At 37.7% G+C, this 122,052-nt stretch overlaps 3 protein-coding genes and 2 long non-coding RNA genes across 8 annotated transcripts; 2 read left to right on the top strand and 3 right to left on the bottom strand.

Annotated features, from left to right (window-relative positions):
- The first annotated feature begins 2,537 nt into the window (after positions 1-2,537).
- On the top strand, positions 2,538-60,367 carry LOC100892331 (synaptic vesicle 2-related protein). The gene is made up of 16 exons (XM_030992320.1): positions 2,538-2,720; positions 12,493-12,731; positions 15,697-15,782; positions 20,057-20,227; positions 22,170-22,294; positions 38,591-38,654; positions 43,724-43,849; positions 45,010-45,141; positions 47,022-47,095; positions 47,650-47,726; positions 48,171-48,281; positions 52,549-52,660; positions 54,149-54,230; positions 55,324-55,413; positions 57,062-57,175; positions 58,123-60,367. Exons 2-16 carry the CDS (start codon positions 12,521-12,523, stop codon positions 58,150-58,152), a joined length of 1,605 nt encoding a protein of 534 aa, XP_030848180.1. The 5' UTR covers positions 2,538-2,720; positions 12,493-12,520; the 3' UTR covers positions 58,153-60,367.
- On the top strand, positions 26,997-31,530 carry LOC115926845. Its single transcript, XM_030992319.1, has 2 exons — positions 26,997-28,028; positions 28,694-31,530. The coding sequence occupies exons 1-2, from the start codon at positions 27,698-27,700 to the stop codon at positions 30,847-30,849; spliced, it is 2,487 nt and encodes an 828-aa protein (XP_030848179.1). The 5' UTR covers positions 26,997-27,697; the 3' UTR covers positions 30,850-31,530.
- A 7,653-nt stretch (positions 60,368-68,020) lies between the features above and the next one.
- LOC105445957 lies at positions 68,021-78,277 on the bottom strand. 2 transcript variants are annotated; one of them, XR_973566.2, is made up of 7 exons: positions 78,168-78,277; positions 76,551-76,683; positions 75,635-75,779; positions 74,903-75,084; positions 70,638-70,709; positions 69,511-69,670; positions 68,021-68,970 (listed from the first exon to the last, which is right to left on the bottom strand). It is a non-coding gene; the product is annotated as an uncharacterized LOC105445957 (long non-coding RNA). The 2 variants fall into 2 exon arrangements; XR_973565.2 differs by having other exon boundaries at positions 74,903-75,779.
- Positions 78,278-78,320: 43 nt separating this feature from the next.
- On the bottom strand, positions 78,321-79,417 carry LOC115926846. The gene is made up of 2 exons (XR_004065302.1): positions 78,967-79,417; positions 78,321-78,474 (listed from the first exon to the last, which is right to left on the bottom strand). It is a non-coding gene; the product is annotated as an uncharacterized LOC115926846 (long non-coding RNA).
- Positions 79,418-83,280: 3,863 nt separating this feature from the next.
- On the bottom strand, positions 83,281-97,720 carry LOC583196 (cholecystokinin receptor type A). 3 transcript variants are annotated; one of them, XM_030992321.1, is made up of 4 exons: positions 97,177-97,720; positions 94,687-95,102; positions 87,363-88,180; positions 83,281-84,359 (listed from the first exon to the last, which is right to left on the bottom strand). In XM_030992321.1, the coding sequence occupies exons 3-4, from the start codon at positions 88,120-88,122 to the stop codon at positions 83,929-83,931; spliced, it is 1,191 nt and encodes a 396-aa protein (XP_030848181.1). In that variant the 5' UTR covers positions 88,123-88,180; positions 94,687-95,102; positions 97,177-97,720; the 3' UTR covers positions 83,281-83,928. The 3 variants fall into 3 exon arrangements, with proteins under 3 accessions (XP_030848181.1, XP_011680451.1, XP_788210.2); XM_011682149.2 differs by lacking the exon at positions 97,177-97,720 and having other exon boundaries at positions 94,776-95,254; XM_783117.4 differs by lacking the exon at positions 97,177-97,720 and having other exon boundaries at positions 94,687-95,254.
- Positions 97,721-122,052: the final 24,332 nt, after the last annotated feature.

A 122,052-nucleotide genomic window follows, 5' to 3' on the forward strand; every position in this document is an offset into this window, starting at 1 on the left:
CCCTTTCGACATTTTAGGACTATCCGAAACATGGTTGAATGAGGATTTTTCAAATCATATGATTTCTATCGATGGTAACAAAATTAAAAGAAATGACAGGGATGCCACTGGTGGTCGTGTATTATGTAACATTAACGAGAAATTTAACTACTTAAGAAACACAGATCTTGAAACAAAGGAGCTTGAACTCGTGGTGAGAAATCAAAAGAACAAATAGTAGTTCGATTTGTGTTGGTGTTTTATACAGGAAACCTTCCTCCCCCGGTACATTTTTACCGTCCTTGAAGGGAATATTGAGAAAGTAATGTCATTGTCAAATAATATCGTTTTGCTGGGTGATTTCAATCGTAATATGAGAAATGATAATACATTGTCTAAAAATGTTGAGGGTATTTTTCAGCTTAATCAGTTAATCAATGCGCCTACACCACTGATCTCATCCGTAGAGAGATCAGTGGGCTACACGAGTTAGTAGGGGTCCAGACAACTCGCCACAAAGACAACCCGCCCCCAAGACAACCCGCCACATCTCGCCACAGTACCCTGGACAACTCGTCACGGTCGAGTTGTCCAGGGTGGGGTGCCTTTTCGGACAACTCGCCACACTTTATTCCCCTCGTGATTTCTAGATCTAAAATACCTCATCTTAGATGAAATTGTCATATTATGTATTCATTATTCTTTTATAAACTCAGTCATGACAGGAAACATGGAAATTGTGAGTATTTTTAGAGCTGTTCAAAAGAATAAAGATGATTTTCCTTGCGCTTGCAACAAGACCCGCAACAAGAATCTATTTTCAGATTTTGGACAAACCCAAGGCGTACGACTACGATCGCCGGATAACTTCTCGATTTTTAAGTTCATTTTTCTGTCTCAGGAAACTTTTTAATGGTAGGAATATGCTGCTATGTATCTTTGGCGTATCTTAACATTCTAATATTACCTTTTCTCTACCTCAGCAAAATTATCGCTCGCCTACAACTAAAAGATTACACTTGATTGTGCAATCGCTGTGTACTGTTTCTGTGAGCAATGTTTTAATGTTTTAATGTTTTAATGGAGAATGATATCAAATGAATTGAAATAAAATGAATTGAATTAAAATGAATTGAACGTTCCATATCCTCTCGAACTCTATCCTGAGGTCTTCATACTTGAGACGTTTGTCTCTTTCTTTGACGGCGATGTTGATGTCATGGGGAACGGTGACCTCGATGATATTTACTGTGTTGTTGTCCTTCTTGCAGTTATTATTAGTACTTTTTATTATTGTTGTCATCGTTGTCGTCATCATCATCACCGTCGTCGTTAAATTGTAATCATCATCATCATTATTATTATTATTAGTAGTAGTAGTAGTAGTAGTAGTAGTAGTAGAGTAGTACTATATTTCAGTGGGGAATATATTTGTTGTCACTGCCAGGATTACCAAAGAGGTTAAACGAGCATTCCTGACATCGCAACCAATTTGGCCGGAAGCACTTTGGGATTGGGTTGGGTGGGGGTGGGGGGGGGGGAATATTCCAGGGGCAGTGGCGTAATGCGCAAAAACGTTTTTGGGGCAGAAGAAAAATCTGCATCGCCACCACTCTAATACTCTTTTCACACTTGTTTTGCTTAATCCCATACTTTGCTTATAGCCCCGTACTATCCTTAACCCCGGACTAACTTTTTTTGCTTTTCTCACTTCCTAAGCCCCATACTAGCCACAGGGTTTTAGGTATGTACTAACGGTCCGATGAGCATCCATGGGCCCATGCTAGGGCCCAAGAATGCCGCCTTTGACTGTGGGCAAAAGTGCGAAACTAACCCAGAAAATCTATAGAAATAAACCACATTTCAATTTTATTTCGCGGGTCAACTGCCCCCTCCCCCATCAGTACGCCAGTGCTTCCAGTATCCTTCCATGAATTCCTACCATTAAAAATTATCAAGAGGGAAAAGGACATGTACAATGGATAAGGGGGCATTTTAGGGGAACCTGCAAAAAGTGGGGGCACAGTGCTCCCCCCGCCCCCACCAACGAAGAATGCCGCCTCTGACGAAACTAACCCAGAAAATCTAGAAATAAACCACATTTCAATTTTTATTTCGCGGGTCAACTGCCCACCCCCTTCCCCCATCAGTACGCCAGTGCTTCCAGTATCCTACCATTAAAAAAAATCTGAGACAGAATGCTGCAGCTGTTAAAGACCTAGAGTCTTGATCTAAATACCGTATCTCAATGATCTTGCGATCGTACGCCTAATTCGGTTTGTCAAATATTATTGTTGCAAGGGAAATCAGCTTTATTCTTTATTTTTGTAATGACTGTGTTCATAAAAGAATGATGAATACATAAAATGACAATTTCATCTAAAATGAGGGATTTTAGATCTAGAAATCACGAGGGGGAAAAAAGTGTGGCGAGTTGTCCGAAAAGGCACCCCACCCTGGACAACTCGACCGTGGCGAGTTGTCCAGGGTATTGTGGCGGGTCGTCTTTGTGGCGAGGTTAGGTTTAAAAAAAGACGCCACTGCACTCGGCCAGCGCATTCTATTCTGGGATCTCACATCAAATTTCGAGGTCACTTAGGTCTACTCACTGAATTTCTAGTTGCACCCATTTGGTCATTTAAACGACGAGTCTTTGATCCGTGCACGAGAGTACCTACTAGTGATTTGTCGAATAAAACCCACACGATCCATCAGCCTTTAGTTATGTTATAGGTCTAGAGGTAAGTTAATTCCATAAAATATGGTAAATTGCAAAACACAACAAGTGTGCCTAGCCCTAAGCCTTGGCTTGGGACAGTGACGTGCTAGGCATGACAAGGGAAGGGGTAACTCCGAGAAGCTCCAACACCCGCGCCGCAGGCGTCTGCGGCGCCGGTGTTGGAGCTTCCCGAGTTTAGTAGACAAGGGGTAGACCGAATTTTCCGTCTCATTTTTCGTTAGCCTCTTATTGGGGTAGGGTCAGCTCTCTCTTTAGAGACGGAAGCCGACTATACGCATTCCCTTGCTAACACCATGGCCATTGATTTATTGCCATATTTTTATGCCCCGAAAATCCCCCCAAATGTCATTTTACCTCGTGCATGTTGATCTATTGTATGATGGTGTGACCAAAGTTCGCTTTCTCTAAAAATCGGTAAGATTTCGAAAATCTGATATCACTAATGGAAAGAGGATCACAAAATTACCCAGAAACGAAATTGTGAAAATATTGACAAAAGATCGGCAAATTTTCAACTTACCGATAGATCTAAGTTACTTTCTAAGGCCAGGGTCTGGAAATCTTCATTTTGAGAGCAGAAATCCTCAAAATTGTAAGTAAAAAGTGGCACCAACTGATTGTATGTTATCTTGCCTTGCAACTCGTGATATATTTTTGATGAATCACATTTTTTGATAAATCAACTGTAAACCCCCATGCGTGAAGTTAGGTCTCGTTACTTTTATGACTTTTTTAGATGCAGCGCGCACATACGATCGGACATCGAATTTTTAGATCGCGATATCTTCGAAATCCTTCGACGATAAATTTTCTAGTTGAACCAAGCTGTAGTAAAAAACTTTGCCATCCATTTGGTAATAGATCTAATTGAAATGAATAAATTTGTGTAGAATATGAGAAATCATAGATCGAACATCACATTTTGTAATAATATGTTCTAAAATGTCCGCGAGCTTTGGTCACCCCTTCATAAATAAGGCCTAGATTTCTAGATCTAGGCTATAATAAATCGGTTCCACTTACAAACTTGACTGAAATAATCAGTTTAATGGTCCCTTTTTAGGAAATTATGGGTCAAAATCGAAATCCATGTTAAAATACGTCTTGCAAGATTTTTAGGGACCATGAAACTGATTATTTCAGTCAAGTTTGTAAGTGGAACCGATTTATTATAGCCTAGAGTCTAGGCCTAATTTACAATATAACATGCACGAGGTAAAATGACATTTGGGGGGATTTTCGGGGCATAAAAATATGGCAATAAATGGCCATGGTGTTAGCAAGGGAATGCGTATAGTCGGCTTCCGTCTCTAAAGAGAGAGCCGACCCTACCCCATTAAGAGGCTAACGAACGAAAGAGATGGAAAATTCGGTCTAGACAAGGGGCAACTCGAGAGACAGTCCAGGAAGCTCCTGCGGCGCCGGTGTCGGAGCTTCCTGGAGTAGACAAGGGGTAGCTAGATCTAGACCCTAGACCGAAAGCTTCAGTCATGATATCGATGGTTGGTCCGCTGAGATCTTTTGCGTCCGTTCCGAAAAATTATCAATTTACCGATAAGGGTCAGAAAATCTTCAATTTGAGAGCAGATTTACTCAAAATTCATTGTAAGTAAAAAGTGGTAGACCCTACCAACTGATTGTATGATAGACTATATTGCCTTGCAAATTATGATATTACCTTATTTTTGATGGATCACATGTTTTGATAAATCAATTGTAAACCCCCGTGCGTGAAGTTAGGTCTCGTCGTTGTTTATATTGAATGAATTAAATTGAATTCAGATAAATAGGGCTTAATAAGAGTCCAAAACAGTGCACTAAAATCGTCTTCTTTCTATAATAATTAAATCAAACGTCTAAGCTTTTCGCGCGGGAAGGGGGAAAATGGATTCAGACAAGGATTAAGAGTTGAGATGACTTTTTTAGATGCAGCGCGCACTCACGATCGAACATCAAATTTTTAGATCGCGATATCTCTGAAATCCTTCGACGATAAATTTTGTAGTTCCATCAATCTGTAGTAAAAAAACTTTGCCGTCTATTTGGTAATAATTTAAATAAATAAATTTGTGTAGAATATGAGAAATCATAGATCGAAAATATCACATTTTGTAAGCTGTTCTAAAATGTCCGCGAACTTTGGTTACCCCTTCATACATGTGTACGTCTTCTTTTGGACAACTGCACGTAAACAAATGGACTTGATTAACTGGGTCAGCGCTAGCATTTGCGAAACGGACCGAAGTTCTCCTCACGCTTCGGTTTGGCATATGTTGCACTCACATGATTTCGTAGGCCTACTGCGGTCGCGTCGTCTGTAGTCGTATTATACCGTATTTTCCCTGAGTGGGCCTCGGGAAAGACGCATAGTCTTGTCTAGACCAAAAGCTTCGGTTTCTGAACTGATATCGACGGTTGTTCCGCTCAGATTGAATATGGCTCCTCTGACCACAAAGAACTTTGCGCATCGATCTGCTCAAGTTGCTTCGAATTTAAGTAAGAGAGGGCCTACTTAACCTAAGCGCAACTTAAGTTTGATGGCATGTCAATACATAATATTATGTCACACCTAGGCCTGAGTCATCACAGGTTTTGTCGAACCCTGGTTTGACTTGTATGCTAGCAGAGAGAGAAAAAATGCGTGGGTCTTAGATCACGTGATATTCGCGTGCCTCTTTTTTTATGCCTCCGCCACCGAAGGTGGTGCCGGAGGCATCATGTTTTCGGGTTGTCCGTCCGTACGTCCGTCCCGTTTGACCGTTATCACAATATCTCAAGAACCACTGGAGATGTAAAAACTTCAAACTTAAGGATAGTATGTATCACCATAGGAAGACGATCTGATTAGATTTTGGAGCACGTAGGTCAAAGGTCAAGGGTCACAGAGGTCAACTTATGAAATTCCATACATTGAGATTGTTATCATGATATCTCAAGAACCACTGGAGAATTTTCACTTCAAACTTAATGATAGTATGTATCACCATATCATAATATCTCAAGAACCACTGGAGATTTAAACTTCAAACTTAATGATAGTGTGTATCACCATAGGAAGACAATCTGATTAGATTTTGGAGCACGTAGGTCAAAGGTCAAGGGTCACAGAGGTCAACTTATGAAATTCCATACATTGAGATTGTTTTCATGATATCTCAAGAACCACTGGAGATTTAAACTCCAAACTTGTTTAAATTGCTCTATGGCGGAGGCATCATTTTCGACTGCGCGCAGTCAAAATTCCATCTAGTTTCTCTCTGCCCCTTTTTTTCCTCTCTGCCCCTTTTTTTCCTCTTTAAGAGCTGCCGCATGCTGTCTAAAGTCTACTGCACTGCATGACAATTACGTCTCATTTCAAAATGATGGCTAGCTGAACTTGATATCGAGTACGTACGTAGCTCATGAAATATCATTATTTCTCTAAGATAATATGAATATCTACAGTATTATTTGTCAAACCTTATTATTTTTTTTATTTTTTTGAATTGGAGTCCCTGAAAGCCTTACGTGAAGTTTTTTAATTGGTTTCATGCTTACTGTTCCGATCAGCTCGGATGACGGTGTAGCGATGTAAACACACATATGAACTTCAGCTTCAGTTTGCCGTTACACACACATTTTTAGAACGAATGATAGCACTTCGAAGTTTTTTCAAGAGCTTTAAATTATATTCCTTCATCAAAATATCAAGGGTAAACCATTATGCTGTGGATATATTTTGACAATTATATTTATGCCTATTACTTCTACTTCTACGTCGGTACTTGACAGGATCCATCAGTCAGGATAAAACGTCAAGGTTGAAATGTCTGGCAAGGTGCTCTTGTGCAGTGCAGTCAGTTGGCGTATTATGTACAAGGTGCAAGTAAAAACAATTCTCAGCCATCAATGGCGTTTCTGGAAAAGGGCTCCCTGGAAGGTTTCTGCTGTTGAAAAAACCAAAATATCTGGAGGGAGCATGTACCATGCTGCAACTGTCCGTGGGAAATAAGAGTGTTTGTAAAGCTCAGTACAGGCAGTGATTAGCGTGAATTTATTCGGGTGGAATTGCCTAGTGTTGTTCTGAGTCATAGGTGTGACAAACTGATCTGGATTTATTGCTACGAGGCCATGTTGAATCTTGTACAGTAGGGTTAGGCATGCAGCATGTCGACGTTCCTCCAGGGTATCCCACTTAAGGTCATTGATCATGGCAGACACACTTTCAGTATGGTGGTATCTCTGAATGACAAATCGTGCTGCACGTCTTTGAACACCTTCAATTTTGGCTGTGTCTTTCTTCGTTGATGGATTCCATACTGTAGCACAATACTCATCATGGGGTCGGACAATGGACGTGTAAAGCTTGTTGCCGTAACTTTTGGGAGGATCTTCTGAGATTTCGACTGATGAGACCAAGCATTTGATTTGCTTTAGATGTCATGCCATTGATGTGCTTCTGCCAGGACAGGTTGTTGGTCAGTAGAACGCCTAGGTAGTTGTGCTCTTTGACTTCAGAAAGTTGAACATCTCCAAGATGGTAGTTTCCTTCCAGGTTGTTGCGCTTGAGTGAGAACCGAAGGAGGTGGCATTTATCAATGTTGAACTTCATCTGTCAGGTTTCTGACCACTGGTGAAGAAGATCAAGGTCCTGTTGCAGGGCATGGCGATCATACAAGTTACGAATGGGACGATAGATGAGACAGTCGTCTGCAAACAGCTTCAGATTGGAGGAGATTCCATTAGGGATGTCATTGATGTATGTGATAAAGAGGAGCGGACCGAGAACTGTTCCTTGGGGGACGCCTGATGAAACGTGAGACCAATCAGATGTATGACCATCCACAACTACCCGTTGAGATCTCTCGGTAAGGAAAGCCCGAATCCATTCCAGTAAGTGGCCTCGAATGCCATAGTGGTGGAGTTTCAGCAAGAGGCGTTCGTGAGGGACTCTTTTAGAAGCTTTAGAGAAGTCTAATACGATGGAATAGACTTGTTCTCTCTGGTCGATAGATCTTGTTAGCTCATCAACCGTTGTTACTAGCTGTGTCTCGCAAGAGCGCCCAGAACGGAATCCATGTTGGCAATCATTTAAGATTTTGTTGTCATCATAGTGGTTCATCACTTGACTAAAGATGATGTGTTCCATGATCTTGCTGCATATAGCTGTGATAGACACTGGACGGTAGTTGGAGGGGGTACAGCGGAGTGAGAGAGGATATTCCAGTTGCCTTTTGTTTTTTAGATCTTATATAATTCCAAAAGGCTTTGTTGTTTTTGTTCATGCTATCACTTGTGAACATGTTGTTTTGGTAAGTCCAGTAGTTATGTCTGATCTCTTTCCGCAGCAATTTCTGGTACTCCTTATTGGCCGTCCACTCTCCAGACTGCTTGGCTGCATTGTAGAGCCTTTGCTTCTTTCTAATCATTCTCTGTATCTTGTTGGTGATCCAACGGCTAGATCTGTTTGGTTTTGACATCTTAGATGGTATGTGTGTATCCATAAGGAGAATGATTTTCGATCTGAAGTAATCCCAATTTTCTTGCACTGATCTTGAGCTCGGGTTGCTGCTAAGGAAATCTACCTGAAAGGTCCTAATATCACATACATGTAGCAGGTCAGCAACATTAGCCTTACTGAAAATGTAGATCTTCCGTGTTGCCTTCTTTGCTAATCTGGGTTTGGAATTGATCTCAAAGGTAACTGCCTCATGATCACTCAAACCTGCAGTGACTTTGCAGTTACGGATGAAGTTGGGGTGACTTGTTAAAAATATGTCCAGAATATTCTTGGTGGATCCAGATATCCTGGTGGGGTCCCTCACCATCTGATCCAAAAAGAAGTCATTGCAGATGTCAAGCAACATTGAACATTTGGCTGCTTCAGTGGCATATGGCTTAACTGTTCTCTTTGTCCAGTCAACATCGGCCAGATTGAAGTCTCCCCCTACTATAAGGATCGGATCTTTGAACTTTGCACATATATCAGACAGACTTTGTGCAAGGCCATGGAGGTTAGCAAGGTCAGAATTTGGTGGTCTGTAGAAGGAGCCTATGATTAATTTCTTGAAACCTTGGATGTTCAGTTCAATGAAAAGCACTTCTGCTCCTGATTCTACGAACTTGCACTCTGTTGTGATAAGATCATCTTTCACCATATCAAATACACCTCCTTTCCTTGCATGGATTCTGTCTTTTCTGTAAGTTGTAAACCCTGGTGGGGTTATTTCAGCTGTCAAGATATTTGGTTTCAAATGGGATTCAGTTCCTATAATCACATCTGGCTTGAGGTTATCAATCATGGCTTCCAAATGTGGTAGCTTGTTAACCAGACCATCACAGTTGACAAGTAGACTTTTCAGGATTTTAGTCTGCTGTCTGTTGTTGGTAGAATTCTTTCCAACTTGTCTCTTTGATCTGGTTGGAGATGATGTGGCCTTTGGTGATCCAATGTGGAAACTTCCACTATCTGATGATATTGTGTCGCTGGAACAGTTATCTATGCTGACTTCAGTGGTGTTGTTCAGGCAACTAAATGGATTATCTGTTGGCGTATCATTCAAAGTGCGGAAGAGGGATGGACTAATATTTGGAAGCCCACATTGGCAACAAATCCATGTCAGACTAGAATTGGCATAGGCATTGTAGTATTACGATTTAATTGTAATAGTCTGATCAACATTTTATTCTTGTGTGTGGGACTTTCTTAACTTGCTCAGTCTTCAGTGAGTCATATTTCCACTTCCGTTTCTGAACACACTCGGTACCACAAAGCGTGATTCCTTTCTTGCAGCCTCCATTTATTTCTAAAGCATATTTATTAAAATAAATTGAAATAGAAGTTTGTGAATTGCATATTTTTAGTTCTTTATTTCAAAATATCAGTATGAAATTTAAATTTGAAAAACCCAAAACTTGAATATTCAAACCCGGGTTTCGGCGCAACGTTCGGGGACCTAGCGGGGAACCATTTTGACTCGGGCCTAGTCACACCACAGAGATTTTTACATGTCATGCTTTAAACAGGTTACGCATTTCACACATAACTGAAGCACAAATGAAATTGCACACACATAAAATAGAAAAATCGACGAACATTTCAGAATAATTTCCAGTTTGTACCTTAAAGTAGATATTCATTGCTTTTAAAAACGAACTTTATTTTCATTATTGCAAAGTTGAAACTTTGATTCGACAAGGTTATCAAAATTCAATGCTTAGAAACATTCAAAGTAATGATTATTATAAATTACAAAACGATTAAATACAACCCCGGCATAGCACTTGAAGAGCTCTCCGAACGCTGCTGGGATGTGTGAGTTCACAGTATGGACATGACTTGCACAAGCAAACGATGTCCCATGACATCTCACACATTTTCAGTGCCTGCGTTTTCATCTTCTCTTGAGTTCTTTCTCTTACTTCACTACCGTCAGGCTAAATGTATAATCTATTGCCTCACTGTAAACCCCGCACATGGTTTTATTTTGATGAAAAATGCGGCGATACAAAAATAAAGGAATCTGTCGCTTGTAAACAAAATAAGACGCCATTGTATATTCAGCTGCACACACCGGGGTATGTTCGGCGTTTCAAGAGGGAACGAATGTCGTCCTCAATATCATTCCGGGGGTTTTTCAATTTGAAAGTCTGGTTTCTTTGATTGTTAATTAACCCCTATCCTGTGTATTTACAAGCAAAAGATTTTAGTTATCAGAATCGGGTCATATACCCTTTTGAATGGTTTGACATGCCATTACATTTATATACACTAAACTCGTTATAATTTGAGTTATAATAGCTTTGCAATTATGTTCATTCTCTATGGGATGTCGTCTGCTTGGGCGGTGTTGGTCCATATAGTTACGTCATTAAAACATTGTTATTTTCCCGGCCAATCTCTCGTATATCCAAGCTGCTATGGAGGTGGTTGTATTTGTATTTTTTATAAATCACCCGATATGTAGTTGACCTAAAACTTGTGGCCATCTGTTAGCTTACCAGTTTTTAGTGGTACATTAGTTAACGTATTTGTGATTTTCTTTGAATTTTACCTTAAAATATGACGCCTTCTTTAAAAAAAAAAAATTAAATTAAATTGAATTTTTTTTTAAAAATGTGAATATTCCGGATTTTCAGGTCCTAGAAATCCTCAGAGGGGGTTCGCAAGTACATGCCTTCATCTGATTATGTCTGGTTACTAAACAACTACTGCAGTCAATCAAAATGTTCAAATTCATTTGTGGCTGCATGTTTACACATCGCTCAATAAAAGCTCACCGTTATTCAGATTAGCCAAATTCAGATATTCAACAATAATTTTTAACATAAGTATGATATAGTGAAATCCAACTCAAACTCGTGAATTTCTCATTTTTAAAGAACAATTTCCAGCAAATTACAAATAATAACTGGCCATGATAATGACAAGGGCGTATAAACACGTCAGCAGTTTTTTCAGACTTTGTATTAATTGCTCTGGCGTCTTGGGATCGACGGGGTGTATAAATGTCATTTTAAGACAGAGGATTTATTTTACTTGAATATAAAGTAAAAGACTTGCAGAAATTTGAGTACTGCTTATTTTGTGAAAATAAGAAAATGCAATATTGTTTTTAATAGAAGGAAAATAATTACAGCTTTAAATACATGACTAGGTCTAGCCCGATAAAAATCCAAACAACTAGGATCATTCTCACATTTTTTTTCTTCATAACATTGGATAACAAATTTCACAAAGTCCAACATAGACTACTATAACATTGATAATTTATATTATTTAGTGCAAGGGTAAATATGACAATGACCCAAAATATAATACAAGGATAAAAATTTATCAAATTATTTGAATTTTTTTTTTTTTTTAATAATTTTTTTAATTACTTTTTTTTTTTTTTTTTTTTTTTGGGGGGGGGGGTAAAATTTCCCTCGGGTCGCGCCACACCTTTTTAATTTCTTGGCGAAAGGTCTGGTTACGTAAGACTTAAACTTAAGTGAAGTACTTAACCTTTTTTTATTAAAGGATGCTGATGAACGTTTTGGCTATGCGCTGAATTTAAGCTAAAGTTCTACGTGCTGACTACCTCTATACATAGACTAAAGTATGTACGGCTAATTTCCCAAATCAGAAATAATGGGCTATTTGGCAAACTCGAGCTGATGAGGACAGGCCTATTGAGTTCTATTATGTTGTAGCATGCTATTTTGAATTGTGGTTTTACTTACAGGGAATACAAAGTTTTGGTATGGGGTCATGAATTTGGTTTAAATTAACATATTGGAAGCATATGCGATTTTACAATATTCAATGATCCTTTGCGAGGTTGAAATTGAGTCTGAAGTGATGAAATTGTAAATTATAAACTCTTATGTTGTATAGCCTCCTCTCAAGACTGATATTACTTTAGCTTTAAAACAATTATTCTTGACAACAATCAACCAATTTGATATTCCTGTTTGGAAATTATGTATCAGAACTGCATATTCTGAGATTTTCATGGTTGCAGTTACCATGGAATGGCCTTGGGCGCTATTTGAAATATTTGAAATTTACTGGGAGCACCCATAAATTTTCATTATTCAATTTCTCGAAAGCAGAAGTGTTTTAGGGGATAAATTTTCTGCTGATTATAATACTTCCACAGGTGGATCCAAATGTATCAAAATTTTCAAGAATTTCAGTATCCATCCAATTTTCAAAATTTCCCAAAACTTTGCATTACCTTTTAAAGGTTAAATCAGTAATCTAGTTAGGAACAAATAATCCAACTTGTCCTATTTTCCATTTCTCACAGCTGTCTATCTCTTAAGGTCCAATTGACAATGGTCAAGTTTCGCAAAGGAAGCAGCACGGAGGTGGGAAGAGGTGAAAATGACTCTCCCTCAAGGGACAGTATTGGAGGGAACAGTATGGATGAAGTAGACCTAGGCTGGGGTGGTGGTCTAGGAACCTTTTCCCGTGATGGTCCTCTAGGAAAAGGGTTTGGATCCTTTGATGGTCAGGCTGAAGCATCGGCTAGAGGAGAATGTGAAGGTGAGATATTCATTGGATTGCTATGTCTGTTTTGGATTAAATGTTTAAAAGAAAAATAAAGTGCACATGCAGCATATTATTAAGACAGATTTCGTATTGAAGACTTACACTACACAAGAATGCCCGTTTTCAGGCCCTGACACCTCCCCTATTCACCAGGCCTGATAAAAACCCGATTTAAATCGGTTTCCCAATTTTTTGGATTTTTCCCGATTTTTTTTCGATTTTTTTTCTTCTTCCCGATTTAAATTTTTTTTTTTTTTTTTTTTTTTTTTTTTACCAGATTTTTTTTCCTTCCCTATTTTATCCCCATTTTCCTGATTTCCCCCTTATTTTCTCTATCATTCCCTATTTTGCCCTATTTTTTCCCCAATTTTCTAACTCGAAAGGGGGGAAATGTTGTTAGATGCCATTTTTTCCCTGCGAATTCTCTTCTTTTTATGCCTCCGCCACCGAAGGTGGTGCCGGAGGCATCATGTTTTCGGGTTGTCCGTCCGTACGTCCGTCCGTACGTCCGTTCGTACGTCCGTCCCGTTTGACCGTTATCACAATATCTCAAGAACCATTTAAGATTTAAACTTAAGACTCGGGAATAGTATTTATCACCATAGGAAGACGATCTGATTAGATTTTGGAGTACGTAGGTCAAAGGTCACAGGTCACAGAGGTCAACTTATGAAATTCCTTGTATTGAGTTTGTTAGCGCGATATCTCAAGAACCATTTGAGATTTAAACTTCAAACTTAAGGATAGTATGTATCACCATAGGAAGACGATCTGATTAGATTTTGGAGCACGTATGTCAAAGGTCAAGGGTCACAGAGGTCAACTTATGAAATTCCATACATTGAGATTGTTATCATGATATCTCAAGAACCACTGGAGATTTAAACTTCAAACTTAGTGATAGTGTGTATCACTATAGGAAAACAATCTGATTACATTTTGGAGCACGTAGGTCAAAGGTCAAGGGTCATAGAGGTCAACTTATGAAATTCCATACATTGAGATTGTTATCATGATATCTCAAGAACCACTGGAGATGTAAAAACTTCAAACTTAAGGATAGTATGTATCACCATAGGAAGACGATCTGATTAGATTTTGGAGCATGTAGGTCAAAGGTCAAGGGTCACAGAGGTCAACTTATGAAATTCCATACATTGAGATTGTTATCATAATATCTCAAGAACCACTGGAGATTTAAACTTCAAACTTAATGATAGTGTGTATCACCATAGGAAGACAATCTGATTAGATTTTGGAGCACGTAGGTCAAAGGTCAAGGGTCACAGAGGTCAACTTATGAAATTCCATACATTGAGATCGTTATCGCGATATCTCAAGAACCACTGGAGAATTTTCACTTGATAGTATGTATCACCATATCATAATATCTCAAGAACCCCTGGAGATTTAAACTTCAAACTTAATGATAGTGTGTATCACCATAGGAAGACAATCTGATTAGATTTTGGAGCATGTAGGTCAAAGGTCAAGGGTCACAGAGGTCAACTTTTGAAATTCCATACATTGAGATTGTTATCATGATATCTCAAGAACCACTGGAGATTTAAACTCCAAACTTTTTAAAATTGCTCTATGGCGGAGGCATCATTTTCGACTGCGCGCAGTCAAAATTCCATCTAGTTTTTGTACTCAAGGGGGGCGTGGTTGAGGGGAAAACAAAAAACCTATTTTTTCTTTAGTGCACACTATCACCCCTGATTCACGCTTTTTCAGGATTTTATATTGTACAGCACAATGGGCCTCGAACATGTCAGTCTTTTTTCAGACTCATTGAATGGATGACCCCAACTGCTATCTCTCAATGTATTTTCAAACAAGTTTAGAATATTTGAAGATAGTTGGCATTTTTAATTTCGCCTTGTCAAATGATGCACTGAAATAGCTCTCCAGGCATAGATATTTCTTAGTCATGAAAAATGGTAGGCCATTGTTCATGTTTTAAAAAAAATACTTATACTAGGGTTAATGAATTTTAAAAACAAAAGAAAAGACGGTTTCATACTTGTAATGAGGCAAGACTTGCTTTAATTGATTGATTTCTTCAATGAAAATCTCCTGAAATCTACAATTTGAAAATGTTGTTTCATGTCCAGTAATCAGACACATGTATTACATTCTGAAATAATTTATTTTCTGAATAATAACTGATATCTGTTTTCTGCTGTGTTTTGTCCACTTCATTTGATCTTTATATAACTATTTTACATATTTATGATATTAAGTTCATGTGTTGGCATTTTAAAGGTGCTATGTCCCATTTGCAGGCCAAAAAAATGAAAAGGTTAAATTCCAACTGCATTTGAAAGATAATACTAATTTAGAACTTCCCTAAAAAAGGTGGGGCTTGAAAATGTCTTCAAGTGGGAAAATAACGACTATTAGTTGTCAAATCGACTTTAGGGCTATAGAGCCCAAAAGTAATAGTCTTGATTTTCAGACAATTGTACTGAATAGTATTACGTTTTATGCTGCGCAAAGATTCAATCAGTTTAATCTTGGCTATCACAAGAAGTGGGTTATTGATGTAGACAAATGCTCATGTACCCTTTACAACTCTTTTCATGTATGTTATTACCAAAGAAGAAAAAAGCCAGTCAGTCACTCAATAGTGTCTGACATAGTGAAGTCTAGCAAGTAAAAGGGTTTCCTCGCATAATTTGAATATGAGGACACTGCTAACGTTTAAATTTCACAGATAGGACATACATGACATATTCATAATTCCTGCAAAGTTCTACAGCATTTGAGGTTGGCTGCAAAAGGGACATAGTACCTTTAAGATGATGACCAAAAAAAATGAAGAAGAGAAGTTTCATGCTGTAAGTTCAACTTTTAATAGGTCACAAATATCCCACCTTACCTACATGTAACATATATATCTATCAAGTGATTACACATGTATACCCAATTGCATGTCTGTTTCTGATCTGTACAGATGAATTTACGGTAGAGCAAGCTGTGGAGGCTATAGGATTTGGATGGTATCAGATCAGAATCTCAGCTTTGACAGGGTTCTGTTGGGTAAGTATTTTTATATAAGCTTCAGCCCAAAGACTACACAGTTCATTACCCTTATTGAATCCATACAGTCCTTAAGCCCTGTGACCCTTATTTGCCTCAAGCATTTGATTTCAAGTGGATTTGACACTTTGGAAATCCTATATATTTCTTCTTTTTCTTCTTCTTTGTATTAGTAGTAGTAGAAGTACCAACACCATAGAAGAAGAACCTACACCTGGAAAATCCCAGGAGATGTAAAGAGAAATCAGATCAACTACATTAATAAAGAATAGGTTCAAGAATTGCATCAAGCAGGTAAAGACATGCCCAGGGGCTGACATAGATTCTGTTCACAACCCGGTGATTGCAGAAGTCGAAATAAAGCTAAAGAATACATCCCAGAACAACAAGAAGTCCTCTTCCAGATGTCACAGCTCTAAATAGCACAAAAATACCTCATAGAAGTTAAAAATAGGTATGATTGTCTAGTCACAGAAGAAATAAAACAAACAAACAAATTAGTAAATGACATTGGGAAACTAGAAGTGGAATGGAAATGCTTGAAAAAAAGCATTCAGCATGGAAATGAAACCAGCAAAACAACCATGGATGACAAAAAAGTTTCTGAACTTGATGCAGGAGAGGCAAAAATAAGCGAGAAACTCCAAATTATTTAGAGACATCAAAAAGGAAATTGATAATGAATGTAAAAGAGCAAAAGAAGAATGTATAACTAAAAAATGTGTTAGAATTGAGCATTTCTCCAAGACAAACCAAACAAATGAAATGCACAGAGAAATCAAGCATTAAAAAAAATAATAAAAAATGCAGCAAGCAGATGTGTCAAGAACGAAGATGGAACATCTTCCCTCTTTGAAAAGGAAGAAAGTAAACAAAGATGGGAAGAATATATCCAAGACCTATTTGATGATGACAGAGGTCCAGAACTTCCCATCGCTGACAACGATGGTCCAAGTACGGTAAACTTGAATCAGAAGTTAAACAAGCTCTGCATTCACTGGGAACTTCTAAATCTGAAGGCCCAGATGTGATAACATGCGCAGAACTTGTGGCCTTAAAAGAATATTTGTGCCAATTTCAAAGAAGATTTACGGACAATTAGCCTTATGAGCCATGTAACCAAGTTGCTCTTTAAAGATCATTCTCAACAGAATAAAAATTCAAATTGAGAATGAAGTAGGAAAGGAACAGTATAGTCCAGACCTCAAAGTGGTACTAGAGAAGCCATATTCTGTATGAGAATGATGACAGAAAGGTATAATGCAGTAAACGAAGAAATTTGTGCTTTATTGACTTACAAAAGCTTACAAAAAATTAATTTGGATGGTAAGAACATAGGTCTCATATCTCAACTTACTGAGAGCAGACAGCCAGGCGCGGATCCAGGGGAGGGGGCTGAGTGGACCTTGGGCACCCCCCCCCCCCCGCAACAACAAAAAAAAAGGAGAGAGAGAGAGAGAAGGAAAAGAAGGAAAAGGGAAAGAGGAGAGAAAAGGAAAAAAAGAAGAGGAAGAAATATTAAAAAAAGAGGGAAGAAGGAGATGGGGGGGGGGGGGGCAAAAGGACTTACCTCCCAGGCTGTTGCCTCCCCCCCCCCATCATAAAATAAAAGAGAAGGAAGGAAAGGGAAAGAAAAAAGGAAAAGAGGAGATAAAGGGAAGGAAAAAAAGAAGAAGAAAAAAGAAAAGAAGGGGGACATCAGTTGCAATTTTCCAGCCAACAAGTTGTGAATCGGGATGGGGGGGGGGGGCAAAAGGCCCTTGCCTCCCCCCCCCTGCTAAAAAAAAGAGAGAAGGAAGGAAAGGGATAAGAAGAGAGCTAAAAAGGGAACAAAAAAGAGGAAGAAGAAAAGAAAAGGGAGAAAAGTAGGGGAGATCAGTTGTGGTTAATCCTGCTATAACCATTATAATGATAGCTTGCATGCAGCCTTATGGCAGGCTATGAGTTAAGTAAATTATACTTTTTTATATATGCGTTCCTTGGAAAATGACAAATTCCTGAATTTACAGCAAGGCAAGAAAATGCTTCTTGAGATGCCTACATGTCAGGGCCTGTGGAACGGCAAGTATTGGGATCCTCGACCCCCCCCCCCCCCCCACCTTTTTGAAAAAGTATATGAAAGAGAAATAGAAAGAAAGAGAGCAAGAAAGAAAAAATAGTTAACTGCCAGTGTCACATTATAATGAGTTCCGTAGTTGCCGGCGTAAAGGCTGCAGTATTTTTGGAAGAGAAAATATCAAAAAGTCGGGTTGCGGCCTTTACGGCGAAAGAGTAAAAAAAAAATGAAAGTCAAAACCAGCACGAATTTGCACATATTGGACTACGAATGGTAAAATAACTATACATGTTGACATGAAGAAGAAAATAAACGTCCTAACACAACATTTGTCGATAGATCTTGATCTAAGTTTGTGCCAATGCATTGCAAAAGTAAAGGAAGGGACCGTTTAACAGAGCTGCTGCGAACATCCATCTAAAGTCGCCATTTTGTTTTGCCAAATAGTGTCCTGCCAGTGTCACAAAATAATGAGGTATCAAAAAATGCTCATTTGACCGTAATTAAACGCCTAAAACCTTGAGCTTCCGGGGGCTCCGCCCCCTGAACCCCACGCCAATTAGTGACCTGCCAGTGTCACAATTAGATATCAAAATAATGCTCATCTGACCGTAATTAAATGCCTAAAACCCCTGAACTTCCGGGGGCGGACAAGGTATCAACATATGTTCATCTGACCGCAAGCGCGTAGCCAGGGGGGCGGTGGGGTGGTCCAAAAAAAGACGGCCAAAAAAAGAGAGGAGTGAAAAGGAAGAGGACGTAGGAAGAAAAGGGAGAAGACAAAGAACATTTTCGAAATTGAGACAAGGATTAAGAGTCGAGAACGGTACAACGAATCGTCTTCTTTCTCTAATAATTTAATAAAACGTCAAAGCTTCCGCGCTTTGCGCAGGAGGAGGGGGAGTGGAACTGAATTCAGACAAGGATTAAGAGTCAAGAATGGTAATAAGAATCGTCTCCTTTCTGTAATGAATTAATGAAACATCAAAGCTTCTGCGCTTCGCGCATGGGAGGGGAGGGGGAACTGAATTCAGACGAGGATAATTTTCGAGAACGGTATGAATCGTCTTCTTTCTCTAAAAATTTAATGAATCGTCAAAGCTTCCGCGCTTTGCACGGGAGGGGGGAGGGAACTGAATTTAGACAAGGATTAAGAGTCGAGAACGGTACAATGAATCGTCTTCTTTCTCTAATAATTTAATGAAACGTTGAAGCTTTGCGCGGGAGGGGGAGGAACTGAATTTAGACAAGGATTAAGAGTCGAGAACAGTACATCGAATCGTCTTTTTTCTTTAATGATTTAATGAAACGTAAAAGCTTCCGTTATTCGCCCGAGAGGGGGGAAAATAGATTTAGACGAGGATTAAAAGTCATAACGCTACAACGAATCGTCTTCTTTCGCTAATGATTTAATGAAACGTAAAAGCTCCCTCGCTTCGCGCGGGAGGGGGAAACTAATTTCAGACGAGGATTATTTTTGGGAACGGTACAACAAATCGTCTTCTTTCTCTAATAATTTATTTAAATGTCAAAGCTTCCGCGCTTCGCGGAGATGGGATGGGGGAAATTCGCCCCTCCCTGCACCCAACCCCCCCCCAATTACGTCACTGCGTACCAATATTTGGCTCGCATAATTTCAAATTTGGCCCCCCCCCCCTAAAAAATCCTGTGGATCCGCGTGTGCAGACAGCTGCCATCAAAATTAACAATGAAATTACAGGATATACAAAAATCAAAAGAGGAGTACATCAGGGATGTGTAATGTCCCCATCTCTGTTCAACTTGTGCACAGAGTTGGTATTCAGGGAAATTTCAGATAATTTGTCTGTTTTCTTGATTTGAAAGTAATCTTTCTGAAAGATCTCAGTATGTAGTTTATAATAATAATTCCTCAAATTTTTCTTCTATTACATGGCGGCGGCTGCTGTCGAATGCTTCTTGATAACGCTGTTCGGGTCACGTCAGATAGCAGCCTGCTAGCGGCCCGATGAGTCCTCTCCCGGTGCGTGTGCTGAAGTTGTGCATTCTTATGACTCTTGTGCACATCTGAGTAAATTCATTCGAACCCATTGTGACATTAACAAGCTAGACATTTTTTGAGGTCATGGATGATACCCAAAACATTAAATATCTTCAAAACAGTACCTTTTTTAGAAACATGTGAGAATAAAATGATCAACATAACTAAACTGATTGTTGTATATTTATCATTTAACAGATGGCTGATGCAATGGAGATGATGATCTTGTCAATCCTATCTCCTATTTTGAGATGTGAATGGAGATTAAGTTCATGGCAAGAAGCCCTTATCACAACTGTTGTATTCATTGGTATGTTCTTTAGCTCTACCGTCTGGGGTATGATCTGTGACAAATTTGGGAGAAGATCGGTGAGTAAGATGATTACCGGTAATGTCTACTATCTCTCTCTCTCTCTCTCTCTCTCTCTCTCTGTATGATACTAGACTAGATTAATCAAGTGAACTAAATTGGCTTGCAACGAACAGTCAAGTATCACGTTCACGTCTTGCGCCCTTTCGTGAAACAGGTCACCCAAATCTACAAAGTGTTGTGACCCAACAATGTGTTGATTTGCCAAATGCAATCTACGAAATCTAAAAAATATATAATGTACAATAAAATGTAAATATATAAAATAAAGTATCTTGTACGGTGCAATGATCGACGTGGCGATCGAGGCTAGCCAGTGCTCAGAGAGCCGCAGATTATCGATGATAATCCACTGTCGTGGCAAAGCCGTGTTGAGCTCAAGTAAGAATGTAAGTATACTTTGGGATGATTATAAGTATAACTTTTCAGCTGTTGTGATTTCAGCTAGTATAGACTCTGTAATGACATGCGATACTATCTACGGCTACGCGGCCACAGCTCAACACGGCTTTGCCACGACAGTGGACTTTGGGCATTCATTTTTGCATGCATGAATTGGCCTAGCTATTGGCCTAGCCTGGGCCGAGCTTCCTGGGTACCGGGTGACAATGAGTCGAGTGAGACAGAGTGAGACTGGTGATGGCCTGGCCTCGTGTTTCATAAAGATGCATGTTCGTAATCATCATCTGCATATTTCAACTTTAGCTAATCATTAATGATTAAAAATGAATGAGACGCCCATTTGGCTTGCCATATTCCACTTCCAGTCGTTCAAAAAGTCATGCATAACTTTACGATCATGCATCTTTATGAAACACTAGGCCAGGCCATCACCATTCTTACTCTCACTCTGTTTCACTCGACTCATTGTCACCCGGTACCCAGGAAGCTCGGCCAGGCTAGGCCAGTAGCTAGGCCAATGCATGCCCAAAGTCCACTGCAGTGGCAAAGCCGTTTTAAGCCGTGGCCGCGTAGCCGTAGATAGTATTGCATGTCATTACAGAGTCTATACTAGCTGAAATCACAACAGCTGAAAAGTTATACTTATAATCATCCCAAAGATTCTTACATTCTCACTTTGTATCATCGATAATCTGCGGCTCTCTGAACGCTGGCTAGCCTTGATCGCCACGTCGTCGAAACGTGCGGGCCTCGTCCTTGTCGATATCGTCGCGACGCGTTGTCAGCTAGCTAGGAGCAGGCGATACGTTCGTTCATACACAAATCATGCATATTACGGTTGACGTCATGACTAGTCTTAGTAACAAGCACTTGCAATTTTAAAAATATTGATTAAGCACTCACGTCACGTTTTGGTAGATGTGATTATTCATGTTTTACCTGTGTGGAAAACAACGAATGGTAGTCCTTACACTTTGTAAATTAGAGTCACCAATTTTACGAAACAGTGCAAAACGTGAACGTGACACGTTATATGTGACTGTTCGTTGCAAGCCAACTAAATTAGATGAATTATATTTTTCGAAGTATAGACAATTATTTGTATGTTGTCTTATTTTTGCCTCTACTATATGAATGAACATATTGTGATTTCACAAAAATACAGGATTCATATGGACTCATTAGGTTCATCATAAAATAGGGAGTTCTAACAGCTTCACATTCATTATGTGATTGGTACACTTCAAGCAAACCAGACCAAGTTAAAGATAAATACCAGTTACCAGAATAAATTAGAACTTCAAGTGACATGAATTGCAACCATTGGTGCCTCGTACGTAATGTCTATCACAATAATGTGTTCTCTCTCAATCTCAGGCTTTTAAATCAAACAGTTACACTATACATAAAATACATTATTTAAAATTAACTGTCATATTCATTAAACAGCTTCACTGACCAAAGTAACGATAAAACAAAAAACACCATTGTGTCCATACTTACTGTACAGAGCTTTTTCTCGTATGTGTATATATTTAGGGCCTGATTCTTGCCAGTGTGTGGATCTTCTATTTTGGAATAGCGAGCAGTTTCGCCCCTACATTCGGCTGGATTCTTATATTGAGAGGTTTGGTTGGAGTAGGTGTTGGTGGAGTTCCTCAGTCGTAAGTTCATTTTTTCTGCATAAATGGGGGGATGTAACATATAGGGAATTCCACATGTGTCTATAATATAATCAACTATATGCCATTGGAAATCAGGTGATTTGAATGAATAATAGGGTTGCTCTCTGTACATGTACATATCTTTACTTACATGTAATTAACGGTGTATAAACCGCCCTCATGTATTTACCGCACCCCTCTTTTTCATCCTAAAAAATAAAAAAATAAAAAAACTGCGAGGTGCAGCTGAATGTGTAAGATCATTAATGTAAATTTAAAAAAAGTAGAGGACCTAGGATAGAACCTTGTGGTACGCCGTGTAATAGAAGAAACATTGGAGGAATTATTATTATAAACTACATATTGAGATATATCAGAAAGATTACATTCAAACCAAGATGACAGACAAATTTGAGTGTTGTTCTAGTTTCCGAGTGGTGAGTCAACTCACCGATTACTGAGCTGGGAGACATTGCCAGGCATAGCGCCAGGTGGAGGGGCATAAATCGAAACTTTAACAAAAAATTTATAATAATACACCGTTAATTACGGTAGCCGAAATATATGCCAAACTGTATTCTATTTATTTTTTCATTACCCATCCATATACAGAGATGAGCTGATACTAGTATAGAGTGTTTGGTTTGTTTTAATCAGGGTCACTACGCATTATGAATTGTATTCATTAAGAGAGTAATGAGCTTGACTAATGCATGATAATCTGTTCTAAAATTTAGTTATAGTGGTTTTTATGCCTCCGCAACGGAGTAGCAAGAGGCATTGGCCTGTATTCTCAAGTCGTGTCTAACTCCTGTTTAACTAAACAGTTGTCTAAGTCCTGTCTAAGTCCCGTCTAACTTTAGACACGAAATCTTGTCTAACTTTTTTTGTATTCTGAAGTCGTGTTTAAATAAAGTTAAACACGAAGTCCTGTCTAAGTCCTGTTTAACTTAACACAACTGCGAGGGGTTGTTTAAGTCCTGTTTAAGGGCGCGATTCTGCTGCTTTTCAACGTGTACGGTACTCTCTACCTGCTGACCCCGAACTTGCGGAAAGTTTGCTCCTTGACCTCGAGCATTATGAGAATTTTCTGAATATTTTTAATCAGCACCAGCAGCAAGTAGTAGAGAGAGTAAACAGGAAAGATCCATTTCAAGTGTACAACGAAGCCGAGTTTAGATATAGGTACCGCTTTTCAAAGCAGACTACGTTGGAGTTGATTGATATTCTGAGCCCTACGCTAGCTCGGCACACCATTCGAAGGGATGCACTGCCTGTCCATTTACAGGTTCTAACAGCCTCGAGATTTTACGCCGTGGGTGAGTTTGAAACATTTTCGATTGTCTCTGATATATGCGTCTTATTCTTCGTTTTTTTTATGTACAAATAACGACATTCTTAAACTACCAACGATGCTCCCATTTTAGTCTTATTTTAATTTAGATTCAGGGCAACCACACGTGCATGCACAGTCGTTACAGACTAGTCCCGCACGATGCAATTTATTTTACGTTTTCAACGTCTGCCCAATGTTGTCATTCAATACCATTGCCATTGACATTGCTATAGGCCTATCATGAATTTCGTATCTGTTAAAAAATCTGCCCAGTGCAGTGCAGCGTCATGACTTCAGTAATTTTCTGTTACTTATTTGCCTCTGCAAAGTTCTGGGTCTTAAGTTAACTCTCAATCTTATCATAAAATCATGGATTCTGGAATTACATTTTCATTTTGGGGTCCCCTTCCTCGCACACATAGCTGCATTACTCCTGGCTGTGTATTAAAACCTATTCTATTGATCTCAACATTTCAAACACGACTTTATTTCAAGTCCAGAATTAATGCTAAGAAAAATGTATAGACCCTAGGCCTAGAACAAGTATAGTGAATTCTCTATGGCCTTAGTATGGGTCTACTGCTATTACTCATCACCACCTGTTGATGTAGAAATAATAGCAATTAGGGCCTACTACAATAGCTAGTATTAGAATGGTGATTTAAATGTTGTAATGAATTTTTTTTTTCTCTTTAATTTATGCTTTTAAAGGATCTTTCCAAATTCTTCATGGTGATGATGCTTTGATGTCTCAGTCCTCCGTGTCACGAGTTGTCTTAGACGTGTCAACCGCTTTGGCTACTCTCCGACCAAGGTACATAAAGTTTCCGAGAACGCCACAGGAGGTTTTGAGAGTACAGCAGAGATTCTTTGATTACTCTCAGTTCCCAGGTAGGGATTTAAAATTAAAATTTAAAATTGAATAATTCACCACTTGATTAAAATATGATTTAATGCGCCCTTGGCGAGCATGGAGCTAGTACTTGGAAATATTTACGATTAGCAGTGTATCGCGTTAATTCATGTGTACATGTATTCATGTAGTATGATAATTTACATTGTAGATGTTGTTAAAATCAGGGCTTAAATTAATCCAAGGCCATCATGGCCATGGCCGTGGATGCCCTTTTGATTGGCCTCAATGCCCCTCTCATTGGCCTTGGAGATTTTTTGTGCCCTTTCCAATTCTTCCTATCTGTGCTGTAATATAGGAGTGTGCCCTACAGAAAAGTGACCTTGCCCTAAAATATTGAAATTTAAGGCCTGTAAAATCACATAGATCTACTCTGTAATGTTCGTAAGATGTCATTTAATAAATACAGTAGGCCTACTATAATGTAGCTAGAGAGCATGAGCAGAGCTTTAAAATTAACATAATTGTTTTATGATTCAATAGTAAAAGTGGACCAATAATTTAAACAATTCTATGGATTCCATTTCATGCAGCCAGAACGTTTTGTACCTTGCATGATATTGATGTTTGTAAATTTCTCTTTCCCAGGCGTCATCGGTGCTGTGGACAACACCCATGTGCCCATACAAAATCCAGGTGGGGAACAAGCGCAGAGGTTCATAAATCGGAAAAACACGTCTTCTTTGAATGTGCAGGTAAATTGAAATCACTGTATTTTTTAAATAGGCCTACATTTGTTCTATTTAATTACATAAACAACAGATTGTATTTCTGCTTTGCTCTAGATATTACATGTGGTCCATAGGTTGTTTTCACCTCAGACAGAACACCTCTTTGAGTAGCCACGGTAGTCATAACTCACAGACATAACCATTCTGAACCATGCACTCTGCATTGCATTGATTGCATGGGGGCCGGTTGTGGAATGACCCTCGCCCATGCATTATGTTAAATGCACTGTTTGCTCTGATGATATTGTGTGTCGGTGTGTAAATTGTCATTCCATTTACAGTGTAGATGTGGTCAAGGCCTTTATATAAATGATGAAAACTTCAAAATAATTATTAGTAACTAAGTTTGTCGTTTGAATCTTGTATTACTCTGTGTACATGTGCATTCTCGATGAAAGTGTACAGGATGGGCTCTCCCTTCCTCGAAGCTGTTATGGAGAACACAAAGGAAACTTCTGCAAAGATGTTTATAAGAGCTATGCATTTTTAGGTTGCTACTGTAGTTGGATGTAAAACAGACACTGGTATATTACTTTTGTTTGTATGTTAAAGGTAAAGACCAGTTATGGTCATGCGATTGCATTGTGAAAGAAACGTTGTGGAATCGATCAGAAAAGGTTGATCATCTAGCATCTAGCATCTGCAAGGTTCTGGAATCATCAAAATGATAAGAAATTTGGCCCATTCTTCGTAAAGTTACAAGCACTATACACAGAAAGATGTATATGGGACTACCCTATATCTCTCACAGTCCATGAGAGAAACAAATTTAACAAATTATGAATTAGTAGGCGGTTTCCCGGCAAATTTTTGTATCATCATGCATTAGTCAAAACATATTCTTTCACATGATTGGTAATGAGAGCTTCCATTTCATTTTTTGAAATTGGGGCGTTTCCAATACTGGTCTTTACCTTTAATTCAAATGTAAATATTAAATAATACCCTATTCCATTGTTGTTTGATTTACAGATGATATGTGACTGTGACGGAAGGATCCTCAACGCAGTCGCATGATGGCAAGGTGGGTCTCATGACTCCAGAATTTTCAGGGAGTCTGCCATCAAGCACCAACTGGAGGCCGAGAGGCAGGATGCCAAGTGGCTATTAGGAGATAGTTGGTAAGTTTTGAGTTTCGTGTTATGTCATTCAGAAAGTATGACAAGCCTACACACTAACATCTCTTTCTCTATTGGCCTGTTTAGGCAAGCAAAATCATAATACTTCTACACAGGGTTGGCATGATTTAAACCGCCTCAATCTTTTGTTTAATCACAGATTAAACCACCTTCGTAGACTTCTTTGATTTAGAAAACATTTTTAAATGGCTGGAAAAAATTGTTTAGGTTTAAACAAATCATGAAAATAGCCTTTAGTTGAATTGAATATGGTTTTCATTACTCAGGCAATTTTTTTATTTCACAATTTTACCCCAATTCTGTTTTACGTTTACTCGCACAAACATAAAACTTACCTGAGATTTATTACAGATGATTTGACTGAATTTCATTGTGCTTTTTAATAATGCAATTCCTCATTGAATGTATTCCTGTCTTATTGAAATAATCACTCATACTGTTGGACTAGTTCCTCGAAATGATGCAATGTTCTTGTTTATTCATTGCCCTTTCTTTATAAATGTTATTTGTTCACTCAGATATGGATGCCAGCCATATGTGATGACACCCCTCCTACAACCAGCAAATCCTGCAGAGCAGCGGTATAATACAGGGTTCGTACGGGTCATGGAAAACCTGGAAAGTCATGGAATTTTACTTTATTGCTTTTAAGGCCTTGAAAGTCATGGAAAATTATTTTTTCCATTGGAAAGTCATGGAAAGTCATGGAATATCAAAATTATGGACAACTATAGTATTTTCTCACTATACAAGTGAATAAATGGAGATATTTCAACCATTTTCTTCTCGTATTTTCTTTCATTCGTAACATACCGACTGATTGTACTTGTGAATGTGTTCACTATGATCGATGGATAAGCGCTGTGTACGTGGGTGTGTACGTGTACGATACGAACTACGTGTGTATGGTCAGTGTATGGCGGTACGGTCCACATCGTGCGCACATGGCTAGCTTGCGAGCGAGCTCGCTAGCGCTAGCTCAGTTCAGCAAGCTAGCGCACGTGTACGTGTGCAGTGTGTGTGTGCATATGATGATGGTGCCAACGCGACATGTGACACTCCAAGAACGAATGTAATGCCTCGATTGCACTTTGGCTTTGCATTAAATTGCGACCACTTAGACTACTACAATTTTTACACTTCTCCAATAAATGAGGAAAAAGTAAATTAGTAATATTTGTTTTTTAATTTTCATTATTTAAATAAAAAGGAACAATACTGACGTGTCAACAAGGCAAATTGGCAGCGCTAGCTCGTTGACGATCTATATATCGACGCGACGGCATGTGTTTTGAAACTTTTGTGCATGTGTTGATTCTTCATGAAACGGAGTTGTTTATTTTCACAGACCTTGGAACTCGTCACGTGGATATTTTCACCATTACAAATTTTGTGGAAGTGATATTCAAAATGCCTGGAAATTGTCATTTTAAGGATGCTTGGTTAGAACACCCGGATTACCGTGGCTGGATTTTGAAAGAAAGTTCCGATCTGGGGACTGCTAGATGTGCTGTTTGTATGTGTAAATTCAGTGTCCGTAATATGGGCGAAGCAGCCGTCAAGAGCCACAAGAAGAGTGAAAAACACACAGCAAACCTCCAACAGCAACAACGTCGTAAGTGAGCATTTTTAATGTGAATTTTACCGATCCTTTATTGAGCATGAATCCAAATAATGACTGATAATAATTATATAAAAATGAAAGATTTGAGATTATTTAGCGATGCGATGTCACCTCGCAGGCATTGGTTACTGCTTACTGCGACCAGCCCGTTCGGGAGCGTCCCCGGCCCCGGGCCGGGCCGGCTAGGTTACTGCATGCAACAGCCCGAACGCTAACCCAGGGGGCTCCGCACTCACACGCCAGTGTTGTACCGGGCACTGTATGTGGACTGCAGAAAAAAAAAATAATAATAATTTACCTTAAAATTGACCCCAAAAATCATAAAACTAAATTTTGTACTTACAATTGGGTCCAACAGTTTGCTTGCCTTGAGAAGTATTTCCTCCTTTCTATTTCTTTAAAATATGTTTTTAAGGAATGAGTCAAAAATTAGTCCACTTGTCTTAGTGACTTACATCAATTGGCCAAAAGTTGCCGTGAATTTTTTTTTTTTTTCCTTCCCCATACTGTCAAACGGTTGTCAAAATAGGAAAACGTTTATGCTTTTAATGGTCGTTTGAACGGCAGTTAAACGTTTTGACTCGGCCCTAAATCTTACCAAATGATGATATTTATATTTCATTTATTTTAATAGACATTTTTTTCTTTTCTCCTAGATTCTACTCTCTCACTCAAGAGCTTCTTCAAGGCAAAAGGTGCAGAAAGTTCATCAGTATCTATCACGTCTACAGATGCAACAACCAGTACTTGTGCGCCATCAACCTCTAAAGTGACAACTCCCATTCCTGTTGCTGCAAGAGAGGAAACTTTAAAAGCTGAAATACTCTGGTGTCTGAAAGTGGTGGAGGATCATTTATCATTTCATTCTTGCCAGCACAACAGTGAGCTCTTTCAAAGAATGTTTCCGGACTCAGCTATTGCTAAGGGTTTCACGTTGTCAGAAACAAAATGTCGGTATATGACGGTGTTTGGTTTGGGCCCATATGTGCAAGACCTCCTTTATGACAACATAAAACAATCAAACCACTATGTGATACTGTTTGATGAAAGCCTCAACAAGAAGCTCCAGAAAAAGCAGATGGACTTCCTCATAAGAACATGGCAACACAATGAAGTTTGCACTCGCTACTTGACGTCTGTGTTCATCGGACATGGTTCAGCTGTTCACCTCAAGGAAGAACTGAATAAAGTTCTGCACACAGTTGGCTTGGAAAAATTACTGCAAATATCAATGGATGGTCCCAACGTTAATTGGAAGATGTATGATGACTTTACGCGAGAGTACACTGCTGACCTGACCAAATCCATACTGAATATAGGCTCATGCGGGCTCCATATAGTTAATGGTGCTTTTCTGACAGGTGCCAAGGCTGCTGACTGGGAGGTGGAAAGCTTTCTATCATCCTTGTATTACCTGTTTTCTGATTCCCCTGCCAGAAGAGAGGATTATCAGAAGATAACTGGAGATCATACCATGCCACTTAAGTTTTGCAAGACCCGATGGCTGGAAAACCTTCCTGTTGCAGAGAGAGCAATCAGCATCTGGGAGAGTGTATGTGCGTATGTTAAAGCAGTAGAAGAGAAGAAAATCCCTCACCCAAAGAACAAGTCCTTTGAAACTGTTTCAAAATGTACTCATATAACTGATTTCTTAGCAAGACTGTACTTCTTCATATCTGTTGCAAAGCTGGTCAATCCTTTCCTAACAGACTATCAGACTGATGCACCAATGCTGCCCTTTTTAGCTGAAGACCTTACTAGAATGCTTGCATCCCTTATGCAGCGATTTTTAAAGCTGGACAGGAGTACCATTACTTCTCCTTACAAGATAATGCAGGTAGATGTTAGCAGTGAGGCCATTCAGCTGCCCTTGGCCAAGTTGGACATTGGATTCTACACTGAGAAGAAGCTGAAAGATCTGAAGGCGAAAAATATCATCAGTGAGCTGAAAGTTCTGGAATTTCGCACTCAAGCAAAGAAGTTTCTTGCTGCAATGACCCGGAAGCTCATTGAGCGATGTCCGCTTAAGTATGCACTTGTGAGAAATATAGGATGCTTGAGTCCAAAGAACATGGCAAAAGACAAAGAAAACTCCACTGCAAAGCTGAAGAGGGTGCTTAACACCCTTAGTGATGCCCACAGACTTAAGGATTCATGTGACGATATCCTAAGAGAATACTCAGAAGCATGTGATGAGGCATCAAGAAGTGCAGAGATGAGAGACTTTGATCCAAAGAAAGAGAGATTGGACTCTGTAATGTGCAAATTTCTGTCCGAGTCTCGCTATTCGACCCTCTTAAAGTTGGTCCGCATGTTGCTTGTCTTGTCCCATGGACAAGCCTCCATTGAGAGAGGTTTCTCAATCAACAACGAAGTTGAAGAGGACAATCTCCTGGGACACTCACTGATATCATTGAGGGCCATTTATGACCATATCAAGTATGTTGGAGGAATCAAGAATGTGACTATTGACAAATCAATCATGTTGGCTGCGTCTGCAGGCAGGCAGAAATACCACATCTATCTCGATGAACAGAGGCGTAAAAAGGAAAAGGAAAAGAAAGAAGGAAAGAGAAAAGGACTGATGGATGGTTTGGAAGAACTAAAGGCCAAACAAATGAGACTGCAAGCAGATGTGAAAAGTCTTCACACCTCAGCAGACAAGTATGCTGAGGAAGCAGAGTCACAAGGAAGATTGACTTGTATTTCCAAATCAAACAGCCTCCGACGTACAGCAAAGGAGAAGGCATCCCAGTTACAAGTAATTCAGAAACAGATTGATGAACAGCTGAATGCCATTAAGAATTATTAAAGAACTTGGACAGTTTGTTACCAATGCCACCAAATATTCAGACAGGTGCAATGTGTAGAGGGATTTCTTTCAAACAGCTACATGAAGATGTCTCAAGAAAAAACTCATTCAGAAATTATTGACCAGCTTAATGCTAGCGAAACAAGAATTCATCAGCTGATGTGAGTAGGCCTACTGTGTTTTGTTGGTGAAATCAAAATTGGTGATGGTATGTGTGTGAGTTTGTGTGTTGGTGTTGTTTTGTTTTCTTTTTTTTGGGGGGGGGGGGGGTAGTTACCTTGTACATGCAAAGGAGAGCTATTGAAGGAATCATGGTGGTCCATGAAACCAGGAACAGGCAATTTGTATTCTTTAGAAGTGAAAATTGCCATTAAAAAATGGACAATTGTTGATATGAATACATGTATGTGTAATTGTAAGAATATTATATAGCAGTGCATATCGAATATGATGAAAAAATAACATGTAATTGTAACAGATGAAATAACTAGATAACAAAAGCTGCCTTTCTATTAGTAGACTTGAAACATGCACTTTGCTTCGCTTTGATTTGAGATCAAATTTTCAGTCTACCGTGTAAAAAAAATGTGTAAAAGTCATGGAAAGGTCATGGAATTCTGGCTAGAAAAGTCATGGAAAGTCATGGAATTAAATTTATGAGAAAGAGTATGAACCCTGTAATACCGCTCACAAACACGTGCGTTTGCATCATTGAACAAACTTTTGGCCAGATGAAGCGACGCTTTCCATACTTGAAAGGGCTGAGGCTAAAGCTCGAAATCAACCATGACCACCATTGTAGCAGTGACTGTTCTCTGGAACATTTCTTTAGAAAGGAGAGAACCAGAGATCGACGGTCCTGAAGTTCTTCATGAAGTTCCTGGAGACATTCGTCCACTACCTGGCGGACGAAATGTTGAAGGGCTGATTAGGAGGGACAACCTGATCAGGCAGCACTTCGCATAGATGTGTAATGCGACTGAGTATGTAAATACTGGGAGTAATTGAAGAATGTCTGCTGAGCAAAGGTACAACATGGCTCACAAACGCGGTCGTTGCATCATCAAGGGCACTTTTGGCCAGATGAAACAACACTTTCCACTACCTGGTGGACAAAATGTTGAAGGGCTGATTAGGAGGGACAACCTGATCAGGCAGCACTTCGCATAGATGTGCAATGAGACTGAGTATGTAAATACTGGGAGTAATTGAAGAATGTCTGCTGGACTCTTGATTTACCTTGGTCAGAGAGTAGCCAAAGCGGTCAACATGTGTAAGAAAATTTCTGACACTAAGGATTGGGACATTGAAGCATCTTTAAAATGAAGAATCATCTCATACAATGTTTTTTGTTTTCAACATGACCATTATTACAACTGGGATAGTGAAATATATTGTAGCAAATTTGCAATTTATTTAATGATTGTTGTGCAATGTAAGTTTTATATATGCGTGAAATATTAAGCAAATATTATTCAACTACGAGGGTAATGGTGCAAACTATCATCGCCAAGGTGATCTCGGGGCTACTATCGTCCCGAGCCGCAAGGCGAGAGAAGATGGTAGCCCTGAGATCACAGAGGCGATGATAGTTTGTATCCATTGCCCGAGTAAAGGAGGTTAATATTTGTTTTATATCCCACATCGGCAATAAGGTATATTTAAAGTGAATTTTACATAATTAAAACAGCTGATTTTGCAGACAGTTTAGCTTCTGCAAGATTTTACAAAGCACAACATGCGTACATGTAATACAGTCGATGTGCGCTCATTTGACATTTACATTGACTTTGACATTTCACGTAACCTACTATGCTATGCTTATTCAATGCGCAAGTCGCGCAAGTGGGGCACCAGCAAAAAATTACTTTACAAAAAGACCTATCTCAGGTAGATAGTACTTATCTATACCTTTTTCGTGCTCTGTACAATTGCAATGCAAACAACTATACATGAGGGATATAATTGCAGATAATATACAATAAGTATCCGTATAGTAGATAAGTACTTATCCCATCAACAATTTGTTTAAATTATTTCACTCATATCAGGTGTACAAGCCTTGCAATCCTATGTCTCTGGTTTGAATTCCAGGGAAACCAAATTCAATATACTCATTTTCAATTCTATAATAAATTGTTAACTATGAATGTTTATTTTTTAGATTACAGAATTGCGTACACCTCTGTCTATTACTATAGTTGTCTTAATAGTGATTTCATAGATTCTTGTTTTTTATATTTAATATTATAATATATTAATCCATATATCCAGATTTTGTTACATATCGCAATCAGATTTAAATGTACAGGTATTTATTGAAATTATCAGATGCTCAAGTGAAAGTGATTATTCTGGCAATATTGGCATGCAAATGGATGAAATGTAGAAAATAATGGGTCTGATTTGTAAAAAATACTATGAATTATATTTTATTGAAGTATGGGTAACTTGGCTTTGAATATGAATTATATCCTATACAAATGTGTAAAGTTTTATGGAAAAATAAATTTATCTCAAAATGTAAACGAACACATTCATCTTTTGTTTCTCTCTCAAACTATATATTGTAAAAACAATCGTGAAGTGGAATACAGTGAAACCTTGTTATAACGAGCACCTCCTTACCATTCATTTGACGTTGTTGTTTTATTCAGATATCTTTTATCACAACTTAAAATTTGATATAACTTGGATCCGTGAAATTGCCTTCCATATCAGGAACCTTGTTATATAGAGGTTCCACTGTATTTACATTTTACCCTTTTTTTAGATCATACTTTCCCACTTGGAAATGTGTGTGTGGATGTCAGAGTAAATACATGTAGAATGATAATTTTTATTAAAAAATGACAACATGAAAGAAACTAATAACACATCATTTAACGTTCAATTTTGTGTGTAAATGCAAACAATTTATTTAAACTTTCAAAGAAGACTCAATTATCTGAAGCTTCTTAAGGATGTAAGTCTTCTCCAGTTGGAGAAGTTGCATCCTGGCCTTGTGCTCCTCTTCTTTCTGCTATCGCTCTTCCTCCATGTTGTGCAGCTTGGTCTCGTGCTCTTTTTTGCCCCACTCTCTTATGGCATCGTGGACAACAGTCTGTGTAGGAGTCTGTGGTGGTATAGCATACCTGCCAACCACCCCGATTTAGGTGGAGTTCCTCCGCATTTTTCATACCAACTCCGAATTCCGAGTGCATGCCTCAAAACTCAGATTTTTAAAAATTTAAAAATATTTTTAAAACAAACGACTGTTGCATAAGACTAAAGCATAACACAGCACTGATAACCAGATCACGCCGACATCCGCGCTCGCGCTCATAGAAGATATACACAGCGCAGCCCGAACGTGATCGTTAGTTCCGTGTACTGCAGTCATTATCCATGTACTGCATGTACTAGTACATGGAAGCACATGCGCAAGCTATATCGATAAAGTGTGTGCGGACGTTGTACTAATACATACACTACATGCAGCGTTGTTGCATAGTAACTGCATGCGTATAGCCCACGTGTATTTATATTACATGTGCAGTTGATACACCGTGCATAAACACTGTATACATTGGCGTGTTTTCTTCAATGGTTGTGCGATGACTGCGATCGTGGAAGCTTGTTATTTACCAGACTTCCTCGGATTTATTTTGGATTACTACTACTATATACCTTTGCAAAATAGGGCTCCTAACTGAGGTGGGTAGTGAAACATGTAGTTTTGTGAGTGTTCACATTTTGATATTTCAAAAATTGTTTATGTGTGGGGCGAAAAGGTTGAAGGAAAAGGCCCATTTGCACCATTGAAATGGAGAGAAAAAAAAATAGACCCTAAAGTCCTGTGTACCCCCCCCCCCCCCCCCCCCCAATCTACGGGCCACTACCCCAATCCTTCGGTGGTTCGTGACCTCGTAGTCCATCCAGAAAAATTTACTCCTAATATCTCTTGTCTCAGGTTGGCAGGTATGGTATAGGGGAAGGACTGCCACGAAATCTCTTGGATGGGGTTGACCTGTGAATTAAACAGATAAAAATGAAATAGGATTTGTCCATTAACATTTAAATCAAGAGGATTAGCCAATCGATACATATCCACATTTATTTTGGTTAATAAGACCCTGCCATTGGCATGCATGAAATGATGTATACATGTATTCATTACAATGAGGATACAACATTATCATTATTGTAAATATGACAATATGGATTGTGCTAACATTATTTCTACATTATTACATTAAGATATTTTAGGGCGAGGTAGTTGTGTGACTTTGGTGCATTATTCAATCAATTTCTGAGAAATGAAATACCCCATATACTGTGAGTGTGAACACACCTATCGACTGAGATGAAGTGAGATGTGACTGCTTGTGGATGGAGTGGCATCGGCCTGCTGGGCAGTGACAGGGTACAGAGTAGGTACAGGTGGGGGATGACGACTTGCCTCCAGGGCTAGGGGAGCCTTAGCTCCTTCAGATGGTTGATCGAGAGAGTCCAAACTGTATATAAAGTGAACAAATTAAACAGCACTAAATAATCATTTTTTGTTTAACCATGTCAATTATAGAATTAAACCCTCCCATTTATGGTAGACAAAAAAAAAGTTTAGCAAGGCTGCATTCGAGCTCACTCAAAACTCGCACCCATGCGCACCAACACACACACACACACGTACACTCATTCACGGGTAAAACTCTATTTGGAAACTTATGAAAGGTTTGTTTACTTCAGCGATGGGCGTTTCTCCCCGGCGATGAAGAGTTCTGCCGTCACGTCTTCGGGGTTGTTCCCCGTGATGTAGCAGTCGTCGTCAAACGGATTCCTTATTTCGCTGAACTCTGTGGGCACGAGACGTTTGACCTACTTCGCCATCATGGACGGCTCGGCTGGCGGCGGACCTCCGCCCGTCTTCCCCGTTTGCGATCTGAAAGATGACCATCCTGCCTTCGCCTGCAGCTTCATCCGCCGCCACTGGTCTTTGAGCTCCCTCTCATCTCTTTTCTCGCCGTATCTAATAACAATACAACAAATAAAGCCGTTGTTTATATATGATGGCATCCACTAATAATTATGAGTAGCTGCTGCAAATTAGCCTAGATTATTATATTCATGCAGAACCGCAATTGAATTTAACAATGTTATTAAATGTTTGATCTAGTCGATTAAATTTTAGTAACATTAGTAGTTCATATCATGACATACCTTGAAGAGAAGTCCGCCAAGATCCTATTCCAAGCCACTTTCTTCGCTGACGTAGCTGAATAATTATTGTTTTTTACTTCAACTACCTCGATGATTCCATCGCCAGCCAAGAGACTTAGCAGATGGGATTTCTCTGCAGCATCCCAATTTGCCTTTCTTTTCACATTTTTACCGTCCATTTTACTATCAAGGTCTCATTGTTAATTAATGAGTAATTGACGCACTGATATAGTTTGTATTGAGCGCCAGTAATCACGATCATATATCACTGCACTAGCACCGTGCGGGTAAAATTTTTTTTATCCGGTGCGCGCACGCATGCGCACCCGGTCTATCGTCTGCAGGAATGTCAGAATGAACGCCTACTGGGCATGCGCAGAAGTCGCGACTTAAGTTAAACACGGCCTGCGCAGAACTTAAACAGTTGTTTAGTTAAACACCACTTAGACAGGACTTAAAGGCCCACTTGTAGCTACTTGCGCCCTCTATATAAAAAACAATGCCTAATCGGTGACCATGGGTCCCCCATGATCCTCTTTTTCTTATGTTAACTAAGAGCTGAGTTGATGAGATAACCACCTGTCCAGTGACCTTGCAGAGCGCTCTAATCCCTCCTGTAAACTACGGCAGATAAGCTTTAAACAGTTGTTTAGGTAGACGGGACTTAGACACGACTTCAGAATAAGAAATTTAGTTAGGCAGGACTTAGACACGACCTCGTGTCTAAGTCCTGTCTAAGTCGTGTCTAACTAAACAGTTGTTTAACTTTAGACGTGGCTAAGTTAGACACGACTTCAGAATACGGGCTATGTTTATCGGGTTGTCCGTCTGTACACGTACGTACATCCCGTTCTCGTGATCGCGTTATCTCAAGAACTGATTGATGGATTCCTGCCAAACTTGGGTCATGTACATGTATGTATCTTGCAGAGTCAATGAACTGAGTAGATTTTGGGGTCTCGAGGTCAAAGATCACAGGGCTCATGTATGCAAAATAGCTTGTAAAAGCATCATCATTGGAAACGACAGATGGATTCCTATCAAAGTCAGGGCATGTATGTATCTTTCAGGGCCATGTATATGAAAAAGAGCTTGTAATCACGACATTCTGAGAAACTTGAATTTCAAATATTAGCTCAGTTTTGGTTTGTAAAATTGCTATATGACGGAGGCATCATGTTCGACTGGGCGCAGTTGAAGATCCATCTAGTTCCTATTGTATTCTGGAATTCTACATTAATAGAAACAGTTATTTAAATATGATAATCTGTTCCACCGTTGATTCTAGTCTTTTTATGCCTCCATTACGAAGTAGCCTGAGGCATTATGTTTTCGGGTTGTCCGTCCGTCCGTACGTCCCGATCTAGTGATCGCGTTATCTCAAGAAGTAATTGATGGATTCCTGCCAAACTTTGGTCATGTATGTATCTTGCAGAGCCAATGAACTGATTAGATTCTGGGGTCACAAGGTCAAAGGTCACAGGGCTCATTATGTATGCAAAAACAGCTTGCGATCACGTTGTCTCAAGAACTGATTGATGGATTCCTGCCAAACTTTGGTCATGTATGTATCTTGCAGAGCCGATGAACTGATTATATTTTGGGGTCACGAGGTCAAAGGTCACAGGGCTCATTATGTATGCAAAAACAGCTCGTGATCACATTATCTCAAGAATCGATTGATGGATTCCTGCCAAACTTAGGTCATGTATGTTACTTGCAGAGTCGATGAACTGAATAGATTTTGGGGTCATGAGGTCAAGGTCAAAGGTCATGCAGCTCATTATGTATGCAAAAATAGCTTGTGATCGCATTATAATTAGAACAGATTGATGGATTCCTGCCAAACTTAGATCATGTATGTATGTTGCAGAGACAATGAACTGAGTAGATTCTTGGGTCATGAGGTCAAAGGTTAAATGTCATGGGCTCATTATGTATGCAAAAATAGCTTGTGAACACATTCTCATTAGAAATGACAGATGGATTACTATTTAACTCAGGACATCTGGCAGAGCCAATGAACTGAGTAGATTTTAGGGTCATGAGGTCAAAGATCAAAGGGTCATATAATGTATGTATATGAGAAATTACTTGTAATCATGATATTCTGAGAACCTGTTAATGGATTACAATGAAACTTGAATTTGAAAAATTTCTTCTGTTTTGTTTTGTAAAATTGCTCTATGACGGAGGCATCATTTTCGACTGCGCGCAGTCAAAGTTCCATCTAGTTCTTCTTCAGTTAGAGTCACTTTGTATTCAGAATTTGTACCTATAATGCAATAGTGCACAAATTTTTGCATTGAATGAATCAAATGACCGGGTAATACAAATATTTGTAAAGCACTTAGAGATGGTATTCTAGATTTATTTGTCATTATTATTGTAATACAAATGCAAATTTGAAAACGATAATCAAACAGTACGAGTTTTCAACTACCTGTAGTTATTCTTACTGGTCAGTAATAGAACATTGAGCTTGACTTTGATAATAAGTACTAGTATTGATTCATATTTTCTTTGTTTGTTTTTCCATTAGGGTCACTTTGTATTCTGAATTTTTACCATCCAAGGTCAGAGGACTGTGTGTTACATTCATTGAGGTGAGATATGGAATACAGTTGACCTAGCACAAATTGACATTGCATGTGTCAAATAACCTCTTAACCCTACATGTATATAGCCCGGGGTAGGCTTTAAAAGCCCCTCCCCCCCCCCCCCCCTCTACATTTTTTGCGATAATTTTTTTAACGCCAATGAATTTTGCACTGAAATTTTATGACTTTCTTTTCTTTCGAGTCTTGTGCATCTTTTGATATAAATTTTTCGAAAATCAAACCTACCGTTATAAAGTCATGTGACCTTTTGTCTTTGCATGTCAGCCCGAAAATCACTCATTTTTGTGATTTGTGTACAAAACATGGAAATCTCATTTTTCCCTAAAAGAGATAAAACATTGGTTATTTGGTCTTGTTTATAATTTAGGTGTATATTTTGGGGTTCAAAATAGTTGGATTATAGTTAAAATTAAAACAACATAAACAATAAAATACGCACCGGTAAATTTAAAAAACAAAGAAATACATAAGAAATTATCAAACCAGTAGAAAACAATAGGAATAACCTGGCTCTTCCAATTTTTTAAAAATTATTATTATCCCAAATGGTCTAAAAAATATATGTAGTGAAAACTAATAATAAAAATGTGAATTGCATTACGCTATTAGAATAAATTACCATAAATATGCAAATGAGTGAATTTGTCATAAAAATTTAAATTACCACTCCTCTGTTCTTCTCTCTTGCTCGTACCCGCCTCTCTAACCACTCATCCCTGATCTCTGCCATATGATATTGAAAAGGATTTCATAAAATGAACGAAAACAACTTAACACAGAACAAATCAACAAACTACCAAAATATTTCAAAGATAGTAATGGAATACTAGTAAATAAAACTTAAAGAACATTGACTTGTAAATAAAAAAAAGAAACACTTCATACTTGCATACATATATGCACACTTGTTTGTTGGGAATGAGCAATGCCCATATCATCAATTTGCCATTAATTGGGATCAGAGGTCCGGAATAGACCACCACTGCACACACCAACTTGTCCATTCATGTTTTTGATTTCATGTACTAAAATGGTAAGAAGCTCATCAGTACTTCCAGGTATGAGCGTCACCTTGTGGTGACTAGCGAACAATTGAAATTCATAATTATGGCAGTAATAAAAATAAGAGGGAGAGAGGGGTGATCTATGTGACCTGGGGGGTGTTTCATAAAGCTGTTCGTAAAGTTATGCATGACTTTACGAATGACTTGTATATGAAGTGCCAGATAGGATGCCCAAAGTTTTTCCTGATGTTTCCAATAACCTTAATTAAATTATGGCAAAAAACATACTTTGCATTAAAAATGTTTGTCATAATTAGAATGTTAATCTACATCTGCACAGTTCGACTTTAGTTGATGCAGTTAATAATGATTAAGCACCCCATTTGGCTTTTCATATACAAGTTGTTTGTAAAGTCATGCGTAACTTTACGAACAGCTTTATGAAACACCCCCCGGGATTTCTTTTTTTTTAATGTCCATATAAGTATTTTATAGGCAAAAAACAGGGTGAGAGTATGTAGGTATGAAAGGGCCCTTCTAATCAAAACAGGCTTAAAATTGAAAAAAAGACGTGGAATAATTTTTGACGGAGATTCCGAATATGACAATGACTTTTCTTAAAAATCATCAATAATTCTGGAATCTAGCTTTAAAAATAACGACTCAGACCGCTCAGAAAAAAAGCCCAGTTTCGGAGCTGTATTGCGCAATAGCATATAACGTCACTGCAGGAGACAACATTGGCATTATAACACAACATGACATTGTACTTGAATGGAGATACCCTACTATAAGTTCTATAACATACCAAAAATCTACTAAATTTTCAACAATTGTTCAAATAATGGTCATGATTTAAAAGTTGTTACCTTTCTAACCTTTCTGTTTCGTGTCAATTTTCTTACCGGTATATTTTTCCTAAAAATGAACACATTTGTGCATGTATACTAATGCCTTTATTTTTAGGAAAAATACTCCAAAACAGATGAGATAATTGACACGAAAAACAGGTAAGAAAGATAACAACTATTACATGTAGATCATGACCATTATTTGAACAATTGTGGGGATTTAGTTGATATTTGACCGATAAACACATACCCATGTCACTAAGAAGATGAATGTTCAACCAATGCATTCTAATAACTATGACATATGGATCAGAAACATGGTCACTGACAAAGGATCTAGAACAGAAGCTTGTGACTACTCAACGAGCTATGGAGAGAAAGATTTTACATTTATCTCTGCGAGACAAAATCAATCACAAAGTCATACGCCAGAAAACAAAGGTTAAAGACATCATGGAGAAAGTCAGGGAATCAAAGTGGAGATTGGCTGGGCATGTAGCAAGACTTCAGGACAATAGATGGACAAAATCGTTTAACAGAATGGCAACAGATGTCCAACGTCTGGATGAACTATTATATTATTAATGACTGCTTTGAGAGAAATAGTTGTTTTTATACGCTCAAGGGAAGGTTACAATTGTGCTATTGCCCGAGGCGTGCCAAGGGCAATAGCCCAATTGTAACTTTCCCGAATCTCTGGTAATTAAAACATTGACCAATTTAGCATGAGTGCGCAATGGCCAATGCCTAGGGATGTGTGCAATCTCTACGGGAAGGATTTTAGCACTAGGCCTACTAGATCTATTTTGAAAAAAAAATTATGGAGAATTTCACATACCCTTTTTGGTGTTCTTGCTGTCAGCAAGTCTTGCATTTGATCATCATCAAGAAGTTGAAATCTTGGGAGAGTTTCTTCAGCCATTTTTGCCTTGTTTGGAATTCAGTACGATCGAGATTGCCGTATTAAAAATGCCGACCAATTCTTTGCACACGTACGGTATCCTCGATCGCTCAAACCAGTTTTTAACATGTGAACCTATGGGTATTTCACCAAGACTGAACTATTTTTCAGGTAACTGGAATTTTACCGGGAATTTTACACGAATAGTTTAAATAGTTCAACCAATCAGATGGCTGGATTTCTTAATTGAGGTATATAAAGCCCGATAGATAGATTGATAGATAGTTGATATTTGGTATGTTATGTAGGGTACTGTATTTCCACGCCGGTGTCACGGGTCGAAAATATGGTCACACACTACAGTTCTGAAGAAGCGCTCAAAATTGACTACAGTAACATCAAACCCTATGGCCCAAATTCACAAAGGAGGTCTGTAGCCAAACCTAGGTTAATGTGCCTTGTTTTTGAGGCGTATCAGACCAAGGTTTGTCTGAACCTTGGTCTGAAACGCATCAAAATGCATCATATGACGCTCATAAACCTAGGTTTGTCGACAAACCTCCATTGTGAATTTGGGCCTATCAGTTCGAGCAAGAGCTCAACAAGGCGTCTGAGGCTGAAGCAGAAGCAGACTGGTAGATCTAGACCTTATGTAAATTGTCACCTGACTGAGACTGAAAAAATATGAACCAGATCTAACGTTAGTCTAGACTAAACCACTCGTACCCCAGTTCAGGCACATGTACAGTGAAATTGAAATTGCATATCGGAGCAGTGGCGGATCCAGGGGAGGGCCCGGGGGACTGACTCAGGCCCCACCCCTGGGAAAAAAATACAATTAAAAACACGTTAATATTACCTTTTTTTTTTAGATGGGCTGCCTCCCCTGGCCCTCAAGGGGGGGGGGGGGGGGGGAGTGCAATTTTTCAAATTTTCGAGGGCCACAAAAAAACAAAAAAAATTAGTGCTCCTTACCCCCCCCCCCCTGACTATTTTGCCACTCAATATTCTCTCATGAATTGGGCCCCCTTCCCTGCCGCCGATCAGCCCCTGCGGAGTGACAACGAGCGGTCTAAACTGAAACTCGGGTCCTAACAGTTAGTATTCTAAGTGGATAATTATCCTCAATTTTTTCATTTTCTCAGCTGCAGTCCTCATAGTCTTCTCCTTTTCTGCATGATTTGATTGTATCGGCAGATTCCAGCAATAGAATTGAAAAAACAAACTAAGCCATAAGCGTAAAAGCACGAATGCCAAAAAATTATGATAAAAGTAAACACTGTGGACTCTTTGCCCACTCGTTTGAAAGTTTGTGTTCTAAAGGAAACTGACGCCAGGCTGACAGGAACACGCACGCAAAATAATGAAAGGACTATGGTATGAGTCTAGAGCTGCGAAAAGCGTCTGCTCGCGTCTTCTTGGTGAAAAGGAGGGTGATTTAGGCATTGAAATGTCTTTAAAAAAGGCAAACTATGATATTAATTGGGAAAAAAAAGAGACATTTATTTGAAAAATAATATACACTTAATAATCTCAGAACGTTGCTGGCCATTTCGTCATTCCTAATTATGAATTACAATGAGATTCCTTAGTTGTAGGACAAAGACATTCCTGCAATGACGTCATATGCGTCATCAAGCCACGTGACCGTATTTACCTTTTTTCCAGGGAAGGAGCTTAGCAAGCGTGAGATCTATGAAAAATGGATGGTTATTTTATTTTTTTGGTCAGTATAGAGCTTTTCTGAAAAATCTTAGGCTGCAATATTAATAAGTAGAGGTGTATTCAAGTTTAGAAAGGCTAAGTTAGTTGGGTTAGAGGGGCCCTTTAAGGTATTTTTTAAATGTCAGTGAGAGAAATCATATTTCTATGACTTACGCCAAAGTAAAATATTGCCTATTAAGTCAATGCATTTGGTAGAAATTTGAGGAAAAGGGTTTCCTTTGAAACAGAAAGTATACTCATTTGCCGTTCATCATTACTGGATCAATCTTGTGGAATGCTTTTATAATTTAGTCAGATATGGAATTAGGTTATTACAGAGTAAAGATTCCTTTATTAAATTATCCATGTGTTCTTGCATGTTTCTACCCAGAACACATTGAGATGATTTTGCGTTTATTTTTGATAGACATTTCCTTTGATAGATTTTATATTTATCTGTATTCATTAAAAAAAATTGTGAGCTTCTATTACAGTCAGTGATTCACAATATTTATGATGTGTGACTCTGTAAAGAATATTTGTCTTTCATATGATAAAATGTAGAATTTTTGTAATTTTACATTTCTGGAACAGATCTTTTGGGCCCTTGGTACCATCTTTGAGGTGTGCTTAGCTCTTATAGTCATGCCCACTCTAGGATGGAACTATCTTCTGTTATTCTCATCTATTCCTATGCTAATCTTTATCATATTATGCAAGGTAAGTTCATTCTCACATTCTTATCTATTCATGTGTATTGCTATTGAGACTGTATATATAGGTAACAACCAAATTGTTTGTACCCTTATACCAATTTTTGTAATTTGTTAAGTGTATGAAAAATTGATATATCCCAATTTATGTTTCTTGAGAATGTGACGTATAAAAGCTTACCGGTACATCTAAAAGTATTCAACAAAGGCCCTAATTCAACCAGTCCTCCTTTCATTCTTGACTTACGAAAAAAGAAACCACATCAAATTTACAAGGGGTATGAATAATAAAGAATGGATGTTAACTGTACATGTACATGTACTTTACAGGTTTATGAAATATTGATTCCCTCTAGATGTATGGGAGATCTACTTTTTAAAGTTTTTTTAATATTCAAAATGCCATCTGCTGCTCTGTATCAAAGAGAGGGAGGGAGGAAGGGAGGGAGAGAAGAAGAGAGACCCAGATGTCTGTTTATTGCATGTTGTTAAAGGTAAAGACCAGTTTTGGAAACGCCCCCCTCTCAAAATAATGAAATGGGAGCTCTTATGACCAATCATGTGAAAGCAAATGTTTTGACTAATACGTGATGATACAAATTTTGCCGAGAAACCACCTATTAATTGATATATTTGGTAAATTATTATATCTATTTGGACCTGATAGATATCGTGCACGTGTCGCGTAGTTCCATATACATCTTTCTATGTACAGTGCTTGTAACTTTACCAAGACTGGGCCAAATTTCTTATCATTTTGATGATTCCATAACCTTGCAGTACACACCAATACTTATATGCTAGATGATCAACCTTTTCTGATCGATTCCACAACGTTTCTTTCACAATGCAATCATATGACCATAACTGGTCTTTATCTTTAAGGTTTTTGTTTGGAAGCTTTATTGATGTGTTTTGTTTTACATTGGGAAATACACAAGTAATGTTGCAATGTTTGGCTTACAGATCACTTAAAAGATTATTTTTGTTTTTCTGCAATTTGATGTACAACAAACCATTCTTACGTAGAATTTTAGATTTAATGTCTCCACGTTTATGAACAGTTTCCTCCTGTATAATGTTGGTGCAAACTGAAATCTATTTATCTATATACTTGATATAAATCAAGTTTTTGAGCTTGATGTCATTGAAATAATTTTTTTTCAGTGGTTACCAGAGAGTGCTAGATACCAGGTGGCATGTGGAAATCAACAAAAGGCACATGAAATCCTCAAGACTGTTGCTCTAGCAAACAACAAACCCATGCCACTTGGGAAACTACGATGTGGAGATGTGCAGGTCAGTGGTGTTATCTTTTCATTCAGACGAGTTGTGGATACATGTAAGTCTCATGACAGTAAACCACATGGTACACGGTTTCAATACCTGCTGCAGGGATACTAACGCCTTTTGGCAATACATTAATCTTCATTTTGTTCACTTGACCCAGGTGTAGGAAGTGGGTACCTGGTAGGATTTATTCCTTAAATGCACTTACTGCTACGGTTGCCAGAGCTGAAGCCAGCGTAAAAATATCCAAACTCCTTTAGAAGTGCATCAAACATTATATCATAATGTGATATGCCCTCTATTCAAGAATGGATTATTGTTATTCATTTTCAAGTTAATCCACTTCACAAAATACATGTATTTGTATAAAGTCACCGTAAAAACTGAATGCAATTTCCATTATAAACCCCTCAAAATAAGTTTTGAAAATCAAGTATGATCAAGTATATCTCTCTTGTCCTGGCATAATCATCACTACGTGTAGTACAAATAAATTGAAGCTCATCTGGCAACTATTTTCTATTTGACCAATGGCGGCTTCAGGGGGCACCCTTCTTGACATCCAATCAATTGATTAACATAATAATCACATTCTCTGGACCTGTAAACCCCATAACCATAGAAATCTTGTTATTTCATTTGACCATGAATTCCAATGACCGCTGGGGCCCCCTATCAAATCAATAAAATAACATTAGAAGTAGATTATCTATAACTCTAAAACCCATGATTGACAAAATGTCATTATTCTAGCCCTTATACAACCTTAAATACTGTTTTGCATGCGCACTAAAGATAAAATCCACACATGCCTAGCTTTGCGAAAAATCTAATAAACGGTCAAAAATATGCTTATGGTTAAGAATCCTTGAACCACCAAATATATTTTCATATTCAGATAGATTATGAGTTGTAGATACAATTTCATGTCTCATATGACCATACTTTTTATTGAGATGCCTTTCAAAGTCAGAAATGTAGATTTCAATTGATTGCATTATATTTGACTATGTTTTTTATATATCTTTTGATGCTCATCGGACTGTATCATTCAATGCCAATTTCCCCCCAGAATTGTAGTGTGTTGTAGCTGAGAGTATACTCAAGAAGAGGTAGACATATACTTTTAAATTGGATGACAAAAACAGAGTGAAAGTCAAAATCTGCTATGTGAGAAAAACATGCACAACCTGTAAATGGTCAATTTATCTTTAAAAAACATTCGCAATAAAAATATTTCTTGCGGGATGATTTTCAAACTTTATATAAAGTGTCCAATTAAAGATATGTTGTTGTTTAAGTTTTTAGGCATGTATCGTTCAATTTTGAATATCTATGCCAGTTTCCTGATACATTAGTCTCATACCCAGACCTCATGTGGTTTATGAGTTATTGCATTCTTAATTTTGAGTACGAAATAAAAAAAATTGTCTTCTTACTACTAACGCGCCATGATAAAGGGTTACCTAGACTCCCATTGTTAGTTCAGATATTAATGTTCAGAAGTTAGTGTAAACGGATTCAACTCACAGGTACTGCTATATGATATTGTCCCTTTCTGTGATGCTAGTATCCTTCTCAGATGTTTATTGTTATCAAAATATTGAACATGGAATTTTGTGTACAAAATCTACAGGGATATTCCGTCTTTCAAATCTGAAGGTGAAATACAGCTCTATTTTCTGTGAGCGATTGTCTCTCGTACGTCAGTCATTTCTTGTCAGCAGTGAGGAATTACAGTCTAGTGCTCTATTCTCTCATTCAAACAAATCTGGGCACCTAAGCATACATGTAGGTACTAGTATTTCTCAATTATTTAGATTGGATATCTGTTGAAATTTCATGTGATAATATGACTTATTTTCTTCTTTTTTTACTCATGTTGATAGAAACGTGGATCATACAAAGATCTGTTCAGAACTAGAGAGTTAGGCATCACAACAGGACTTTTACTCTTCATTTGGTAAGAATTTTTAAAGAAATAGATATGTTTCATCCGAATTAGGTTTTAAGCTGCCATGGACTTTTGGCCTTTGAATTGCCATTTGGTCTACAACCAGTTCGTCTACTGCATAATTAGTCTACACCCAGCCTGTCTACTATCCACATGGTCTTATAATCATTTCATCTAATGTCCATTTAGGCATATGGTCATGTGGTCTTCTTTCCATATCGTCTAATCTCCAATGAGTGTACTGCCCATTTGGTCTATTGTTCATTCATTCTAATAACCAGTTTGTCTAATGCCCATTTCATTTACCATCTATAAGGTCTAATTATAATATGATTATTATTTTGTATGATAAAGTGAACTTAGCAAATGATTTGAAAATACTATTCATGGTCTGTAAGATAATATTTTTCCTTCAATTATAAACTGAATGTACAACTGCACATTACTTCAAATATCTGTGTTTGAAAATATCAGATAAAACCAGTATCAAATGTTATCCTAAGAAAACACTTCATATATCAGAATTGTCATATTCTCTCAATTGTTGTTCATTTCTTTGACAGGTTTGCCAATGCATTCTCATATTATGGTCTGGTTTTACTCAGTACTGAACTCTTTGCATATGGAGATTCTTGCTCAGGTAATATTCAAGCTTCTGCTGTGATAAAAATGACTCTTGAATTAGAAAAAAGTCTGAGATATTGAGATTTTTCCACTCTTTCCCTATTAATGCATTCACTATGTGTAATTCATTGATACAACTATAGTGTCTTGGATTTAGAAAGGATGAAAAAGTGCCTAAATACAAGCCATGATTATTTTATGATCGATTTTCTCAAAAAATTCACACATACAATTCTATCAAAGGGCCTCTTAAAAGGCGACAACTTAGATTTACTGTTCTGTATAAATATTATAAATAAACTAATACAGGATAAAGTTATCCACTCTTATTCATAGAAATTGCACAAATATAAGCTTCAGGCATTTGAGAACTTTTTTATGGTACATGTATTTTCATTTGCAATAGAATTCTTTACTTGTTTTCTATCTTGTTTTCTACCTTATTTCTTTCATATCACAGGTGGTAATGAGAAGACAGCGGAAGGTGGTATGGCATGTTTTGATGAATGCAAGACACTCTCTACAGCTGATTATGTTTCTCTTCTTTGGACTACACTAGCTGAATTACCAGGTGAGTAAAAATGTATATACATATCTGATGTATGGTCGTAAAGAAAATCATGTTAGTGAATTTTTTTATTTTTTTTATTTCGGGATAAGCCAGTTTTCAGGGTTTTGCCTGAATTCAGGACCTGTCATCTCTCTGTTGCATGCTTTATTGGGCATTATAGAGTATAGATCTTATGGGGTTCCAACATGTTGTGGTCTCAGTTTAGGATAAGCTGTTATGTTTAACCTTAATAAAAACATTACAAAATTAAGTTTAGAGTTCTGTTTAATAGTATTTATAAGGATCTTCCCACCAACCTGCGTTAAACGTCGCTCTGATGATAAGCCCTGGATCACCAACCGAGTTCTTACGATCATCTCACAACGTCAGAAAGCTTATCTGCTCGGTAATATCCCATTGTACAAAACCCTACGCAATACAGTTCGAAGAGAGATTGCTAAGTGCAAGCAAAATTTCTACTCCCGAAAAGTCAAGAATCTTAAGAAACAGCGACCGGGAAAGTGGCACCAGGAGATTCGTCACCTCGCGGGTCTCAAGAAGACTAGACCTACCTTACCCGAAAGTGACTTGGCCCCTGCAGATCAAGCTGAAAATATCAACAACCATTTCGCTTCAATCTGCTCGGCACTACCTCCTCTTGATCGCAATGCACTGCCAGCATTTCTTCCTGCCCCGCGACCACCTCCTGTAATTGAAGCTCACCAGGTCTATCAGAAGCTTAGGAATATCAACCCCTCTAAGGCTTCGTACAAGGATGACCTTCCGGCAAGACTCATCCGAGAATTTGCACCTGAACTAGCTGATCCTCTTGCTCGTATATTTAATGAGTGCCTACAATCCGGCGTTTTCCCCGACCAGTGGAAGCTATCCAACATAGTGCCGATTCCTTTCGACCAATTACGACCGATTTCTCTAACACCTATCTTTGCTAAGATCTTTGAAACCTTCCTTTCAAGTTGGATTACCCGCGACATCAGTCACAAGTTAGACAGTCAACAGTATGGAAATATTAGGAACTCATCGACCACTCACTACCTTGCGAGTCTTGTGGACACTATCTTAAAAGGAACTGATAAGCCTGGCCATGTTGCATCACTATGTGCCATTGATTATGCCAAAGCTTTCGATCATATTGATCACAATGTTGTTGTTACGAAACTTATCCAACTTGGTGTAGACCTATCACTTATTCCAGTCTTTTGTAGTTACCTTGAATGTAGATCACTCTGTGTTTGTATCGGTCCTATTGTCTCTAATTTCTCTAATGTGACATGTGGAGCCCCCCAAGGCAGTAGCCTCAGCCCGGTCCTCTTCTTAGTCATGATTAATGATGCTGCCTCTGATACACAACTAAGATGGAAATATGTAGATGATCTCACAATTGCAGAAGTTAGGAAACATTCCCAACCCTCTAACATCCAATCAGTAATCAACAATCTCTCTACTTGGTCTACTGATAATAGCATGACCCCTAAACCTGAGAAATGTAAGATAATGAATGTTTCATTCCTGAAAAGACCTACTGTATTCCCGAACTTTCACCTTGGTGCAAGCACTCTTGAATGTGTAGATACTCTCAAACTATTGGGTGTTATTGTACAAGCTAACATGAAATGGGACATGCAAACTTCTCATATGACTAGCGCAGCTGCTAAACGATTATATATGCTATGCATACTCAACAAGTACAAAGCCCCTGTCGGCGACTTGCTATCGGTCTAGCTGATGTATATCAGGCCAATACTAGAGTATGCCTCCCCTGTGTGGTCTCCAGCTCTCACAGTACAGCAATCTAACCAAATTGAGCGCATACAAAAACGTGCGTGTAGAATTATCATTGGCTACCACAATTACACAGACTACGCAAATGCTCTCAAGTTTCTGAACATCATATCACTTGAGCACCGTCGAAAACAATTATTTGAGAAGTTTGCTAAGTCCATCATAAGCTCGAGGCGCAGTTCGATGCTCCCACCTCTCCGAAGCACCCTACCTAATTATCGTCCCCTAAGATCGAAGGATGGGTTTCTAGAACCGATGTGTCGTACGCAATGCTATGAAAAGTCTCCTCTACCCCAAGTCATTAAGACTCTCAATAACCTAATGTGAATTCAAAAAAAATTAATTGTATTTCATGTACCGGTACTCTTTAGATCTGAAACAACGTGCAATACTTCATTAAAGCTGTATTTTCTGATACATGATTCATAATATTGAAGATATGCGGGTTTTCCAATTAATAGAGGTGTCAACTTTTCCTGAACAATTAGCTTCACATGTTGTGAATCTTTAGACCTGATACATGTACAAGGTGCAATACTTTATTATAGCCATATTTTCTGATTCGTTAAATTGAAGATATGCAGGTTTTCCATTAATAGAGGTGTCAACTTAGCAATTAGCTTCACATGTTGTGACTCTTTAGAATCACTACAAGTTGCAATACTTTATTATAGCTGTATTTTTCTGATCCAGAATATTGAAGAAATGCGGCTTTTTCCATTAATTAATAGAGGTGTCAACTCTTTAACAATTAGCTTTACATGTTTTGCACAACATTGTCGAGAAGGGTATTGATTATATTTTGCTATTTACTGCCAAATTGCTCGTACATTCTAGCTACTCTAAATTTCTTGAAAATGCTGAAATGTTGACCATCATGTGCAGGCGCACCGTGGCCTTCAGAGCGGACGCGACGATGCGTTGCAGGCCAATCCACTGTTGTCTTCTCTGAAGGCTCCGGTGCGCCTTCTTCTGTGTAGATGTGTATAAGAAATGTATTAATGTTTTAATGCTACGTTTATCTACCTTATTTCTTAATTTGCCTTTTAAAGATCTCTTCTCTCTCTCTCTTTCTCTCTCTCTCTCTCTCTCTGCCTCTCCATGTCTCTCTTTTTCTCTCCTCCCTCTCTCTCTCTCTCTTCTATCCCCTTCTCTCTCCCCTCTTTTCTCTCCCTTCTCTCTCTCCTCTCTCTCGCTCTCTCTTTTTATACCTCACTCTCTCCCTGTCTCTCTTCTCTCTCTTTCTACCTTCCTCTCTCTCCCTCTCTCTTCCTCTCTCTTCCTTCCCTCTCCCTCACTTCCCCTCCGTATCTCCCCTCCCCTCTCTTTCCCTCTACCTTCTCTCTTTTTCTTTCTACCCTCCCCTTTCTTGTCCCTCTCTTTCTCTCTCACCGCTTCTTCTTCTTCTCTCTCTCTCTCTCTCTCTCTCTCTCTATTTAGTCATTTATCTTCTTTTCGATTTCCTTGTCATATCTCGCCTTGGTCTAGCCACATCTAGCCAGCCGTTGTATATTGTATTGTAACCATATTTTCATGTGTGTGAAACAATATGTTCTTCTTAAGTGTATATTTGTTGGTTCAATTTTGTTTACACTATTCAATTTCATTGTAAATCAACCATTATGAGTTCCTGAACTTTACGTGTTGATGTTTTTAAACCGAATAAATAAAATAAAATAAATAAAATAAATGGAATAAATTTATAAATGTATGAAAATTCTTAAGAATGAAATTTGTTAATTGCAAATATTTTGCTATATGTCTATGAAAATCAAATATATCTGACAGAGAAAATTGAGATATTAGAAATTAAATTGCATTACAAGAGAAACTGGCACAAAAAGACTTTGAACTTTATCGTCTGATAGTAAATTAATTATTATTGAGGAGCAATATGCAAAAGGTAAACAAATTATAAAAAATTAGTTGGAATTGCATTCACAGAAAATGACAACATATATATGCATACATATAGTTCTGAAACACAAATTTCTCATACAGGGGTTCATATTTCCGAAAAATGAAACATGGTTCATAATTTTGAAAGTTTGTTAATAGTTTTGAGGCTGCCATCCTTGTCAAGCTTTGCTTATGATTGCGGTCTCCTGCACTTTTCCAACAGAATAGTTCGGATAATACTTTAAATTTATGATAATATGTTATGGAAATATTAAGTTTCGTTATTATACGACATATATTATGTAAAAAAAACATTTTGACATGAAGAAATTATTGTTTGTATATGTTGTATTATACCCTTACATTTATATGTTCTCTGTTATTCAGTCATATTATATTTGGAAAAATGCAGAAATCAAATCAAATCAAATCAAATCAAATCAAAGCTTATAAAACAGAGAATCATGATCAATCATTAAATAGAATTTGGATGTAAGTGATGAATTTCTATCTTTGTCATTCTTTCATATTATTCTCTATACTCTAACCTTCTCTTATGTTTGTGTCTCTTGTCTTTGAATTTCAGGGCTTGTGATTACCTTCTTACTCATTGAGTCACTTGGACGGAAGAAGACAATGGCTATTGAATTCCTGTGCTTTTCTCTCTTCACATTCCTCATATTCATGTGTACATCGAGGTAAGACATGTACATATTTTCTTGTTTAATAATGATAGTGATAATAATATTGGATACTTTTATATCACACATATCCACCACCCATGGGGCTCAAAGCGCTCCAATATTACCTTGGCTCTGCTAAGCCACCAAGGTATTCCTTTCTATAGGTAGACATTTAACTCCTGGATGGTGAGTGGCAAGTGTAGATTAATACCTTGCCAAAGGACTGTGATTCACTGTCCGTCAATGTATCCACTTGACCATGACACCAAATCTAGAGCATGCCACTGTTAGAAGGATTTTGTTGAGCTAAGTGACTTAGAAAATATGGAAGCAAAAGAATGATTATCAGGTGCCATTATGATAACATTTTTGTGAGCAATTTTGAAAGTACCATTATCATCATTGCTTATTATTCCACATATGTTTCTGTTCAATGGTTGCAATAAGCCAGTTCCTAAATACTATTTGCGCATGGGCAGATAATGATCATCCCAAATTGTCAATCCCATCGAGACGAATACTGGTATCCTGCTCAATAAAGTTATGAAATCAGTATTCATTTATGCACCAACAGTACATTTATCTGATACACAGGTGGAAGTATTCTTCTCAAGAGGCGCACAAAAAAGTATTCATGAAGCACCTCCATCACTTCTGCAGTGATTATTCTAAAATGCACAAGTTGGACGTATCCATCGTGTAAAAGATCTGTGGATATTTTGGGGTCATGCATTCCAAAGCTATGTATGAACTGGCTTATTAATGAAGGCAAATTGCATAAACAACTTGGTGCTGTTCTGGGGTGAAGGTTCCGCATAAATGAAATAGATTTTTCAACCGCTATATTTTAGTATTTTTAAATAAATGAGTTACAATTGTTACCATATTATATATTTTTCACCAAATGTAACTTTTTCCTTCTCAGCTAGGATTTTACCTCATTGAAAAGTAAAGGTTTTGTTATCGAATTAAAAAGTCTTTCCAATTAAAGCTTGGTGCATGATACTGGTACATCACATTTTCGAGAAAATGGCTCTGCCCATGTCATTTTAAAAGGCATTACATCATGCCAAGAAATCTTCATTTATATATCTCTTGTACAGGTTCGTAAGATTTATTGTACATCAAAAGGCAGGAATTTATCTTGTTTTATAAAGTATCTACACTTATTCTTTGGGGTTAGTTCCCCTTTAAAGTTAGAGAATTCCACTTAGTGCATTTTAGCATCATCACTGCCAAAGTGATGGAGGTGCTTCATGATTAGCTTTTGTTTGTCCTCTTTACTTCCACTGGTCTATCATAGACGTATCGTCGGTGCATAACTCAATAATGATTACATAACTTTCATGAACATGTACCTAGCAGTTGTCTTGATGGGTTTTACAGTTTTATACAAATGACTTTTATCTGCCCATGCACAGATAATATCTCTGAAGTGACTTTCACCCCCTCATAATCTCATCAGTCCATTCTGTTAATCCTATGTATTGTACCACTTTTCAGAACTGTATTGACACTGTTCCTCTTTGCTGCAAGAGCGTTCATCTCAGGGGGGTTCCAAGCAGCCTATGTATATACCCCAGAGGTAAGAAGATTACCTTATAACCAGCCTACCTACCACCCCCCCCCCCCCCCCCCCTCTCCTCCTCCCAAAATAAAACCTTGCTCCTCTTGTTCCACAGTTCTGTTTGTGACATTTGAAGGCATAATAGTAACCTTTCTAAATGATTCGTTTGTAATATGCTTATTCCATATAGATATCTTGCTTGCAGCAAACAACAAATATGTAGATCAACATGGATATGCAAAGTATGAAATGATAAGTCTTTTTATTGCAAAGGTTGCACTTATTCACTATAGTAATAAAATGATACTTTATCCACATAGAAGATCATGATACGATAAGTCATATTTAGTAGCATCAAATTATATTAGATAGCTCTTACAGGTACAAAGTTGTGATTGGTCCAAAACCGTCACATGATATCTAGTGCGAGGATTTAAATTAACATATTTCACTTCCTGGTCATTTTTTTGGGGCCAGACTCCTTAGGCAGCAAGCCAGGTCCATGCTCAAAAACCCACGTGGGGAAGGACCTTTATTTTACTGCGAGGTGCAGTTGAAGGCGCCTTGTCACAAATATTAGTAACAATGTAACAAAAATAACAGTTAAATTTTCCTCCAATGTCCAAACAGAAATTCGGCCATACAGGTAGTGTTGATCTAGTTTCAGAGTGGTGAGTCAACACACCTTGTATGACTGAGCTGGGAGACATTGCCAGGCACAGTACAGGTGTATAAGACGCACCCCCGACTTTTGATTTTTTTTTCGGCGTAAAAAAGGTGCGTCTTATACACTGAGATTTATGGTATTTGTGCATCATACAGTATCCAAGCGACCCTGCACCCATTAGAGCATGCGCATTGTTTTCTTTGCTTAAGCCATGTGCATTTAATGCGAAAGGTTAGACTGCTTGAGAGCAGACAAGGCATGAGATTACAATTATCCTTGGTTTTAAATAAAGTGTGTTTATGTATATTTACATTCCTTATTATCTACAGATCAATGGATTTTGATATGCAGTATGAGATTTTCAAATAGTTTTGTATAGAAAACTGTTAATATATATTAGAAGCCCCAATTATCATCATTGCCGGTATGTTACCATTATTACAGGTTTACCCAACTACCACTAGAGCTGTAGGTCTTGGTTGTTGTAGTGCTGCTGCTAGAATAGGTGCTATCATCACGCCATTTGTTGCACAGGTAATGTTGTCACCTCATACTTAGTATAGCCGTTCTCTTTACACTGCCACAGGCAGTTTTTGAACTGCTGCCCAATTGTTGATTTTGTGGAGATTATTCTTGCCCATAGAAATGTTCGTCTTTCATTTTGAAATTCAAACTGGGTTTGTCATTCATGAAGTTTAATATCGCTGAACAGAATTGTATCATAATTAACAATAAAAGAAGAGATATGATGATAGAAAGTAAACTCAGGAAATGTTATCTTGATATTTGTTTCCAAACTTGTTGGGCACTGTAATGGTAGAATGCCTAGCATTCTGAAAGGGGATAAATAGTATTGATAAAGCAGATGAAGATTTTGATAAGGCCTGAAGTACATATAATTATCATCAGAGATTATCTAAAAGTTGCAGTGATGAAAAAGCATCAAATTTCATTGGCATTTTTATTATCATAATTACTATTGTTGGATCTAATATCAAGCATATTTTTCCCCATAGAGAATATATCCAGCTTTTTTCAAACCAGCGAGATTTTTGTTTTTGAAAAGTGCTTCAAATAAGTAAAATGCTCCTTAAGCCTCATATTTATATAATATTGACTGGCCTTGAGGGGTATATCAGAAATATTGACCAAGCTCAGATCATATTGCCCCGAGTCGAAAGACGAGGGCAATATGGTCTTAGCGCGGTCAATATTTCTGATATCCCCCGAAAGTAAAGCCAGTCAATATTTTTATTGTTATCCAAATCAGACATCTAGAGCAAATACAGACATCCACCATGACAATCTCAAGAACTGAACAAACTTTGTCAAACCAACACTGTGCATCCAGTGCTTGACAAAATTTTCGATACACTGCAAACAGTGTGTATTTGGTGTGATTATTACGTCACAATAGAGTGCGCGCAAAGTGCGCAGGTTCTCGTACGCATAATAGATGCGCAAAAAATGCGACGCGGTCAATACAAGATGCCCGGAGCGAGACCGTGGAAAATACCAAGGTATATTTTCACTCGTCTCTACACGCAAAGTCAATACGCGCAGGGAGACCAAGGAAAATACAAAGAATATACCCCTCCGTTCCCACTGCTAGTGAAAACTAGGGCAATACGGTTTTGTAAATGACCAGCTCAGATGTCTGATACGGGTAATAATAACCAATATTATGCAGTTTTAGAGAGTTGTAGCAAGTTGTATTACCCAGCAATTAGATAGAATTCAGAAGTCTACTGATGACAACTGAAAGCTTGAAAAATTTTAATCACCTACATGTGCCAATTTTGTGTTTAAATATATGAACAAATTGTTTTTTTTCTAGAGTACACATTTTTGGTGGACACCAGCTTGAGATATGTGTACCGGTATTTAAAGTTTAGTTATCATTGGGCTTAGTTTTGTGGTGTCTTCCTTTGATACAAGTTTTAGTCCATAACATTTAGTTTCACATAATTTAATGTTAGATAGTAGCTGTGAGTGCCACAAGAGATGTTTATATTGTCTGTTCAGTGCCAGAAGGTCGTTAACTCTGTGTTAAAGTTTATGGGTTAATTACCTTCTGGCTCCAAACAGATGTCATACTTGTGCATATACAGAGCAGCTTTACTAACAAATAAGCATGCTTTTCAAGAGTTCCATCATTATTTTTATGATGTAATTTGTAAAGGTACTTCTTCCAGTCTCCAAGAACTTGACAGTAGGGGTCTATGGAACTGTGTGTATTTTTGGAGGAATAGCATGTCTCCTGCTTCCGATAGAGACCAAAGGCAGAGCCATGCAGGTAAGTACGAACCAAGAAAGACCTTCAACAATTTCATGTGGTGATTTCAATCCACTCTTAATTAATGTAGAAGTGACTTGTGAGTAGACTAGTGAAATTAGTGAATGCACCAGAACCAGCTTACATCGAATAGGGCCCATTCAGAAACCAAATTAAACTTGGGTTCTGTGCAGGATTTTTTGTTATTTCTTGTTTAATACTCCTTTTCAGTTGGCATGTAGAGTAGTGGGTACCTGGTATAGTATTTATGCCTCCGCTACAAAGTAGCCGTAGGCATTCTTTCTTCTTTTTTTTTTTTGGGGGGGGGGGGTTGTCCGTACATCTGTACGTCCCGTTCTTGAGATCGTGTGATCTCAAGAACCGATTGATGGATTCCTGCCAAACTTAGGCCCTGTATGTATCTTGCAGAGCCAATAAATTGATTAGATTTGGGGGCCACGAGGTCAAAGGTCACAGGGCTCATTATGTAAGCAAAAGTAGCTTGTGATCACAATTTATCATAATTTTATGATTGTTTTTTTTTTGTCTGTTTGTTCAAACTTGTAACAAAACTTGATATGGAAATGATAAAATGATAATGAAATTAATTTAAAAAGTATGGAATTGATGTATTCTATATACATCTTTTATTCTGAAACCAAACCGCCATTGTCAGATGTTTCCAATTTATCAAAGGTCACAGGGCTCATTATGTAAGCAAAATAGCTTGTGATCACAATTTATCATAATTTTATGATTTTTTTTTCTTTTTTCTGTTTGTTCAAACTTGTAATAAAACTTTGATATGGAAATGATCAAATGATAATGAAATTAATTTAAAAAGTATGGATTTGATGTATTCTATATACATCTTTTATTCTGAAGCCAAACCGCCATTGTCAGATGTTTCCAATTTATCATACATTCTTACAATTTTGTTAATTTTTTATTTTGCTTGTTTATTTTAGGCATCCAACCAACCTGAGTCCTCACAATAAGTCATAGTTCTATGAAGATTATTATCGTGGAATTTCTACCCAGCAAAGAAGTTTATCATCAAATCAACTTGATTGTGGCCGCTAAAGCAGAATTTATAAGGTAAAATCCTGACTGAAGCTGAAATGCATACAACTGAATGCCTGCCCTTATTTCATAAATTTTCACTAATGTTATTATGTATTAAGAAATCATGACATTCCACTTTGGTTTTCACAAAATCAATTCCAGTACTGCACAACATGTAACACTTGAGATGTTTTTTATTTCAAATTTTGCAGTGAAAAGCTAAAAAGGGGTTGCTTCTCAACCCTTGCAGTAGCCACTCTGAATATTTTTTGTTTGTTAATTTTCTAAAACAATACACAATTCTTGTAAAGTACAACAATGTGAATTCTATATGGACATGCTCCATTTTACCATGGTACCATCCAAACTATGACTCGAGAATACTAAGCTGACAAAAATTGAACACCTTTTTTTTATGAGCAAGATACAACATGATTGCATCTATTTTCCAAAACCTGAATTGCTAAAATTGCTTCTGTTTTGGTTTGTAAAATCGCTCTATGGCGGAGGCATCATCTAGTCCATCTAGTTACTTCTTCATTTTGTTTTTAAACTCTGCAAATGTATTCACTTTTTCAGGTTGGTAATTCATATCAATGGTAGCTAAAGCATGTTAATTTTGACTGTAAGCTTTAATATTCTTAGAATTTAAATTTGAATTGAGAGCAAAAATGAGACAGTTTCCTGGGTAGCTTCTGTATTGTAGCTTGCAAGACAAAGGTTCTTGCTCTTGAAAATATGGCTGAAGGAAAACACTACATTTCGGGTCTCTCCAGAACTAACGATTCACTTCATCTTGAGTATCAAAATATTAAATGTACTGAATTATGGCTGAAGATTTAAAGAGCTACTGTGAGATAAAACATATTTTTAACTGTAGCAGACATCTTTAATTGATAAGCCAACAAAACTATGCACGCGTACACGTGCGCAAAAAAATTTAAAAAAATAAAAATAAAAATTGACCGCCAGAAGATTCGATGGGATTTTGTGTGTAATTTGCCCGTCAATATTAATAAACAATTAACTAATAGACAAGATATATGCCTGATCAGAAAAGTCAATGGACGAAATGCGTGTCAAACTAGCTGACAAGATGTAGAGCAAACATCCCGGTATTTTTGTAATTTTCATTGTGCATCTATTACGCGTATGAGAACCTGCGCACTTTGTGTGCACTCTATTGTGACGTAATAATCACACCAAAGGCACACTGTTTGCAGTGTATCAAAAATGTTGTCAAGCACTGGATGCACAATGCTGGTTTGAAATGTTATTGCAACTTTTCATGCTAGGAAACCCTGTCCAGTGTAGGCTACTGTATTTTACATAATGTATTAAAGAGTAAGATAGTAAGAGTTTCTTGTTTGCTCTAGATGTCTGATGTAGTTAATAATAGTAATATTGACTACCTAATTCAGGGCAATTCGACTTGTCATATATCGCCCTTACCTTCAGTTCGGGCGATATATGTTGTATTGCCTTGAAGGCAGTCAATATTATAGGAGATCCCGGCAAAATTCGCGAAAAATATTATGTAATTGACCATCAATTAGACTGCTAGAAGTACACCGTCGCGATGTCAGAAAATCATGTTGCGCCAAATCGGATGACCAAATAGCGAAAGAAGCACAGTTCATTAATTAATTTAAATGAAACATATATAGATTCTAACAAAAAAAATTCATAGATTTGAAAACTAGAAAAAAGAAAATATACCTGACAGTACTAAAATCACAGAATTTGTACGGAAGAAAAATGAATTTCAATGTCGAACTCACAAATTTCGCCAGGAAATCCTATACTTTAATATGTTCCTTTTGACACATAACTTTATCCATTTCCATTATTTAAAAAAACAAAATATCTCTTCCAGTAGAAACCATATCAGAAAGAATAATTTGTAAAAAGGTGAAATTTCATTTCAGAGGTCAAAGCAAGATATTTTCATTTTTTGATGAAATAGAAAGAAAAAAAATTAAAAATATGTATGTTTAATGGGACACCTTGCTCAGAATCGCACTACTCTGTATTATCAAAAGCAAAAAAGGCAATAATATGTGTATTTTAGTTTAGGTTTGGTGATAGTGTGCATTTAATAAGAGTGTTGTAACAGATGTACTTATATTTGGTGTGTGTTTGTGTTTTGATAGTATGTGAATTTAGTATGTATTCATTAGCACTGAATGGTCTATATTTTATGCAATACATTAGCAGTTCTACGTTTCAGGAAAAATTATATGAATGTGACTCAGAGTTAGTTTTCTTTTACGAGTGTTATATTTAGTGAAGATCTATTTATCCAATCCTCCCCCTTTCTCACATGGTGCAACTGTATTAGCCTACTGTATAAGATCTATTTGTTATGGATATGTAAGCATAAGAAAAAGAGTTTTGCCAATGACTGAACAATGCTGTGTTTGTTTTCTTGTCAAGGTCCAGGTCCTGTTTACAGCAAACTTGTTTTATCTTATAAAGTAATTAGCAGTATTAAAAAACAATTGAGGTAATATTATACAAATAATGAATGGTTATGAGTTCAATAGTGCAAATATTTTCATGAGTTGAAAGATTAACATTCTATTCAACGAGGCGTTAGCCGAGTTGAATAGAATTAATGTTAATCTTTCAACGAATGAAAATATTCGCACCATTGAACGAATGAAAAACATTCATTATTTGTTTTATACAACATCGAAGAAGATCTAATAGAACGTTAATCAACAAATTATGCTTTACTCTTTATATTAAAGATAAATTCATGTTGGATTCAAGCCTTCTCGATTACATTCAAATTGCCTTCGCGTCAGATACACGCAGGGATACGCGCGCGCACGGCAGAGAGGTACGCAGTCTGCATATAACCAAAAATGCACGGCGCATATAACCAAAAATGCAGGACCGTGCAATATACCATCTATTGAATATCATGTGACCAACAATCCTCCAATCAAATGACAGGGATCCACGTAGGTGTTGTATAAAATATCTTATCCAATTGAGGCAATACAATATCTTATCCAATTGAACTCTTGTTACAATTGAGAGTAATTGAAATATTAACTGGAGTTGTAACCCTTAGGATTATTACAAACAACAAGCATACATTTGTGGTTACAAGTGATAGCATGTGTACATGTGTATGATTAATCTACAGGGGGGGGGGGTCAGACTAGCTTGGCTCTAGGGCTGACTAAGCAACGGATGATGATTAAGTTGCAAGTATTAACGTGCTGGCTACTCATTGGCCTCTAAATAGCCTTAAATTTATTTTTCATAAAAAATTCACCTCTTTAACATTTTTAACATGAGAGTCTACCTCAGTATTAACTATTGTATAGATTCCTGTCAAATAATCTACAAAAATTTGTCCATTGAAAAACATTTATGCACTCAATACAAAACTTTATTTGCAATCAGTTCAGCTCTCTTAGCAAACTCTGCCACGATTTTCCACTGAGCCTTACCGGTAGTTATCACTAGTGCCGAGGTAGTGAATGCATTTTCCATTGCCCGACAAGCATGCAAGTGAATGGTGCAAATGGTAGGAATACTCTCTAACAAGTGGAGATGGTGCACTATTATGTGCAGGCTTGAAATCCAGGGTCCAGGTGTAATAATAACAATAACATTGTAGAACATGTGAAATATTCAAATTATTATTATTATTGTGGACAGTATGCCCTACGTTGGAAGCTTTAATATCATTTGGAAAAAATGAGAGAAAGTTTGAGAAAATCACCCAGGTGCCATTAATTGCAGACCATCAAGGCAGGTCTGTCAGGTTATGTAACGATATCATAGTTGAACAATGGTTCCTGGCTACAGGGGTCGATCAAGAATTTTGTAAAAGGGAGTAGGGGCACAATGCCCCCCCCCCCCCAAAAAAAAAAAAAAAAAAAAGAAAGAAAAAAAAAAGAAGCAACAACAACAACATCAAAACAATACAAAATTTAAGAGAAGATTGAGTTCTGGTAAAAATGAAAATAATTTGTTAACTTTCTCATACTGTCTGAAAAGGATTGCTCTCCAACTACACTATGCTCAAAATATGACTAGAAATAGCTGAAAGTTTGGACCAAACTATTAAGCTAGCTATGTGTGTGTAGTCCCGTATACGCATAGCTTTTTATGTTTACAATACATGTGATTTTCTGCAGGATTGAGTCATTTTCTTACCATTTTGATGATTTTGATACCTCACTGTGGCAGTATGTATTCGCTTATTCTTACATATCGTACTACATAATCAATTTTGCCTGTTGCTTCTAGGCAGTTTAATTCATGGTGCAATCACTTGACCAAAACTCAACTTTACCTTTAAATGAGGGGGGGGGGATCACAGACTGGTTGTGCTCAAATCTAGCCAAGGCTTCTAGCCATTGCCACTACTCCCATATTACTCTTTGTAAGATTATTTACATAAAGGCTTGGTAATATTGTTAACATTGTAACATTAACCCTTATTACACGTTATCACAGAGTTAACATTTTTCTGGCTTCGAAATATTATTGTTTCAATGTTCTATAGTCTGGATGTTATGAAACACTCTCAAATGAGTTTTTCTACCTTTGATTATTTCCCTCTCTTTTTTTTTAAAACAAGGGTGACTTTTTTTGTAGTAGTTCAACTTCATTTGAAATATTTGTTATAGACTGTTATAGTTATTATGAATAAATTTATTTTTTTCTTCTTTTTTATTCTGCTTTTTTTATTTCTTGTATAGGAATATATATATATATACTGGGTCTTGTGCAGTATTCATGTTTTGGTTCTTTCATGGATGTGTTTGCTTAGAAGACAAGTATAAACATAGTTGTTTCTTTAAAGGGATCCGGTAACTTTGTCTCAGATTCTGAAACAAAATTCTGGATTTAGCTCATGATGCAATGATAATTATAAACATTTAGGTCAGTCAGGAACCCCATTACTTTTACAAGCCAATCGCCTGTCTGATTATCAAGGTATTTATGATTGGAATTACAAATTTTGAAAACCGTTCGCCTGACGCTTTTCATAACACTACAGTCTATTGGGGAAAACGAGTATGGTAAAACCGGTCACTCAAAGATTTGTACTTTTTTGAGGCACTTCTTGATCATTTTGAAGCGCAATTTTTTTAGGGCTTCAATAATACACCATATCACAGACACTGATAACACGTAGGGCCGTGTATCTCAGATTTAACTTTGTTAAACGATCCCTTTAATGAAGAAAAGGTGAAGGGACTCTACCAAGAAAGATGGTGTTATGAAGCTAATTTTAAAATGTGCAGTGTATTCTATATACAATTGTGATTCCACAGTACTGTAATTTCTTGTAGCATAATATATCCTGGTTGATGGCTACCTGTTGGATTTGTATTTAGTTGTTTTGTTTGTGTGAATGTAGGAATGTATAATTCATCTGAATATTATTCCATGTATCTTATGGAGGTTCCATGTCTATACACGATTCCCTCTTGTTTATCATATCAACTGATATCTCTTCTTTGGATGTATTGTTAAAGAATTGGAATTATAAAGTGACAGTAAGAACATTCTAACCAAGTTATTGAATTTGATCCATTTCTAGGGGCATTTACCGGTATCCATTCTCAGGAAAGGGGCAAGGGGGGGGGGGGCATTGGCCAGACATAGAATTTAAGTGAAATTATACTGTCCATAGCAAAAACAGTTTAAAAATAATAAACTAGAAATCACAAAAAAAAGAAAAATGAAAGATTTTAAAATGTAACAGTTTGAAAGTCATATTTATTGATTGCCATTATAAACTTCCAATGATTGTGTGTATGTGGTACCTTTACACCCGATCTTTTAGTACTGGTTATACTCCCAGGCAGCTTTGGCATTGTGCAGCCTCAAAGGTAACATGGTATTCGTTGTTAAACATCTTTCTAGTTACTTGCTAGAACATGTATATTCAAGCTGAATTAGATTATAAATCCTTTATAGAGTGTTATAGTGGATTATTGTCACAATTTCAAAATCATTCATATAATTGTGTGTGTTTGGAGCCAGAAGGGCGTGTACTGTGTGTACAATGATGAGTTAATACCCTTCTGGCTCTATACAAACAATAAAATGATTTGTTCTTATGTTATGTATGGGAGGTCTACTTGTCAAACTATTATTATTGGTGTAAATATTTTTGTATGTCAAACAATGTTATTTAGATTGATCAGGTATATTTATGGAAATATATATGTATAAGCACTGTGCTAGTAAATTTGTTATATATTTGTATTTTGTAATAAAGTACTATAAATGGAAATTAAAATGCCTAGAACCTCACTAGTTTGATGTATGTCACCTGCATGCCTTTCAAAAAGAATCAAGTGTGTGACTGGACTTGACAAATGAATATCATAGACCCTGTGCTGAGAGCCAGTGTTAACTCCATGTAAAATACATGTTAAAGTGGAGGTTTGTTAAACCATAGCCATTACTCCCATATTACTCTTTATAAGATTATTTACATAAAAGTTTAGGTAACATTAACTCATATTACACTTTACACATAGTTAAAGAAAAACCTCACCCAAAGAATTATTGAAGAGAAGATCAAACTGAAAGATTACTTGTCAACTTATCATTTTAACTCTACCGTGTTGTTGTTGTGATTCACTGCTGAGACGTTACCTCAGCTCAAAAGATTGTGAAATGACTTGTTCTTGTATTTTTTTTACGAAACGTTAGTCTCTGTTTGTCTTCAGCTATGTCTGAAAGACTGAAACTGCTGAGATACCGGCTGAATACAAGGCGTCAATTACATTGCATAGCCATATACAGACGCAGCTTCAAAGCACAGACACAACCCTTTGACGCACCAACCGTTGTGATCCTGTTGGAAGGGGTCGTTTCCACTTTTAATCACATTCATTTCCTCTTTTATTTTCATTTATTTCTCTCTCTCTCTCTCTCCGGAGCAAGTAAGTGCACGACAAGACTGTTTTGAGAAAGGATCATTTGCGATGGAGAGCTTCTCCTATAGCCTATATCACGCAGTTCATTTGCTAATAAAGTTGGCGACATTGGAATCGCAGCCTTATTAATTACAATTAACGGCTGATATTTTGCACAAGATATAGCAGTATTTGTTCCTTTCTATATATAAAAACAATATCTATATTCTTCCATGGATTTTCAAGTCGCTAGTGTTCTTTTTGCTGTTTTTTTAGAGGTATCCCTTGGACTCTTTACTAGTCTTCCCATTTAGAGGTGTTATCAAGAATAATACAAATCTAGTGATATATTCCACCTCAGAAAATAATATTTTCCTTTTTATTTGGGTTATAAACTTCAAATAAAAAGCGGATTTAGTTACTTTGAAATTATTTTTGACACTTCCCAACAAAATTTCACCCAGGATTTGCTGAAATATTTAAAAAAAAAGATTTCTGCTTACAACTGCGAGTAATTATATGCCCCCGTTTATAAGTGAGCGCCAACATCTTTTCTAATTTTCTAAATTTAGGGATAAAATATCGAAAGTCCAGGTACAGAAACAGCAAGAATAAGCTTTGATGAAAGCCATTCCAGAAAATTTTAACCAGTACCTTCGTAAAAAGTATAAAAAAGGATGTATAAATATTTCTAGGTTTTTGATAATTCCAGTGTAAAATAAAAATATGTAAGTGCGCGTCATATTACAAAGCCAGGTGTATTCATCTCATCACACTCATTCGTAATACAACATTTTAAAAAGGGGGTATTTACAGGCGAAAACGTAGAGCGCCCTCTAATGCTCATTACAGTACACTGTAACCCTAACCCTAACCCATACTCATTATTTTCAATATCATATGCTTTCATAATTTAATGTTATTATAAAATAAATTATTCAGCCTCTATTTAGGCTAACCGAGGGTTTTCTAAATTAGTTGCAGTCTCATCTCTTTGATTCATGATTATCATTAATATGTTAATAATCTTATGTTCCTCTAATTTTTCTGCTTTTATTAGAACGAACTTGATGTCATGGTGGAAGTTCCATTTAAGCGCTATATAAAAGTGGAATATTATTATTCTTTTTTCTTTTCATTATCATCATTATCGTCATCATCATTTTATCTTCTTCTCCTTCTCATCAGCACCATCATAAGTTATCATTATCATCATCACTCTTCTAATCATGATCATCCTAAATTTTGTCTTATCATTGTCGTCACCATCATTCTTCTTATCAATTTTATTTATTTATTTACTTATTTATTTATTTCTAATCTTTTGAAATCAATGTTAATCATTCCCTCTTCTCCTTATTGTTAGTGTTGCTGCTGTTCTTTTCTCTCTTTCAGTCTCATCTCTTCGATATAATCATTCTTTCTTCTTCCCAACATCATCATATTCACTCTTCTTTATCATTAGGTATCATCCTAACTTTATTCTCCTCCCTTCGTCATCATCTTCACTCTTCTTTATCATTAGGTATCATCCTAACTTTATTCTCCTCCCTTCGTCATCATCTTCACTCTTCTTTATCATTAGGTATCATCCTAACCCTATTCTCCTCCCTTCGTCATCATCTTCACTCTTCTTTATCATTAGGTATCATCCTAACCCTATTCTCCTCCCTTCGTCATCATCTTCACTCTTCTTTATCATTAGGTATCATCCTAACCCTATTCTCCTCCCTTCGTCATCATATTCACTCTTCTTTATCATTAGGTATCATCCTAACCCTATTCTCCTCCCTTCGTCATCATCTTCACTCTTCTTTATCATTAGGTATCATCCTAACCCTATTCTCCTCCCTTCGTCATCATCTTCACTCTTCTTTATCATTAGGTATCATCCTAACCCTATTCTCCTCCCTTCGTCATCATATTTACTCTTCTTTATCATTAGGTATCATCCTAACCCTATTCTCCTCCCTTCGTCATCATATTCACTCTTCTGTATCATTAGGTATCATCCTAACCCTATTCTCCTCCCTTCGTCATCATCTTCACTCTTCTTTATCATTAGGTATCATCCTAACCCTATTCTCCTCCCTTCGTCATCATATTCACTCTTCTTTATCATTAGGTATCATCCTAACCCTATTCTCCTCCCTTCACTCTTATTAGTTGCATCATTATCATCTTAATTCTTGCCCTTTGTTTCTGTTTTTTTTCTTCTTCTTGTTTTGTCTTATCATCATCATTCTTTTAGCTTCCTCCTCCTCCACCTTTTTGTTCTTCGGCCTTTCCTTCTTCTACCAGCTTTGTCATCATTGGTGCATTATCATTATTCAAAAGGAGATATCACATTTGATTTGATTAATTTCATGATTGTAGAATTCAGATTTGGTTAATATTATTTAACATTTTTGTGGGTTTATCAAGTGTCCTGACAAATTTAATTTCTTTTCATTTTTTACATCTCTTTTCTATATTTCTCCTTAAATGGCTATTCTTCGGTTGCCAATATCTCTAAAGTGCCTTGGGAAAATAAAATTATCAATTCCATTTTGAGACCAAATTCACTAGCACCAAAGCTATGGTACATCATTACTTGTAGGTAAACAAACTGTAATGTATATATGAAGAGTGTGAATGCAAAAACCACTTTATCCATTTTTGTCAAATTGAGATTCATGTATTTTCAACTAAAGATCAAGAAGAAAAAAAAGGGAAAAAAAATTATGCTACTTTTGAAGATATCTTCAACAATATACCTTAATATGTAATGAGGAATGTATCATTCGAAAAGAATGGTACTAGATGACACCGAACTTACTTTACTTACTTTTTGCATAAAAACTCTTCATACGTTGTCAATACGAAACGCACCCTTGTTAAAGACAATAAAGAGCAATTTTGCTGTTCAAGGAAAAGAAAACTTGGTTTTTATTAAAGATTTTTGCGGTTTAGAGCAAAAATTGATGCAATCACTGAATGTACATTTAAATGTATATGCCTTTATTACAGCTGTGGTACAAATGATAGTCTGTGATACATGGAAAAGCAAGTAAACATACAATTGAAACTAGACAGTTTAAAGTAACCTCTACTCTGCATTCTTCTTCATGAAAGTGGTGCCTTCAATAGAAAGTGAAAGCCTTATCAAAAAGTCTAAATATTTCAGAAGTCACCAAGATGCATAAATGTAGACTTCTCTTGATCTGGCTTTGTGTAACCTCAACCAGAAGGACTAGTTAAAGATCATAAGTGAAGAGACAAAAAATGAGTCAACGAGGAATAGATCAAGATGGTTCATACAAACCTATGTGTTCACAGTTATACACATAATTACAAAGAGGCTGATTAGTAAACCTGATGGGTTACATGAACTTACGTAACACTGTATGAAAAAATTGTCCCTCCCATATGCATACATGATCAAAATTTGCAGTTGATCCGTCAAATCTTTTTTAAGTTATCGCGAGAACGAGAATGAAAACGGGACTGATGGATGGACGGACAACCCGAAAACATAATGCCTCCAGACGGAGGCATAACAAATCTATATTTTTCAAAAAAATTAATTACAATTGTTGCCACCGTCTTCCTGATTGCTCTTTTACTGATGGTGCTATTATACCCCCACCTCACCCAGCTTTTCTGAAGTTCCGGAGACGTTTTTTTCAATGGAGCACCAGTGGTCTGGATGGAGAAGGGCCGTTGATCATCACCATCACCATCTTCTTCTGCATGTTCGTACACTGGTCGGACAAACTTTAAGTACGAGTCAAATAGCTCATACTCGTAGGGGTCAAGGATGACTTCTGCCCTGCCATATGAGGTGCAAGTCTTGTGTTCAGGCACCTTTAAAAATCAATACAAATTCTTCAATTAACATTTCGGAATGAAAAATTGCAGGATTAGAGCTGGCAAATTTTTATGCTGGACTGTTCATAAGGTTAATTAAAAGGTTTCCTTTTAGCCCTTAAATTTCATTGGTCTGATGAATTAATTATAATAAATCCATTAATCAAGATTTGTGAATTAAGTAACATCTCCTATTTCATTGTACCTATGGAAATACTTTTCATAGCCACAAATATACTTTGTTTTCAAATTACATGTTTCATTAGGGAGAATCCAATAATACTTTGGCGAGGGGCTTTGAGCAATATTTCATCATTATCAGCATTATCATAATTAAATACAAGTGGTATAGAAAAAAATAAAATCATTGTTTGAATTATTGAAATGAATCAATATAAGGCAAGATAGACAACATGACCAGTGAATACAAGTTACAAGTTCTGTAATGTCCTAACATTATACAAACTCTGTAAAGATAACAAGAGGAAAACCATAATCTCCTAATCATGTTGGTTTATACTAATGAAAACAACTCACTTAAATTACATGTAAGCCAGTCGGTGCACTCTTCATGTGGCCCACTGTTAGGTTGGTTAAGACATCACTCCTTGATGCGGTGTTGATCAGGGCTAATAGTACAGATTCCTATAATCTTCTAATTCAGTGGGGCTGATCGGTACTCCTTTCTGCCGAATTTCTAAACAATTCATTAAAACGTCAGACAATTATTCATATTAATTTCATGTAATAATAATAATAATAATAATAATAAATTTATATAGCGCAGCTTTTATACAAAACATATTCAGCTGCGCTGGTTAAGAGCTCCTTTTTACTAAATTCTACAAAATAAGATCACTCAGTTGAACAAATAAGTTTTTAAATTGGATTTAAAAACATTGAGAGATGGAGTGCTTCGTATTTCTATTGGCAAGCTATTCCATAGTTTGGGGGCAGCAATAGCAAAAGCACGGTCCCCAAGAGTTACTTTAGTTTTGCCATGGGGAATCTGAAACAATAATTTATCTGTGGAACTGCGCAGGCTAGGACTGTGTGATTGGACTTTGAGTTGAAGTAATTCTTTGATGTAATTAGGGGCTTGACCACTCAATGATTTATAGACAATTAACAATATTTTGAATGAGATTCTTTGACGGACTGGCAACCATGTCATGAAAATATAAACTTGATTTATGGTTTGGATTGTTTTTAAAATAACAAAGTTGATATTGTTTTAAATGTAACAAATGAAGTTTACAAAAATAGATATGAAGAACTAATTTATTACTCTGTCCATCAACCCCCAACACTGACGTATAATATTCACCTTACTTTCTAACTGCATTGCATAATAATAATAACAATAATAATAATAATAATAATAATAATAATAACAATAACATTTTATATAGTGCCTATTACAAATGGTTCTAACGTTTTAGGCACTTTATATTAACATGAATAACAAAACAATATTATTTTGATAAATTTTAATACATTACAACAACAAAATATTTATAACTAACTTAACATCTTGACATACAATTCAGAAACAAACAGCCATCCAAACTGAAAAGAGCATGGTTACTTCATGAATAGGTTTGCAAAGTTTATTTCTGCAAGTACAGGTGTTTACATGTTCATAAATGCAGATTTATACTGACCTGATGTTACTTCTGCTTGTGCCATCAACTGTCTGTGAAAACCTTTCAAGTTCTCAACGGCTATCAATGTTTCTACAAATGTAAGAGACAATCAATACTATTATGTTGAACTCACAAGAGACAAGCAGCATCTTTAGATATTGGAGAAAATCTGAAAATTGTAGTACAAAACATACGGAGAGTTGTCCACAACAGCCTACCATTTTGAAGCAATATTGCCAATTTGAAGATTACCATAGAAAGTAAATTGAGACTTTAAAACTTGCATCACTCTCTCATTTTTAACCAATTTTGATGAAACTTTTTAAGATTGCTTCTCTCTATCCCCTCTTTTCATTAAAATTGATTTTCCCTGAGTGTTCTGGTATCCTTTATGCTTTTAGAAGATAACGCAAATTCCAACTTGTTTCAGTCACTGAAATGAAATAAAAATCTTGATGTATCACATGCTGAAATAACTGTTGCATGCTTATCAAGAATCTGGTGTCAAAAACACCAAACAATAAAACTCATGTTAGTATATAAAACTTGATAAACGCCAACCAAAACAAGTTTGGGAAAAAACCTGTTAGTCAACTTTATTTTTTAATTTAAGATGAACCTTCTATGTTGTCCTTGAGTTCACTTGCTCTTTTTCTGATACTTTTTCCATTATTGATGTTCATTTGTTTCAGAAGACCTTCCATTCTTCCAATTTGCTTCTCGTTGATTCCCATTCCCTCCATATCCTCATACTCAAACTTTGAAAATGGAGGACACCACAAAAGAAGAAGTTATGATGAGAGTAAAAGCAGGATGGATGAACTTTGGAAGATACAAGGCATGTTGACCGATAAAAACATACCCATGTCACTAAGAAGAAGAATGTTCAACCAATGCATTCTAACAAATATGACATATGGATCAGAAACATGGTCATTGACAAAGGATCTAGAACAGAAGCTTGTGACTACTCAACGAGCTATGGAGAGAAAGATGGCGCATTTATCTCTCCCGAGACAAAATCAACCACAAAGTCATACGCCAGAAAACAAAGGTTAAAGACATCATGGAGAAGGTCAGAGAATCAAAGTGGAGATGGGCTGGGCATGTAGCAAGACTTCAGGACAATAGATGGACAAATCGTTTAACAGAATGGCAACCAAGGATGGGGAAGAGAAGAAGAGGAAGGCAGAAGAGAAGATGGAGAGATGATCTAACATCATACATGGGAATGGATGCTTGGACTAGGACAGCTAGAGACAGAAGAGAATGGAAATGTTATGAGGAGGGCTTTGTGCAATGCAGGAGAGTACACAGGGGGGGGGGGGGGGGGGGTTTGAGGGAGTCAAACCCCCCCCCTTTGATATTTTGTGTAAACCCCCTTACCCCCCCCCCCCCCCCCCCCTTGAAAAAAATCCTGCGTACGCGCCTGGTCCAACGTCTGTATGAACTATAGCCTGATAGATAGATAGACAGATTAGGCTGGTACTGATCTTTCAATTTCTCATAAACCCTGTATATTGGGGGAAATGAATACCAGTTCCTACATTTAGGTGAATAATACATAAAACTGCAATATCAGGAGCACAAACTTAAATTATATTTGACAATGGAATGACCGGATTCAGGTATGCATCCCAAATCCACATTATTTTCTCATGGTATTAACTACTACGATAATTACTATTATCAGAGCATAAATATGATAATGAAAGGAGACACCCATTTAGATAATACACTTTTACTTTTAAGCCGAAAAGGAGAGGAACATGTCAGTGAACGTTTGGCCTATTTGACATCAATCTTAAAGATGTGTTCAATCAAACATAAAATGTCAACAAAGTTATTAATGGCACAGCACAAAAAGACTTTTTAAAAATCAATTTCTTTTTCCCCCTCAAGAATTATATCCATCATACATGTTGCCAATGATATATTTGCAACATCAATTTTTACAACCCCTATTTTGAAATTGAAATATTACATATTACACAAAGATCAGTTCCATCCATAGAAGAGGACGTGAAGAGACGTACAAGACTGGCCGCTTGGGCATTCGGAAGACTGAAAAGTGCCATCTGGTCCAACCAAGATATTTCTAGGAGACTCAAAGTCAGGATCTACAGAGCACTTATCCTCCCTATTGCCACATATGGAGCAGAATCCTGGGCTCTCCGAAAGTCTGATAGAAATAAGCATGAGGTATTTGAAATGAGGTGTCTCCGGACCATCCTTGGAGTTCACCTAATGGACAAGATTAGGAATGAGGAGATCAGGCAGAGACTGAATGTCCCAAGCACCATATGCGAGGAAATAACCAAACGTCGCTTGAAATGGTTTGGCCATGTTTTACGCATGCCGCATCACCGCCTACCATACCAAGCATTCCAAAATTACTTTAATGGACGCAGACCACGGGGACGCCCTCCAAAGAGATGGAAGGACCAGGTTCAATGCGATGTGGGATTATCCACACAAGAGGCAGAGCAACGAGCCCAGGACAGATGAGACTGGAGCATGATTTCTGGCAGGGGAGCAAGGGGATACACCGTCCTATGCACCTAAGTCAAGCAAGTCAAGTCAAAGATCAATGCAAATAGTACACACATGATACAGTACAAAATTGCCCATTGATGTTTGATTAATCTCAACACTAGTAATACAAAATTCATAATAATAATAATAATAATAATAATAGCCTAATAGTCCACTCCAAATTTTATTAAACCGAAACGGAAATTCTTTTTGCCCGATTGATCGTGAGCCCAGCAGCCACTGAGCAGCGCCAGATCGATGTTGCTCTATCCCTTATTGTTGAACGCCAAACAAGGTAGCAACAACTCCCATCTTTTAACATCTTTTGGTATGACGCGGCCGAGGTTCGAACCCACAACCTCAAACTTTTGTCAACCAGTTCCTTTTACTTTTCTGCTTCTTTTAACTCCAGCTCATTGTCTGAATGGTCTTTACCTTTGAGCTGCCCTTAATGGCAGATTGATATTCATTCCTCACTCATATCAACATATGCCAGATTGTCACCCCATAATTGAAGAATCCAACAATTATCAAAGAATTTAATGAAAAATCCATGCCTGAAGCAAACAAGGGAAACGCTCTCGGCGGTCTCGCCTGCATAACGCAATTCAATATGATAAACCAGAACGTCAATGACGTAGCGCTCATCCGCATCTCACAACAACAAATATCGTAAATTTTATGTGGTACACTTTTGAACTGGTCAAAAAATAGAAATTTGATGCCCTGGAAGGGACATAATTTCATTTCATTTGCATAAAGTACCATAAATAATCAATGGAGCAAAATCTCACAATTCTGTGTAGAAGTTTATTGTTCCAAATTTAGCTCTACCAGATAAGGCAAAATCGGTCAAGAAAAGAGGGAAAAGAAGCAATTTTTGTTATTTTTGGAATAAATTTGCATAAATTACCATAATTAATTAATGGAGAACAATTTCAAAATTCTGTGTAGAAGTTTAGTGTACCAAAGTTAGCTCTACGATATAAAGCAAACCAAATCAAAATCGGTCGAGAAATAAAGGAGAAGAAGCCTTTTTTGTGATTTCGAATAAATTTGCATATATTAGCATAGATAATGAATTTCACGATTCTGTGTAGAAATTTTAAATCCCCTCCTACATGTAGCCCTATCATATGAAACAATCAGAATCAAAATCGGTTGAAAAATAACGAAGAAGAAGCATTTTGAAAATCTTAATGTTGATGCCACAACAAAGTCTAAGTTTGTTGACCTTAAATGGCCTTTGACCTTAACTTAGTGACCTGAAATTCTACTCACATGATTGGGGAGACTTGATAACCCTATAGTCCAAGTTTCATTGACTAAGAACTTATAATTTCAAAATTATATCAAAAATTCAAAAACTTAACCTTAGGTTAAGTTTTTGATGATGATGCTACAACATAGTCCAAGTCTGTTGACCTGAAATGACCTTTGACCTTGACTTTGTGATCTGAAATTCTACTCACATGATTGGGGATACTTGATTACCCTATAGTCAAAGTTTCATTGACTAAGAACTTATACTTTAAAAATTATACCAAAAATTCAAAAACTTAACCTTAGGTTAAGTTTTTGATGTTGACGCCGTCGCCGTCGCCGTCGCCGCCGCCGTCACCGGAAAAGCGGCGCCTATGTCTCGCTTTTTGCTACGCAGGCGAGACAAAAATCGTTTGCGACCTTTTAACCTTTCTTCACCACAACCAACTCCAAGGCCCAATAGCTCTTGTATTATTAAACATTACCTTGATTACATTGATCCCTTGTCAACGAAGAGTTGTTTCATCCCTCCTACTCTTCCAAGTAGCTGTTCAACTCGTTTAACATTTGATATGTGGTGGCCAGCCGAGCAGAATTGCACATACTGCCCATACTTTTGAAGAATGTCCAGTTCTTCTTCCTGTTGTTCTATTGAAGGCAAATAAAGCTAAATACGAAATTAAAGGTTAATTCATCAAGGAAAAGCTACAAATATAATCCAATTGTAGCTTTCAACATAAGCTGAAAAACATATTTGCTTTCCAGCTACAGTTGTAATTAAATTTATAAGAATATTGTAAAAAAGTATAATTCAAATAGATTCTATTATTCACCACTTACAATACATGTACTACATGAGACAATTTGTAGAGACTTCTGAATTTCTGTACACAAATACCATAATTGAAATAATGGCATGACATGCGCTTTGCTTTACTAAATACCAAACAATCTTTAACTGTATTCAACAGGAATTCAGTTTACTTTATTTATTTAAGTCATTAGAAGAAAAAAACAATCATATTCTCTTATCTTGGCTGTAAAAATCTCTTTATTTTGGTAAAAAAGATTTAGATAAATTTTTGTTTTTATATTGTCATGCACAAACATCAAAAATCCACTTTACAGTCAGACAATCAAGTCTTACCACTTTGTTTGTATGTATCTCATGCAAGAACATCAAAAATCTACTTTACAGTCAGATAATCAAGTCTTACCACTTTGTACATGTACCAGTATTTCTTTCTCTCCCGAATGTTTCCTTTTGTTGTGGTCCCACAAATTAGACAGGTTTTTAGCGGGACACTTGGGGCAGTCAGCCTTTTCCTCTCTTCTTTTTTTCCTAAGCGTTGAATAAGGACACTTTGTACGAAAAAACAAAACAGTTGTTACTGTGAACTATGCAAGATATATACAAGAACTTGTTAATAGACTTAACCGCCCCCCCCAAAAACAAAAAAAAAAAAAAACAACAACAACAAACAAACAAACAAACAAAACAAAAAACACAGATTTAAAAAACATGCTCTAAACAATCATGTCTACAGCATTGAAGAATTCCTACTCCAGCATATAACTATTCCACACTCACTGTTTGACTCATGTGATATTTGTACAAGTACATTGCTAAATCTGGAAAGATAGACCAATCGATGCACACATGCATGGACAAAATAATTATGGAAACATAAAAAAAAAAAAACATTTCTCAATTTCATGAATCCCCATATGAATTTATGAAAACCTAAATAATGAAACTATAAAAAAAAATCATGCAAATTAATCAAGTCATTATACATTATATCGGAATAATAATTATTCTTAGAAAATACATTGGGTAATTGCTCTAACGCGATAGCTCAGTTGGTAGAGCGGTGGTCTCATACTCCGGCGACCTGAGTTCAAAACCAAGTTGATGAGCTCGTGCCCTTTGGTAAGGCATTAATCCTCATTACCAGGTCCCTAGGAGAGAACCTAAATCAGTTGGTCCTCTGGTTGCTTACTACCAAGCATTCATGCTTTCTTAGCAGTCAGGTAAAATAACCACCACTAACACTAACATCTCTATTAGCTGTCTGTCCATATCAAACAGACATATGGTGTTGTTAAAGTGTATAGTGTGGTCAAACATACCTGGATCTTGCTTGATAAATATACTTCCACCGTTCCTCTCCATTTAGTCTGTGTTTCCGTTCAAGGTGCTTTGACATATCTGATGTTTCTTCTCGACATATCGGGCATCGTCTTCGTATGCGATTCCTTTTCCCTGAAGGTAATTTGTCATGGAAAGATGCAATTGTCAGTGAACCAAGAACCAATTCTAATTCATTACCGTATAATATATACCGGTACTGTGTTTAATTGTTTCAATTATTAAGCTAAATCATGCTACTACATGCATCTACAAACCCAACCCAATACTTAAGCAACGTTGGGTTGTCTGATATTATTTAATCAGTGACCTTGATTTTTAATCACTACACCGCATACAATTTTCTTTTATTTCATCTATTTACAGATGCTTTTTTTAAAGACTTATGCACCCAATGATGTCATTATTAGCAACATATTAAAGAGTTTGCTAGTTTGCTTCATAATAGCCTAGTAAGCTGCTGAATTATTAGTTAGTTTTCATGGCTATGGATGTTATCAACTGTTCGATGGGTGACTTTTGATGGTTATCATATTACAGATATTATAAATAAACTGAAATGTTATTTTCCTTCTCATGTATTAAACATCTTATATGGTACATTATTATCACCCTAGCACAGGGGAACTGTTCGAAAATAAACATGGACAATATTTTTATTATTAAAAAAAGATCAGTACGAACAATTAACTTTGCTGATTTTTTCGCTCGCATACTGATGGATATTTTCGTACTGACAACAAAAATATCGGATTTGTACTATTATTGTCTTGGCCTCTTCATGTACCAGCTAAACAAAGGTGATTTACCCAGTGTCTTTACTTCCATGTTCATAAAAAAACAATGCCGTCCACTCATCCCACCAGAAAAAATGATTATTTTCACCTCTTCCGCATCCGCATTGTATTTGCACTCAAAACATTAATCCATTTAGGACCAACATTTTGGAACACGCTGAACAAGGAGATAGAATCCCTGTCGTTGAATTGTTTCAAGCATAAGCTTAGGCAGTCCTTTTTTAATTCATATGACCAACATTGTAATTAAAGTAGGCCTAGTTATGATATTGTACATTGAACATTTCATGAATATTGTCGCCTCGGTACGACCTACACAGTTGGCCTTTTCCGACAATTATGTTCTGATGTATCGCGCCTGTTCTCGGAGGGCCTTCGGGAATGCGAATGTGCTCGCTGTTTCCAATTTTGTTTTTGCTGTTTTGGCTATATTTGCTTGTTTCACTTTGTATATCATCTTCCGTTAGGCCTTCTTGCCCACCTATTATTATTGTTACGTCCATCACCATTGCAACCATTTCAATCAAATGTTAGTTTTATTTAGGGCAACCTATAATCTACAAGCTGAGCTTTTTAATTGGTTCCTCACATTTCACCCTGTATAACTTGCTATTTAATACAATTAATTTTGACGTCTTAACAAAGAATTGATAATATATGTGATACTTTTAGTATATTTCATATCATATTCTAATTTTGTCAATTATGTGAATTCTAATTTCGTGAAATGTGAAATAAAATAAAATTGAAACTTGACCTTGAACTAGATACATGTATATTTCATAGTTTTGAATATCATACCTTTTGGATTATATTTCATCTTGACTAGGCCTCCTCCTTCTCCTCCTCCTTCTCCTTGTTCTTGCGGTTCTTGTTGTTGTTGTTCTTCTTCTTCTTCTCCTTCTCCTTCTTCTCCTCCTCCTCCTCCTCCTCCTCCTCCTCCTCCTCCTTTTCTACTGATTTGTCTTTGTCTCCCATGTCTGCCATGTTTTTGCCTGCCAACGCTGCTTTATACAGGTCTATTTCCTTTCCGCCCCTCTCTATATTATGCCTTGTATACGTCGGGAGGAATACCAACCACCAGCATTCTATTGATGTCGTCAGCAGTCTGCAGAAAGACATAGAGAAAGAAAATTGGTCTTTATAATAGAAATGTGGAAGTTCGCATAGACTAGACTAGAAGCTTCAGTCTCTGATATCAACGGTTTGTTCCGCTGAGATTACATCTGGCTCCTTTGAGTTTGACAGCCTCGATCTATACACTCCAGCAACATGATTTGTTGTCAGCCATCTAGCGCCAGTATTAATAGTAGAGTCTAGTCTAGATCTAGATGTAGTCTAGATCTATACTACACGAAATGAACCGCTAAGGGCTATGCAGACATGTACAAACTTTATAGTGACATGACGTGAACTAACTCCTCCGGGAAGCTCCAACACCGGCGCGACGCTTGCGGCGCCGGTGTTGGAGCTTCCCGGAGTTAGACGTGCGCGCACGAACAGGGCAGCGCATTGGCTTCACGAGAATGGTTACATGTACCGTACCTGTGACAAACTTTTCGGGTAGTTAAAAGCAACGTTTCTGTGTGAAGTAAATTACCTAAGTTTCAATATCACGATCATTTGTCGAGGCCATTATGGATAAATGAACTTGAACGTATCCGAAGACCTACGTTGCAGACAGACCATCGAAATCCAAGTTCGTTGAGACTAGACAGCCCAACGATGTACGGAGTGCCGCTGCATGTTTATTTTCATGCTATAATATAAATTATACTTTATTACATACCGCCGGTAAATATTACTTAAGACTTTACAAACCTCATCCAATTATTTTCCTAATTTAGAATTCAGTATCAATCGTTAACTTGACATTGTTATATTCCGCTCCATTAATTGAATTAAAAAATACAGAATTCAAGTCAAGAAGATTGCGCAAACGGTATTCCATAGTGAAGAGTAGACTGGTGAAGTTCTTTTCAACATAAAATACCGTCGACTTAGATCTAAGTCGACGACATTTGTTGTTGTTCTTGTTGTTGTTTTTTTGTTGTAATGGCAATCAGTCAAGACCTGACTATTATCACCAACGCCTTTCTTTTTAATATTAATTTCTTTCTTTCTCTTTTTTTTTTAAATAAGAGTATCAAAAATATAATTTAAATATAGGCTTCTCTCTTTTTTTCTTATTCTTTTTTTCCCCCCTTAAAATGAAATGAAAGAGAAAATAGATGAACCGTACTTATAAACAAATTATGCTATAAGTGCGCGCAGGGGCGTCGCTAGACCTTTTTCAGTGGGGGGGGGGGGGGTGTAGATCGAGGCCAACGATTACCGACAAAACTAGCCACCAATTACCGACCAAATTAAATTATTTTTCCTATGGACTATCTATATATAGTACTTGCGTATGCGCAAAATTAATGGTTATTTTCCTCGACGACATAAATACATGAATTATTTCGTCAACTTAGTAATCATAGCTATATTTTAATGCAGGCGCGGAGCTAGGATCTTATTTTAGGGAGGGGCGGAAGAGAGCAAGCGAATCACTTAAAGAGCGCGCGAAACGCGCTCATTAGGGGGGGGTGGGTGATAGGCCTCCCGCGCGAAGCACGGAAGTTTTGGCATTTCAACACAATATAGAGAAAGGAAGACGATTTATTGTACCGTTCTCGACTGTTAATCCTTGTCTAAGAAGTCCCCCCCCCCTCCCGCACGAAGCTCGAAAGCTTTGACGTTTCATTAAATTATGAGAAAAGCAGACGATTCGGTGTACTGTTCTCGACTCTTTATCCTTATCTGAATTCAGTTCTCCCCCTCCCGCGCGAAGTGCGGAAGTTTTGGCGTTTCATTAAATTATTAGAGAAAGTAGACGATTCGTTGAACCGTGCTCGACTCTTAATACTTTGACGTTTCATTAAATTATGAGAAAAAAGCAGACGATTCGGTGTACTGTTTTCGACTCTTAATCCTTATCTGAATTCAGTTCTTCCTCCCGCGCGAAGCGCGGAAGTTTTGGCGTTTCATTAAATTTTTAGAGAAAGTAGACAATCCGTTGAACCGTGCTCGACTCTTAATCCTTATCCGAATTCAGTTCTCCCCCTCCCGCGCGAAGCGCGGAAGTTTTGGCGTTTCATTAAATTATAAGAGAAAGTAGACGATTCGTTGAACCGGGCTCGACTCTTTATCCTTCTCTGAATGCAGTTTCCTCCACCCGCGCAAAGCGCGGAATTTTTGACGTTTCCTTTAATTATTAGAGAAATAAGACGATAGTACTGTCTCCACTCGTCTACATGAAGTTTTCCCCTCCCGCGCGAAGCGCGAAATTTTTGGCGTTTCAACACAATATAGAGAAAGGAAGACGATTTGTCGTACCGTTTTCGACTCTTAATAAGCCATATTTTTCTGAATTCAGTTTCCCCCTCTCGCGCGAAGCGCGGAAGCTTTGACGTTTCCTTAAATTATTAGAGAAAGAAGACGATTCGTTGTACCGTTCTCGACTCGTCTAAATTAAATCTTCCCCTTCCGCGCGAAGCGCGGAATCTTTGGCGTTTCATCACAATATAGAGAAAGGAAAACGATTCGTCGTACCGTTGTTGACTTTTAAACTTTGTTTGAATTTAGTTTCCCCGAAAATGTTAAACCTCTGATTTCTTTAGCTGATATTATAGGAAAGTGAAACTTTGAGAAAAAATACAAGTATTGTAGTTGTAGTCACTCTCGAAGTCGTCACAGCGGATAAAAAGTCACAGTTCGTAGGGAAAAAAACTTGTCAGCCGACCGACCGACAATATACATCTCACCGACTACAAACTTCTGCATCGATATTAGTACACGAGGATCGAGCAAGAACACCGACACAGCTGACCCGACACAGCAACATATTTGACCGTGTCTTTCTTGCTCCCTCGACGAGACGACTCCACCCAACAACCCCCTTCTCTCTTTTACTCCCACTCCTCTTCTCTCGGGCTCTTACCTCCCCTCTCTCTCCTCTCTTTCATCCGTTTCTTTTGTTTCCCTTTTACTCTTTTTTCTTCTTTTTTTTCCTTTTCTTTTTTTCCTCTTCTCTCTCTCTTTCTTCTCTTTTCTTTCCTTTCTTTTCCTTCTTTCCTTTCTTTTCCTTTCTTTCTTTTCCTTTTCTTTTTTCCTTTCTTTCCCTTTCCCTCTCTTTTTTCCCTCCCCTTTTCTATTTTTTCCCGACGGCAGCGCAATTTTACCGACAAAATCCTGACAGGTGGGGGGGGGGTGTCGCACCCCCCCCACACCCCCCCCCCCTTTTGGCGACGCCCCTGTGCGCGTCCATGAGAGTGAATTGACCAGTGACGCCAACTTATAGATAAATGACGTGGACTTAGGACGCGGACCTAGTATTTGACGACTGGTACTTAGTAATCCGTCTCTCTCTCTCTCTCTCTCTCTCTCTCTCTCTCTCTCTTTCTCTCTCTCTCTCTCTCTCTCTTTGTCTTTAATGTTATATCTTTTTATACTGTTATTTAACTTAGGGGCAGGTTCCCCCCAATACATAGCTTTGGTCAAAAATTCGTCCATTCAACCATTTTGGTTTGTTTGTTTTTATTTCTGCAAGTTCAAAAACATAATACAAATACACAAATTTATAAAAAGAAAACTAAAATACAATACAAGAGAGATAAAAAGAAGCTGGGATCTCATAATCAGCTGCAACAGTATATTGTTGCTGTTGGTCCTCTACAGGGCAAGAAAACTAAAGATACAAAATATATAGAATAATTTAAAAACACACAATTAAACATGTATATACAGTTTTACTACTACAGGGGAAAAAAAGAACTGCAGGTTAAAAAGGTACATTCCATTAACTTGAGAAAGAAAAAAACAAATTAAGGCTGTTTGTAAAAACTCCATTGGAGTAATTTCGCACATATTTAGTGGGATTTTATTCCAAGGAAGAGCATTAAACGTCCTTATGCAAATATTTGTTCTTGGTTTTGGCAAACAAATGAAATTTTTATTTTGAAGGGAATACGGGATCGGTTTCATTTTGAATATATCCTTCATAATCTGGAGCTTCATCATTAAAAATATTTAATATGAGTGAATAACAACAAATGAATCATTGGTTTTTCAGTATTCCAGCTCAGAATACTGTGGATATGATTATTGGAAGTATTTAAAGAAGTTTTTTATATTCAAAATAATACATGAGTTATTCGCCGATTGCCACACAACATCTCCATAGTCAAGATGAGGTAGTATTATAAATCAATAAAAGTTGGGACCTATCTACAAAATGCCTTAAACGTCTTTAAATAGTTTTACCATCCACCTGGTAAGTAATATAAGATTGTGATTCTTTTCGTGCAAAAATGAAAGTGTGGTATTGCACAACGAACATTATTACTAAAGTTAGTCTCTTCACGAGGCTCACGAAGTAAAATGACAATTCAACCATCAAACAATGATGTAATAATTAAAGCACTGGTGACCTTTTGTCCCAAAAAACATACCATGAAAGTACTTGCGATTGCATGTATTAATTACTAGAATGGGTTTTGTAATACACTGTTGCTCATAAAGTTGGAATATTTTTGTTTTATCCCAATTTATGCAATTATTTTAAAAATATTTAAAAAAATAATAGATCTAGATAATAGTATACATTCTCAGATTTTATTGAATAATAATTTGACAATGCGTGTTTTGCGTGACTGCTAAAGCATGTGAATGCTACTATGCTTATCTACTAGGGGACCTACGCTCTTAAGTCATAAATGGCAGTAATGAAGATTAATGCCCCACAAAAAGCCACTAATATAGCACATCGACACGGTTTTGATCCTGGGGCCTCACAGTTACGAGGCCATTGGTTTATCACTGAACCATGACTGTACGCAGCGGGGGCTAGGGTAGGGGGCAGTTTCCATAAATAAAAAAAAAACCACAGAAAATGCAATAAATTTTCAATAATTTATTGCATTTTACCCGCATCGACTTGGTTTTGAACCCAGGATATCCTGGATACGAGACCACTGCGGTAAATCAGCACAACCTCAACGCCAAAACGGAGACTAGTCTTTCATTCTGACCCTCGCAAACGGGTGTATTTTCGGGGGTCGCGCGATCTGTCTGGGATGCGTGTAAGGTTAACCCCCCCCCCCCCCCCCCCATATCTCCGGTGTGTCAGTAAGATACGGACCGGATTTTTAAAAGCAACCCCTTATCTCCGGTGTGTGGATTAATACCAGCCGGACTTTGTTGCTTGAAAAGTAACGTTTTTTACACGTTTTTTCCCGGGGGGGGGGCGGGGTCTCTCCCCACCCCATGGATCCGCCACGGGGGGGGGGGGGGGGTAAGGACATAAACTGATGATTGAAGAAAAAAATTACATATTCTGCCAAGAAAACTGAAGATTACCTCTCTATCGTCACAATTAACGTGCAACGCTGAAAAATCACCCTGAAAATCACTCTCAGTTCAGTACACTCAAATCATTCAAGTTCACGAACGATTTGCTGAATAAATTTTCTCTGTAAGCCTTATTAGCTACACGCTGCGATTTTATTGTAATTGTTTAATATCAAACCAAGGAATCATTTGTGCTCGTATGCGCCGGGGATCTCCCACTAACACCAGCACCAACATTATTGTCCAGGGTATTAGTAGGGGTTTCTCCTTCTGTCATACCGGTACTGCCCGGTCCTATCCTGTTCAGGAAGGTTAGCATTCCCTCAGGGAAGCCTAATGACTCCAATAATCCTCTTCTGAAGTATTTATTCTTGTAAACGTAGATGAACGGGTTGAGGCATGAATTGCAGAGGGCGAACACGACTGACACGTGATAGTAGGGTTGGGTGAAGTCTACGGGAGCACCCATATTGTAGGAAAAGAAGATGAATTGATTAGGAGCCCAGCAGATCATGTACGTGATGATGACAACCAAGAGTGTCTTCTGGATCTCATGGGCTGCTTTTAGTTGCCAAGCGTTAGCATCCTTCTTGGGCTTTTGACCTATCAATGATAGTAAATTCAAGGGGGGGGGGAGACAAAAATCGAATTATTTTCCGGCGCCTCGTTATACATACAACTTAACAATAAGGTACTGACATCGTTGCAAATTCATTGATTGGCTTTGATTAAATTTATAACAGAAATTATTAGCGCACACAGCACTTCAAGGTATAATCGTACCGAGTACCCATTATACTTCATATGGACCTGGGTCGAGTATGGCAGATGTAGGACGCTAATGCTGTCCCGGGTATTTGAACCTCATACCTTGTGGGCTATAGTCAGGTAAATTATCCACTCGGCTCAAACACGTGTGTCATATTCATTCATGGGCAAATGAAGAAAAATGTACAATGGTCGCAGACATTTCCCCACATCAAACTTTTAGAAGCCTAATAATCAAATGGGCCGTTTTCGTAATGTAACCAAATTTAAAGCATATTTGTGTATGTGAAGTGTCTCGATACCAATCATTTCATTCACTCGTTACGAATAATTATTGTATTTCAATAGTCAGCATGCGGTTTGCATAAATTAGTTGTTACTACTTAACATTATGGCTTGCTCTACCTCTACAACACGTAATAATATGCAATCATCTTATGGGCAAGTACGAGGTATTTGGCCCTTTTGTGTACCTTATGTTACCAAGTTCCTTGAAATATTGAACCTTATAAACATTGAAAACATATAATATTCTGCTTCATTACTCTAGTCCAAGCTGATATAATCGCGAGAAATACTAATTTTAAACCCTTTAATGATGTTGTCTGTGACGTATGGGGCAAATATCAAGGAACATGCCTCAGTGTTAAAGGGGAAGTCCACCCTGAAATTAAGTTAGTTTTAATAGGAGTAGAAAAATGAGAGAAACAAGTCAGTGAAAGTTTGAGTAAATTCCGATTAAAAATAAGGAAGTTAGGATTTTTGAAGTTGTGATCAATCAAACACAAATTGGCAACTCTATGACGTATCATGCGAGCTCAACTTCCATTTGCTCAGTACTAAAAAAATCTAAAATTTTCATTTTCCCTCAAGAAAATTTCAACCATACATGCACCCTAAATATAATAATTGCAAATATGTTTCTATACTCCCCCTGCAAGGAACAAATATTTATTCCGTCATCAATAACGAAGAAAACATGATTTTATGGAATATTATGCACAAAGCAAATGAAGGAGAGCTCGTATAATAAGTCACAGAGTTGCCAATTTGTATTTGATTGATCACAACTTCAATAATTCATAACTTTCTTATTTTCATTCAGAATTTGCTCAAACTTTCACTCACCTGATTTTCTTATTATTCTGCCTCTATCGAAACAAACTTATTTTGGGGGTGGACTTTCCCTTTAAGGTTAACAACTCTTCTAACAAAATGTGTGAGTTTGAGCAAACTTAATTAAGAAACCAAAGTATGTTCTAGCTCATAATGTGAGATAAGCTACACTGTTGGTCATAAAGGTGGAATAATTATTTTTACTCCAATTTATGGAATGATTTTGACAATGGAATAAATCATTGTCAAAATCATTCCATAAATAGGGGTAAAAATAATTATTCCACCGTTATGACCAACAATACATACAAAGATGCTTGCAACTTTAAACAGAGTCCGGTTACACATTATTATGGGCCTATACTCTTAATAGTGTTTGTTTTCCACTAATGTTTTTGTCAAAGATGAAAGGATCTGATATAGGAAAAATAGGAAAGTCTTTTCAATATGATATGATATCCCGACAGACTGAAATAGAAAAGGCAGGTGAACATTCATAACAAAAATGCAGGATTTTGAAAGCAAATATGTTGTGCTATCTTATGAAAGATAGCAAAATATTACTTACACGATCAATTCAATAAACTTGATTTATGGACAATTTTTTTCTCAATTATTGTATTCTGAATCATGTTATTAATATTATTATTATGGCACAGAATGAAATGTGAACATTTATTTGTAATTTTGTTTGTGTGAAAATTCGTTTGTAATTTTGAATGGAATGTGAGACTTTATTTGACAGGATAAAAACGCATGTAGCTATACCAGTAACATTATCTGACGCGGGGTATGGAAATAAGAATATACATGTACCATAATAATTATTAATCACTCTAATGCAGTAAATGTTTCAGTAAATTAAACGAAATAACTTGTGTATATCAGTAAGCATTCAATGGACCATACTTTCAAGTCATGTCCGAAGAACATTGTTGACTATTAATTGACAATCTAAGGGTTTCGAACCCGGGATCCTCTTCTGTAATTCCAGGCTAAGTTACATTAATAGACATGTGGCTCCTTTGTCTTATTTTATGCTTTCAGGCTATTTTCACCTTATTATCAGCCGAGACATTCATATTAACGAATTAACTCACTTTTTGCGTACTTTGTTATTCAAATTAAGTTAGGAGCAAATAAAAAGCTTTCAATGTCTTAATGAAGTTGCGGGCTCTGATTCCCCCTTAATGTTACGCCAATAATATTTTGAGAAATTAACTGATTGGAAACTAAATTGGCGTATGTTTAATCAAGAATGACTTATATATTTCGAAAACAATATCCTATCTATCTTGGTTTCTGTCATGAAATCGTAGTAAGGTCGTATAATATGTGCGATTGCTTTCATATTATAATATGACTGTTGCATTAAACATGACTTTTTTTTTGGGGGGGGGGCACATAGTTTGCAGGAACAAACCCTTGTCAGTCGTTGTAAATAACAGCGTCTGCAATATGAGACTACAATAGGCTCTGTAATTTAGCCACTCCGTCTTGTTTTGACACAGCCAGTACCCATAGAGATCTGGGGGTTACGGGCTGTGTCAAACAGGACGGAGCGGCTAAGTACAGAGTCTATTGTAGTCTCATATTGCTGCTCAAGGTTTTAGGAATTGTTGTTTAGTGCCAAATTAGAGTCTGTGATTGCAGACTATGGCACACATAGTTACTAGGAACATGGGGATGTTAGGCGGTTGATATATCCTCCCAGTATATTACCTGTTGCTCTTTTCTCCCGTCTTTCTTGTCTGAGAGACTCAAATTGTTTCTTGAGTGATGCAATCATTTTGTGATGACAGAAGAGAGTTGCCGCAATAGGTATGACATAGACCACAGCGAATGTAAACACACCTATGATGCGTTGAGATACCACCGATGGGTATCCAATGAACTCACACGACCCTTCTGTAGCATCATACAACCAAAAGAAGTAGATATTGGAGAGGAAACCGATGACCCATGTCGCTGCCATCATCATCGCACTCCATTTCTTAGAGAAGAAAATCTTGTACTTGATGGGGTGAACGACCGCGAAATATCGCTCTAGAGTGACGTTGACGAGACTATACACGGAGGCGAAGATGGTAGACCAAAGTGGGAATTTCGAGATGTAAAGCCGACATACGATCTCTCCATTTGTGTTATCAGCTACCCCCGGTGGATCGGGAAACAAATGGAATGGAATGGTCCAGGTAGAGGTCAAAAGGTCAGCAAAAGCGAGATGGATGATAAAATAACTGGTACGCGTGCGCAGTGTGGCGTTCCTGGAGAGCGCGAAACAGACGAGGAAGTTTCCTAGGATTCCCGTCATCGCGATGATGCCGTAGACGATGCGGACTGCGATGTTGTTTTCAATCCTGCCCACGCCCCATCCTTGACCACCTCCTCCAGGTGCCATGGTCGAGTTAATCGTCGTCATTGGTACATCTGGCGTCGTGAAGAGGTTCATTATATCAGCCTCCCTTGAATAGTTCTCCATATTATTGTCGTAGAGAGATGGTTTGTAGAAGAAACTACCAATGTATTGAAGTAAACGCCTTTAACGGAAACAAGAGTGAAAAATGAGGAGGTGAGAAATTATTATTATCATGCAATAGGCCATTTTCGTAATGTGATCAAATTTAATGCACAAAATGTATGATTTCACTCACCTTTTACAAGTGTACTTCAATAGTCAGAATGCGAATTGCATACATTCTATGTTTTTAAGTAGGACAAGCCACAATGTTTATGGTAATAGTGATGGTAATATTGACGATGAAGAAACCAAGAATGCTAAATGAAACCGATGCTCTCTGTGAAATGAATCCACAAGGAATATGGACATTTGGAGTTTCAATGACATACGGATCAAAGAAAACTTCAGGGACGATCATTCTCAAATTATGCTCTGATAGGCTCATTACTAGCATGACCAGCAGAATTATTCAAGTATCGAGGTTTCTCTTCGGCTTGTGTCGGAATTTTCATTCTCACAAATAGATGTAGATAGTGCGCGCGTGTGTGTGAGGAGGGGGGGGGGGGGGCTTTGACGACAGGCATTTGCATAGGTTCCTGCGGTTCGTAATTCCGAAACACAAATTTACCATACGTACCAAGGGCTTCATAATTTCCAAAAATGAAGTAGGGTTCGTAATTCCGGACATTATTGTTGCCTTATTCGGAAGGTTCGTGATTACGGAAGTGAAAGGGTTAGTTATTCTGAACGTTCGTAATTAAACAAAAAAACGATACAGTGATCTTTGTCATTTTTGGCGTTAAGAAACTTCAAAATTGAGAACCCTATTTCATTTCATTCGGAAATGTAAAACCTTGGGGTAAACGACATGTAACCCCTGTGACATCACCTTTCATAACAATTTTCGTCAGTATGTCCGTAAGTGCTGTTGACAGTTTGTATCTTTTCAATCTTTTCCACACATTTCAAACTCTTTTCATTATTTGCTTGTCGAAGAATTTGGGACAACCTTTTGGCAAATAAGTTCCACCCCCCCCCCCCCTATTTAAAAATGATTTCGCGGCGCCCCTTGCCTCACATATTTAGGCATGTGAGAAAACATATTATTGATGACAGGCGCGGATCCAGGATTTCTTAGGGGAGGGGGCCCAACTTTTTTTTTTTTTTTTGCTCCCGAAAATTTGAAAATCGCGCAGGCCGAAAAGTCACTCAGTGGGGGGGGGGGGGGGGGCAACCCCCCAAAAAGTTAAAAATCACGTGTTTTTACATGATTTTTTTTTCTCATGGGGAGGGGCCCGGCCCCCCGCCCCTCCCCCCTGGATCCGCCACTGATTGATGATATCATAAGACTGTAGAGATTATACAGAGTGACGATGTCCAGTATTCCCCCAAAAAACTTGCAATTAGAATCTTAGAGCCAGTATAGCATTTTTGGGAGAACAAGATACCTGTGGTTACCATTGATATATCCTTCCTGTCGTATATTTTCATAGCTTTTCATATTTCTGTAATATTCCCTAAACATCCCCATAAAGAATACGGTGCGCTATAATGACCCTTGGGAACAGCAATTACTATCGTAACCACGACAGTTTCATACAATTAGTGAAAATAGCGTATAGGCAATACAAATAAAGACGTCTGATGATAAAAATGTGGGATAAAAGGAACCAATTATGAGAAAGCAAGGATATGAGTGCTTCAAGGTAGACATTTTAAGTAGCTTTAAATCATATCGACGAGATTTGCAGCTGGGGATAGTACCATAACGATGATAATCACACTTTTCGTAAAATTCTTATCATCTCTTTGATCTGACTTTTCTGCCCTGACTTTTCAACTGCTAAACAGTTTTCATTTATATTCCTCCTTGAATAGTCCATCGCAATACATTAAAAAGCTACTTATATATCATATTGTTTTAAATCACAATTATGCTCCGCTTTTGACATTTACTTTGCAGAGAGAGAGAGAGAGAAAGAGATAAACATAATATATAGAGAGAGGGGAGAAAGGGAGAGAGAGAGTTAGGGATAGATAGTGTGTGTGTGCAGTGGCGGATCCAGGGGGGGGCCGAAACGGCCGCGGCCCCCCCCCCTATTGGCGGCGCAAAAAGGGGGGAAAAGAGGAAGAAAAGAAGAGAAAAAAAGAAAGGAGAAGAGGAGAAAAAAAGGAGAAGAGGAGAAAAAAAAGGAGAAGAGAAAAGAAGGAGAAGAGAAAGAAAAAAAGAAGAGATTAAGAGACGGGAATGGTACGACGAATCGTCTTCTTTCTCTAATAATTTAATGAAACGTCAAAGCTTCCGCGCTTTGCGCAGGAGGGGGGGGGGGGGAACTCATTTCAGACAAGGATAAAGAGTCGATGGCGGTACAACGAATCGTATTCTTTCTCTAATAATTTAATGAAACGTTAAGCTTCCGCGCAAAGCGTAGGAGGGGGAAACTGAATTCAGACAAGGATTAAGAGTCGAGAATGAAACAACGAATCATGTTCTTTCTTCTCCAATAATTTTATTAAACTATAAAAGGCCAAAGCTTCCGTGCTTCGCGCGGGAGGGCGCGGGGGATGGCTGAATTCAGTATAAGTTATAAGAGTTATATTAAGTTATAAGAGTCGAGAATGGTACAACAAATCTTCTTTCTCTAATAATTAATGAAACGTCAAAGCTTCCGCGCTTTGCGCAGGAGGGGGGGGAACTCATTTCAGACAAGGATAAAGAGTCGATGGCGGTACAACGAATCGTATTCTTTCTCTAATAATTTAATGAAACGTTAAGCTTCCGCGCAAAGCGTAGGAGGGGGAAACTGAATTCAGACAAGGATTAAGAGTCGAGAATGAAACAACGAATCATGTTCTTTCTTCTCCAATAATTTTATTAAACTATAAAAGGCCAAAGCTTCCGTGCTTCGCGCGGGAGGGCGCGGGGGATGGCTGAATTCAGTATAAGTTATAAGAGTTATATTAAGTTATAAGAGTCGAGAATGGTACAACAAATCTTCTTTCTCTAATAATTAATGAAAGGTCAAAGCTTCCGCGCTTTGCGCGGGCGGGAGGAAACTGAATTCAGACAAGGATTAAGAGTCGAGAATGGTACAACGAATCGTCTTCTTTCTCTAATAATTTAATGAATCGTCAAAGCTTCCGCGTTTCGCGCGGGAGGGGGAAAAATGAATTCAAACAAGGATTTTAAAAAAGGGGGGAAAAAGAGGAAGAAAAGAGGAGAAAAAAGAAAGGAGAAGAGGAGAAAAAAAGGAGAAGCGAAAAGAAAAGAGAAGAGAAAGGAAAAAAGAAGAGAAAAGAAAAGAGAAGAGAAAAGATAACGAAATTATTGAATAGAGGGGGGCCGGGCCGGCCGCATAAAATCTCGAGCCGCGGATTCAAAGTTAAACGTTAAGAACAGCCCCTGCGCTACAAAGGTCATCACTCTTTAGTGAGAAATTTGAAAAGGGCACAATATTTTGGGTGTCTTTTAAATGGAAGTTATATACTCAACAGTCAAATTTTAAATTAACGGTAGGGCCGCTTCACAACTCTTATTTTGCTCTTCATTTGGATTCAGCTCATACCAACTCGCTTGTGCTTGTATTTGAACTCAAGTTGGTAGTAATCATGGACAGGGGCGGCAATCCTGGGCCCGATAGCCCCCTATCCCCTATCCCCCAGGAAATTTAGAAATTTAGAAATTTAGAAATTTAGAAATTTAGAAATTTAGAAATTTAGAAATATTTAGAAATATAGCTAGAAAGAAATATAGCGGAAAGAACGTACATATTGGGCTCAGGGATTTTCTAAAATGAATAATTTCAGCATTCAACATTGCAAAATCTCGCTTGGTCGCTACGCCCCGGCCCACAGTGGGCCAGGGAGGAACCAAAGTGCGCCAAAACTCATGTTTGGGGATTTATTTTTTATAAATCCAGAGGAAATGTTTGGATTTCCAGGGATTTTCGCTTAAATTTTATTACCAACATTTTCTATGATGTCTACGCTTTAAGTTGATACCAGATTTGGCTGCCCGATTTTGCCCGTTATTATGTTAGAGCCGTTTTCCTTGCAACATTGCCCCGAAAAATGTGTTTAATTTGGTCCGCGGTGTCAGAACAAGTGTCACGCGCCCCCTCGCGCCGTGATTTATGACCACGAATCCTTCATGATTCAGCCGCGGACCCCAAAAACCCACATTTTTCGGGGCAATGTGGCAAGGGAAATCGGCTCTGCCTCTAACATAACAATGGGCAAGATTGGGCAGCCAAATTTGGTATCAACTTGAAGCTTAGACATCAGAGAATATGGTGGTATTAAAATTTAAGCGGTACATCGCGGAGATCTAAACATTTCTTTTGGATTTATAAAAAACATGGATAATTAGTCCAACTTCAGCGAATTACCCTTTAATATATCATGAAGATTGTGTTTCTATTAATTTTAACCCATTCATTCAACGAAATGAACTATCAGGAATATGTGAGAGCAATTTCATATCAATAACTTAAAAATTCATGTTCAATTGAAAGATTTATAAAATAAGTCACTTTTGCACTAAAACTGTGAATATGTAGGATTTTGCTGTTTGAAGTAGTAAATTTATACCCTTATTGTGCATACCGGAATTAAATATTTCACTGATATTCCTCTATGTATTACCTTTCAACTGGGCAAGAAAAAAATTCAAAAAAAGAAATCACCCAAAATTAGTTTTGGCGCACTTTGGCTCCTCCCTGGCCCACTGTGCGGCCCTCGCCCGATAACACAGAAGTTTACGCGCTACGCGCGGGCCGGGAAAAACTGAATTCAGACAAGGATTTAGAGGCGAGAATGGAACAACGAATCATCTTCTTTCTCTAATAATTTAATGAAACGTCAAAGTTTCCGCGTTTCGCGCGGGAGGGGGAAAACTGAATTTAAACAAGGATTAAGAGACGAGAATGTTACAACGATTCGTCTTTTCCCTTTAATAATTTAATTAACCGTCAAAGCTTTCGCGCTACGCGCGGGCATGGGAAAACTGAATTTAGACAAGGAGTCGAGAATGGTACAAAGAATCGTCTCCTTTCCTTTAAAATTTAATGAAACGTCAAAGCTTCCGCGCTTTGCGCGGGAGGGGGGCGGGAACTCAATTCAGACAAGGATTAGGAGTCGAGAATGAAACAACGAATCATGTTCTTTCTCTAATAATTAATGAAAGGTTAAAGCTTCCGCGCTTTGCGCGGGCGGGAGGAAACTGAATTCAGACAAGGATTAAGAGTCGAGAATGGTACAACGAATCGTCTTCTTTCTCTAATAATTTAATGAAACGTCAAAGCTTCCGCGCTTTGCGCGGAAGAGGGAAAACTGAATTTAAACAAGGAATACGAGTCGAGAATGGTACAACAAATCGTCTTCTTTCTCTAATAATTTAATGAAACGTCAAAGCTTCCGCGCTTCGCGCGGAAGGGGGGGGGGGGGGGCGGGAACTCAATTCAGACAAGGATTAAGAGTCTAGAACGGTACAACGAATCATCTTTCTCTAATAATTTAATGAAACGTCAAAGCTTCCGCGTTTCGCGCGGGAGAGGGAAACTGAATTTAGACAAGGATTAAGAGTCTAAAACGGTACAACGAATCATCTTTCTCTAATAATTTCAATTTAAACTATAAAAGGTCAAAGCTACCGCGCTTTGCGCGGGAGGGGGGAAAACTGAATGCAGACAAGGTATACGAGTCGAGAATGGTACAACAAATCGTCTTCTTTCTCTAATAATTTAATGAAACGTCAAAGCTTCCGCGCTTTGCGCGGGAGGGGGAACACTGAATTCAGACAAGGATTAAGAGTCTAGAACGGTACAACAAATCGTCTTCTTTCTCTAATAATTTAATGAAACGTCAAAGCTTCCGCGCTTTGCGCGGGAGGGGGAACACTGAATTCAGACAAGGATTAAGAGTCTAGAACGGTACAACGAATAGTCTTCTTTCTCTAATAATTTAATGAAACGCCAAAGCTTCCGCGCTTCGCGCAGGAGGGGGAAAACTGAATTCAGACAAGGAATACGAGTCGAGAATGGTACAACAAATCGTTTTCTATCTCTAATAATTAAAGAAAGGTCAAAGCTTCCGCGCTTCGCGCGTAATGGGGGAGGGGGATGGTAGCGAGCTGCCCGAATATGAGTTTTTGATATCTTTTCTCGTTTATTTTGATGATAAATAACACTTTCACAATATTATGCTCTAATTGTTGCTCGCTCCCTTCGCTCACTAGTGAAACCAGAAAATTACTTTTACGGGCAAGAGGCTATAGCCCCCCCCCCCCCTGGAAATATCAAAAATTGTACCGCTATATTGGGCCTCTAATATGACCTTGCTGCGCAATTTTCAAATTTCCGGCCCCCCCCCCCCCCCCCCCTATTGGAAATTTCTGGATCCGCGCCTGCTGTGTGTGTGTGTGTGCGTGTGCGTGTGTGTGTGTGTTTGTGTGTGTGTGAGAGAGAGAGATAGATAGAGAGAGAGAGAGAGAGAGAGAGAGAGAGAGAGAGAGAAAAAAAAAAAGATACAGACAAGTGCATGGGGAAAAAGCTTATTCTACTGCGAATAAAATATGTAGTAACTTACGTCTCCGTCCTGTTTTTCCTCCTCGTTTTTTATGTCACTATCAATTTAGATAACCATTCAAAGCGATTTCATTCATGATATAAACCTACTCTTTTTAACTTCATCTCCTTCCGTTTTTACGTCCCTGAAATTCAACTGTTGTTGGTCAAACAAACAGAGCGATCCAAGCTGCGTGCCTACCGGTGAGGTTTAGGCGGGATTAGCTGTCGTGACGTTTACTCAGCTTTGCCTCTTACGGCGAGGTGTCAATTTGGTTTAGGGCTTCTTCGACGGACAACGAAATCTAGACGACCGGATATAGGCGGAATGAAAGTCGGAGCACGGCTTCAAATAAGAAGTCAGTCTCTGATATCCAATTCCCTTTTCCGACACGGCTTGTGTATGTTTTGGGTCTTTCCCCTTCGTCTAAAATCAACCTGCAAGGATGAGATCGAGGGAAATTATTTTGACTATTGTGCGAGTCAGGATAGTCCCTATTGTCTATCTAAAGAATGAGGTTTATTCTTGTTGTACACAAAAAGACTGTGTAGGTTACAGATGGCAAATTGGAGATTTCTTGCAAAGAAAGTATTGTAAGAATAAGATTTCATTAAACTCAACATTAGTAATGACGTCATTTTGTTGCTAATTAAGTTAATAAATTCATTTTAGTGACCATGTATATAATATATATATATATTTTTTTTTTTTTTTTTTTGGGGGGGGGGGGTAATTTTATGATTGCCATTGATGATCTTAAATTCGAAATAGGCCCTACTTTTCTTTTTCAAAAGTCTTTTAAAGCATATTCATAATTGTTATTGTTATTCTTATATGGTAAATCGTTCCACTCAAAATGGTCAGGCAACACCTGTGTAAAGATATATCACCAAAAACATCCCAAAGACAATAATAACGATCTCTCAAGAGTATACAAGTGACAGAAATAGCAAAAACTCTTACCTGATCATAATAATATTAATGTAAATTATATAGGTAGCACTAGAATAGGTATATAACAGTATACTCAAATGTTGCTGAAGCAATATACTTGAATCATACTGGGGCACCCCTCCCCCTCCTTATTACGCCTGCTCTGATGCAACTAACAGTTATCACACATGTTTACTTAATGTCAAAGAACACAATTGGAATATGATGCCATCGTCATAACTATTCCCATGTACATTGTGCACACAATGTGTTTCTACGAATACTGCTTTCTATCGGAGTCACACCGATGAAAATACCGATTGAATTTTCCTTATGTAAACAAAGGTGAAACCGCAGTTTTCCCCCTGTCGCTTTCTAACTGCCGGTGAAATTCACTCGCTGGGGCGAGCCCTTGCCGGAAGTGAAGAATTATTGCGTAATAATTAAGCCCGCGCTCCATCTAGCTAGCATGCAGCATGTTCAACCATAAGTCAACAAACACAGCTGGTTACGATAAAGCGCGCGTATACTGCGACCTTTGACCATTTTAATCGCTGTTTAAATCGCCTTTTTCTCCCGAACGCTTTCTAACTGGCCGTGTCATCGGTGTCACACCGATAGAATGAGAATTTCTCCTGCTCTTGAGCAGGAGAATTTAATCGGCTATTTAATCGCCTTTTTCTCCTCTGTTGCTTTCTGGCCGTTTTATCGGATGCGTCCGGATGCATCCGATGAAAATCAGTGCAGTTAGAAAAGGGTATAAGGAAGCAGTTGCATAAAAAAAAATTGTTTGTAAATGATATTTTGGTAAGTATTAGCCTAGACCTTGAAAAGGGGCAACATATACTTAAAGGGTTCAATTGTTATATACATATGTACAACAACAGAATATATTACAGGATAGTATAAATTACTGGTTAATATGAAAAAATTTATGCATGTAATCTAGTAAAGTGATTGAATGTACACTCTTAAATAACATTAAAAATACAATTGTATTTATAGCTGACAACACATTATATGAAATCATTCTTTAAGTTTGAAAAGCATTATATCGTCCTACATTCAGTGCTAAGAAAATTTTACCTCATTGGGAATCGATAATGCAAGATTGTTTGAACATGTATTTAAAGGTGTCAACAGAGCTTGCCATTCTCAATGATCTGTCCAACTGATTCCATGCTATAATGGAAGAAAAGAGGGGGCTATGTTTAAAGCATTCTGTTTTATACTTTGACACAGAAAGTAAACCTTCAACTGCCTGCCTCGTATTATGCTGATGGATGTCACTTACTTTAATTAAACTTTCTTGTAAATAGGATGGCGCCAAATGATGTGTGCATTTGTACATCATACAAACACGCTGAAATTCAAAACGTTTCTCAATTGGCATCCATTTCAGATTGCTAATCAATTTTACTGAAGTCTCGTAACTTTTGTTTGAAATTATTCTAGCAGCTCGTTTTTTAATTTTCTTGAGTTTATCCGTTTGTTCCTAATACCGATTTGACCACACAGAGGAACAATAATCAAACCGCAATATATCAAATACTCGATGTTAGAAAAATAGTCGCTTACCATTGACTGTCTTGGTCGGATGAATGTGTGCAATATGTGCTTGCAATGACAAGTGGAGGCATATTAAAGTGTTGTTTTTTGCGTGTGTGTGTATGTGTGTGTGTGTGTTCGACACAAATCGATTTCATTTACGGATGTCCTGAAAGAAACACAATCCCTGATACCGTCAACATTTATCGACATGTGACTAGAAACAAAATGGATTGGAAGCGAATTGTCGGAAATGTGTATGGTTATTGTCTGATGGGGTATAATGATCTTTGTGACGTAGAGTGATTTTTTACGATCAACAGATGGAGGTAGGCTATATAACGGAAGTTGGATGTATCCTGAGTGGACAATCATTGTAGGCTACCATATACTGCGATATAGCACCAGGGAGAATGCCGTGGTAGATGACAATCTCCTCAGTGGAAAAGCAAAGAGGTAGATTAATGCGAGAGACAAAGAGAGAAAGGAAGGTGAAAAGAACGCAAGTTATAATATATACGAATCCATATCCCTCGTATTTCGTACAGTTAGTAAGATCAGTGCAACCATCACCCCCCCCCCCCCCTCATATTTTGATATTCGCTATGCCATTGATACAACTTGTGCATGGGCAATATGTCACGTACGCATAACTGATCGTAGTACACCCGGATCTCCAATTATTATTACTCTTCATATGAATTTGTTGACCCCTGTTTTCTTAAAGACCCTGTCGGAAGTGAAAAATATAATAGATGAAGTATATACACTGTTGGTCATAATGGTGGAATATTTATTTTTACCCCAGTTTAGGGAAGGATTTTACAAAAATTATTTATTTCTAATAGATCTAGATAATGGCATACATTCTCAGATTTTATTGAATATTAATTTGCGAGTGTTTGTTTTGCGTGATTGCGTAATCATATGTGTGCTACTATGCTAATCAGCTAAGGGACCTAAGTCCTTAAGTCATAATTGACAGTAATGAGGATTAATGCCTCACAAAAGGGCACTAATAAAGCTGATCGACACGATTTTTATCCTGGGGCCTCACAGTAACGATGCCATTGCTTAGCCCCTGAATCGTGACTGTACGCAGTGTTTGCTAGGGTACGCGGCCCCTTCCACAAATCCCCCAAAACGAAGAAAATGCAATAAATTGTCAAAAATTCATTGCATTCCCCCCGGCCCCCAACAGGAAAAATTCCTCTGTATGGCCACGCATTATGGTTCAAGGCATGGCCACACAGAGGGTGATAGATACAGCCCCCCCCCCCCGCCCACCTCGCCATGAATGATTAAAAGAGGGGGACATGGGAAGGGAAGGGAATTAGCGATAGGTATGGAAAGGAAAAGGAATGCAAATGAGATATGAATCAATTAATAAATCAATATCCAACCCCAGACCTTCTACCCCTAGCTCTCTCTTTTTCAACCTAGCGTAGGAAAAGAACCCTCCCTCTCCCTTTAACAAGACCAACGATGTGCCAATAATTAAGAGCATTATATTAAAAAAAAATGTGCTTTCATTCGTATTTCCGCAATGGTACAAGGACTGAAAATATAGGAAATCGAATGATTGAGACCGGTTTTCCGGCTTTGTTTTTCTCTTGCCTGTAGGTTTTTTGTTATCATGATGCTCTATATCATGTCGTGTTGCTTTTAGAAGGAAATAATGTTACCAGACCTCAATCGATATACCTTTATCTTAGAATGAATGAATTAGTTCACTAAAATTGTAGGTCGTTAGATTTCGTGGAGGCAGTCATGAAAGTTTAGACATTTTCAGAGTTGTTGTATAGAGTCTCAGCAAATCGAGAAGATCTGCTCAATTCTACATTTAATTAGAGATTAAAAACAGAAAAAAGAGAAAAGAAGAAGAAAGAAAGAGAAGTATATCGTACGCCCTAAGCGCTTTTATAATAATATAATAATAATAAAGTTTTATTTACCCAGGGTAGCCACTTCAGTTATAAAACTGTTCTTCCAGCGGGCCCTGCATAACATAATATGTTATTACTACCCTTTTCCAATCTAATATGCTGAGCGCCTAGCTAGAAGGCAGAAGGTCCCATTGGTGTAAGTCTTTGGTATGACTTGGCCGGGGTTCGAACCCACGACCTCCCGTTCATGAGGCGGGCGCTCTAACCACTGAGCCACAAATGTCTGATTTTCATGGCTCATCTGAAAAGTGAATGATTTTTCCCCTCCGTTTTTAAACTGTATAATTCTCGCACTATTTTCTCACGACGTCTTCAAATCGACAGTATGTGTTATTTTTTTTCTATAACTTGCATACTATTCTACGTGTTGCTCCATCAGATAAACTATATAATGCCAGCACTTCGGGCAGATAAAAAAACTGCCTGATCAACTATTACTAAAGTTTACAGGTATGGTGACAATGGAAGTATAACATAAACCAGTGACCTCATTATTTCCTCCCTGACTTCCTAGCTCCGGGAGAAGCGGAATTTCAGCATGGTCGATCATGACAATTACATGATTACACGTCGCACTGCATCGATTAAATGAAGACATACACTGTCAAATAAAGGGAGTTATAGGCCTAAACTCCATGCTTATGACTGATGATGATCAATATACGCCAGCTTGCTTATTACCAAACTCTTTCTCGCCACCACGCACGTACAGCCATACATCATCATGACAGCGACTTACCGCATCAATTTGACAAATCTACACGAATTCGGTCAACTGCATCTTGTGAAAATATGGGCGTTTGAATAAGGGATGGCCTCAATATATCTCCTTTTATGTCTCTTTAGTGCTTCTAATTGATTACTTATTTATTAGAAATGCTCAGGCGTAAGCGACGGGTTGACATTTCATGGGCAATGAGTAATACAAGTAGGCTACATGAAGCTAATACACTGTCCATGCTGAGAATGTATTTATCTTTATTATCGTCTCATAAAAAAACGGGGGCTTGAAAATGTCTTTAAGTGGGAAAATAACGACTATTAGTTGTCGAATCGACTTAAAAGCTATAGAGCCAGTAAGTTATAGTCTGATTCTCAGACCATTGTACCGAATGGTCGTACGTTTTATGCTGCTCAAAGATTCAATCAATTTAATTTTGGCCATTACAAGAAGTGGGTTATTGATGTAGACAAATGATCATGTACCCTTTACAGCTCATTTTATGTATATTATTACCAAAGAAGAAAAAATGCCAGTCAGTAACTCAATAGTGTCTGACAGTGAAGTCTATCAAGTAAACGGATTTCTTTGCATAATTTGAATATTAGGACACTGCTAACGTTTAAATGTCACAGATAGGACATACATGACATATTCATAATTCCTGCAAAGTTCTACAGAATTTTATGTTGGCTGCAAAAGGGACATAGTATCTTTAAAGGCAGGTGGCAATGGAAAAGTAAATTTGTAAAAAAAGGCAGTGAAAATGTCTTTCTATTGTTAATACATCATATGAACATGAGTCAAAGTCTCTCCTCCACTTTCGAAAGTCTACTCTTATTCTTGGCTATTCTATACTCTTAATCTTTGTTGGACTTAATGAATACCTTATAACCATCCATATCAGGGGAGGTCCCTCTGAACATGCAATTATAAGAATTTATTATCTTTTACCCCAATTTCTTTCCTCAAAGAGAACAAGAATATAATTATTGTTGTTAACTTTTTTATTAATAATTTTTATAATTTCATCCTTAATAGGCAATCAGTTGTTTCAGAAATTCTGTTACAGAAAAAGCAATTTTGAGAGTCTTTCTTTTAACCTTTGATTACAAAATCATTTAAAGCAATTGCATTATGAAAGATCTTGAAATAAAATGACCGAAGGCAAGTATCAATATCAATAGTACATTTAAAGTTCATCAAATTAATTTTTTCCCAGTTCATAATTTCGGTGATAAAAAAGTAGACGGCGATCTTAATTAAAAAGAATCACGGATAACAAAATAATCTAAAACACGTAAATAAAATGAATATCATAAACAAGTCAGTAATAATCTTGCATTGAAAATAATTCCTGAACATTTTCAAGGTATATGGTGAGATGAAAGCACTCTGACTGCCGCGAATAATTTAACGGATTTTCCTTTTGCTTTCGGTTGATGTCGAGCGACGTACACGCAGTATTATACAATTTCTTAAGGAATTATCAATATTAAATGGTATGTTTTATTGTACATTTTAAGCAGTTGCATTATGAAAGATCTTAAAATAAAATGAGCGAAAGTACATTTAAAATTCATCAAATTAATCTTTTCCCAGTTCATAATTTCGTCGATAATAATGTTGAAAATCACGGATAACAAAATAATCTAAAACACGGAAATAAAGTGTATTACAATTTACATAAACAAGTCAATTATAATCTTGCATCGAAAATAATTCCTAAAAGTTTTCAAGGGAAATGGTAAGAGGAAAGCACTCTGACTACCGAGAATGATTTAAAGGGGAAGTCCACCCTGAAATTAAGTTAGTTTTAATAGGAGTAGAAAAATGAGAGAAACAAGTCAGTGAAAGTTTGAGCAAATTCCGATTAAAAATAAGGAAGTTAGGATTTTTGAAGTTGTGATCATTCAAACACAAATTGGCAACTCTATGACGTATCATGCGAGCTCAACTTCCATTTGCTCAGTACTAAAAAAATCTAAAATTTTCATTTTCCCTCAAGAAAAATTTCAACCATACATGCACCCTAAATATAATAATTGCAAATATGTTTCTATACTCCCCCTGCAAGGAACAAATATATATTCCGTCATCAATAACGAAGAAAACATGATTTTATGGAATATTATGCACAAAGCAAATGAAGGAGAGCTCGTATAATAAGTCACAGAGTTGCCAATTTGTATTTGATTGATCACAACTTCAATAATTCATAACTTTCTTATTTTCATTCAGAATTTGCTCAAACTTTCACTCACCTGATTTTCTTATTATTCTGCCTCTATCGAAACAAACTTATTTTGGGGGTGGACTTTCCCTTTAATTGATTTTCCTTTTGCTTTCGGTTGATATCGAGCGACGTATATACAATATGTGCGATTTCCTAATGTATTGGTGGTACGTATCATATTATTCACCTTTCCTTTCTTTATTTTCTCTTCAGTTCATTCCTTGTGGAACAGATATCTCAAGAATCGTAATGACATTTTCCTTTAAATTTCTCACAATGGTAGACCCTATTGCGGACTGGATATACGAAATTTTGCAAGGTCATTTGCATCATGTGACGCCATCTAGGCGCCATATTGTGAATTGTGCGTAGCCTATCTCTAACCAAATGGCATAACAATTTCATATTTCAAATCATGATACTATGTCTTCATCTTATTGCGCAGAATATCAGCATATCAAATGCACGCGCGGACGTACACAATTTCGAGTAACTGGTTGACACCATCTACGTCTTCTTTTGGACAACTGCACGTAAACGAATAGACTTGATTAACTGGGTCAGCGCGCTAGCGTTCGCGAAACAGACCGAAGTTCTCCTCACGCTTCGGTTTCGCGTATGTTGCACGAACGCGGTCGCATCGTCCGTAGTGGTATGGCCCCGAGCCCGCCCCCCCCCCCCCCCCCCCCTCACTCAGTTCTATTTAGGGTACGCATATGCTCGTTACCTCTTTTTGAAAGCTCCCCCTATCTGAGGACTGCCAACATTTCCGAACCCCCCTTTCGCGGGCTTTTCGCGGGCTTTTCCTGCCTTGGAGACCCCCCTAAATCAGGAAAAATGCTCAATATACCCCCTTAATTCGGAATAATTTATCAGGAGTCCAAAGAGATGAGAGAAAAAACGAAAAAAAAAAAATCTTTTTAAAGAAATCTCCGGGTGAAAAGTCAAATACACCCCTTTTTTTTTACAATTCTCGGGCCGGACTTTGTCGCACGAAAAGTACCCCTTTACCCCTTATTTTGGCAACACGCATGCGGTCATTCCGACCCCTGAGTAGAGGGGGGGGGGGGTGGGGGCGGGACCCCGAGTAGGGCCACAGGAAAGTACACTCCCTGTCTATGATATCTTTGACAGATGGGGTTTAGCTTCATTTTGCGAGATGCTGAGAACTATTAGCTTCATTGGATAGAGCAGTAAAGTTCAGTTGTTTTTCTCTCAGACCTCATCTTCAGGTTGGACATTTTGTAAGAAGTCGCCATTGCATTAAGTACATGCATTTGGCGTTTCTTTATCTTTGACCGCGAGTTGCGTACTTGACTATTCTGGAACGAACATTGATGTGCTTCATTATAGTACGAAAAAAGGTTCAATATCATTATGACATCATGACAGTGAACACAATAGCACAGTACCACCTATGCTTGTGGATCACAAGGTCCGCGGTTCGAATCCCGCCGCGGCACCAATGTCCCTAGGCAAGACATTAATCTACATTTGCCACACTCGAACCACGTGAGGTAAATGGGTACCTGGCAGGAATTCCTTGAAATGCTATAGTGCCGTAATGGCAGCCATGCTAAAGCCGGGAAAATAATTTCCAAAGCTGCTCTTTGGAAGCCCATAGAGACGTCATAATGTGATGCGCTATACAAGAACCGAATATTATTATTACTTTCTGAGAGCGCTTCGTTCACGCATGGGTGTACAAACATAACTTAAAAGCTTCATCTCAGTTTAGTCCCAAAAAAGCAAATGTTTGCTGAAGTTTGCTTTTCGAGATTTGTTATACATATTTGATGTTCATCGTAACAGCCCCAGGAGAGAGAGAGAGAGAGAGAGAGAGAGAGATTTAGACGCTGTTTATGGCATGCTTACGTCTATAGGATTATATTAAGATCCACTCGAGACGTGATGTAGCTTCATGTAAGCATGCAAGCACGCTATGAACCTCGGAATGTGATGAGAGAGAGAGAGAAATGGGTTATGCAGGATGGCCAATTTAACAATTAGATTAGCAGTGATTGTAGGTGATATGTATGGTTCAGACGGTTGGTGTGATGAGTGCTGATGCAATGATTGGTTACACTAATGAAGAATGGTATATGGACATATAGCATGCATGATACAGAATTGAAAGAAGATAACACTGATAATACGTCAGTGGCGAAGTATCACATTAATAGAGGTACTTGCATCACGGGGGGGGGGGGGGGGGCACCGGTTTACTCGCAAGATCATGAAATACGAATCAACAAATATACTGATTGGGAGATGGTGCAGGTCGGTTCATTTTTGCTCTTCATCCCTGCCTCATGTTCCATTTTTCTTTTCATCTTTTTTCTCTTTTATTTTGCCATTCAATTAGGAAGTAGGGAGGGGGGTACCACGGTCCCCTTCTTCAGCTAGCTATGCTTCCGAGTATATAATTTTTGTTGTATATTAAACCTTTTCATTGAAATAAGTAGGTCACCCTTGTCATTGTAATCTGTGTTCATAACATATTTTGTAACGATGTTTTCTTTTATACAAGCCATGAACCTCTCAAAGTAATTGCATCAACGCTATCACAGTTTTATTTAAATTATTAACATGGACAGTATTATCAATTAGTTTAATGAATGTACTCCACGTCCATCACTGTTATTAACCCATAATCTAATTGGTAAATTGGCCATCCTTGATGTTCTCTCTGTCTCAATCTCTCCTTTTTTCTCTTGCTCCCTCTCCTCTCCTATTTGTCCCTCTGTCTTTCTCTCTCCCTCCCTCTCTCTCATCATATACTCAAGGTTCACAGCATACTCTTTTTTTTTTCTTTTTTTTTTATAAACATACAGTGTGTTGTAAACCGGTATCACAATTCGATGTCTACGTTAAATCTGAATAGATTCACGGTAACAGTCTTTACTATTTCCTCACCTCTTCTTAATTTCGTGTCTCACTTTATTTATTCTCTGTCTTTCATTTTGTTTATTTCTTTATTTTAATCCTTGGCTCCCCACTTCTTTCTTGATTTTTATATTTGATGATTTTCCAGTCGATGTATGGTGTATAATATAGGCTTTAAAAAAACGGAAATCCTTTCAGTGGGCTTTTAGTTTCATTAGCTCCTATCAGCATACAGTGTATTATAAACAAACTAACAAACAAACCAGATGTGATATTATGCTAATTTAAAAAGGCACAATATAACTTGTGTCCAATAAGATTTATTAAGAATTTATTAAGAGTTTAATATTCGCCTTGTCTTTAAATTTCAAGTTTTGTATAAACTATCTATATCATATGCATGTAGGCTGACAGAAATTGTTTGTAACATGTTCCGATAATTTAATAACGTGTTTGGGAGTAAGTGAGGGAAATGTATGTGATGCGGCATCTGTCTTATTTCGTATATGCCACAAAACCAAACAATTTGGTATGATGTGGCTCGATATTTGAGGAAGAGATCGTGAATATACCGTTTGAGAAGTGGGTCGATTCCCCATACAGGGGCGGATCTAGCTTTTTGCTAAGGGGGGGGTTGACCAAAATAATGACGATGCGGAGCATCGACCACGAGCCGCGAAGCGGCGAGCCGATTTTTTTGGGGGTGTTTATTTGAACCCCGTAAGTGATGTTTTCCTGGCATCTATTAACACAATGGAGACCATAAAAAGCAGTGCATGATAACGTATTTTTAAATCAAGTAACAGTTTAATACATAGTTATATCCAGAGTTATCATGTGTTTGGTTAAGTTACCAGATGAGTTGAATATCTTCTCACAATATTTGCACTTGAAAGGGTTTCTCTCCAGCGTGCGTTCTTTTTTTCTCTCTTTTTTTCTTTTTTTTTTTCTTTTTTTTCCTTTTTTTTTTTTTTTTTTTTTTGGGCCGCCCAAGGGGGGGGGGGTTGCAACCCCCCCAACCCCCCCCCCTGGATCCGCCACTGCCATATCTGTATAGTTACGGTCACACAATATCAAATTGCTATTTTCATGCGATGGATTAGTGCAGTGGCGGATCCAGGCCCCCCCCCCTGGGAAAAAACGTGTAAAAACACGTGAATTTTACCTTTTGGGGGGAGTAGGCCCCCTAGGCCCCCCCCTGGCGCTCAAGGGGGGGGGGTGCAAATGTTCCAATTTTCGAGGGCAAAAAAAAATGTGCTCTTAGTCGCTTGAAAGTAGGGGCGCGTTTAATGATGAGAGGAAAAGGGGACACTTATCAGAAAAAAAAAGAAGTTCGTGTCAAGGTACAAAGAGTAATTATCAGAGGTGAAACAGAGGTGAAACGAAAAAGAGCACTTATGAAAATAGGAAATGGGCATTAATTTGTCAACGAAAAAGGGGTCCCGATCTGATAAGAGGTGAAAATGGGCACTTAAAAAAGGGGATAAGGCCCTTAGAAAATAAAAGTGGCACGTATCATTGTTAAAAGAGAAATTATCAGAGGTGAAAAGGGGCATGTATCGCACCAAATAAGGGACAATGTTTGCAAGATATTTGAGTGCATGGTGAGAAAACACATCATCAAACACCTATCAACAAAAGAGATTTTATCTGCACACCAACGTGGCTTCGTTGCTGGTCGTTCCTGTACCACTCATCTGTTGGAAGTACATAACAACTGGACACATATCTTAGAAGAGGGAGGTAACGTTGATGCAATTTACATGGAATTTATGAAACCTTTTGATTCAGTACCCCATTATCGATTGCTGCAGAAAGTTGGAGCCTTTGGCATCCAGGTTCAGACACTGGGATGGATCAAAGCATTCTTAGTTGTTGTTATGATTATCGCATGAAGAATGGCAATGAAACTACAATCCTGAAAGCAGGGGCGTAAATCGGTACCGAGGAGTGGGGGGATGATCGGCGATAGCCATCACATACTAGCACGAGCACACGCCCACACTAATTTACGCAAGCGCGCGCGATCGCGCACACACAAACACACAACACACACACACACACACCACCACCACCACACAAACGAACACACACACACACACGCACACACTCAAACAAACAAACAACAAACAATATTAGAGAAAGAAGACGATTCGTTGTACCGTTCTCGAAAATAATCCTCGTCTGAATTCAGTTCCCCCCTTCCCTCCCGCGCGAAGCGCGGAAGCTTTTACTTTTCATTAAATCATTAGGGAAAGAAGACGATTCGTTGCACCGTTCTCGACTTTTAATCCTCATCTGAATTCAGTTTTTCCCTTCCCCCCTCCTGCGCGAAGCGCGGAAGCTTTTACGTTTCATAAAATCATTGGAGAAAGAAGACGATTTATTTGTACCGTTCTCGACTTTTAATCCTCGTCTGAATTCAGTCCCCCCCCCCCCCCCTCCCGCGGAAGCTTTTACGTTTCATTAAATCATTAGAGAAAGAAGACGATTCGTTGTACCGTTCTCGACTTTTAATCCTCGTCTGAATTCAGTCCCCCCCCCCCTCCCGCGCGAAGCGCGGAAGCTTTTACGTTTCATTAAATCATTAGAGAAAGAAGACGATTCGTCGTAACGTTCTTGACTTTTAATCTTCATCTGAATTCAGTTTTTCCCTCCCCCTTTTACGTTTCATTAAATCATTAGAGAAAGAAGACGATTCGTTGTACCATTCTCGACTCTTAATTTCTTTAAAAAGGGGGTGTTTTTTTTCTCTCTCTCTCTTTGGACTCCTGAGAAATGTAAAAAGGAGGTTATAAAATATCTTGAATATCATAGAAAAATTGATCAAATCCCGGGATCGATTCCTGAAATTCCTGCTAGCTTTGAAAGCTCATTCAGGATTATTTCATTTTGAAAAGTAAAAGCATTGGCCCCCAGTCCCCCTCGATCGACTAGAGCTCACCTGAAATGAGGGGGGGGGGGTGTACATTTAGCAGTGTTCCGGATTTGGGGGAGGGGGTCTCCAAGGTAGGAAAAGCCAGCGAAAAGCCGGCGAAAGGGGGATTCAGAAATGTTGGCAGTCCTGAGATAGGGTGGGGGGGGGGGGGTGCTTTTAAAGGGCGGTAACGAGCGTACGCGTACCCTAAATAATACTTAGTGGGGGAGCCGGGCATCTACTCTACATGATTGCACTTTTTAAGCGCTCGCGCGCTGGCGCACTTTACTTTTGGGCTATAATAATACCTTGCAAAATAACGAAAAATTATTCTAAAGTTTATGAAGTGCTTGTTCGCTTGTCGCGCAACTACTAAATGATCGTGACATACTATATCCGTGTAGGCTATACAGTTATACTTACATTAAAAAAATAACTCATTTCTCATGTATTATGCTAAAATTGAAACAATCACATTTTTTTCTTCTTCTTCTTCTTCTTCTTTTTCTTCCTTTTTTTTTCCTCTCTTTTTTTTTGCAATATCAGGGGGGATGATTGTACAGGCCACCCCCCCCCTACTTCAAGCCAGGGGGGATGCAGCCCCCCCCCCCCCACCCCCGGGATTTACGCCCCTGCCTGAAAGAATCTAAAGTGGAAAGGGATCTTGGTGTGCTTGTCGATTCTAAGCTGACCTTCAAAGACCACATCTCCCATGTTGTATCCAGGTCTAACAGGCTACTGGGGGTGATACGAAGATCATTCACAAACTCTTGTACATAGGCCTTGTAAGGTCTGTCTTGGAGTACGGACAAGTTGCATGGTCACCATACAGGATAGGTGAACAGAAGAGACTTGAAAGCGTCCAACGAAGAGGTAGAGGTGTCGTGGGCGAGTGGATATGTCACCGGACTGTGGATCACAAGGTTCGCGGTTCAAGTCCCCCCGCAGCACTAATGTCCTTTGGCAAGACATTGATGTACATTTGCCACTCTCCACCCAGGTGTTAAATGGGTACCCGGTAGGATGCGAAAGCTAATGTGCTTAGATTAGCAAGTGTGCGCTTGTAAAAATGACGCCTGGCTGGAATGCTCCCCAGGGAGTGGAGAATGTGCATACATTGTGTACGGATAAGCCTGAATCCTATGACCGGGGTAATAATATATATATATCTGTAAAGCACTTTGAGCGGGCCTTCGGTCCTGAAAAGCGCGATATAAGAACTAGCTATTATTATTATTATTATTACAAAGATGGTACCTAGTTTGAAGAATCTACCATACGAAACACGTCTAAGATACCTGAAACTACCCTCTCTTGCCCAAAGAGAGGGGATATGATCGACGTTTACAAGTACTTCAATGGCCTATACACCACTCAGCCAGACCTACTACATTTATGCAAGGAAAAACATTTTCCATAGATGAAAAGGGGAAGGGGAAGGGGCTCTTTTTTTAATAGGGGTACTTATCATTAGGAAGAGCACTAATTAGAAAGGAAAAGGGGTACTTTTCAAAGTAAAAGAGGCACCTCTCAAATCTAAATAGGGCAAAATCATCAGGGGTAAAGGGAGCACTTATCAAAAGTGAAAAGGGGCACTTCTCGTTCCTGAAAAGGGGCACTTCTGATATTTGAAAATGGACACTTATTGCAAAGGAAATGGGAGCTTGTCGAAGGAAAAGGGGCACTTGTCAAAATAAAAGGGGCACCTGTGCCAAGGATATTGGATTTCAGAACATGGTCTAACTTGAGATATGTGAATGAAAAGGGATATGAAAAGGACTGCCATAATTGTAGTTTTTTACATTTTTCTAAGCAACAATACAAATACTTGCAACATCAAACGTCAACAATGTTATGGCAAAAACATTTTCATTTCTAATTTATATTCGTATATTGTCTTAATGACTCTTTAAAAGTACATGTATGCGATTTGTATTTTTTTAATGTACATGTACCCTACATCTTTCTATCTTACTTCTATTCTTCATGTTTATCCTCTCCGTTTTCTAATTTGTGCTGCCCAAGCAATCTTACCATATTAAATATACATATTTCAATATTTGCAAATTAATTGTAACTATATGTTATGTTTAAAGTATGTAATAAGTCTTTTAATTGTACACATGACCATTTCAGCCAAGGGGCTGCGACTGAATTGAATTGAATCGAAATTATAAGAGGTAAAAGGGGGAAGGGGCACTTTTACAAATTAATAGGGGCACTTGTAAAAAGAGGCACTTTTCCTATGTAAAAAGGGGCATATTTTGGATACTTGAAAAAGTAGGAACACTACCCCCCCCCCCTCCCCCTATCCCCGGGGAGGTCCGCATCTGATTTTAGCGCTCTCCAAAACAAAGATGGATGCCATAAGCATATTTGCTAGATCTGCTGGAGGAAGAACAGGCCTTGATCTTCCGCACAATTGTAGGCCAGCTGACGTATCACGGTGTGCTCGTCATGCTCGCCCTGCACTCCCCTCATGCTCATACGAAACACGCCATTAGTCCCCGTACTCGATCTAAACTCGCGTAAATCTCGTGGGCAACTCGGCATGATTCGGCATGACTCCCAGCACGATCGTCGTGCTCGTACTCCACTCTTGGAAACTCGAATAGCACTCGCGTATACTTAAAGGTGGCGAGTTGATACGAGTTATGAAGAGTGCAGTGCAAGCTTGTTACGAGTAATGCGAGTATATTACGAGTGTAAGCGAGTTCATCTCGAGTAACAACGTGTCAATACAAATTTGAACATGTTCAAAAAAAATAACTGTTCGCGGAGGAGAGTCGTGGAATGTTGTAAAGAGTTATGCCGAGCCATACCGAGTTGTCGCGGGATATCCCGAGTAACAAGAAGATCTTTTCGCGAGTTATTGCGAGTGCCTCTTTGAGACAACTCATCACAACTCGCCATAACTCGCTAATACAACTCGGCTAAGTGCGAGCCCTGCTTTAGTGTCCATCCTGGTGAAGGTATAGCCTACGTCTGCTTAGTCCAAGGAGTTGGTAAGCTTTGTTCACTGCCATATAGGTACATATTCATGGAACTTAAAATCGATATCTTCTTGTACCCCATGTTACTTTCACGGGTGGATTTCTTGATTTATTTTCCTTCCATGTGGTATTTGTCCGTCCTGTTGTTTCTACCTAGGTGTAAAACTGTCAACTTGATTTGGTTAAAGGGTAGTTGCTAATTGTCAGTCCACAGATAATTTGTCAGGCCAGTCTTTAGTGCTGAGGATTCTTTTTGATTAAATACTGCTCTGTATAATCATGAACCTAGGTATTAGGTTCATGGTATAATTTTGTATCATCAGCAAAGAGTAGAAGGTAGAGGTAGAGGTAACTTCCTTAGGAAAATCATTTATGAAGATGACAAACGGAATGGGAACAAGGATGCTCCCTTGCGGAATTCCACTCTTCACCGCAGTCCATGTTGACGTCACTCCATTCATATAATAATAATAGTTCTTGTATAGCGCATAATACGTTATGAAATAACATCTCTATGCGCTTCCAAAGAGCTTTGGACTTTATTACCCTAGCTTTATTAGCTCCGGCAGCCTTATCAGCGCACAGTGCATTTCATTTCAAGGAATAACCCTATCCTACCAGGTGCCCATTTACCTCACCTGGGTAGAGTGTAGCAATTGTAGACCAAAGGACATTAGTGCCGCGGCAGGACTCGAACCGCGGACCTTGTGATCGGCAGTCCGGTGACGTATCCACTCGACCACGACACCTCTACTCTCTACTCTCTGCTCTCTACTTTTGAGAAAAGCTTCAATATATTCTTACAAGGCTGCCATGAAGTGTAAATTATTATCAGCATACAAATCATAATTTAATGAGCCCATCTAAACGCAAGCACTCGCACACACACTTGTACGTGTACATACATAAATAACGAGATGAATTCGTCACAGGAAGACGAATGAGGTGGTCTGCCATGATTACAAAAGTGGCATAGCGCCCCATCAAGTTTTCGGTAGAGGATTATTATATGATAACTGTTAACTTACTAAACAAGTTTCCCCCTGGGATATACATAGACCAATCGTTAAACTGATATTTTGACGCACTACTGACGCAACATTAACGTCATTAGAGCTGGTTTTGACTATATAAGAAGGACTATCTCAATATGAATGAGAAATGACTTTCCGTTATGAAGATACGATCAGGAGTTTATTTTCACAAAATGGCACCTGGATGACGTCATGAAGAACTGATGAGCTTGAAAATGTTGCTGTCACGTCTTAAAGGTAAAGACCAGTATTGGAAACGCCCCAATTTCAAAAAATGAAATTGAAGCTCTCATTACCAATCACGTGAAAGAATATGTTTTGACTAATACATGATGATAACAAATTTGCCGGGAAACCGCCTACTAATTCATATATTTGGTAAATTTGTTTCTCTCATGGTCTGTGAGAGATATATAGGGTAGTCCCATATACATCTTTCTGTGTATAGTGCTTGTAACTTTACGAAGAATGGGCCAAATTTCTTATCATTTTGATGATTCCAGAACCTTGCAGATGCTAGATGATCAGCCTTTTCTGATCGATTCCACGTTTCTTTCACAATGCAATCGCATGACCATAACTGGTCTTTACCTTTAAGACTGTGTCAAAAAATTGAAAGTAATTGGCTGAATCGATTTTGAGTAATCGTCTACACAAAATAGTGGAGAAATAAATAAAAAGAATTAAAGAAGAAAGAAAATTCTGACGAAATTAAGAGGTGATCTGTCGATATATGACAGACTACCTAATAATAGTAATAATGCTAATAATAATAATAAATGACCTTCGTATTTTCAGTCAAGAGTTTAAGCCACTCAACTACGAACCTCCAATAGACATGTCCCACTTCTGTTGCCCCTATTGTAAACGACTATACTTGGGAAGAGTTGTAGCTACCAGTATTCTTCAATAACTAATTCAAACCAATAAGTTGATTTGTCCTTGTACTTGCGATTTTTGTTCTCGAGCAAATACCCGATGTATATTTTGGAACTGCTGCCTAATTGTAAATTTCCATATTTCAAATTGTTTATGACAAATGTATTACACCGTTCAATTATGTAAATACTATTGGTACGTCGTTCAAGCATGACAATGATCTTTCCTCAAGGCGATTTCATACCTGTATATATACACATTTAGATTGGTTTTAAATAATATCTTCTCAGGATTGTGTATAATCTTTGGAATAATATACGGTCGTACGCGCTCGTGTATTGAACGGACGGATATTGACCTTGATCATGATAAATATGAATGAGAAATGACTTTCCGTTATGAAGATATGATCATGACTTTATTTAAAAAAATTGGCGCCTGGATAACGTCATGAAGAACTGATGACCTTGAAAATGTTGCTGTCACGTCTTATGGCAATGACCTATGACTGTGTCAAAATTGAAAGTAATTGGTTGAACCGATTTTGAGTAATCGTCTACACAAAAAAGTGGAGAAATAAATTAAAAAAAAGAATTAAAGAAGAAAGAAAATTCTGAAGAAATTAAGAGGTGATCTGTCGATATACGACAGACTACCTAAAGATAGTAATAATGCCAATAATAATGATAACAATGATGTTTTCTTTAAAGCACTCATATCCATCACGAAAGGTTCTCTAGGCACTCCAATATTACCCTAGCTATAGCTACGCTACCGATTTCGGCGATCACAGCATTAAATTAAAGGAGTTCTTTCTTACCGGTACCAGTGTCTTTGCCAAAGGACACTTGTGCTTCGTCCAGGCTCGAATCCCTGACCTTCGCATCTCCAGTCAAGAGTTTAAACCACTCGACTACGAACCTCCAATAGATATGTCCCACTTTTTCTGCCCCTATTGTAAACGACTATACTTGGGAAGAGTTGTAGCTGCCAGTATTCTTCAATAATTAATTCAAACCAATAATTTGATTTGTCCTTGTACTTGCAATTTTTTTCTCGAGCAAATATCTGATGCATATTTTGGAACTGCTGCCTTTTTGCAAATTTCCATATTTAAAATTGTTTATGACAAATATATTACACCCAGGCCCGCCTCTGGGTCATGGCAAGATGTGCGCACGTTCCCTTGAGTCTATAAAACAGCCAGGCCTCTCAAAGCAGTCGACATATCTATACGGTTCAATTATGTAATTACTATTGGTACTTCGTTTAAGCATGACAATGATCTTTCCTCAAGGCGATTTCATACCTGTATATATACACATTTAGATTGGTTTTAAATACTATCTTCTCTGGAATAATTGTGTAGGGTTGAATTCTTTCAATTAATCACTATACCCGGTTCTATTATCCACATGTTTTTTGATAATTTATCCATAACCCATCATTGGCGAAATTTAGATGCAATATAAGATGCTCTTATAAATGATATTATTACTCAATTCTAATATTAAAATCATACAATAATAATTGTACTCGGTATAGCCACATTCAGGGTGCAAAACCATTCGCACTTGGGTCCAAAAGTGAAGTATGCAATAGAGCAGTTACATCAACCCCATATTGTTCATCCATACCCTAGGGTTAATACCCTGCAATATCCTGGAGGAAACTATCTTGGTTATCATTTTATGAACGTCAACACAACAGGGGGTGGTAGGTGTTACGGACACTACACAAAGCTACTGAAATGTAATTTTCAAGCATTATTTACCTTAACACACAAATATTTTGCACTTAATTCTGAGGGGAATTTCTTTGCCATTTGTGAAAAATAAAACAGTTCACACTCACTTCAGTCCATAAATTACATGTATACAGTTAGCAGTATTAGCAGTATACACATCAGAGGTAACACAAGGTCAAATCTGATGAATGCCATTTTTTTCCAAAACCTGAAACTTTTTAAAAAGCCAACCAAACATTGGTAAATGAGACAAATTCCAAACTTTAGTCCCATTTGTAACCAATCAAATTGCTAGGAAGGCCCGTTTCACACCGTAAGTTGTCCAAAATAACTTATGTTAACAATCATATAGGATGTTACGGACAATAAATTTTATACATATAATAAACATGCTTTTCTTTGATGCAATAAGTAACCCATTTGCTCTTTTTTCTGCCATCATTGTTGTTGCTGCATATCTTGAGACCAACAGAGAGTATCTTTTCAAATCCTCATTACCAACTCTCCTGGGTAGGACTTAAATAGAAGCAGACAAATCTGACAAACAGAAAACATAAGTTGTTCTATGTAGTTCCAGGGGTGGCCCCATTCGTGTATTTTTTCTTCTTCTCCATCGTCTTTGTTCACTTTTAAACATTGAAAGAAGCCTAATTTAGTCAGAACATGAAAGAAGCATAACTATTTAGACAAATAAGGAAGAAGAAAGATGACATCACAAAATAATGATATAACGAAGGAAAGCACGAGGAAAGAAGGAAGAAGAGAATAAAAAGAATAAAGAAAAGGATAAGAATTAGAAATAAGGAAAAGGAAGAACAATACAAATTTAAAAAAGGAAGGGAAAAAAGGATCAAGGTGAGCCTCTTATTAGACATAAGCATGGAAACCCCAGATATTTGAAAATACGAAAAGACGATGTACTTCATTATTTTGAGAAGTAACTCTGAAAAGATAAATGTATCTCATAGGACCTTACAAGATGTTTAGAAAAGAAAGTTCCCAAGGTGTTCTTGTATATTATGTGGTGCAGGATTAAATGTGCGCATGTGTTGTAAAAGTAGTGAGATTCACATCTGGCAATCTTCGGTTTTGGAATCAGTGCCCTCGATTTGCCGCAAAACATCAAGCAACATTAATGTCCCGCAGAATAAACGTTTTCGTGATTTGGCGGCCAATTTGAATTTTCGTCTTGTGCGTAAAATGCTAAAGGCTAGGCGAATGGCACTCATCGTATTTGGAATAAGCACCCTCAAATTGACAAGAAAACATAAAATAATCTGTTAATTGGCCAAAGAATAAGCTTTTTCATGATTTGGCGGCCATTTTGGCGGCCATTTTAAATGTTCGCCGTTTCCAAGAAATGCTCAAAGTTTCGCGTCTGGCACTCATCGGATTTGGAATCAGCACCCTCTAATTGACAAGAAACCATCAAAAAACATTATATTTCTAACAAAACAAGGTTCCTTGCTCTCTAGCCTGGACTATTGTTCTCGTATCGAATGTGCAGCAGCTAAGTATTTTCAGTATTTTTAGAACCCATTTTTAGGAACTCGTTAAAATAGCGTTGGAAAATTTGGGGTAAAAAAAAATACCACAGTCTGTACTTTATGAAGAGTATTTCGACCTACTAAGTGGTATACTTGTAAAACATTAGACAGTGTACGCCGAAAAACAGGAACAAATCTTCTTCTTTTTTTAAAGTGATAATTAATCTATATGCAAAATTATGGTATAAATAATAATCATTTCTGATACGTTTATTCAATAATCCTCGGATGTTCGGTGATCGTTGTTGGTGGTGGCAATTAAACCAGTATTCATAAAATCCTCAGATATATATACAAATGTCGGTTAACAAGTCAAAAGCGACCTCAGTCTATTTTTTCCTCTCTCTCTCTCCATCGAATAGTAAGCTTAATTTATCGAGAGAAATTGTGAGCAAAAACGTAGACTATGAGATATTTCATAATTTATATGTAAATCCCCTCAAAGGGGGTGTCCTCAAAAGAAGGTATTTTTGCCATAGTCCTCAAGAGACACTAGTGTGCGCGCAAGTGTTTATGTGTGTGTGGATATGGACTTCAATGAAGTGACTTTTTGTAGGTAGGCAATTAAATGATTAAAATAACGTATTTTCTCATGCATCTTACATATTTGATGTCATAGACAGCTTTTATATTGTTAGAATATTTTTTAGAACACTGTTTTCCAGAAAAGAAGGTATAGTTTGGCTTCCAGGCCTTGATATTACTCCTTCTGAAGTGTCCGTAACACAGATCTGTAGTGTCCGTAACACTGGCTCCTACTCTTTTCTACCCTTGATATTAAAACTAAAACACAATGATGCATTTAATTTTATACTTTACTACATCTAACTAATATTGTTGAAATAAAATATTTATATTAAATTACTCGTAAGTCAATTTTTTTTAATCTTTTAAATAAATTCATGAAAAAATAGCTGATTTGTTTGCGAAATATCATACCCAGGAGAAAACCTTCCAGGAAAAGAGAATTTGTTTAATTCATTGGGAAGAGCAACTGTATCAAATAAAATTTAAATTACAAGTTAGTAGTATTTAGTTATCAAGCTATAATTTTATACCATCACACACTTGTGTTACGGACACTACAAATTGCAAAAAAAACTGTTATGCTTAGCTGAATATTATTATACCACAGCTAGTCCCCGGGGGTAGTTGCACAAAGCAAAGTATATAAGAACTTTGAAAAAAACATTTTCATATAGCAGGAATGACACCGTTACGGACACTACAGGAAATTCCGAACAAAATTTATGATCGGAATGAGGGTATATATTTTTGTAAAGTTTGTATCTATGTTTGATTTTTCGTTTCTAATGATAGGACAACATGTTACTCAGAAAATAAAACCAATTACCAATTAATATAATGCTAAAATATATGAATTGTAGAGGCAAAATTATGCACAAAGCTGTTTTTCAAAAAAGCGTTACGCGTGTCTCTCTTCACAGAAATAACCACTGTATCGCAATTCTTGGGTCAAAATACTGAGTGGAGATTTGAAAAAAGGACTATAAGATGGCATGAAAAGATATGGCATATCTTGTGAAATCCCATGGTAACATCTTATGAAAAAAGACACATGTGGTATTTTTGGCCCTCTATTAGTATTACCACTCTCACACAGCCCACACAAATGAAATTCAAACCAAAAGTTGCTGCCTGATGAAGAACTCATATGGTCCAACATTTCAGGCCACAAGACATTTGATTAAATGACTTTGTGTTTCCAGAAGAGATGCGTAACATATGTAAAATAGTTGCACCCTGATTGTGGCTATACCGACCACTAATGATGATGATGATGACGATGATAACGATGATAACGATGATAATGATGATGATAATAATAAAGATGTTAATGAACATCATATTAATGATAATATCCATTATCATAATAATTACAATAATAATATAAGATTTGTAAGGCATCAAATCCTCTGGAATTACATGTAGAAGAATGTTGGAAACGAAATTACTCTTTTTGTTTTAATTTGCGAAAAAAACATTATTTTCAATTTCTAACATTAAAATGTTTGAAGAGAGGAAAAGGTGTTTTGCTCTTCATGATGCCAATTTGCAGTGCCCATACGTATAGTGATTACAACTTTTCAAAAATTCATAACTTTCTTATATTTAGTCAGATTTAATTGAAACTTTCATCAGTTTCCTTCTCTGATTGTTCAGCTTTCGTTTGGTGTAGTTGTCTATTTGGTTGGATTTCCCTTTAATAATACATTTAATATGATAATGATTATTTTTTTCGAAAATATTTTCTATCGTGTTGATAATAATTTGAAAGAGGACGGAACTTTTGGTATTGAAAATGAAATACAGCTAAACATTTGTATTATAATGACTGGCGATAAGGTCTAAATTGCATTATCATTTTGTTGTTGCAAACTTGCATTTTATATTATTGTCTGGTTACTGAGCACTAAGTTATCTGCACATTGATCGTTATTAAGCGCGTTTATACAGAGAACCGAAGAGGGTAAACTAAAACCATGGAGCTATAGCTCCATGCTAAAACTTTGTACAAAAATAATCTACTAAGACTGTTTTTTTTAAATAGAGTTAATGAAGAATATGTCAAAGAAGAGCGTGACTGAGACAGACAGCCGTAGGCAGAAAAGATCGGCCATTTGCGCAATGACGACAATAACGTAAGTTCGATATGGGCAGGGGATAAGGTTATAGATTATGTATTCCTGTATAAAAATCATCAACAGAGCTTTGTTTTACTTGACTTTAAGCAGTATAATAGTGATCGTAATCAGCAGGGAGTGCAATTACTTTTTGTCTTATCTAGAATTAAAGAGTTTTTGATGTAACAATATACGAGAAACATTTCTTTACCTTAAAGTTAATACGTTATATACCTTTCTTTTATTTGTAATCTTGAATATTATTTAACTGAACATCAATATTTATGATCAATAAATACCTCAAGTTTGCTGCAAATGATAATATAATACGTATTATTTGACATTAAAACACGATTGTTAAGACATTCAAAATTCGAGCTCGTGTCAGTAGGTCTTACTACCCTTTGAAAATAAGCGAACATTAAAGTGACATGTTATGTAATCCGTACTGGATTTGAATAGCCAATACAGGATGAAAATTGAAAGTGTCCATAAGTTGATTTCTTGAATGTCTTTGCGATCGTGTGTCAATGTTTAAAACAAAATAAAAAAGTAAATAACAGACCGAAGAATTTTAACGGATGGTTCAAAAAAAGGCAGAGTACCGATAATAGTGATACAATACTCGATAAAACAAAAGAAAACGATTAGAAACCGCAAAGAGGATAACTTACCACAAATAGCCAGAGCCCAGGTATTTAGATGTCGGTCGGTTGGTGATTAATTCCCATGTAACATCACATCATTGAATGGATACTGCTTGTTTCGTTCGCTGGACGGCGTTTGACGATTCGCGCGTACCGTTCTGATCATATTACAAAACTTATCAATGACTTCCGCGAACACTGTGATCGAGAATGAATCGAGTAGATGAAAGTATATTTGTAGATAGGTCACATATCCAGGCCTATTGTCAGTTCGAGTTCTACTTCTACCCTGTGGCAGCTATAGATGCGTGATGTTGCCAGGGGTGTCGCTAGACCTTTTTCAGTGGGGGGGGGGGGGGGGGAGGGGTGTAGAGGCCAACGATTACCGACAAAACTAGCGACCAATTACCGACAAAATTAAATGTCCAATATCTACAAATTTAACCCTATTAACCCGGAGCCGAAGGCTAAATTGTTTTTCCTATGGACTATCTATAGTACTTGCATACGCGCAAATGGTCATTTTCCTCGACGACATAAATATACGAATTATTTAGTCAACCTAGTCAGCATCATAGCTGATATATTTTAATGCAGGCGCGGAGCTAGGATCTTATTTTAGGGAGGGCGGTAGTGAGCAAGCGAATCACTTAAAGAGCGCTCGTTAGGGGGTGTGGGTGATAGGCCTCTAAGTTATTACTATTAGGAAAAGAAGACGATTTATTGTACCTTTCTCGACTGTTAATCCTTGTCTAAATGAAGTTTCCGCTCCCGCGCGAAGCGCGAAAGCTTTGACGTTTCATTAAATTATTATGAAAAGGAGACGATTTGCTGTACCGTTCTCTACTGTTAATTCTTGTCTGAATTCAGTTTCTCCCCCTCCCGTGCGAAGCGCGAAATTTTTGACGTTTCATTAAATTATTCCAGAAAGAAGACGATTCGTTGTACCGTTCTCAACTCGTCTAAATGAAGTTTTCTCCCTTCGCGCGAAGCGCGGAAGTTTTGGCATTTCATCACAATTAAAGAAAGAAAGACGATTCGTCGTACCGTTTTCGACTCTTATTACTCCCTATTCATTGAATTCAGTTTTCCTCTCTCGCGCGAAGCGCGGAAGCTTAGACGTTTCATTACATTATAAGAGAAACAAGACGATTCGTTGTACCGTTCTCGACCCGTCTAAATGAAGTTTTTTCCCTTCGGAATTTTTGGCATTTCATCACAATATAGAGATAGGAAGACGATTCGTCGTACCGTTTTCGACTTTTATTTCTCCCTATTCATCTGAATTCAGTTTCCCTCTCTCGCGCGAAGCGCGAAAGCTTTGACGTTTCATTAAATTATTATAAAAAGAAGACGATTTGCTGTACCGTTCTCGACTGTTAATCTTTGTCTGAATTTAGTTTCTCCTCCTCTCGCGCAAAACGCGGAAGTTTTGACATTTCATTAAATGATTAGAGAAAGTAGACGATTCGTTGTACCGTTCTTGACTCGTCTAAATGAGGCCCCCCCCCCCCCCTCCGCGCGAAGCGCAAAAGCTTTGACGTTTCATTAAATTATTATGAAAAGAAGACGATTTGCTGTACCGTTCTCGACTGTTAATCTTTGTCTGAATTTAGTTTCTCCTCCTCTCGCGCAAAACGCGGAAGTTTTGACGTTTCATTACATTATTAGAGAAAGAAGACGATTCGTTGTCCCGTTTTCGACTCTTTATATTCCCTAATTGTCTGAATTCAGTTTCCCCCTCTCGCGCGAAGCACGGAAGCTTTGACATTTCATTAAATGATTAGAGAAAGAAGACGATTCGTTTGTACCGTTTTTTGACTCTTAATAAGCCCTATGGTGTACTGTTTTCGACTCTCAATCCTTATTTGGATTCAGTTGTCCCCCTTCCGCGCGAAGCCTTTCTCGACTGTTAATCCTTGTCTAAATAAAGTTTCCCCTCCCGCGCGAAGCGCGAAAGTTTTGGCGTTTCATTAAATTATTAGAGAAAGTAGACGATTCGTTGAACCGTGCTCGACTCTTAATCCTTGTCTGAATGAAACCCCCCCCCCCTCCCGCGCGAAGCGCGGAAGTTTTGACGTTTCATTAAATTATCAGAGGAAGAAGACGATTCGTTGTACCGTTTTCGACTCTTAATATGCCCTTATCGTCTGAATTCAGTTTCCCCCTTTGGGGCGAAGTGCGGAAGTTTTGACGTTTCCTTAAAATATTAGAGAAAGAAGACGAATCGTTCGTTGTACTGTTCTCGACTCGTCTAAATGAGGTTCTCCCCCCTCCCTCCCGCGCGAAGCGCGAAAGCTTTTACGTTTCATTAAATTATTATGAAAGAAGACGATTTGCTGTACCGTTCTCGACTGTTAATCCTTGTTTGAATTTAGTTTCCCCCTTTAGCGCGAAGCGCGGAAGCTTTGACGTTTCCTTAAAATATTAGAGAAAGAAGACGATTCGTTTTACCGTTCTCGACTCGTCTAAATGAAGTTTTTCCCTTCCGCGCGAAGCGCGGATTTTTTTTTTTTTTTTTTTTGGGGGGGGGGGGGCGTTTCATCACAATATAGAGAAAGGAAGGCGATTCGTCGAACCGTTGTTGACTCTTAAACCTTGTTTGAATTTAGTTTCCCCGAAAATTTTAAACCTCTGATTTCTTTAGCTAATATTATAGGAAAGTGAAACTTTGAGAAAATACAAGTATTGTAGTTACTCTCGAAGTC

This window comes from Strongylocentrotus purpuratus, unplaced genomic scaffold, assembly GCF_000002235.5.
Source record: "Strongylocentrotus purpuratus isolate Spur 01 unplaced genomic scaffold, Spur_5.0 spur5_scaffold_2, whole genome shotgun sequence".
Taxonomy (NCBI): Eukaryota; Metazoa; Echinodermata; class Echinoidea; order Camarodonta; family Strongylocentrotidae; genus Strongylocentrotus; species Strongylocentrotus purpuratus.

What these genes read in the sequence shown, in the direction of transcription:
- LOC115926845 (XM_030992319.1), top strand. Translation starts at nt 27,698, where the DNA reads ATGTGTTTTGAAACTTTTGTGCATGTGTTGATTCTTCATGAAACGGAG. An exon ending in CCTCCAACAGCAACAACGTC is followed by an intron (nt 28,029 to 28,693) that starts GTAAGTGAGCAT and finishes CTTTTCTCCTAG; the next exon opens with ATTCTACTCTCTCACTCAAG.
- LOC100892331 (XM_030992320.1), top strand. Translation starts at nt 12,521, where the DNA reads ATGGTCAAGTTTCGCAAAGGAAGCAGCACGGAGGTGGGAAGAGGTGAA. An exon ending in TGTGTGTTACATTCATTGAG is followed by an intron (nt 38,655 to 43,723) that starts GTGAGATATGGA and finishes TTTCTGGAACAG; the next exon opens with ATCTTTTGGGCCCTTGGTAC. An exon ending in TACGATGTGGAGATGTGCAG is followed by an intron (nt 45,142 to 47,021) that starts GTCAGTGGTGTT and finishes TCATGTTGATAG; the next exon opens with AAACGTGGATCATACAAAGA.
- LOC583196 (XM_030992321.1), bottom strand. Translation starts at nt 88,122, where the DNA reads ATGGAGAACTATTCAAGGGAGGCTGATATAATGAACCTCTTCACGACG. An exon ending in ACGGGAGAAAAGAGCAACAG is followed by an intron (nt 84,360 to 87,362) that starts GTAATATACTGG and finishes TATCATTGATAG; the next exon opens with GTCAAAAGCCCAAGAAGGAT.